A 144,179-nucleotide genomic window follows, 5' to 3' on the forward strand; every position below is an offset into this window, starting at 1 on the left:
AACAAAGAAAATGTCAGGAAAGTCCCAATAGAACAGCTGAACTTCATATGGGGTTACTCAGAATCACTTTAAATAATGGCAGCTGTGTACTGACTACTATTTAAGATGAATTTAAACGTGATTGGCTAATTCTGAACACCACCACATCCCCAATTATAAGAGGGTGTTAACACTTATGCAACCACATTATTGTAATTTTGTTTTTTTCAATTCCATTGAAAAACAAACAAAACTATTTTAGTTTGTTTTTCAATGAAATTTACAGATTATGGGTCACATTAAAGGTGGAAAAAGTTCTGAAATGATTCATCTTGTATTGATTTTTTGAATGGCAAAACCTGGCATTTTAACAGGGGTGTGTAGCAACTTGGATTGATACCTCTCCACTCTTCCTCCAGACTCTAGGACCTTGATTTCCAAATGAAATGCAAAATTCACTTTCATCTGAAAACAGATGTGTTATATGAAGTCCAGAGTCAACGCAGCCGCCTACCAGGAAATTTTAGAGCACTTCATGTTTCCCTCTGCTGACAAGATTTATGGAGATGTTGATTTCATTTTCCAGCAGGGCTTGGCACCTGCCCACACTGCCAAAAGTACCAATACCTGGTGTAATAACCACAGTATCACTGTGCTTGATTGGCCAGCAAACTCGCCTGACCTAAATTCCATAGAGAATCTATGGGGTATTGTCAAGAGGAGACACCAGACCCAATTTTTGGTTTTCATTAACGGTTAGCCATAATCATCTATATTAACCCCTTCCCAATTTTTGCCGTATCCATACGCCAAAGTCGAGTAGGGGGAAGTATGTTACAGTCGACACTTCAGAGTAACGAGCGGGATCGAGCTCATTAAAAGACGCAATCAATAGTGACCGCGGCATTTAAATCGTTAGAAAGAGGGGGCGACCCTCTCTAACAGCTCATTGCACCCCCCAGAATGCAATCGCGGGGGGGGGGGCGATGGTTGCTATGGATGCCTGGGGCCCTGATGAAGGCCCCCAGGTCCACCATCTTTGTGCTCCTATTAAGCGCTGCCTCCGACAGTATATAGTGCAACGATCTGACGATCGCTGGTTGAAGTCCCCTAGGGGGACTAATAAAAAAAATTAAAAAAAAAGTACAAAGTTGTAAAATAAAGTTGTTTCTTTAAAAAATAAAAAATTAAGAGTTAAAAAAAAAAAAATTTTCCCCCTAGAGCATAGTAAAAAACATAAATAAACATAATTGGTATTGCCGCATCCCTAAAAGTCTGAAGTATTACAATATATCATTATTTAACCCGCACGGTGTACACCGTAAAAAAAAAAAAAAAAAAAAAAGACGCCAGAATCTCTATGTTTTGGTCACCTAATCTCCCACAAAAAATGAAATAATAATAATAAGTTAGCAAAACGTCGCATCTACCCGAAAATTGTATCATTAAAAACTACAGCTTATCCCGCAAAAAATAAGCCCTCATACCACTTATCGACGGAAAAATAAAAAAGTTATGGCTCTCAGAATTTGGCGACACAAAATAAAAGTAGTCAAATATAGAAAAAACTAGATATATATTTGGTATCGCTGTAATCATATTGACTCACAGAATAAAGTTAACATGTTGTTTTAAATTGCACAGTGAATTCCGTAAAAACGAAGCACAAAAATCAATGGAGGAATCTTTTTTTTCATTTTCTACCCCACAAATAATTTTTTTCCCGTCCTAGTACATTATATGGCACAATAAATGGTGCTACGAAAAACTACAACTCGTCCCGCAAAAATCAAGCCCTCATAGGACTATATCGACGGAAATATAAAAAAGTTATGGCTTTTGGAAGGTGGGGAGGAAAAAACAAAAATGAAAATCTGAAAAATGGTTGCGACGGGAAGGGGTTAAAATAAAAAAATGCTGGAAATAGATCACCCTGTATGTAATGAATCTATAGACAGAACCGATAAAAACACAGGGACATATACAAAAACACCGAAAAAGGCCATACTTACAAATGGACACAGCCAGGCCAGAAATGCTGATGAAAGGGCGAGCAGGTGCTTTAAATAATAATAGCCACTCCCACTAGTCTTGAGGGGAGTGGTGTGTGGTGCATGGGATGTGTAGTAAGAAATAATAAATGAATAGTGTGTGTGCAAGTGTAATACTATAAGTGAAATATAGGGGGCAGTAATAAATGAAGTGCCTCAATAGAAATAAATGGATAATGGAGTGCAAGTGAGTGAAACATGGAGGGATAGTGTGTACGTCATGAGGCACAACGTGTATAGCCAGGTAGAAGCCTATTTGTGACGCCTTGATAATTCATAGAGCGGGCTACCCTGCTTGCTATGCCAAACAACAACACACCATGCTCTCCCAGCATCAAAGACCCGGCTGTGTCCAAGAGAAGCGAATATACATAATAATGAAAAATACCTGGGGTATTGGTAATCATTTTGGCCAAAAGGACGCAAGCTCGCAATCCACGACAAGGATCCCCAGACTTGCGAGTCCCTAACTCCTAAACTGGAAACAGAACGTTCCTGATGCACAAACAGAACCGATAAAAACACAGGGACATATACAAAAACACCGAAAAAGGCCATACTTACAAATGGACACAGCCAGGCCAGAAATGCTGATGAAAGGGCGAGCAGGTGCTTTAAATAATAATAATGTAATGAATCTATATAATATAGGAGTTTCAGTTTTTGACTTGAAGTACTGAAATAAATTAACTTTTTGAGGATATGCTAATTCATTGAGAAGGACTAGTATATATAGACTATGTGGACAAATATATTTGGGACACTTACCCAGTATACCTACAGGAGCTTTTATGACCTTACATTTTAAATTCATAGGCATTAATATGGAGTTGGCCTCCCCTTTGCAGTTAAAACAGGTTTCACTCTTCTGGGAAGGCTTTCTACAAGATTTTGCAGATGGTCTGTGGGAATTTGTCGACTGTGGAGTTTGTCGATTATCCAGAAGAGCATTTGTGAGGTCAGACACAGACCTTGAAAGTGATGGCCTGGCTCGCAATCTTCGTTATAGTTAATCCCAAAGGTGTTCAATGGGGTTGAGGTTATGGCTCTGTGCAGTCTAGTCAAGTTTTTCCACACCAACCATGCATTTATGGACTTTGTTAACTAGGGCACAGTCATGCCAGAACAGAAAAGGGCCTTCCCAAAACGGTTGCCACAAATTTGAAAGCATACAATTGTCCAAAATATCTTGGTATGCTGAAGCATTAAGATTTCTCTTCACTGGAACTAAGGGGCCTAGGCTAACCCCTGAAAAACAAGCCCATATCATTATTCATCTTCCACTAAACTTTACAGTAGCACAATGCAGTCAGGCAGGTACCGTTTTCTGGCATTCATCAAACCCACACACGTCCATCAAATTGCTAGATAGCGAAGGGTGATTAGTCACTCTACAGAACACGTTTAGACTGATCCAGAATCCAGTAGCGGCGTGCTTTACACCACTCTATCTGATGGCATTGTGTTTGGTGATGTAAAGCTTATTACATGCAGCTGCTTAACCATGGAAACCCATGCCATGAAGTTCCTGGCGCACAGTTTTTGTGCGGCAGTCAATGCCAGATGTTTGGAACTCTCCAGTTATTGAGTTAGAAGAGCTTTGGCAACTTTAATGCAGACTGCACCTCAGCGACCCCAATGTATAACTTTATGTGGTCTGCCAATTTGTGGCTGAGTTACTGTGGTTCCTAAATGTTTCCACTTTGCAATATTACAATTCACAGTTGATTGTGGCATATCGATGATAAAAGAAAATTTATGAACTCACTTGTTGCCACAGTAGCATTTGGTTACAGTACCACGCTCGAATTCAGTGAGCTATTTAGAATGACCAATTCTCTGCATAGCTAGTGTCACGGTGGGTATGTGGACCCACTGGGCCGTAGCGCCGCAGCGGGATAGCAGCTGGCCAACAGGATACCAAATCAATGGCTATAGTTCGAATAAGGGTACCTGTGGTAATTCAGACAATAGCGATGGTAGGCTCGGATGGGACCTTGGCAGCAGGCAGACACCAGGTGCGGTGTAACACAGAAGGCGTGGTATACGGTACCACACGACTCCAACTCTCAATGGCACAGGAACAAGATAGCACGGGATATAGGTAGCAGGTACGGGAACTGGAAAACACTAAGGGACCTTTTGCAAAGACTAAAACAGTAAACACAACAAAGCTCAGGCAATGAAGGAGGGGGCAGGGCCCTTCTTATAGTCCAGGGTGATCTTGGGCTAACTTAACATACTTTTCAGGTGCGCGCGCTGGCCCTTTAAAGGCGGGCACAAGCGTGCGCGTGCACCCTACGGACACAGCAGAGTGAAGTGGAAGTGAGCGCTGGTGTCTCCTGAGGAGATGCGGGCTGGCACTAACTTATCCATGGCTGCAGCCGTTGGGGAGAGGGGGGGGTAATCCCGACGGTCCGCGGCCATGGGTGTCACAGTATCCCCCCCCTCTTACGCCCCATCCTCTTGTTGCCAAAGTGGGAGAGAAACTTCTTCAGGAGAGTAGGAGCATTGAAGTTCTCCTCTGGATCTCCTTAACCTCGAATGTATCCGGTGAACCGCTGGGGGCAACTGCAGAACTAGGAATCTTAGTGTAGTGGTTCAGGACCACAGGCTTCAGGAGTGAGACATGGAAGGAGTTGGGGATCTTAAGGGTAGGAGGCAGCCGAAGCTTGTAGGAGACAGGGTTGATCTGGTGAAAGAGGAATTCGTGGGTGTTGGCCGTAGACGATGAAGAATGGTGCGGTTCTTGAGGACTCACTTGTATGGTTATTATACGAGAACTCGGCCCAAGGAAGAAGCTGCACCCAGTCATCATGCTGCCTGGAGATGAAGTGTCGTAGGTAGTTCTCCATGATCTGATTTATCCTCTCGACTTGACCATTGGACTGGGAATGGTAGGCTGAGGAAAAGTCTAACTTTACATCGAGGAGTTTACAGAGGGCTCTCCAGAACTTTGAGGTGAACTGAACCCCTCGATCAGACACGATATGCTGAGGTAAGCCGTGCAGGTGGAATATGTGTTGGATGAAGAGGTTGGCCAGTCGAAAAGCAAAAAGGTAGGCCAGTCAACGGAACAAAATGAGCCATCTTCCACCACCAGCCCGACCGTACTGCATCCAGCAGAGGGAGGCAGGTCCGTGACAAAGTCCATTGCTATATGCTGCCAGGGAGCATTGGGCACAGGCAGCGGCTGGAGCAGGCCAGGAGGTTTGGAGTGAGCAACCTTGTTAGCCACACACACCGTGCAGGACAAGACAAAGTCCATGATGTCTTTGGGCAGCGTGGGCAACCAGAAATGACGAGCAATCAGGTCTCGGGTCTTACGGGCACCCACGTGACTTGCCAGTTTAGAGCTGTGTCCCCACGGAGGATTCTCCCTCTGTCTGCCAGGCACAGAAAAGTCCTCCCTGGAGAGATGTCTCTAACTTGCAGAGGGTTGACAGAGATCGTGCAGGATGGATCAATAATATTTTGTGGAGACTCCATGGTGTCCTCGGTCTCGAACGACCTGGACAAGGCATCGGCCCTCACATTCTTGTTGGCCTGTGGTAGTGGAGCTCAAACTGGTACCGGGAAAAAATAGCGACCACCTGGCTTGACGGGGGTTCAGCCGTTGGGCCGTCGGGAAATAAGTGAGGTTCTTGTGGTCAGTAAATATCAGGATGGGATGAGCTGCGCCCTCTAGTAGATGTCTCCACTCCTCCAGGGCGAATTTGATGGCCAGTAACTCCCGATCCCCAATCGAGTAGTTGCACACTGCGGAAGAGAAAAGTTTAGAGTAATAGCCACATACCACGGCCTTGCCTTGCCTTTGGGACCTCTCTGGAACCGAAGTGCGCCAGCACCAACCGAGGAGGCGTCCACCTCCAATGAAAACGGTCAAGATACATCAGGATGATGTAGGGTAGAGGCTGACGTGAAGGCACTCTTCAGGCTATTAAATGTGGATTCAGCTTCTGGAGTCCACACCTTGGCGTTCATGCCGTTTTTGGTCAGGGTAGAGATTGGAGCGGTCAGTTAGGAGAAGCTGGGGATGAACTGCGGGTAGAAATTGGTGAATCCCAAGAAACGCTGTATGGAACTTAAGCCTTGAGGACATGGCCATTCCAGGATAGCCTTTATTTTCTCCGGATCCATCATGAGACCTTGGTCCGAGATTATGAAGCCCAGGATGGGTAGAGAATTCCTCTCAAACATGCACTTCTCCAGCTTGGCATAGAGGCGATTCTCCCTCAATTGCAGCAGAACTTGACGGACCGGTCTCTGGGTCTGAGTCTTCGGGTCTGGGGAAAAAAATTCAGATGTCATCGAGATAGACCACAAACACAAACATAGAGGAGATCCCGGAAGATGTCATTGACGAATTCTTGGAAGACCGCGGGAGCGTTACACAGGCTGAAGAGCATCACCAGGTACTCATAGTGCCCGTCTCGAGTGTTAAGTGCCATCTTCCATTAATCACCCAGGCGAATCCGGATTAGGTTGTAAACCCCACGCAGGTCTAGCTTAGAAAAAATCTTGGCTGCACGTATGCGGTCAAAAAGTTTTGAAGTTGGTGGCAACGGATATCTATTTTTAACTGTGATCTGGTTGAGGCCCCGGTAGTCGGTGCAGGGTCTCAGAGATCTGTCCTCCTTTTTGACGAAGAAGGATGAAACCCCTCTCCAAATTTTCCTGAATATAGACGGACATAGACGGAGTCTCTGGCAAGGAGGGAGGGTATACCCTACCACGGGGAAGGGACGCATCAGGAACCAGTTCAATAAGGCAGTCATACGCCCGGTGTGGAGGCAGCGTCTCCACCTCCCTCTTGCTGAAGACATCCGAGAACAGAGAATGAGAAGGCAATCCTGCCAATGACTGAGGCAGAGGAGGCTGGACCAGATGGTTCTGCCCCAGACAGCGGTTGAGGAAATTGGGATCCCATTGGAGAACCTCTCCAGGATTCCAGTCCAAAACTGGGGCATGTAGTCGGAGCCAGGGCATGCCCAGCAGCACAGGGTTGAAGGCCTTGGGTAGGACAAGAAACGAGATGAGCTCGGAATGAAGGGCTCGCACTTGGAGCCTCAGCGGTTTGGTCATAGCTATAATCGGGTCGGGCAGAGGTAGTCCATTCACGGAGGCAAAGATCAACGGCCTCTCCAGAGGGGTTGGGGGCAACCGGAGATCCACTAGGTCTTTGTGGATAAAACTGGCTGCGGACCCAGAGTCCAGATAGGCAGAGGCCCGGTGGGTCTTCTCGCCGGACATTATGGTCACAGGGATGGACAGAGAGTTCTCTATCCAGCGCTGTACCGCATAGGGTTGTCTCCCTCAAACAATCCTAGGCGTTGGAGTTTTTTGGTTTCTGAGGACACAGACGCACAACATGGCCTCCAAGGCCACAATACAAAGTCCTGGAGTGCATCCGCGCGGTTTCTCCTGGACGGATAACTTGAGCCTATGCAGGTGGACCGGCTTATCAGGTGGGCCACTTTATGAGGGCAATAAAGACTGCTGGAAAGTGGGGGCTAGCCTAGGGAGTCTTTTCTTGGGCTCGTTCCCGGAATCTCATATCAAACCGGGTGGCAAGCAAAATGAGGTCTTCCAGGGTAGGTGGCAGATCACGAGCAGCCAGTTCGTCCTTGATCTCGGACAACAGTCCCTGCCAGAATGTAGCCACCAAGGCCTTGTTTCAGGACAGCTCACCTGCTAGGGTACGGAACTGAATGGCGTACTCGCCCACGGAGGCGTCTCCCTGGTGAAGGTTCAGCAGGGAGGCAGCTGCTGACGAGACTCGTCCAGGCTCCTCAAAGCCCTGGAAGTCTTTGGTCCTTGTCGTTCGCAGATAGGGCCTTGTCAGTGAGCAGAGAAATGATGAAGGCAATCCTGGCGCCATCAGAAGGAAACGCTCTGGCATGTAAAGAGAAGTGGATCTGGCATTGGTTGAGAAATCCCCTGCAGGTACTTGCATGTCCGTTGTAACGAGGCGGTAGTGGTAGCGAGAATCGGGGGATCAGCACTGCTGCTGACAGGAGGGTCAGCCGAGGTAACCGGAACAGGCGCTGAGGAGGCTGCAGCTTGCGCATCCAGCCGCTGTGCAATGGAGTTCACTGCCATGAGTTGGGCCTGTCGTGACCGAATGTCTCGCAGATCTGCTTGCATGGCTTGAGATGTCCACATGGTCTTGTGTTGACCAGCGGGGTCCATGGCCTGAGCGTACCGTCACGGTGGGTGTGTAGACCCACTGGGCCATACCGCAGTTGCAGGATAGCAGCTGGCCAACAGGATACCAATCAATGTCTATAGTTCGAATAAGGGTACCTGTGGTAATTCAGACAGTAGCGATGGTAGGCTTGGATCGGACCTTAGCAGCAGGCAGACACCATGAACGGTGTAACGCAGATGTAGTATACGGTACCACGCGACTCCAACGCTCAGTGGCAGAGGAACAAGGTAGCACAGGATACAGGTACAGGAAACCACTAAGGGACCATTTGCAAAGACTAACACAGGTAAACACAACAACGCTCAGGCAATGACGGAAGGGACAGGGCCCTTGTTATAGTCCAGGATGATCTTGGGCTAATTTGACATACAACTCAGGTACGCGCACCCTACGGGACACAGCAGAGTGAAGCGGAAGTGAGCGAGTAATCCCAACGGTCCATGTTCATGGGTGTCACAGCTAGGTGCTTGATTTTATACACATGTGGCAATGGGACTAAATAAAACACCTGAATTCAATCATTAAGAGGTGGGTTCCAAGACTTTTCTCTATATAGTGTATATTACAGAAATAGATTCTGCATTTACTGCCAAAATTAATATTAGAATATCAAATCAAACTCCTTAAAGGCCATTAGAAGATAGCCATTAAAGTTTGTGTATCCAAGAGGATTAGTAGTTGGTGTACGGGCTCAATACAAAGTCTATGAGCCCACAAACCACCTGCTCGGTTTTCTGAAAAAAGGCAATCAGAAACAAAAGCAGCTCAGCACTTACCGAGCACTTCTGACACTTTGTTTTAGCGATCGGTGGGGGTCTCAGTACACAGGCATCCACTAATCAAAACTTCACTATGACACGTTAGAAGTTTTCTGAAAGTTTATTTACCCTTTTAAGTCTTGATAAGGTTACCCCTTCATCTAGGTATTAGAACCTGCTCCAATACCTGATAATGCATTTGGCTAATGTTTACAAGAAAAACAATTATGCAAATTGGTAAAGCAGTCGTCAGGAACTGAACTTCTTGGACGAAACTCTGGACTCTTCAGTCTTGCTTTGCAGCCTTGACCACTCTGCTACTCTCTGTCCTTTGCTTGTCCTAGCTGTTTGAGCCTTGTTTGCTGCTCTTGCTGTGCACCTGCTATTTGGCCAATCACAAATTGCTGCCCTATATTTATCCAAAGCTTTGTACTTTCCGTGCCTGGTTGTTCTGGCTTGCCAGTAATCCAGCTTCCCTGTGCTTAACCACTATTGCTCTCCTGTGCATCAAAACTCTGCAAACGTCTGACCACTAATGACGGCATTTGGAATATTGCCTCGTTGAGGGACCATTTCCCTGGATCGATAGACTCTGCCTACCATCGTGTTCTTTGACCCTTTGATATGGACAGAACAGATCTCTCTACCCTGAGGAATATTTTTCAAGATAGTTCCTGAAGATGAGGATGATTAGTGCCCCCCTGATGTCTCAAAAGAACACTACTGTCGTCATATTGTCGGAGTAGACTTGAATATGAGGATTCCTAGGTGGTGTCCCAAACTGCTCTCAGTTCTAGATAATTTGAAGACCTCTGTCTTATCTGATGAACCCATGCCCCCTGAAAGAAATATTCTAGAATGTTAAATCCCCTCCCAGCCCTAGAGGCTGGCAGCCGTGGTCACCGATATGAACGGGGGATAGATGCCAAGGAATTTAACCACATGATATGCCGTTTCCTGCCACCAATCTAGAGAATGAGAAATCGATATATTTTTTTCAGAGATTTGTATTTTTTGTTCCAACAAGACCGGATATGAAGAGTAATTTTCTTAGAATAAAAATATGCAGGAAATGGTGTTCACTTTGTGAAGGATATAGAATGGGAGTATTCTTTTTATTGTTGGAAATTAACATCTCATTTCCAGGCTTGACGCAGCAATGAACTGAAACCTTTTAATTTAAAAAGAAGTATGGACACATGAATAACGGATTAGTCCTTCTTAAATAACAGACTTCTCTGCATTATCTATTAAGCAACAAATGTTAAGGAGAACTACTAAAGCAGCCGAACAAAAACATCCTAGATTGTACAACACAAATTACTCATTGTTCCTTCTTCTCTTGTAGCTGTGGTGTTTATCTTCATCCCTGAAACAAAAGAAAGCAAAAACACTTGACCAATATATTTTTGTCCGCTTGAAGTTGCAGTCAATCATTAAAACATTGTAATTTCTTTTAGAATCAGATCGGTAAAAGTATGATCCTCCAATCTTATTAACCCGTTAAGCCACCAGGAGGTAACTGTGACGCCATAATTTGATTTACATTAAAGAGGCTCTGTCACCAGATTATAAGTGCGCTCTTACATAATCTGATCGATGATGTAATGTAGGTAACAGTGGTTTTTATTTTGAAAAACGATCATTTTTGAGCAAGTTATGAACAATTTTAGACTTATGCTGATTAGTTTATTAATAGACAACTGGGCATTTAACTTTTTACCAACTGGGCATTGTAAAGAGAAGTGTATGACGCTGACCAATCAGCATCATACACTTCTCTTCATTCAAGTTTAGCTGTAATCGCAGCACAGCATGATTTCGTGAGCTCACGATGTGCTGTCACATACTCCCACATTAACATTACCGAAGTGTCTTGAGAGTGAATAGACATCGCCTCCAGCCAGGAGTCACACTGCCGACACTTCGGTAAAGTTTCTGTGGGACTTACTCACAGCACAGTGTGATCTCGCGAGATCGTGAAATAAAGCACATTTTTATATTTCTGGTACACTGTGTACTGTACGGGCTCCTGAAGAAACTCCTGTCCTCATCGTAGAAAGTGATTTACAGCCTTCAGCAGTGACAGTATTTCTGACTTTTGTATGGGAGAACTTGCTTTATCTGTATTAGTTATCTGCTAAAACATATTTTTTTCTAATCTGTGGTTGACATTTTGGTGGCTTTGGAAACAATTCCTAGTTTTCCAGAGAGTTATGGTCTGAAGTTACAATATTTTCAATTTATAATGTTGACCCGGAACCAATTAATATTGTAACTTGAAGGACCACTGTATATGGTATCACCGCGATCGTAACAACCCGAACAATAAAGATTACATGTTATTTAAATCGCAGGATGAATAGTGCACAAAAAAACGTCAGAACTCCTTTTCCTATCATCCCCCCATCCTCCCAAAAAATTGTTAAAACATTAATCAATAAGTCCCATGTTCTCCAAAGTAATACCAATAAAAACTACATGTTGTCCAACAAAACACAAGCCCACATACTTCTACAGCAACGAAAAATAAAATTATTGCTCTTAGAATGCAGCGATGCAAAAACAAATTTGTAGCGTTTTAGTGTGCAAAAGTAGTAAACTACACCACAAAGTAGTATTTACACATTTGTAAATTTAGAACAAAAAAAAAAACAAAAACCGGCGGAATAACGTTTATATGTAAACCATAAAAAAAATACTACTCACCCGCATAAAAACCCCAAAAAACGTTGACATAAAAAAAAAAACATAAATTAATCGCTTCAGAATATGACAAAAAAAATAAATGCAGATTACTGCAGACCTTAACGCCAAAATGGGCTTGGTACGTAAAGGGTTAATTAATACATTTTTTTTATATATATATATATATATATATATATATATATATATATATATATATATATATATCCTGCACACACATTTTATATAATTTTGTTGGAATGTGCTGTTCAAATTTTTGTTGTTTATGTGATCCATATATGTGGGGTTAGTGACTGCCTCCATTTTTGTTCTTGCACTCCTCCCATTCTGCCTGGGTGATTTTAATTAGTTCAATGCTGGATCCTACCATCCCCAGGTATATATGTAGGCTTAGTCCCAGTTCTGGGTGTATGTGCAGCGTAGGTTCCCACCTTACAGAGGTCGCCTTGTCGTGGCAGATGGGCAAACACTTTTTGATCAAAATGTGCACTAAGAACCTCCCAATTATAAGTAGATTTAGCTTTAGTGCATATTTATTCATATTTAGTGGTTTAGGTGGCATTAGTGTCGCAGGGTGCTGTCGCCATTCTTTTTCTGATATATATATATATATATATATACATACACACACAATCTCAATCACACTACAACAACCACACATTTTACACAGCAAGGCACTGTTCACATCTGTGTCAGGGCGTTCCGTTGTTCAGCACTGTAAGAGCACAACAAGGGAATGCCTGAGGCAACGGCTTGACGTTGTTTTACTGGTAACAATAGTGAAGCTTGCTGCACTATGGTTTTCAGTAATTCCTGCCGAATCTACGACGGAAGCCCCTAACAGAGCCTTCGACGTAGATGTGGACAGTCTCTAAGAGACTTTAAGAAAGTAGGGCATCTTTGTGTAACAGATTCTTAAAAGGAATTTACCAGTTTTATGCAAAAAAAAAAAAAAAAAAGCCAAGACTGGATACAATTGTATCCTCTACTCAGCAGAGAGCAGGACTAGATATGTGCAGGTTTGCAGTCTGTGAATGTAAACAAGAGGGTTTAAATTCCCTGACAGCAAACATTGAAAATGGTGGGGGAATTGAAAAAATTGCTTAACTTAATTTATCCAGTGATTACACTTTTTTTTTTTTTTATAAAACCAGATAAGCTCTCTAAATATTCATGGCATAGTGTGCAACAAAATTAATATCTTACCTGTCTTTTTCATGTCTAGAATCCTTGTCCCTGCCCCGACTGCGCCTCCTCCGTGTACTACTGCTGCGCTCCGTTCTGCGTTCAGATCGATGTCTGTCCCGGTGACTTCCCGCAGATTGTCTGGACTCTGTAGAACGGGATCGCTCCCGCCTGAAGAAGCAACACACAAAACTTTTACAGTAGTGACTGTTTCACGCTAAGTATTAATGAACTCGCTGGACTGAATTGAATGGACTGTAAAACATTCACAGTAATCAGCTCGGTGTCTTGTACTGTATACTGGACTCATTCCCACAAATCGGACTACAAGAATGATGCATATTGCAGCTAATGAACAATAGGCATTCCTTCACCCAGGGAAAAGATTCATTTTGGCAACCCGCTACATTACAAAGTACAACACATGTTTACATTCTTATTTCTTATCTACAAGCCCAAACAGATGCATCCTAATTCTTAGGGTATGTGCACACACACTAATTACGTCCGTAATTGACGGACGTATTTCGGCCGCAAGTACCGGACCGGACTCAGTGCAGGGAGCCGGGCTCCTAGCATCATACTTATGTACGATGCTAGAAGTCCCTGCCTCGCTGCACGACAACTGTCCCGTACTGTAATCATGTTTTCAGTACGGGACAGTTGTCCTGCAGCGAGGCAGGGACTCCTAGCATCGTACATAAGTATGATGCTAGGAGCCCGGCTCCCTGCACTGTGTTCGGTCCGGTACTTGCGGCCGAAATACGTCCGTCAATTACGGACGTAATTAGTGTGTGTGCACATACCCTTATTATTAAACTCCTACTTTACCCAGGATATGCCCGGCCCCTTCTAAACATTTAATATAGGCAATTATAGTATTCACCTTTTCATTGAGGAAGAAGAAACGGTGGAGCTTGCTTCATCATGGACGTCATCATGCCATTTGCTGCTCATCTCTTCCATATGAACATTAATAACATCCCGTATTATCTGGAAAGAAAACAGAAGTGAAATGGTGTCTACTATATTAACCCCTTAACGCCGAAGGACGGATATATCCGTCCTCAGCAGCTGCTAGTTCGCGCAGGACGACGGATATATCCGTCCTGTGATGGCGCGGGTACTGAGAGTTTACCCACGCGATCAGCGGCAGGAGCACGGCTGTTATACACAGCCTGGCTCCTGCTGCAACTGCCGGAATCGAAGCACGCGCCGATTCCGGCAGTTTAACCCATTAAATGCCGCTGTCAACAGTGACAGCGGCTTTTAATGTGTTTGACAGAAGGGGGAACTCCCTCTGTCTCCCGATCGGCGCCCCCGCAAACAAATCGCGGGTCGCCGTCGGGTTTCCATGACAGCCGGGGGTCTAACAAAGACCCCCAGGTCTGTCTTCAGCATCTGCCTGTTAGGCGATGCCGGAGGCATGACCTAACAGATTGCCTGTCAGTTTTACACTGACAGGCAATAGTGCTTCAGTATACTAAGTATACCAAAGCATTATATATGCGATCGGCACATCGCATAGTGAAGTCCACTGGTGGGACAAAAAAAAAAAAAGTAAAACCGTTAAATAAAGTTTGTGAAAAAAAAAATAAAAAAAATTACAGTCAAAGTCAAATAAAACTACTGTTTTGCCCCAAAAAGTGGTTTTATTTAATAAAACGGTCAAAACAAATCACACATACACATATATGGTATCCCCGTGATCGTAACAACTTGACCAATTAAATGAACACATTAATTAAACCGCCGGATGAACGGCGTCCAAAGAAAACGCAAAAAACAACGGCAAAATTCTCTCTTTTCTCCCATTCCCCCCATAAAAAATAAAATAAAAGTTCATCTATAAGTCCTATGTACCCCAAAATAGTACTAATGAAAACTACACATTGTCCCGCAAAAATCAAGCCCACATACGGCCACATCGACGGAAAAATAAAAAAATGACGGCTCTTGGAACGCGGCGATGCAAAAACAAGTAATTTTTTTCTAAAAGGCTTTTTATTGTGCAAACGTAGAAAAAACATATAAAACCTTTACATATTTGGTATCCCTGTAATCGTGCCGACCCATAGAATAAAGTTAACATGTTATTTACGCTGCATAGTAAACGGCGTAAATTTATAGCGTGAAAATCAATTCTGGAATTTCTGCTTATTTTCAATTCTCTCCTAAAATAAAGTTAATAAAAGTTAATCAATATGTTATAAGCATCTAAAAATGGTACAATTACAAAATACAACTCGTCCCGGAAAAAACAAGCCCTTATACGGCTATGTCGACGGAATAAAAAAAAGAGTTACGACTCTTGGAATGCGACCGTGAAAAAACAAAAAATAATCCTTGGTCATTAACGTGCAAAATGGCCCGGTCATTAAGGGGTTAAAATGAGTTTCAAAGACACAACAGCATATTAGGACCGGCGGCTCAGACGCCAGTCTTAATCTAGTGAACGCTGGCGTAAGATACGACCCCTTAATAAAATCACATTTAATGGGTTAAACCAAGTCTTGAAAACACGCAGGTAGAGTACTACATTAAATTTATATTCAAACACAAGACAATCCAAAGGATGTACTCCCAATAACTGTGTGATTGGTAATGTAAATATACATAACCAAACAAGAAGTTCTTTATTGATATAAGAGTTTATTAACCCTACTAAGGACAAACAATTGTAGATTAAAATTGTAATCCATGGACTGCCTTTCCTAATTATAAATATTATATTCTCAATTTAATATCGATTGGCACATCTGTAGAGGGTAAATATATAGAAATTCACCCTTTTATAATGTTATAGGATATTATCAATAGCGATTCAGAGCATCTACAGATTATATATTAGAGGCATTCCTCCTGATGGGAGTCTAATGTAGAACTCAGAAATAAAAATGCCAGTGTTTCCTACATTCATTGAAGGTGTTCTTCCTAACATGAATCTCATCTATAGTTAGAAACAAAAAAGGGAGTGACAAACTTCTATTAGATGCATTGGAGCAAAGATTCAGTTCAGCCTCCCCCCGACCCTTTTTGACATTTCTTTCCCCCTGGCTAGGTATTCTTTTTCTACCAATCAATGAGGTGTAGTTTTATAACGGAGGCTAATGAGAATATATGCGGACATAATGAACAGCCTCCTCTTGTACATAGTACCAAACACGTCCCCTTGTAGGTACTGCCAGCCCCCCTGTAGATATTGCCACACACATCCTCCTGTAAATAGCACTACACCCCCCTGCCCTGTACATAGAGCCCTTGGAGCTCCCTAGAGGAGCCCCTGACATCACCGTCCATATATGGATAGTGACATCAGGAGCGGAATCCCCGGTAAGAGCGTCGAAAAAAAAATTTGGCCGGGGATTCCTCCATACCTCCCCACAACCAATGCAGCGCGCGTAGCAACACAGTATAATTCCCTCTAGCTGCCACTATACAGTATAATGCCCACACAGATGCCCCTATACAGCATAATGCCCCCATTCAGTAGAATGCCCTATAGATGCCGCCATACAATATAATGCCCCACACAGTGTAAGGCCCACATAAATTATAATGCACCATACAGCATAATGCCCCCACAGCTGCCCCATATAATATAATTCCCCTATAGCTTCCCCATACAGTATGTCGCCATAACTCCCCCATACAGTAAAATGCCACCTTAGATGCCCCTAGTGCCAGTGCTTACATATATAGTGCCTCAGTGCCAATGTAGATCGTGCCCACAGTACCAAAGTAGATAGCACCAGTGTCCCCTGTAGATAGTACCCCTATATAGTGCCAAAGTGCCCATGTAGATAGTGCCACATCCCCCTTGAAGATAGCACCATCGGGACTCCCTGTAGGAGCGGAATCCCCAGCAAGAGCGTAGGCCGGGGATTCCGCTCATAGATGCTACTGTTCATATATGGACAGTAATGTCAGGGGCTACTCCTGGAGTGGAATCCCCTGCCAGAGCGTCAGCAACGGGGATCCTGCGTCAGAGGAACCACTGACGTCACTGTGCATATACAGTGAAGGAAATAAGTATTTGATCCCTTGCTGATTTTGTAAGTTTGCCCACTGTCAAAGTCATGAACAGTCTAGGTTAATTTTACCAGTGAGAGATAGATTATATAAAAAAAACAAAAACAGAAAATCACAGTCAAAATTATATATATTTATTTGCATTGTGCACAGAAAGAAGTATTTGATCCCCTACCAACCATTAAGAGTTCAGCCTCCTCCAGACCAGTTACACGCTCCAAATCAACTTGGTGCCTGCATTAAAGACAGCGGTCTTACATGGTCACCTGTATAAAAGACTCCTGTCCACAGACTCAATTAATCAGTCTGACTTTAACCTCTACAACATGGGCAAGACCAAAGAGCTTTCTAAGGATGTCAGGGACAAGATCATAGACCTGCACAAGGCTGGAATGGCTACAAAACCATAAGTAAGACGCTGGGTGAGAAGGAGACAACTGTTGGTGCAATAGTAAGAAAATGGAAGACATACAAAATGACTGGAAGACATACAAAATGACTGTCAATCGACATCGATCTGGGGCTCCATGCAAAATCTCACCTCGTGGGGTATCCTTGATCCCGAGGAAGGTGAGAGCTCAGCCGAAAACTACACGGGGGGACTTGTTAATGATCTCAAGGCAGCTGGGACCACAGTCACCAAGAAAACCATTGGTAATACATTACGCCGTAATGGATTAAAATCCTGCAGTGCCCGCAAGGTCCCCCTGCTCAAGAAGGCACATGTACAGGCCCGTCTGAACATTGCAAATGAACATCTGGATGATTCTGAGAGTGATTGGGAGAAGGTGCTGTGGTCAGATGAGACTAAAATTTAGCTCTTTGGCATTAACTCAACTCGCCGTGTTTGGATGAAGAGAAATGCTGCCTATGACCCAAAGAACACCGTCCCCACTGTCAAGCATGGAGGTGGAAACATTATGTTTTGGTGGTGTTTCTCTGCTAAGGGCACAGGACTACTTCACCGCATCAATGGGAGAATGGATGGAGCCATGTACCGTCAAATCCTGAATGACAACCTCCTTCCCTCCACCAGAACATTAAAAATGGCTCGTGGCTGGGTCTTCCAGCACGACAATGACCCGAAACATACAGCCATGGCAACAAAGGAGTGGCTCAAAAAGAAGCACATTAAGGTCATGGAGTGGCCTAGCCAGTCTCCAGACCTTAATCCCATCGAAAATTTATGGAGGGAGCTGAAGATCCGAGTTGCCAAGCGACAGCCTCGAAATCTTAATGATTTACAGATGATCTGCAAAGAGGAGTGGGCCAAAATTCCATCTAACATGTGTGCAAACCTCATCATCAACTACAAAAAACGTCTGACTGCTGTGCTTGGCAACAAGGGTTTTGCCACCAAGTATTAAGTCTTGTTTGCCAAAGGGATCAAATACTTATTTCTCTGTGCACAATGCAAATAAATATATATAATTTTGACAATGTGATTTTTTTTAATATAATCTAATCAGTCACTGGTAAAATTAACTTGGCCTAAAAATTCTAGACTGTTCATGTCTTTGACATTGGACAAACTTACAAAATCAGCAAGGGATCAAATACTTATTTCCTTCACTGTATTGACAATGACGTCAAGGGCTTTCCTAGGCACAGCGCTTAAAGTAGTGCTGTGCCCGGGGAGTCCTCGGCGAGCGCAGGAGCTTCCTCTGCTCCTCCACTCTGAGTTAATGCTGAAGCAAGGAGCTAACTGTTCCTTGCTTCAGCATTAGGTGAAACTGTATCTGCATCCTGAGGACGCAGATACAGTTTACTGTGGGACAAACCCCAGCTGCCCGGAACGGTTGGGAGGTACGATTCCTCTCCTAGAGAAGGAGCCTCTGGCATCACTGTCCATATATGGATAGTAGATCAAATCTGTGGCACTCTGCAGGTTGTCTGGGTGCTGTAGGTAGGGTTCCCACCCCGTAGATACTCGCAATGAAAAACTCAAGCACTCCTTCGGTTGAAATATGCAAAATAGGCTTTATTTTAAATAAGGCAATATAAGAGAAGAGGTGTAACGTTTCGGCCACATGGAGCTATGGGCCATGGCATGCTAAGCACTGGCTTTGCGGCAGGGTTCCTAGTCTGTTGGGGGGGGCACATGCGGTGCATCAGGTCCCCGGTTCAGATGGACTCGGGAAACCATTAAGGTTGGTCAGGGTTGATTAACGGTTCCTCAGGCACGGCTTGCTCTTAGTCGGTGGGAGTACCGAAGGGAGTCGTGCCCCAGCCCATCGCGTGAGGTGCCGCAATCTGTCTGGTTCAGTGAGCTGTACTTCTTATTGTTATAAAGAGTGTCCAGTGACACAAATTTTGCCATAATGCTGTTGTTGTGTGGTTATTTGTGTTGAATAATTGGGAGCTTAAAATGTGCACTCCTTATGAGAACGATAAGAATCTAAATACTGATGTGACCAACCCTAACAATTAGGTACCATGCACACATTCATTACTGTACGCTAATGGACTGCTGAAATGGGGAACACAATACATTCTATTTTGACTTTGCCTTGTTAACCCCTTCCCGCCGCAGCCCTTTCAGATTTTCATTTTCGTTTTTTTCCTCCCCACATTCCAAAAGCCATAACGTCTTTATTTTTCCGTAGATATAGTACTATGAGGGCTTGATTTTTGCGGGACGAGTTGTAGTTTTTCGGAGCACCATTTATTTTGCAATATAATGTACTAAGAAACGGGGGAAAAATTATTTGTGGGGTTGAAAACGAAAAAAAAACAGCCATTCCTCCAGTTTTTTGCGCGCCATTTTTACGGAATTCACTGTGCAATTAAAACAACATGTTAACTTTATTCTGTGGGTCAATACGATTACGGTGATACCAAATATATGTAGTTTATTCTATATTTTACTACTTTTACATGTAAAAACCTAAGTGTAAAAAATAAAATTTATTTTGTGTCGCCAAATTCCGAGAGCCACAACTTTTTTATTTTTCCGTCGATTAAGTGGTATGAGGGCTTATTTTTTGCGGGATAAGCTGTACTTTTTAATGATACCATTTTGGGGTACATGCGATGTGTTGATCACTTTTTATTTAATTTTTTGTGGGAGATGAGGTGACCAAAAATTCTTGCGTTTACAATTTTTTTTTTTTTACGGCGTTCACCATGCGGGTTAAATAATTATATATTGTAATAGTTCAGACTTTTACGGACGCGGCAATACCAATTATGTTTATTTTTTTTTTACTATGCTCTAGCAGGAAAATGGGAAAAGGGTTTTTTTTTTGAACTTAATATTTATTTTTTTACACAAAAAAAAAACACAAAAAACCAGTTAGATGCACGATATACTGCCATTCTGACAGGAAACCATTAAAGAGGCTCTGTCACCAGATTTTGCAACCCCTATCTGCTATTGCAGCAGATAGGCGCTGCAATGTAGATTACAGTAACGTTTTTATTTTTAAAAAACGAGCATTTTTGGCCAAGTTATGACCATTTTTGTATTTATGCAAATGAGGCTTGCAAAAGTCCAAGTGGGCGTGTTTAAAGTAAAAGTCCAAGTGGGCGTGTATTATGTGCGTACATCGGGGCGTTTTTACTACTTTTACTAGCTGGGCGCTCTGACGAGAAGTATCATCCACTTCTCTTCAGAACGCCCAGCTTCTGGCAGTGCAGACACAGCCGTGTTCTCGAGAGATCACGCTGTGACGTCACTCACTTCCTGCCCCAGGTCCTGCATCGTGTCCGACGAGCGAGGACACATCGGCACCAGAGGCTACAGTTGATTCTGCAGCAGCATCGGCGTTTGCAGGTCTGTCGATGTAGCTACTTACCTGCAAACGCTGATGCAGAATCAACTGTAGCCTCTGGTGCTGATGTGTCCGACACGATGCAGGACCTGGGGCAGGAAGTGAGTGACGTCACAGCGTGATCTCTCGAGAACACGCTCTGTGTCTGCACTGCCAGAAGCTGGGTGTTCTGAAGAGAAGTGGATGATACTTCTCGTCAGAACGCCCAGCTAGTAAAAGTAGTAAAAACGCCCCGATGTACGCACATAATACACGCCCACTTGGACTTTTAAACACACCCACTTGGACTTTTGCAAGCCTCATTTGCATAAATACAAAAATGGTCATAACTTGGCCAAAAATGCTCGTTTTTTTTAAAATAAAAACGTTACTGTAATCTACATTGCAGCGCCTATCTGCTGCAATAGCAGATAGGGGGTTGCAAAATCTGGTGACAGAGCCTCTTTAAGCCCTGCCGGAGGCAGGGCTTATAAGGTGTACAAAGATGGCGGACCTGGGGGCCTTCATTAAGCCCCCAGGCAGCCGTAGCAACCATCGCCCCTCCCCGCGATTGCGTTGCGAGGGGCGCAATGAGCTGTTAGAGGGGGTCGCCCCCCTCTTTCTAATGATTTAAATGCTGCGGTCTCTGTTGACCGCGGCATTTAACGAGTTAAACTTGCGTGATCGCGCTCGAGCGCGATGCCGCTAGTTACTCGGAGGTGTCGGCTGTAACAAACAGCTGACACCGGCATCGTATGAAGCGGGTTCACTCCGTGAGCCCGCTCCATAGTTCCCCTACCCGACTTTGCCGTATGGATACGTCAAATGTCGGGAAGGGGTTAATAGAAACATATCAAAAGCATAAGCATATAAGAACACAGAACTACTAAGTAACTATACAAAACGCCCAATATACTACCTCCGTATAGGACTTCTTTGTAATGTGAACATTCTTAGCCCTGTAAGACTGGCGCCTCCTTTTGTAGTCCCGCATTTCTGCCATTATTTCCAAGTGGGATTTGGGACATTTGTTCTCATCACCTTCAAAATAAATATATATTAATAAAACGGACAACTTTCTTAAAAAAAAAAAAAAAAAAAATCACTAAAAAAAGGGGACTATGATTAAATATTGTATCGAAAACTATTTCCAAAACCACAATCAATACACTTGAGACAATTCCCCCAAAATCATCATGTAGGTAAGAAACAAAGCCAGGTGCCCTATGAAAAAGAGGACTCATAACCCCTTACCAACATTTGACAATTGTACAACAGAGTCAATAGGATGTTACACCCGGGATTGGAGATAACTCCGGTCCCAGACGTTTAACCACTTAGATGCTATGGGTCAACAAAATAGACAGGAATTGCGGGGTGCCGATGGTTGACATGCAAGCCTAGGGGCCTGATGAAGGGCTCAATAGGAGTCGGTAACCTTTAAGATACACTGTAAAACAAAGGATAGGAAAAGCGTACAAAAAAATTTAATAACTCAATGTTCGAAATAAAACCTTTTCCCATTTTTTACCGAAGGTAAAAATGAAAAAAAAAACAAAACATTTCCATGTCCATAAAATTATGAGCTGTTACAATATAAATAAAAAGATCCAGAATTTATATGTCTTTTGGTCACCTAAATTCTTAAAAAATAAAGTGATCAAAAAGTCGTATGTACCCAACGGTACCAATAAAAAGTACAGCTCGCATTGCAAAAAACAATCCCTGACACCACTTTGACAGAACAAGACAAAAAACTATAATAATATCGAAACCTTGATTCATTTTGGAAGTCAAATCTTCAAACAAATCAGATGCATTTTGCTCAACAGGCGTCTGTTTCTTAGTCTCCAGAAGGACATATTCATATATAGCAAGACGATCGGCAGCTGTAAGGTCACAGACGGCGTATTTGTGGTTTAGAGGAACTTCGACAGCTGAAGTGGAGTAGTCACCTGAAGCACATAAAAGGTACAGTCATATTGATATTACACACACTCACCTCCAGTGTAACCACATAAATATATACATTATATGTATCTCTATACACACACACACACACACACACACACACACACACACATATATTTAGAACCCCACTGAAAGTAGAACCATACGACTTAGGCTATGTTCACACGGGGTATTCTGCCGAGTTTTTTCACGCGGGAACCGCGTCGCAAAACTCGGCAGAAACGGGCCGAGAACGCCTCCCATTGATTTCAATGGGAGGCGTCGGCGTCTTTTTCCCGCGAGCAGTAAAACTGCCTCGCGGGAAAAAGAAGCGACATGTCCTATCTTCGGGCGCTTCCGCCTCTGACCTCCCATTGACTTCAATGGGAGGCAGGAGAAAGCGTATATCTCGCTGTTTTATGCCCGCGGCGCTCGAAAAACGGCGTGATAATTGCCGCGAAAATCGGCGTGCAGGGAGAGGAATATCTGCCTCAAAGTTCCAAATGGAATTTTGAGGCAGATATTCCTCCCCCAAAATACTCCGTGTGAACATAGCCTAAGGCTCTATTCAGATCTGCATTTGGATTTTCCGTTGCTCTACACTGTCACAGGAGCACAACAGAAAACCAAAGCCGCCGAATCAGTCGCATGACGGAAACCAGCAGCGTTCAATGGAATCCATTGACTTTACTGGGTTCAGTCCGGTTTCCATCATGGTGTCTGTCGTTTTGCCAGATAAAATAGTGCAGTATGTGGAGCTATTTTGTCCAGCAAAAACTACAGAATTTGCAGCGGAGACCACTGATGGAGCCTCTGACGCAGATGTGAGCAAAGCCTAAGTAGAGCGAGCCAATTATTATAATTCGGTTATTTAATAACAGTAAAAAAAGCATATTGTTAGAATTATTTTGATTTACATAATAAAAATAATCTCTTGTTAAAATGGTGGCATGACTAGCTTCACACAGCCAAACTTTACAGACAATAGAAAGACCATTGAGAAAATCTAGCCTTGTTTGGAAGGAAGGGAGGTAATGAGCGCTCCCTAGGCAAGAAATTTCCATCATGCAATCCTTCCCTTCTCTATGAAAACGGCAGCATAGGATGCATACCACCCCGACGTACGCCAAGAGGCAAACATTGGGTCAATAGGACCATATGGATAAGTTCAGCTTATGCGCCAATAGCTTTCCCAGCACATATAGCATGTCAAACCTACGCTGAATATGGGAAAAATTACTATTTGGAACTGCACGCTCCAAATAGATCCAGATTCTTTATTATTATTAAAATATAAACAAATGGGATTTTTTTTTCCAAAAGGATATAAACTCATAAAAAAGGATACTGCACATAAGCACAGTGGTTGTTACGAGAGATGTCAAGATGCTATTTCCGCTCTATACTCACCCCTGCTATGGAAAGAGAAAAAAAAACGAACACAGATTACACTATAATATATACAATGAGGTACAGAACAGCCAAATACACATGAAACGCTATTAGTATCGCCGAGATACAGGTGAAACGTTACAGTCTCAGCAATAATCCACTTACGTTTGTCCCACAATTTATCGTCACTTGAGGCAGGGGCATTATCCTTGGCATCTGTTATTATCTGAAACTGCTTCGATGTATCTATTAGGATGAAAATAGAATCAGAATTACCATCCCATATACATTAGAATCATTTTGCCTCAATTTATATTCTACAATGACACAAAACTCCACAATGTCAACATAACCACTTCCTACCGCAGCCATTTTTCGGATTTTCACATTCGTCTTTTTTCCTCCCCACGTTCCAAGAGCAATAACTTTTTTTTTTTTTTCCATTAATATAGCCATATGAGGGCTTGTTTTTTGCAGAACGAGTTGTAGATTTTCATGGCACCACTTAATGTAGAGGGAAAGTGGAATTTTTTTTATTTGTGGAGTGGAATAGGAAAAAACAGAGATTCCTCAATTTTGGGGGGGGGGGTTTCGTAACAGCATGTTCACTTTATTCTGCGGGTCAATAAGATTACGGCGATACCAAAACTACTAATTTTACAAGGAAAAAACTGATTGTTAAAAATAAAATTTGAGTTTTGCCACCACATTGCGAGTCAGAACGTTTTCGTTTTCCATCAATTCAGCAGCATGAGGGCTTATTTTTTTGCGGGGCGCGCTGTAGTTTCTATTGGTACCATTTTGGGGTACATTCAACTTTTTGATCCATTTTTTTTTGTGGGAGATGAAGTAACCAAAAAAGTGAGATTCTGGCAGTTTAATTTTTACAGCATTCACCATACGGGTTAAATAATGATATATTGTAATAGTTGGGACTTTAACAGGCGCGGCAATATCAGTTATGTTAAATTATTTTATTTTTTTTACATTGTGCTTGGGGAATTTTTTTATATAGATATAGATGGGTAGATTATTATAATATATATTATATATTGACAAAGATCCCATAGAGACGGATCAAAACGTTGCCTGCCTGGGGTGAATAAACACACCACTTTTTTTGGGAATATATATATATATATATATATATATATATATGTATTTATTTATTTATTTATTACACAAGAAAACGGTGACAGCACACGGCGAACACTAATGCCACCAAATATAAATAAATATGCATTACAGCTAAATCTACTTACAATAGGGAGGTTCTTAGTGCACATTTTGATTAAATTGTGTGAGCCCATCTGCCACAACAAGGCGACCTCTATGAGATGGGAACCTACGCTGCACATACACCCAGAACTAAGCCTACATATATACCTGGGGATGGTAGGAATCGGCATTAACCTAATTAAAATCACCCAGGGCAGAATGGGAGGATCAAAAGTGGAGGCAGTCACTAACCCCACATATATGAATCACATAACCACAAAAGTTTGAACAGCACATTCCAACAAAATGAGACAAAATGTGTATACAGGTGCAAGAACGCCTGCGACTGAAAATTTATACAGCACACAAGAAAATGGCGACAGGTTTTATTTTTTGTTATATATATATATATATACACACACACACACACACACACTTTCTGTTTTTTTTTTTTACTCGCCCCCCCCTAGGGGACTTGAACCATCGATCGCTTTCACGATATACTGCAATGCAAAGGTATTGCAGTATATCATTATACTGACACTCTCCTATGAAACCCTGTTGCAATGTTTCTAACCATTTAAATGCCACGGTCGCTATTGATCGAGGCATTTAAACGGTTAAATGAGCGGGTGCAAGATACACGCTCATTCTATGGAGCGGGCCCAGCCTGTAACCCCGCTCCATACTCACCCACCCGATGTGCACTGTATATATACACAGCGGATGTCGGGAAGGGGTTAAAATTAAGAGATTTTCATAGTAGCCCATGAGCTGGGCCCCCATTGATGGTCAAACCCTGTTGGCACTTGGGTTTCTAAAAGAATCTATAAGGCCTGCTTTATACGGCAGTGTTCGGTCCGCGAGATGCATTGGCCGTATTTCCCAAACCGAACACAGTTCAGGGAGCCGGACTCAGCATCAGATGACCACGATGGAGGAGAGTCACTGCCTGCCTGCGGGACTACTGCTCCGTACTGAAAACATGATTACAGTATTGGACAGTATTCCCGCTGGGAGCCAGGGACTCCTAGCATCTAAGATAACAATGCTAGGAGTCTGGCTCCCTGAACGGTGTTCGGTCCGGGAAATATGGCCAACATACAGTCCGTAACTCACAAACCGAAAGGGTGAATTCACACGCTGCAGAATTGATGGAATTTTCAGTACAATACATGTGAAAGGCGTTTTAAAAACCCCATCCACATGTTTTCTAATTTGCATATCAATTCTTTCGCAGATTGGTTGCGGATTTCCCCCTTTGCAATACATAGGATAAAATCCATGTCACACATTCGGATTTCGTTGTGGATTTGCGGCGAAATCTGTGGCGGAAATAGGCGCAGCGTAGAGACTCAAACTAAATGTTAATTCACACATGGCGGATCTTTTCCTCATGTGGATTTGCATTGCAGAGTGAAATCCACATTGAAAATCTACAGCGGAACGGACATGCTACGGATCTGGAAATCTTTCGATACATGTGGATCTGATTTGGAAAACCCTATCCACTGTACTGTAAATGGTTGAGGAATACGTATCGAAAATCCACCTTTGAAATTATTTTGAAACTTTCTTATTTCTACAATGCCAAACATTGGTAATGGCATGCTATTTGCAGGCTCCGGTAATGGGGGAAATGATCGAATCATTGCTTGTCCGGCATATGGAAATTAAATTCATACCTACCTATAGTAATTGAGGTAACCTTTGCCTTTTCATAGAAGAACTGGGGGTCATGTACGTCTGCCTGTGTATAAAAAGAGCTGGTATATAATACGCTGTGTGACCATAAGCGGCAATCAAAATACAATTAAAAGAAACAAGAAACCCTGAAGTATAAGCCCACTCACCACTTCATGAAGACCTCATTCAAGTTAAAGGGTGACATACTTCTTTCAAACTTAAAGGGTAACTAAACGTTCAAACTTCTGACATGTCATAGTGACATGTCAGAAGTTTTGATTGGTGGGGGTCCGAGCACGGAGACCCCCACCATTCACTAAAACGAAGTGGCAGAAGCGCTTATTTTTTGTCTTTTTCCGGAAAGCTGATGTAGCGGAGTACTGGCACATAGACTTTCCACTGAGTCCGAACACCGCTAAATCTCCGGAATAAGCCGAGCAGCAACTAAGCAGCTTCGATTTTGCGATTGGTGGGAGTCTCAGTTCTCGGACCTCCCCCAATAAAAAAACTTCTCATGTGCTACTATGACATGTCAGAAGTTTGTTGAATGTTTAGTTATCCTTTAAGAAATCTATCAGACAGCACACCCCCTATGCTGTTTAGTATGTACGGTGCTGTGATGCTTCCATTTAATATGCATAGAGGGTGGAGGACAGTACACCGACCAAAGCTACCACCACACAGATATGGCAAGCCCCATCATCAGCTCTAGGCTATGCCCCATCATCAGCTCTAGGCTATGCCCCACCGGTCATGAGTCACCCCCATTCAGGCAAACCGCTGAAGAAAAAGCCAAACAGTGATAACCAATCAAACGTTGGTCTTTTTTATTTGACATATACACTTACTTCCTCCTTGCTGTAGCCCAGCCTATGACGTTTGCATAGGACGACATGCTTCTCCAGAGAGGACTTAGGCATTCGGTGATTAGAGTCATAGGGACACACTGCAGTATCCTAGTGAGGAGAAACGGTTATAAACAAAAGATGGAAAAAATGTCCGCTTGACTCACTGCTCAATGCCAGTAGGTTGGTGATAAGCTCAAAAACACAAACATTGGGCCAAGTGGATCAGAAGTTCGCAATTAATACTATGGACGTTGTATGCCACCTACTTGGTTTGGCCTGGTCCAAATTACTCTGAAAGAAGTAGAAGGCCTGGGCTAAACTTGAACTGCTGCAGTCTACAAGATTGCCTACAATTCAATGTATTCCATTGGACTGTGGCTTGAGACTTAAAAATTAATGTTGCACTACAAAAATTCTCCATGTAGCCCATGTCTTAACTAAAGACACATAAAACTAAAGCTGGATATTACAGGGTGCAATAATGTGGCCCAATATCCCAGATCCGAACAGCAGTTTTCTATTGATCAAAACCACAAAAAAGGCCATACTCACTAGGTAGGTGGGTGGGTGAAAACCCGTTCCCATCAGGACGCAGACGGGTCAAAGAATGCTGCAGAAGGAGTGTGCATTAAATAGTGATAGCCCCTCCCACTAGTCTTGAGGGGAGTGGCGGACTAAGTGCTCAAAGGTGTGCGATAAATGAGTGTCAGTGTAGTGCTAGGGTGTGAATGGATGGTAAAAAATAAATATGTATGTATGAAAGTGTCAGAACTGTGTAATAATGTAATAAAAATAAATAAATAAATAAATAAATAAATGTGATGAATAGGGGTCAGTGCTGTGAATAGTACATGGGGTGTCAGTACTATGTGTAATACGTGGAGGGATAATGTGCTGGTCGTCAGGCATGGCGTATCTTGCCGAATAACAGCCTATTTGTAACGCCGCTAGTGTTAGCTAAAGCGGGCTGCTCTGCATTCCAAACCAAACGCCAGCACATCATGCCCTCCCAGCATATAAGACCCGGCTGCGTCCTGAAAAAAAGTATAGTATACGTAGTAAGAAATATCCATGAAACATGGGGTATTAGTTGTTATTTTGGCCAAAATACGCAAAGCTCGCAACCCAACGTCAAGGGTCCCCAGTGCCTTGCGAGTCCCTAACCAGAACTTTTCGTTCCTAATTTAAAAACACAAACAGAAAATAATGGGACATAAAGATCATCAAAACCACAAAAAAGGCCATACTCACTAGGTAGGTGGGTGGGTGAAAACCCGTTCCCATCAGGACGCAGACGGGTCAAAGAATGCTGCAGAAGGAGTGTGCATTAAATAGTGATAGCCCCTCCCACTAGTTTTCTATTGATGTCTAAGGGTATGTGCACACGTAGTGACCAAAAACGTCTGAAAATCCAGAGCGGTTTTCAAGGGAAAACAGACCCTGCTTTTCAGAAGTTTTTTGACCAACTCGCATTTTTCGCGGCGTTTTTCGCGCCGTTTTTTACGTCCGTTTTTGGAGCTGTTTTCATTGGAGTCTATGAGAAAACACCTCCAAAAACGTCCAAAGAAGTGTCCTGCACTTCTTTTGACGAGGCTGTATTTTTACGTGTCGTCGTTTGACAGCTGTCAAACGACGACGTGTAAATGACAGGTCGTCTGCACAGTACGTCGGCAAACCCATTCAAATGAATGGGCAGATGTTTGCCGACGTATTGTAGCCCTATTTTCAGACGTAAAACGAGGCATAATACGCCTCGTTTACGTCTGAAAATAGGTCGTGTGAACCCAGCCTAAGGCATAATTGACACGACCGTGTAGTATTTACAGTCAGTAAATACTGCACCGACTCGCCGTAAAGTCTCACCCACATTTGCGGACCGTGATCACAGTAGTAAGTATAGGAGCACGGTCCGTAAATGCAAATAAATAGGACCTGACCGATTATCGCGGGTCATTTCTACGGCTCGGACACACACTCTTAAATATAAGGAAAGGTGGCAGATAGAAATGAATGGGTCAGTATTTTATCCGCAATTACGGATCCGTAATCTCGGATAAAGATCACGGCCGTGTGCATGAGGCCTAAGACGTCCGCCTCTTTCATGTGGCTTCTAACCCCAAACCCCATAACAAAGTGTCCAGGACTATCAGTGAATGATTCCTGGCACCGTCCAGCAACAAAACACGTCTGTGATCCTTTCTGCCAACTTGAATGCTCCAGCTCTGACTTATCTTATGTACACCACTGGCACAGTATTATAGGTACAAGAGCATGGGAACCTACGATTAGAGATTATTACGGTGTCGACAATACATGGGCACAAAAGTGGGGAATAGCTACACAGTGGCATCACTGTATTATTTAGGCCTAGTGTGGGGGCTATTGTACACTAAAATTTGAAACAATTCAGTGGCATGTCACTAGAGCTTGGTACACAGTGTGAAAAGAAATATAGATAGGGTAAGTTTTGGAGTTGTGGTCAGGGGGCACAGGCTTCATTTATAGAGCAGTGGTGCTGTGTAGCCATTCATAACATGACCACAAGGCGGCGCTGTATCTGAATAGCCGCCCACCGCAGCTGTAGTGCACTCTACAGACCTGCTCTCTGCCCGCCTCCGCCTTCTCCTCCTGCTGCTGCTGCTGCTCCCAGCCAAGATCCTGCAGCAGCTGGGTCAGACGGCCCCGGCATAGCTCCGTAAAGTTCTTTAACTCCTGCAATAGTTGATGAGCATTCCTTGACACAGGACTCTCCATCACCAGATCTGAGCGCACACCGGAAACCACCACGGCGGAAATACACAGGATGCTTCCGGGCTGTACTGCGTGTCAGACCTCGTTTTCGTCTCTCGCTTTGGTCCGTATGTAACGAGATGAGAGTCATTTGGGGAGACTTTTAGTGCCTCCTTGTGGTCAATTGTTGTAAATTATTTGAAAGGGAAACCGGAAGTGATTGCATTCGCTCCATGCACACGGCCGTAATTTTCATAACTATGTTCACACGGAGTATTTTGCCGAGTTTTTTTACGCGGAAACCGCGTCGTAAAACTCGGCAAAAACGGCCCTAAAATGCCTCCCATTGGTTCAATGGGAGGCGTCGGCGTCTTTTTCCCGCGAGCAGTAAGGCCCTGTTCACACTGAGTTTTTTGACGAGTTTTTTGGGGCAGAAACCACACCAAAAAACTCAAAAACCGCCCGAAAATGCCTCCCATTGATTTCAATGGGAGGCAGACGAGTTTTTTTTCCACGAGTAAAAAAAACTCGTCGTGGTAAAAAGAAGCAACATGACCCATCTTGAGGCGGTTTCCTCCTCCAAAACCCCATTTCAATGAGTCAGAAAGAGGAAAAAAAAACCTCGACGAGTGTTTTGACGAGTTTTTGTCAAACCACTGTGCAAAAACCTACTGGAGCAGTTTTTGCAGGAGGAATTTTCCTCCTGCAAAAAACTCAGTGTGAACACAGCCTAAGGGTATGTTCACACGGCAGCGTCTGTAACGGCCGAAATTACGGGGATGTTTTCAGGAGGAAACATCACCGTAATTTCAGCCGTAACGGCATGTGCAGGCGCTTGAACGCCGCGTCCATTACGGACGTAATTGGCGCTGCTTTTCATTGGAGTCAATGAATAACGGCTCCAATTACGCCCAAAGAAGTGACAGGTCACTTGTTTGACGCGGGCGTCTAATTACGCGCCGTCATTTGACAGTGGCGCGTAAATATACGCCTCGTGTGAACAGACAAACGTCAGCCCATTGCTTTCAATGGGCAGATGTTTGTCAACGCTATCGAGGCGCATTTTTCGGACGTAATTCGGGGCAAAAGCGCCCGAATTACGTCCGTAATTAGTGCGTGTGAACATACCCTAAAACTGCCTCGCGGGAAAAAGAAGCGACATGCCCTATCTTCGGGCGTTTACGCCTCTGACCTCCCATTGACTTCAATGGGAGGCAGAGAAAGCGTATTTCGCAGTATTTTATGCCCGCGGTGCTCAATGGCCGTGGGCAAAAAACGGCGCGAAAATCGGCGTGCAGGGAGAGGAAAATCTGCCTCAAACTTCCAAATGGAATTTTGAGGCAGATATTCCTCCTGCAAAATACTCTGTGTGAACATAATGTAAATTCACGCGTCGTAAAACACGCCAAAAAAGGCGGAGGCGTTTTTCCCCACGAGCGGAAAAACCGTCTCGCGGGAAAAAGAAGGGACATGCCCTATCTTCGGGCGTTTGTCTTTGACCTCCAATTGACATCAATGGGAGGCAGAGAAAGCGTATTTTGCTGTTTTTTGCCCGTGGCGCTCAATGGCCGTGGGCATTCAGCAGGATATGTTCACACGGAGTGTTTTCAGCCGTTTTTCGGGCTGTAAACATCCCGAAAAACGGCTGAAAAATCGAAAGCAGAACGCCTCCAAACATCTGCCCATTGATTTCAATGGGAAAAACGGCGTTCTGTTCCCACAGGCCGTTTTTTTACACAGCCGTTTTTTAAACGGCCGTGAAAAAGAAGTGCATGTCACTTCTTCAGCCGTTTTTGGAGCCGTTTTTCATAGACTCTATAGAAAAACATCTCGAAAAACGCAGCGAAAATCGCGAGTGGCTTAAAAAACTTCTGAAAATCAGGAGCTGTTTTCCCTTGAAAACAGCTCTGTATTTTCAGACGTTTTTGAGTTTGTGTGTGAACATACCCTAATTACTGACAGTAATTACGGACCCATTCATTTCTATTGGCCACGGACACCTTTCAGTATTTTTACTGATTGGTGTCCGTGCTGAAACAATTATAGAACCTGTCCTATTCTTGTCCGTAATTACCGTCCGTATTTACATAAGCGTTGCTATGCAACATGTTGATGACCTCATTTGCATCCTCCCTCTTTTTTTCCGGATTCGTATATACGGATGCAATACGAACCGTATATATGGTTGAAATACAGATGACTACGGATTTGTATTTATGGACAGTATTTCGGGATAGATGAAAATACTGTCGTGTGCATGGGGCCTAAGGATTTTCTTACCATTGATGGAATGTTCGTTGAATATGCCATCAAAGTTTGATTGGTAGTGGTCTGACCACAGGGACCCCCACTGAGCCCTAGCGATAAGTAACAATGTTGGTATTGGGGGGCCAAGTGCTCGTACCATCACAAACCTCACCTACTCTTCCAGGAGGTATACCCTTTTCTCTGTAGTCTCCTTGATATTACGTAAGAGTAAGGGTCTGTTAAGATCTGCCGATGACGTGAGCTAACACTCTCTTCTGCTCAGCGATGCCGAGGTCCGTCTCTTCCGAGTGCAGTCTGACGTCATTGGCGCATGCGCAGTACTGCTGATTAGACCGATGAAACGTCAAGGGTGTACTGCACATGTACTGATTATGAAGCAGAGCCATGCACGCGTTCAGTAGACTACGGGGTTAGGCGTGAACTCGGCTATTAGGCCACATACACACGAACGTGCTTTTGCGGGCGCAATTCACCCGTAAATCCGCGGATGAATTGCGGCCCCATTCATTTCAGTGGGCCTATGCACACGACCGTGGTTTCCACGGACCGTGCATGTCCCAGGAGCCTGGACCGCAGAAAGATTGGGCAAGTCTTATTACGGCCGTGTTTTGCGGTCCAGGCTCATAGAAATTAATGCACGCGGCCATGTGCACGGCTTGCGATTTGCAGGTGACAAACCTGAAAATCACGGCCGTGCACATGGCTACGGTCGTGGGCGTGAGGCCTTACACTTCCTGGCCCCTGTCAATCAATGAAAGAACGGAGCGAGGGATGGACTGGGGAAAGAAGATAGAGCATTTTGCAGCAAAGGGGACGCCCTCGTTGCTCCAAAATGCTAATTTGCATGTATTGGATACAATTATTTTCTCTGCAAAGGAGGCACCCATGTGAAAAAGGAAAATAACCTTACATTCAGGTGAGCCTACACTATATTACTACTAGTTTGATAGGTACATTTCTGGTGACCGTCTCCCTTTTAGGGCTCATTCAGACGAGCGCGTTCCTCGTCCGTGGGCTGTGCATTGAAATAACGCACAGTACATGGACCCATTCATTTTAATGGGGCCATTCACGCAAGCGTGAGTTTTCACACAGCGAGTACTCATTGCGTGAAACTCATGCATGGGGTTTTGTGCACCTAGTCGCCCGTTGAAGTCAATGGGTGCGTGAAACCCACAGACAATACACGGACGACATCCATGTGCTGTTCTGTGTTTCACGCATCAGTTACAAAGAAATGCAGATTAAAAAAAAAGTGCTTGCACAGATGTGAAAAACACATGCCACACGCAAAGCACACTGAAGCCAATACGCAACGCACACTGATGGCACACGGACATGAAATTTAGGAAAAACGCTCAGTTTTTTACGCGCGCAAGTCGGACATGCTAGTCTGAAAGTAGCCCAAGGTGCAAAATATTTATTACTGTGACACAATTTTAAGGCATAAAAAACAGGACTTTAACCCCTTCCCGCTTTGGCCACTTTTGAGCCTCATTTTTTTAAATCTGACATGTTTCACTTTATGTGGAATGCTTTTACCTATCCAAGTGATTCTGAGATTGTTTTCTCGTGACATATTGGACTGTATGTTACTGTTAAAATTTGCTTGGTACATTTAGTATTTAATTGTGAAAAACACCAAAATTTGGTGAAAAATTGCAAAAATTAGCATTTTTCTAAATGTAAATGTATCTGCTTGTAAGTTGGCAGTTATACCACACAAAATTGTTGCTAATTAACATCCCCCATATGTCTACTTTAGATTGGGATCGTTCTTTAAACATCCCTTTTATTTTTCTACGCTTAGAACTTTAGTAGCAATTTGTCACATTTTCAAGAAAATTTCAAAAGGTTATTTTTTCAGGGACCAGTTCAGTTGTGAAGTGATTTTTAGGGACTTATATATTAGAAACCCCCAAAAAGTCACTCCATTTTAAAAACTTCACCCCTCAAAGTATTCAAAACAGCATTTAGAACGTTTCTTAACCCTTTAGACGTTTCACAGGAATTAAAGCAATATACAAATTTCATTTTTTTTTTGCAGAAATTCCTTTTTAATCCTTTTTTTTGTAACACAGGGTATTACCAGAGAAACGCAACTCAATATTTATTGGCCAGGTTCTGCAGTTTTAGGTTATATCCCACATGTGGCCCTAGTGTGCTTATGGACTGAAGCATCGGCTTCAGAAGCAAAGAAACACCTAGAGGATTTTGGGGCCTTCTTTTTATTCGAATATATTTTAGGCACCATGTCAGGTTTGAAGGGCTCGAGGTACCAAAACAGTGGAAATCCCCCAAAAGTGACCCCATTTGTAAAACTGCACCCCTCAAGGAAATTATCTAGGGGTATAGTGAGCATTTTGATCCTACAGGTTTATTGCAGAAATTATTGAAATTAGGCTGTGAAAATGAAAATCGACATTCTTTCAAAGAAAATGTAGGTTTAGCTAATTTTTTCTAATTTCCACAAGGACTAAAGGAGAAAATTCACCCTAACATTTGTAAAGCAATTTCTCCCGAGTAAAAGAATACCCCACATGTGGTCATAAACGGCTGTTTGGACACAGGGCAGGGCTTAGAAGGGAAAGAGCGCCATTTGACTTTTGGAGCTCAAATTTAGCAGGAATAGTTTGCGGAGACCACGTCACATTTGCAAAGCCCCTGAGGGGACAAAACAGTGGAAACACCCCACAAGTGGCCCCATTTTGGAAACGACACCCCTTGAGGAAATTATCTAGGGGTATAGTGAGCATTTTGTCCCCACAAGTTTTTTGCAGAAATTATTGGAAGTGGGCTGTGAAAATGCAAATCTACATTCTTTCAAAGAAAATGTAGGTTAAGCTAATTTTTTCTTATTTCCATAAGGACTAAAGGAGAAAAAGCACCCTAACATTTATTTGTAAAGCAATTTCTCCTGAGAAAAACAATACACCTTAGTGGTCATAAACGGCTGTTTGGACACACGGCAGGGCTTAGAAGGGAAAGAGATCCATTTGGCTTTTGGAGCTCAAGTTTAGCAGGAATGGTTTGCCGAGGCCATGTCGCATTTGCAAAGCCTCTGAGGGACCAAAACAGTGAAAACGCCCAAAAAGTGACTCCATTTAGGAAACTACACCCCTTGAGGAATTCATCTAGGGGTGTAGTGAGCATTTTGACCCCACAGGTGTCTCATAGATTTTATTAGAATTGGGCAGTGAAAATAAAACCAATCCTTTTTCTTCAATAAGACGTAGCTTTAACTCCAAATTTTTCATTTTCTCAACAAATAAAGGAAAAAAATAATCCCAACATTTGTAAAGCAACTTTTCTGGAGTACGGAAATATCCCATATGTGGTCATAAACTGCTGTTTGGGCACACGGAAAGGATCAGAAGAGAAGGAGCGCCATTTGGCTTTTGGAGCACAGATTTTGCTGGATTGGTTTCTTGACACCATGTCGCTTTTGCAAAGCCCCTAATGTACTAGTACAGTGGAAGCTCCTCAAAAGTGACTCCATTTGGGATACTACACCCCTTGAGGAATTAACCTAGGGGTGTAGTGAGCAGTTTGACCCCACAGGTGTTTCATAGATTTTATTTCAATTGGGCAGTGAAAATAAAAATGATTTTTTTTTCCAATAAGACGTAGCTTTAGCTCAAAAGGTTTCATTTTCTCAAAAAAATTGTAAAGCTATTTCTCCAGAGTACGGCCATATATGGTCATAAACTGTTGTTTGAGCACACGGCAGGGCTCAGAAGGGAAGTAGCGCCATTTGGTTTTTGGAGTGCAGATTTTGCTGGATTGGTTTCTGGTCGCTGTGTCGCTTTTGCAAAGCTCCTGTGGGACCAAAATAGTGGAAACCCCCCAGAAGCTACCTAATTTTGGAAACTACACACCTTAAGGTATTCACTTAGGGGTGTAGTGAGCATGTTAACCCCGCAGGTGTTTTGCAGAAATTAGTGTGCACTCGATGTTTCAGAGTGAAAACGTTTTTTTTTTCCATAGATATGCTAATATGTGGTGCCCAGCTTGTGCCACCATAACAAGACAGCTCTCTAATTATTATATAATTTTGGCGACTTACGCAGTATTGGTTCACAATTGCAGAGGCTCTGATGTGAAATATTAAAAGAAACCCGAGAAGTGACCCAATATTGGAAACTACACCCCTCAAGGCATTTAAGGGGTGTAGTGAGCATTTTCACCCACAGGTCTTTTCCATAAATGATTGCGCTGCGGCTGGTGCAAAGTAAAAATTTTAATTTTTTTCCTCAGATATGCCATTTCAGTGGCAAATATGTCATGCCCAGCTTATGCCACTGGAGACACACACTTCACAAATTGTTAAAAGAGTTCTCCCGGGTATGGCGATGCCATATATGTGGAAGTAAACTGCTGTTCGAGCACGCTGTAGGGTTCAGAGGGGAGGGAGCGCCATTTGGCTTTTGGAGCGTGGATTTTGCTTGGTAGTAGTTTTGTTTGGGGTTTTACTGGTATTTCAATCCTTTCTGCACTAGCCGGTATCGCACTGATAAATGTCCTTCCTTATCCCCCTTTTGGTCCACACACACACCGCACCTTTGCAGTTTGGAGAATTTTGCTGGGAGGCGTTGTCCTGGTATAATATGGGCACCCTCGCTTCCAGCAGATATGTTTGGGCCCTCCCCTTCCTGGTTCCCTAATTTTAGGGCCTTGATAATTCGCCTCTTGAAACAGAAGAAATGTGCCCTTCGGGCCGGCACAACTGCATATTTTTTATTTCCTGACTTATGGAAGCCTTAACTAATTTTATTTTTTGATAGACACTATGAGGGCTGTTTTTTTGTAGGATGAGCTGTAGTTTTATTGGTACCATTTTGAGGTACATGCGACTTATTGTTCACTTTTTATCCTGTTTTTTGGGAGGCAAGGTGACCAAAAAACAGCAATTCTGGCATAGTTTTTTTTTATACAGCGTTCACTATGCGTTATAAATTACATGTTAACTTTATTCTGCGGGTCAGTCCGATTCCGGCTATACCTAATTTATAGCACTTTTTTATGTTTTACAACTTTTTTCACAATTAAATTACTTTTGTAAAGAGAATGTATTTTTTTCTGTCGCCATGTTGTGAGAACCATAACTTTTTAATTTTTTAGTCGACGGAACTGTATGAGGGCTTGTTTTTTGCAAGACGAGCTATAGTTTTTATAGGTATCATTTTTTGATACATGCGACTTTTTGATCACTTTTTATTTAAATTTTTGTAGGGCAAAGCATTTTTTTTGCATTTTTTTTTTTACGCCATTCACCGCGTGGAATAAATAAAATAATATTTTTATAGTTTAGGCTGTTACGGTTGCGACGATACCAAATATGTATGGTGTATTTCTTTTTTTCAATAATAAAAAGGACTGGATATGGGGAAAAGGGCGATTGTGTTTTATTTTATTACTTGAAGTTTTTATATTTTTTACAACTTTTTTTTTCACTTTTTTACACTTTTATTTAGCCCCACTGGAGCACTTCAAGGTCCAACTGTCAGATTGGTTTTTTTTTTTAATACATTTCACTACCTATGTAGTGCAATGTATTAGATCTATCAGTCATTCACCGACAGCAAGCCGATTAGGATTCGCCTCCCGGCGGGGCCTAATGGGCTTCCGTAATGGCAGAGCAGGAGGCCATTGTTAGGTCTCCTGTTGCCATAGTAGCAGTCCGCAGCCCTGATTGCATGGCAGGGCTGCCGGATCTGCTGACAACTACAAAGAAGCTTTAGATCGCTGCATCTAAGGGGTTAATGGCAGGGATCGGAGCTAGCTCCAGTTCCTGCCATTACAGGTGGATGTCAGCTGTAAAATACAGCTGATATCCACCGCTGATAACGCCGGCTCAGCTCCTGAGCTGGCGCCATCCTGCCGACGGCTACAGAAGCCTTTTAGGCCCCGCCTCCAGGCGGGGGCTGGAAGTTTTCCGTGCTAGACAGACCGGGAGGCCACGATTAGGCCTCCGGTTGAGATTGCAGCCACCGACACCCCGGCAATTTCAATGGTAATGCTTCCATTGCAGTCGATTTCCGTTTGTTTCCATTCCGTAAAGTTTCTGTTCTTTTTGCGGAAACAATAGCGTAGTCTACTACGCTAATGTTTCCATGGAAAAAAACAAAACTTTACGGAACGGAAACCGACTGCAACTGAAGAATTACCATTGAAATCAATGGTAATGCAAACAGAAGCTCTGGTTTCCGTTCATTGGTTCCTCCGACACAAAGGTAGAACAGAATTGATGAATGGAAGCCCAGTGCTGAGGTAAACAGGCCCTAACAATTTGGACTATTTTGTCAGGTCCATTATATAAAATCCAATTTAAATTAACTTTAATTCCAGGTTGTAATGCAAAAAAAAAACAGGAAGAACACCGAGGGGGTAAATACGTTTGCAAGGCACTGTGAAGACCAAACAGCAATATATCATGTGGTATTGAGCGATATGGCTAATTAAGGCTATGATCACACCTGCGTCGGCGTGTTCCATTGTTCGGCTCTGTCAGAGGAGCAGAACAAGGGAATAAACGGAAGCAAAGTTTCCGTTGCACAGCCGACACACTACCGGCGGAACCCGTTGACTTTACACGGCCTATTTTTGGCCGTTTTTCGGGCCGTGAACCCCCGAAAAACGTCCGAAAATTCGGAAGCAGAACGTCTCCAAACTTCTGTTCCGACGGAGCGTTTTTCAAAAAGTGACTTGAAAAAAGCTCCAAAAACGGCCTTAAAAAATGCAGCGAAAATCGCGAGTGGCTTAAAAAACGTCTGAAAATCAGGAGCTGTTTTCCCTTGAAAACAGCTCCGTATTTTTAGACGTTTTTGACTCATCTTGTGAACATACCCTAATAGGTTCCGTTGGCTATCCGTCAAGGTGTCCATGATTTTGTTGTGATTTGTGTTAATGTCTACGGTAATCTCGGCTGGTTCTGTGACGGAGGCCCCTAGCAAAGAGGGGCATGGGTTAATAGTACACCTGGAAGGTATGAATACAGTATCAATTCCAACTCTCCTGGACCTTCTAAGAGTTTATCAGAGTGGGGGTCTTTAGCTATTAAAGGGATGTGATCATATAATTATTATGCATAATAAAATTGTTGTACATGCCTCTTCTACATTTTGAATCTCATTATTAAACATGGGTAAGAGTGGGATTATGATTCCCAGTAGCTATTATGTCTAAACTACAGGCTGAAATAAATCGAATGAGATAAAATCAGCTCATACTTGTCAGGATGGGCTGGAACATGTTGTTCACCCATTGCTTACATGTCAAACAGCCCAAAATTACTTACTATACAATCCAATTTCAGGACGTTAAACTTTTTGCTCCCCATTCCTAAATCTCAACTTCCTAAAGGTTTATGTACACAGCCTTATTATGGCTCTGCTTTGATACAGAGCCATAATAGGACTGCTATAAATGTGCATGAGCCCTCTATTGTACCTCCGTATGTTTCTGACTTCATATGGAGACAGAGGTTTTGTTTTTCCCTACAAATTCAACAGAAAATAAATTGTGCTGTGATCCATCATACTCCATATGTACCGAGGTAGTCACAGTATATCTTTACAGTATTAGTCATTCTACAGTATATTGGTGTCCATGAAAACCTCTCGCTCATTTGGAATGCAGCAATAGCAAGTTGATGCTTGCTCTCGTGATGGCTACAACCAACTTCTTATGTAACTTCAGGACTCCAGCTCTTCATAGTGTGAATGTAGAGGCACTGATGTTTAACATTTAGAACAGGAAGCATTGAGCCGAGGGACGCCAAACTGGGTAATGTATAGCAGCGGCACACAAGTTTGAAGTGTTTTCAACTTGAAGACCTCCAGAGGATTGTCTGATGGCTCTGTTTACAGTGGACCAGTCCAAAGGTTTCACATAGTGTGATAATTTCATTGAAATTGCCAGTGATCTGCTGTATCGTTTGGAAACTGTATTATAATGAATAACCTACAATTCAGCTTGGGATATTGGACAGTAGTGTACTGAGTCTTAGGGTCTGTTCACATCAGCTTTGCTCTCCGTTTCGGTGTTCCGTCAGAGGAACTCCTCAACAGAAAGACAAAACGAACTTTAGCTTCCGTTTACTTCACCATTGATCCCAATGGTGACGGAAAATTGCTAATGGTTTCCGTTGGTCACCGTAGTGACAGGGTTCCGTTGTTTTTGACAATAGTGCAGCTGAATGCGCTATTTTTATCGTCAAAACAACGGAACCCTGTCACAACGGTGACAAACGGAAGCTATTAGCAAAGTTTCCATCATCATGGAGATCAATGGTGATGCAAACGGAAGGTAAGGTTTCCGTTTGCAATTCCGTTTAGGAGTTCCCCCGACCAAAGACTTAGACAGAACCCCTCAACTGAAAGCACCGCTGATGTGAACACAGCCTTACTGTTAGTTACCTTACTGGAAAACACAAACGATCACAATTTCAGCCAAAGGATCTTGCTATTAGAAAGTGGCTTAAAGGACCAGTGTCACGAAAAAAAAATTTTTTAGATCAATTTGATTTTAGTGTTTTCTGAAACATTTTTTTATTTATTTGTGTGTTTGTGTTTTACTTTTTTTTATTTTTTCACTTTTTCTTCCCTATGGGAGCTGCCATTTTTTTTTCCATCTCTGTATGTGTCGATTAACGACACATACAGACATGGAATACGGCACATACAGTCCCATAGTGAATGCGAACGGGGCCCGTTCCATCCACTATGCTGTACGCCGTCTGTGTGGGAACGGCGCATGCTCCGCTCCCACACAGTCCAAGTTGAACTGTGCGACGTCCGGCGCCATTTTCCTGTGGACCGGAAGTCGCGGCCGGACAGTAAGATTACTACTTCCGGTCGCGGCTTCCGGACTTGTGCACTTGGAGCGGCGGTAGCAGACGGACCGGAGGGAGCGGCGGCGGCAGGAGCAGGTAAGTTATTTCTATGTATGTTCGTGTTTTAGTGTGTGTTTACTACTGTATGTTAACCTACTACACTGTGTGTTAGCTCAAAAAATGGCGACACACAGTGTAGGAGGTTTGACCGTTCAATCCCCTCGTTTCTCCCGGCACTAGCCAGGATAAAGGAGGGGGGATTCTGAGAGCTCACTAGAGCGAGTGAGTTTTCTCAAATTTTGCAGCATAAAGCAATGTGGTTGCTTTACCACATGCAATGCTGCAATTTTGGGAATTGCTCCATCTAGCGACCAGCGCTGGGAAATATTATAAATTAGAATCTAATTTATAATATTTCCTGACTCGTGAAAAAAAATAAAAAAATTAGAACAATGTTTAATCACCTATACACTAACTGTTTAACTAAAAAAAAAAAAAAAATGTTTTTCTAGCGACACATTACCTTTAAGGTTCTTTTACACAGGACAATGATTGTACAAGAGCTCGTTCTCAATCAGCGATCACACAACAAATGAGCAAATGCTCGTTTGTTGACTGATCGGTTCTTTTATCCGGCCAGAAAAATGGTCGGTTGTTGGCAGCACATCTCCCTGTGTAAATGTATTAACTATCCTTCGTCCCCATACATTCCAATCATCACTCCGTTCGTGTGGGACAAATAAACACCGAACAACATGCTGTATTGTTGATCAATGCTTGTTTACCAGGCAGAAAATCTTTCCAATGTATTAGTCCTTATTCCAGGTTCATGCTTCGCTCTTTATCTTCTCATCTAACTAGTGTGACAGTATCTTATGAACCACCAGCTTTAGTGGTCTTTTGAACAGATTCTTTGCCTTGACTTTAGCACTTCTTTTCCTTTGTATTTTTTTTTATAAATCTCAATGTATTGCCTTTTAAGGATGGTGATACAAGTTCAACTGCCTGCTCCAAATGGAAAGCCGAAGTTGACTTTAAAGTAAACCTATTAGCGAAGATTCCTGCAAACGGTCTAAAAGAAAAACCATCTTTGTTGCCTATAGCAAGCAATCACAGTACTTCTTACATTTCATGTAGCGCTCTTAAAAAAAAAATGTGCAGTAATTGGTTGCTATGGGTAATAAAGATGGTTTTTCTATTAGACCGTTTTAAAACTGTAGGGGAGATTCATGAAAATACAACTTTCATGACACAGTGTCACTTAAAAATGAGATGCCCAAGAGAACTGTGTGCAGAGTGTTTCCTGTAGAGATGTGTGCCCACCCTACTAACTGTTCAAAGAACAGCCAGTTGTTTAGGGTATTTGAATGCTTATAGTTTGCAGTAATACTGATTTGAAGAGACCATCCAAGTGATGTGCTCTCCGTCTGAAGCACCTTCTGCACATTAATTTCAGATGTACTGCAGCGGAGGTACTTATATTCTTTTGAAGCCCGAACAATAGCGCTAAACTTTTATAAAATATTCCAACAGTGGTGTTCTGTGCTTTGTCCACGTTTGACGTTTTTCTAACTTCGTTCATGCACATAATAAAGAAACTGCTTTCTGAACATCAACTTTCCTGGTCCATTTACCGTCTTGTATGAGGTGGAAACATCTAAGAGTTACAAAAGCTTCTACGAAACAATAGACCACAGAAGCTAACAGAACATAACTGCTGCGTAATAGAGCACAAAGCAAATACCTTGTTCTAACTTTCAACGCACATTGCCAAGTTCTAAACGGACTATAAAGGCACAGTCGTTCCACTCCAATCGATTGGGTTGAGTTTCTATGGCTAACCAACCATTCACAAGCGTGAGCTCTCCATGCCAAGTATCAACTGAAGGAGTATCCTGCATGCCACCATTGAATTTTGAAGCAGTTGTCTGGATTGAGGAATCAGACTTCAACTAGAAATCTGATGGGCAGATTTAGGAGTGGCCGAGGTCATGAGAATGCCTGGTGACACTAAAGGAATATCTTCCTGCTTGTAAAAACTGTAGAAGAGCAGATACTATCTTAGGGGTAGAACATAGAGAGTTCTTATAATGGAGTCATTCAGATTAAGCTCAAGTATTTTTTATTGAGTAATGTGAGATGCAAGACAAACCGATTCCCACTATTTTTTCTTGTAAATAGTCTAGAAAGTAGTCAACCAGATTACACTACTATAATATTTAAAAAAAAATGCAAGTATGTATATGACTATTATGATGAGGTTTACATCCTCCTGGAACTTGTTCACACTGCCCCAAAAGACGTGGGTAAGGACGCTGCTTTTCTGAGTAGTGAGTGCTCCCGATGCTGTGGCAGTAAAAAGTTGAACCCTGAAAGTTTTTAATACAGATGGACCAATAGTGAACTGTTCTCTATATAAATGTATACTAGTTTATATGTCTTTCAGAGCTTCGAGGTTGTGTGCACAGATATTACACTAGGGACTGTGAGCGTTATTCCATGTTACTGCACCGTAGCAATGGGTTTTGCCATGCCAATAAAAGTTAGATCTGTTTAGGAAGGTCGAATACTGAACCAGTGTAATTATCTGTCATGTAATAAATAATATTCCTCTCATCACCAGTACTTTGACATTTTTATCTTGCAGGGAGCAAAAAATTCAAGTTACAGTTTGGTGATTAATGCAAATGTCACATTTGTACCCTCCACTGTGTTAATATTTTACATTATAACTTACCAGTTCCTTTGTGATCTTCAAGGTAATGAAGATTTATACAGTTTACCATCAGCCATGCCTTTGGACTTGTCTCGCTTCTTAAAGATCAATCAGCTTCAAAGCTCTTAGGTTTATGGTGTGTAGATAACATTCAAGTTTAACCGTTTTATGTAGACTATATAATGATATATAACAAGATGATTATAGCCTAACAGATCATGGAAAAATGTGTCACTCGAAAGACCTTCATGTCTCGGATTCTGTATTATTATTAGCATTTCTCATTTGGACGGAGTACCTTCCCATTTATACCACCCTGACAGTATTCTCAGATGTATACCGTTTCAGAACTCCATAGGAAGACCGAATAAAAAATAAATTAAAAAAAAGTAAACTATCCTCCCTCTCCCCAAAAAATACAATTACAATTATTTAGAAAATATTTTATTAAAAGCCATAGCTTACAACAACTGCAGTCCATGGAAGCAGGTCCAGCAATTCATCTATTTGTTACCCGGCCAGTTTATCATTACACGCTTGTCCTAGTAGAGTGAAGTATTGGTTGCTTCTGTATATTGCCATTAGATATATTTCTGACACCATGCAGGACATTTTTAAAGTGAACCTTTACTTCTCTAATGGAATATATATATTATATATATATATATATATATATATATATATATATATATAATCCAAATTACCCGCTACAAGTGGGAGCGATTCAGGTAGGAAGAGAGCAGGAACGGGGAAGTCAAATTTCTCACACTTGCTCTCAAAATACCGCTGGGGTTTTCTAGAGATGATTGTTTAGCCATGGTGGTATTAAATTGAAAAGCAAATTGGCAAAGATATTTTCTGGTATCTTCAATTTGATATTAAACACATTCACATTAGTAAAATATACTTTATTATGTGAGCAGCGTTGTACAAGTATTTATGGAAATTTGGCCGCCTAAATGTGATTTGGTGGTCTACACCCAGCTAATAGGGTTCTAGATATGTGCATAAAAGGTAGTGCTGGCATTTTGCCCAAACATCATTAAAAGTACAACATAAGAAAACTGAAACACTTGAAATGTTTCAAACTTTATTGCCAGCTAATATAACAAACAAGCAAAGTGGATTATAAAAGGCTAAGTTCAGTAAACCATACAGTTGTATGCAAATATGGCATAGAATTAGCTATGTTAGTGCTGGGAAGTGAATCTATATATATAAAAAAAAAAAATCTAAGACTGAATTTCTTCAATGCAATTCTAAAAGCTCCAAAGTCAAGCTGCAAAAAAACTAGAGAATGCAAAAATAGCTAAGAAGAATTTACCAAATAGGACTTAGCTGAATATTTGTAGAAAAGGCACAGCAAATGTAAATTACATTACAAATAATGTGTAACCCATACACATTGCTAAATACATAAAAACATTTTCTTTAACCATTTCAGTAATAAAGAACTTGTTACAAAACCATCATGTCCCTCATAATGAAAAGATTAAAAGTTTTTTCAGTGCACATTTCATAACATTTAAAATGAAAAAAGAAGCATGTAGTTTAACCAAATGTTATTTTTAAAAGGCAAAAACCAGTATACTTTAGATAGTCAAACCCATTCTCAATTAGTTTCCAAAAGAACTACTGCTAGCAGACTGGAAGGAATAGCTGTATGAAGCGGATGATGCATCAAAACTTCCTCGTCGTGATCCACTGAGAGAACCTGAACGAGATCCTGAGCGGGATCCAGGTGCTGAAGACACATTGTATGGGCTACTTATTCCTTTAGAAGACACTGAAGCTGCTTCCAGCATTCTCAGGCCTGTTACATCTTCAACCATTGAACGGTCAACTGCTTCTTTGTAGGAGATTTTCAGTTTCGTTTTTGGACAGGTCAGAATTTTGGGGTAGCTGTTGATGTCTCGCAGTTTCTGAGCAGCACGACCATCAATTATACCTTTCCGTATAGCTTCTTCTGTTGTTATTCTGGATTGTGTTTCTGGATCAATGAGGCCCCCTGTTAGGTACTGAAACTCAAGGAAACGCTGTCCAGCTTCATAAGGCAGCCAGTTTACCTTCATCGCTTCTGCAGCAGATATTTTTTTCTGTCCCCTAACTCCATCAAAACCAGAATATGCTTTCTGTGCTTGCTTCAGCCTGGCTGACATATCATGATCTATAATGCCTTGGGTGACCGCATCTTGCAGAGGAATTTTTTGGCCAGAGGTTGGACTGATAATGCCACCAGTGCAAGCCTGGGCTTCAAGTAAACGCTGTCCAGTAATTGTATCAACAATACCACGTTTGATGCCCTCTGAGATGGAGATTTTTTCTAAATTTTCAGTATCAAATATGGCTGCAATAGGACTGGTTTCTTCTAAGGCGTCTGAAAGTGAGCCACTTGTAGACCAGGAGCTTGTTCGAAACCTGGGAGAGGAGAGGGAATCTTGTCGTGAAGTAAATAGTACATCATCACTTAGATTTTTGTTGGAGATCATGTCTGCAAATTGAGTGAGGCTTAAGGTACCAGCACGATATTGTTCAAAGTTGCTTTTATTGATTATGTTCAAATCTATAGCTTCTTGGACATCATACTGGTTTCCTGTCTTGCGGTCAACAAGTACAACTCTGGTTGAGCCATCTGAACCAGTAGTAGTTATTTCTTCCCACTCACACTCTTGTTCTGAAAGCTCAATATAGGTGTCATAATCAATAAGCCCTTTGTCATAAGCTTCTTGTACAGTCATTTCCCTATTGGTATCTGGGTCAACTATTACCACTCTACGTTTCCTAGAGGTTTTCTTTTGGGATGCCTGGACCAACTTTTTCTTTTCTTTTAAAGGCAGAAGACATAGCTTGGTTTTCTCATCAACAATGCACCTTTCTTTTAGTTGCAAGTATGTCAAATTTTCTTCAGTGTTGGGATCAAAAAAACCTTTGGTGTCATCATTAGGATCTAAAAGAATTTCATTCAATTCTTTATTAAAATATCCACGTTTATATGCAACATCAACTGGTAAACGATGACTTGCTTTTGGATCAATGATTCCACCAGTAGCGATCTGAGCTTCCAGCAAGCGGATACCATGTCCTTTTTCAATAAGTTCCTTGTTCATAGCCTGAAATAAAGAAATTATGTTTCCAGTTTCCGGGTCTTTGTAGCCAGTTACAGCTCTTTCTGCAGACAGTAGTTTTTCTTTGAATTCAATTCCAACAAGTCCTCTTCTGTAAGCTTCTTCAACTATAAGTCTTAGATTATTTACTGGGTCCACTATGAACCCTGTTGCTGCTTGTGCTTCCAATAATTCCAGTGTGGTTCCAGGTCTAAGCAATCCTTTTTTCATTGCATCGTAGATTCCTAGTTTTTCTTTTGTAGCCTCATTGTAGATACCAGCAATACAACTGGATCCCTGCAGAAAATCTTTAATTCTTTCACTGACTTCTTCTACAGAAATCTGCCCAGATTCTAGTTCATCTACCGTAGAAGAGCGAATAATCCCAGATTCCACTAACTCCGTCAAAGGTACTTGATGTCTTAGACCGGTGAATGAAAGGCTTTTCTTCATTACTGGTAACAAAAGTAGTCCTGTGTGAGATTCAACTCTGCATTTCTGCCTAAGCTGCACATAACTAACATTCTTCTTAGTGACTGGATCCATATAATACTTTACATCATCGCTGGGGTCATTAAGAGATCTGTGTATATCCCGATCAATCAAGCCACGTGATAATGCAACCTCAACAGGCACAAAGACACTGTTCACTGGGTCAACTATTCCTCCAGCAGCCATTTGAGCTTCTAAAAACCGTAAACCAACTTCCCGACTAATCAAATTTTTCTTTATAGCTTCTGCAACGGATACAATTTTTCCAGAGAAAGGATCTTTAAAACCAGTGACTGCTTTTTCTGCAGTATATATGGCATCTTTGTCTTGGAAATCAATGAGGTCCCTAGCTACAGCATTATCTACCGATAGCTTTTCATTCCTTTGTATGTCTATTATTCCTCCTGTTGCAGCTTGAGCCTCTAGGAGCATGACTGTGCTCTCAGGTGAAATCAGTTTCTTTCTCTTTGCTTCCACAAATGAATATTTCTCTTTAGGCGTTACCGATACTCCAGAAATTGCACCAGCTCCTTTCAAAAAGGGTTCAATCTCAGCTGCGACTTCTTCCAATGTTCTCTGGCCCTTTGTTAATTTTTCAAAAGTAGACTTTGTTAATATTTGGCATTCCAGAAGTTGATGTGCTGTAACTTTTTTCCTCAGACCATCAAACACAAACTTGGAAAGATCTACTGACATGTCTTCATCAGTTTGAATTTGCTTACTTGATGATATAGGTCGCCTCCGAAGATTGTCCAGTTCCCTTTGAAGAGCAAGTCGTTGAGTATCAAAATCTGCCTGAGTCAATCGCTGAGTTTCCTCCAGCTTACGCCGATATCTCTCTTCAATAGACTTAATCTCTGCCTGCAATCTTTCAATTTCAGTTTTGTACGTAACTTTTTCTCTTTCGCTTCTCTCCCAATCACTCTCAATTCTTTTCACATCTTCCTCTTTGCGGGTGTATTGTGTCCTGCACTGATTTAGGTCATTTCGAATTTGCTGTTTCTCTTCTTCCAAGCGTTGTTTGTTGCGTGTTTCTGCATCTAATGTAGTCTTTGCACGACTTAGTTCCTCCTCAAGACGTTGCAACCTTGTTCTATCTTGTTCCAAAAGTTTTATTTTCATTAAAAGGCTTTCCTTTTCTTGAACTACTTCAGTACATTTCATACTAGATTCCTGTATCTTACCAGTGGCCTAAAACAAAGATAAAAATACAAAGAAAAGATTTTTTTTATTGTCATAATCACCCTTTACCAACAATTTACTAAATTTTAAATTCTACCAGTAGTGTCTCAAACACTAGTTTATTTTGGTATGACAATGAAATAGACTTAGTTACATGTCCAAGCCACGTGATATTAAGATATATATTAACATTTATGTATGCATTGCAATAAAGTAATTATAGAATAATAATAAATGCTATGTTTGGTCATTGCAGGCTGCAGTAGATTTGGTTTTAGGCGAGTTTATCATTTGTCTAAAACCTGAAAAATACACAAAACAGAAAAAACAAAACTGAAAAGATAAAATTTAATGAGAACAGACTGATTCACTGACATCTGAGACGGGTAATACATATGATTAGAACATGATGACAAAGTTAGTGAAGGTTTCATAGATTTAATTAAATCACAACACATACAAAGAAATGTTTAATAAGATTGACAATATGTAGATTGTGTTGTATTAGAAGTTACAGAAAGGGTTTATTAGTTGCTACAATATTGTAGATAAATATAAGTGCACATATTGCGGTTCTAAAATATATTTTAATATTTATGTTAATAAATGTAATATAATAAATACATGCATATATAATAGATTATAGCTGCCATGCCTATATATTTTAAGACAAATACAATAAGTAATCCATATATCTAAATGGAACTGGCCCTGCATTATTCCCTTTTTAATGAAAATACTCCTAATACTTAAGCGTATGTTAAATATCGATTTTTTTATTTGGATTAAACTGCATATCAGGTACTCCATGTTTAATATTATATATATATATGTGCATAGACATCAGGTACTATTTCTTCATTACCAGCATGCATCATTGATCCTAATGGTAAATCTATTTAAATTTGACTTTTTGTAGGAGGTTTACAGAACAGGTTGATGCTTAGTAGATAAACTGAATGGCGCCCCTATTCTTAAGGTGCCTTAAGAAATCCTATTATGGAAAATATAAATCCATTTATAAAAAGTGTTAATAAAAATAATTACATATTAGGTCATTGAATGATTCAATTACTGGACAGAAAACACATTAAGGGAAATTTATTTGAGTACCTCTAGTGCTTGCTTTTGGAATTTTTCAATTTCCTGTCTCAAATTTTGCCTCTCTTTCTGTAATTCATTTATTAGGCCCTGTAGCTCCAAAGATCGCTTGTTGCTGATTTGCAGCTGGTTCTTTAGCTCTGTAATGGTTGCATTTTTTTCACCATCCACTTCATCTTTACACTTCCTGACATCCTCGTTCTCCAGTCTAACGTAACGCAGCTCTTCTTCCAGCTTTAGGTGCTCTTTAGTCAGATTTTCGGTTATTGACTGCAGCCTTTCTATCTCTATTTTACTCTCATTTAGGTTTCGGTTTCGCTCTTCAATGGTTTTCTGCAAGTGCTCATTTCTTATATGAGCCTGCCGTAAGTTTTCTTGCTCTACGTGTAACTGCCGACGTAGGCTTTCCACCTCAGCTACAAGTTTACTGAGCTCATCAATGTTTCTCTGCTGGTCTCTGAGCTGACCATCTAAAGACTCTCTCTGTTGCCTCAAGTCTTCTTCAGTTTGCCTTTTAATGATTGTAACTTGTTCTACTTGTTGTGTGAGAGTTGTGATCTTTTTCATTTGTTCAGTACTAGATCTTCTAAGAGCCTCCAGCTCTAGTTCTAACTTTTGATTTTTTGCATGCTCATCTGTAGCAATTCTTTTTTGCCTGTTTATCTCTTCCTCGAGTTTATTCTTCTGTGTTTGCAGTTCCTTCAGATTGACTTGAAGTCTGCTTATGTCATTTTCTTTTCCTTGTTTTTCTAGTGACAGTTTTTCATAGTCTGATTTAAGTCTTATTAATTCTTGTTCCTGAATCTTTAATTTGCTTATGGTCTCTGTGGCAGTGTTGTTGGTTTTCTGTAGGTCAAACTGGGTCCTTTGTAAGCGGACATGCTCATCCTCAAGTTTTTTCTTTTGGTTTATTTCAACCTCAATAACTTTTTTCAATCTTTCGATCTCCTTATTGCGTTCCTGAATCGTTTTGGCAGCATCCTCAAGGGATTTTTTATTTTTATGCTCCTCCTCAGATCTTAACATGTTAAGCTGCCTCAGTTCAATCTCTAGTTGTTGCTTCCTTTGAGTCAACTCTGAGGAGAATGACTTTTGCTGGTGAGCATCATCTTCTGTTTTTTTGAAATTATTTGTCATTTGTGTCAGAGAGGTCTTTAGTCTGTTTACCTCTGCCAACATGTCTCGTTTCTCTCTCGCTAGAATATCTATCTGTTGATTTAAGCCAGTGACGTTGTCTTCTTTTTCGATACTTAGTTCATGGATGGTGGTTTTTGTAATATTAATTTCTGTCTCATACTTGTTTCTTAAATTTATAAGCTGATCGTCATAATTGTTTCTTACCTTTACAAGCTCATTTTCATATTGTCTCTGACGTACAGCCTCCTCCTGAAGTTGGTACTTCAACTTGTCAATCTCACCGTTTCTATCCTGAATTGTCCTGCTGGCTTCTTCCAGCGATATCCTATATCTTGTAACTTCTTCTGAGTGACTGGTAGTGATCTTATGTAATTCCTTCTCTAATTGCTGCTTTCTCTGATTGAGCTCAGACCCTGATGATTTATGTTGAAGAGCATCATCTTCTGCCCTTCTACGTTGTTCATTTGTTTGGACAATGGTTTCATTGAGTCGGGTGATTTCTTGGGTAAGTTCTCTATTTTCTCTGGCAAATTTCTCAAGTTGAGCTCTTAATTCATGCACGTCGTCTTCCTTCTGAACAGTTATTTGCTGTATTGTGGTCTTCGTAATATTTATTTCAGATTCATACTTGTTCCTCACACTATTGATTTCGTCACTATACTGCTTCCTTACCTTTGACAGCTCATTCTCATAGTCCCGCTTCCTCTGGGCCTCGTCTTGCAGAAGAACTCTTATCCTCTCTATCTCATATTCCTTCTCCTTGATTATCTTCTCAGTTTCAATTTTATGCCGGTTGACACCATCTAATTCACTATGCCTCTTTTGCTGTATTTGGTCAAATTCACTCTTCTGGATCTCACATCTGTCCTCCAGTGCTTTTCTCCTTCTTTTCTCATCATCAATCTCATATGTGAGTCTGGTTATCTTTTCATTAAGTTCAGTTATCTGACTATAGCATTTATCAAGGTTCTGTTTTGCGGAAGACCCTTCCATTTCTGCTTTCCTCTTCATATCTTCCAGAAGAAGGAGTCTTGATTTGTACTCAGAGCATTCAATCTGATACTTTTGCATATTCTGATCAAGGAATTTGGTTTTCTGGGAATGATCTGAATTTGTATCTCTGGCAAGTCGCAGTTCCTCCTCAAGTAACTCAATCCTAGTGTTTTTCATCTATAAAAAAAGAAAAAAAAAAAAAAGGAGGTTAGTCACAATTTCATAATCTTGAGATTTAGGTTTTCAAAGTCAAGATAGGCACTGTCCACATCACGCAATTTGTTTATGTTTAGCATACACGCCAAGAAGATCCCTCACCAAACTTAAACTCCAAATATATGAAAATGTGTGCAATACGGTAGTTTGTTTCTGAGCGTTTGTACGTAAAAGTGTAGTAAACCATGCTTTTCAGTATAGCATTAAAAAAAATAAAATAAAAAATGACCAAGAAAGGTATGCCAGGACACGATCCGGACACACTTTTGGCATACGTCGGGACAATAGGTGGCTATGGCTACATTCAGCATATGCGTTGGAAGCATACCCTGGTTAATGTAACCATTAAACATGTAGCAGTCTGATTCTGCTAAGTCATGTCATCAGGAGTACCTTAAGCTGCTCTTTTTTGTCTGCAGCTTGGTAGCATTTACACACTGCCTAATAAGCAATATTTTATGGACGAGTAGAAACGATGATAAATGAAAACCTGCAAACAAATTATTCAGAAAATGTATTGGCTACTCAAAATATTTTAATGTCGGATATAAATTTTATTAGAATTTTAGGGGGTCCACTTCATAATTTTAGTATAGACATGTAGAAAACCACCTGCCATCACCATAAATATCCAGTCAATTATGTCTCAGCAGCTTTCCCCATTATAGTGTTCCTCCGCAACAATGTCTTTTGAAACCGTTCTGAAAGGAACGATGTAGCACTTAGGCTTCCTTCACATCTGCGTTGGGCTTTCATTAGACCTTTCCGTCAGGGGAACCCATGAACGGAAAGCCAAACAGAAACCATAGTTTCTGTTTGTCTCCTTTCCGTAAGGTTTCCATTGTTTTGGTGGAAACAATAGCATAGTCGACTATGCTATGGATTCCGCCAAGAAAGCGGAAACCTTACGGAACGGAGACAAATGAAAACCATTTGGAACGGAAGCATTACAATTTAAATCAATGCTAATGCAAACGAAAGCTATGGTTTCCGTCTGGCTTTCCGTTCATGGGATCCCCTGACAGAAAGGTCTAACGGAAGCCCGACGCAGATGTGAACAAAGCCTTACCAACATAAAATCCAATGTTTATTGAAATGGCTTAAAATACAAAAAGAAACAATTTCAATAAACAAAACATTATGTGGGTAGCTGCATGGTCTTCACTTTTCGCTCTATTCAATTATTCAGTTTTTTGCCAGTTGCAATATCGAGGATTACTAACCTAAATTATCAATTTTCAAGATGGGTAAATTAAAATGAGGTCATCTGCTTCCCCAGAATCATGCAGTACACGTAAACAAATCCTTATTATGTATTTAATCCCTTAATGACCGCCAATACGCCTTTTCACGGCGGTCATTAAGGGGCTTTAGCCAAGGCCGTCGCCTTTTCACCGTGGCCTGATAAATGCCCTGCACGGGTGTCCCGTGCAGGCTAGAGCCGGGGCTCGGTTGTCTGATGACAGCCGGGCTCCTGCTCCCACGAAGTTTACTTAGATCGCGGCCGTTTAACCCCTCAAATGCCGCGGTCAGTTGAGTTGTTTACAGAGGGAGGGAGCTCCCTCTGTCACACATCCGATGGGGTGCTATGGTAGCCGGGGGCCTAACAAAAGCCCTCAGGTCTGCCCTGGATATATACCCATTAGGACGTGCCTCTGGCACGTCCTAATAGATTGCCGGTCACTTTTACACGGACAGGCAGTAATGCTCTGGTATATGAAGTATACCAAAGCATAATATCTGCGATCTAAAGATCGCATAGTGAAATCCTCTAGTGGGACTGAAAAAATAATTAATGTGAAATAAAAATTAAATATAAAAAAATAAAACAATTTTTTTCCCATAAAAAATAGTTTTATTTAGTAAAAGTGTAAAAATAAAATAAAAGCTACACATATATGGTATCCCCGCAATCGTAATGACTCCAAAAAATAAAGTTAGCATATTATTTAAACCACAAGGTGAATGCCGTAAAACGAAACAAAAAAAAAACAACGGCAAAGTTGCTATTTTTTCCCTTTCCCCCCAAAAAATAATAAAAGGTTAATCAATAAGTCCCATGTACCCCAAAATGGTGGTAATTAAGTCCCGCAAAAAACAAGCCCTCATATGGCAACATTGACTGAAAAATAAAAAAAAGTTATGGCTCTTGGAAAGCGGCCATGCAAAATAAAATTTTAGTTCACAAGTGTTTTTATTGCGCAAAAGAAGTAAAACATAAAAAAAAACCTATGCATATTTGGTATTGCCGTAATCGTATAGACCCATAGAATAAAGGTAGCATGTTATTTATGTCGCACGGTAAACAGTGTAAATGTAAAATGCAAAGAACAAAGGCTAAATTGCTGGGGGGGTTTATATCCCCCCGCCAAAGAAAGTTAATTTAAAAATTCTATATACGCCAAAACGTTGCCATTGAAAAATACAATTCAACCCGCAAAAAACAAGTTCTTATACAGCAATGTCCACGTGAAAATAGAAAAGTTCTAGCTCTTTGAATGTGACGATGGGAAAACTAAAAAAATTGCTTGGACATTAGGGCCCAGAACTCAAAGTTTGTGAGAGATGGCTGCATCTCCCGCTGTCGCTTGTAAATTTTAGCTGGTGATGTATTCATGGGAGTATCCCTTTAAGACATCCAGATTAAGCTCAGATTATTTCTGCAAAGAATATGCAGTTTTGTGGGAGTTTCGTGGAATATGTGAACACATTGTTATATACCCTCAGACCTTTCCCTGTGCAGCTCTAAAAGGGAAATTTACAATAATATAACTTTGCTGATTTGGACAGTACAAACTATGTATAATACCATGCCCCAACCTACAGTACAAAGCTATTCTGGGCCTTAAGGGGTATACCCAACTTAGATATTTATGGTGTAATGAATCGGGGTAGGGAGAAGACAGGTGAGCCCTAATCTTCCCGCAACTCATTCACTGCCTACTTGCATGGCCCGTCCTAAGTGACGGCGTACAACTGGGCGACGGTCCCTACGCTCAGTAAGTGCAAGACAGACAACACAAGACAAAGGGCACACAGAAGCAAAGGGGGAAGTAGGGGCAGTTTTCCACGGAAAAACCGTGAGCAACAGGCAGTGGTAGTAGCAAAACAGAGCAGGAGAATAGTCAGGCAAGCCAGGGTCAATAAGTAACAGCGGTCAATCAGGTAAATAGCAGGAATAGCAGAGCCAGGAATCCAGAGAATCACAGGCAAGGAACATGCTGCAAGTGAGGGTATAAATAGACCAAGGGCGGGAGCTAGAACCGTCAGACCAGGCTGTGATAGGTTCTCCCTCTCCTCAGCCTGCAAGCCTGAGTGGTAACAGATCGCGTTACTCTAGCAGACCTCGGAGCTGATGAAGGCTGATTAACCCCGGGCATCGACACAGAACCTTTGTCTGGCAAACCCTTTACATATGGCCTACCTACAGTATATGCCATACATTTTTAAGTTGGGAATACCACTTTCAAAGACGCAGGGTATTTTTTTTTTTTTTTATCTCTGCATTCCAAGAGCCATGATATATTTTATCTAACATCGATGTAGCTGTATGAGAGCTTATTTTTTGCGGGATGAGTCAAAGTTTTAATTGGCACCATTTTGGGATACATACAACTTTCTGATCACTTTTTATTTAGTATTTGAAGCGGGATTAACAAAAACATTCCTTTTAGTTTCTCTTTTTATCCGTATTGGATAATTTTACAGTTCTGGTTGTATGTTACTGATGACACCCGCTACCGATACATTCACGGCACCGTGCGGAAAGGGGGTAAGTAAATTGTCAATGATTCTCTACGTGCAAGCATTGTCAGCTTGAGATAAATAACATTTTAGAAGGTTTATTATAATAAGGTACCTTTAAGTCTTCCATTCTCTTAGACATTTCTTGCAAAAGTCTGTAGAAATCTTTTCCTTTAGTGGACAACTCAGCGTAGCGTACTTGGATGTCAGAAGCCTGAAGAATAAAATAGGAAGGTGATTATGGTTGTGGTTATCTTAGATATAGTGCATCTTGATCTTCATTATATGCATTTAGAGACCGCATAACAACATGCATTTATATCATTTGCAATTAGCTTATTTTATATAATAAAAGAACAACTTATGATATGTCCTATGACATTCAGGCCATAATATTACATTCAGATTGTTGCCACTACATATAAACAAATTACGATCTTTTACTTATAGCACCAACCTATTCAGTTGCACTGTACATAGATTGTAATCACAGATATCAGTCCCTGTACCCAGTGGAGCTCACAATCTAATTTCAATTACCCAGTAATAGTCTATCTATTGTATAGTTTGATTACTAGTACTCAAAGTGCTACCATTTTAAGCTTATGAAACCACTACATGAATAACTTGAACAAAAAAATACTGTACCAACCTCTTGCAAGACTACGACGGCAGGGGATTGTACCACAGTCCTTTTTATTGGGATGTTAAGTAAGGTTTCCAGTCCAGAACTGTATGATGCCAACTGGAGCTCATAATCCTGAATAATAATAATTATTGTTATGAGTATAAATGCCATCTTATATGATATATTGTTTTATATGCATTGATTGTAAACACGTCCTGCTGCCATTAGAGGTCGGTGTGTTATGCTCATTACAGATTATTTATCTTTGTCTGTTAAGACTTTTTCATTAGGCCACATTCACACGACAGTGAAAAAAAATGGCCATTAAAAACGGATTAACGGTCAGTTTTTCGTGGCCATTTTGCATCAGTGTGTCTCCAAATTTTCATCCATTTCCAGTCCGTCTGTCCGTTTTTAATGGCCGTTTGACATCTGATTTGCATCAGTTTTTCATGGCCGTTAAAAAAAAAACTGATGAATATCATTTGTCAGGCTTTTTTTTTGTCCCAACCCCCTGAAAACACCCAAAGGAAGGTCACATGTTCACCTAGACACTATTTACAGCCTCGCTGTAGATGCCAAACAGCCCCGATGTAGATGATGCCACACAGACCCCGATGTAGGCGATGCCACACAGACCCCGATGTAGGCGATGCCACACAGACCCCCTGTAGGCGATGCCACACAGACCCCCTGTAGGCGATGCCACACAGACCCCCTGTAGGCGATGCCACACAGACCCCCTGTAGGCGATGCCACACAGACCCCCTGTAGGCGATGCCACACAGACCCCCTGTAGGCGATGCCACACAGACCCCCTGTAGGCGATGCCACACAGACCCCCTGTAGGCGATGCCACACAGACCCCCTGTAGGCGATGCCACACAGACCCCCTGTAGGCGATGCCACACAGACCCCCTGTAGGCGATGCCACACAGACCCCCTGTAGGCGATGCCACACAGACCCCCTGTAGGCGATGCCACACAGACCCCCTGTAGGCGATGCCACACAGACCCCCTGTAGGCGATGCCACACAGCCCTAGACACTCACCGATGCAGTGCCGTCTTCACAGGTTCTGCAAAGGTGGCACGATGACATGCTTTTGCGGCCGCAATTACCCTGAAAATCCACGGGAGAATTGCGGCCCCCTCAATTTCTATGGGGCCATTCATACGAGCGTAGTTTTTACGGTCCATGCATGGCCCGGGAGCCCACACCGCAGAAACAACGGACATGCCTTATTACGGCCGTCTTCTGCGGTCCGGGCTCATTGAAAATTATGGCCGCGGCCATGTGCATAAAAGTCCGCAGCCGGCCGACCCGAAAATCACGGCCGTGCACATAGCTACGGTCGTGTGCATGAGGCCTAAGAGTGTATAAAATACTATCTATCGGTCATGTGCGTCTGATATTCCTTTACCTTAATAGATGATGCACACTGTTCTGCAGTCTTCATAACCTCTTCTACTTTTTCTCTTTTGCCTTGTATTTCGTCATTTAGAGTCTATGAAACAAAACAAAACTTTAAATTCTGTTACAATTAATATATACGTTGTCTACAATTCTGTATGAGACAAAAGTTGTATAATGTTGACTGTATAGGCCAGTGTGCGAGGTCAATACCCATTACAGACCTTGCAACTATTAGCATGTAAAGAAGCTTAGAGGGACATTAGTGAATAGATGTAGATAAAGAATATAGATAAATGAATATGGGTAGATAAGGGACAGAGTGCAGGTTTTTTTTACTGGATAGTTTTGAAGTAGGGAAAAAAAAATTTAAGCTGCCACTATAGAATAGGACTTGACATGGATACTATGACTAATGGTGTCAAATATATCTAGTTAGTTCCTATCTGAAAGAATATATATCATGTACACGGCCTTTCCTGCAATTTTACCCACCTTTTGTTCATTTAGGTATCTTGCAACAGTATTGCCATCTGAAAGCTTTGCAGACTCTAAGATATCTAGTTTATGTTTGGTGTCACTGATCCACTTGCTCGATGACTGATACAGATCTCTAAAATTCCTCAACTGTTTTCCTTGCTTCTCAAGTTCCCAAGACCTGAAATAATGAATCATTATTAAGATAAATGCACATATACAACCCATTGCTCAGCATATGAGCCATATGCCCACCGCAGTTATGTCCATTCTCCATATTATTCTTATGGCCACCCTAGTCCTACGGCTGCACTAGGTAGCCCACCTTAGCCTTCTGATCACCCATCCACTGCTATACCTAGCTATTTAGCTTCATACTGCCCACATTGTAATGCTTACCATATACGTTCTTTTCCCAGATTATTACGTTTGTCATATTGTATACAAGTGGTTTATCTAGGAAGATTTACAACACATTTACCTGTCATCAATTTCTTTTTCTATCCGGTGCCAGCGCTCAGTTAGTTGAACGGCTTTGTTAGAGAATTTGGAGAGGTCTACTTCACAATAAGGATAAGCCTGGACAACACGGTCATTTATCTGCATCGTTTTCTTCACGTCTGTATCCAGAGATATCAGCTGGGATTTCTTCTGTTCTAGTTCAGCTTTCATTTTCTAAAATTATTATAAAAAGTTAGTATGTATTAAATACTGCATAATATGAGAAACAGACAGGGAGAAGAAACAGAAAAAGGTAACAAGCTGTAGAGACAGATATTTTTTTTAAATGTTCCATATTGTGCTTTTTTGTTTTTTACATTTTTCCTTACCTTCAATGCATTTCTGTCTGCTTCAACTTTTGCTGGATCAAGGGCAATGGTTTCTTCTTCTGTCAATCGAGCTTCATAAACTTTTATCAAATCTTCAATCTGAAGAATGCTCTGAAGTAGAATCCTCAATGACTGAAGTCTTAAGTGCACAAAATTAAATTAATTAGCAAGAATACAATAAAGGAAACCTTCCAAAGAAGGAAGACTACACACCTAGTTTCTGTCTTAAAAAAATTAAAGAAGTACTCCATCATTTTTTTTCCCCCAGTGAACCCCCCCCCCCCCCCCTTGATTAAATATGTGATTAAGTGAAATGTAGTGATGTACACATTGGCTTACCCTGCGCTATATTTTACGGATAGCCACTTCATTCCAGGCCACCATTGGGTCACGTGATCACCATTCTGACCACCCAAAACCTACATCGTCTGCTGTAGGAACTAGAGGTCAGTCTTTTAATGTAAGGCTAGGAGACTCACATTGAGGTTCTTGAAGACTTGCATTGAGAGACTGAGTTCCGGTACCTATAGCACACACTGTAGGAATCAGGTATTAAGAATGGAGTCACATGTCCCAACGGCAGCCTGAAAAAGAGCGTCTACCTGTAAAATAAAGCACCCGGTATGCCAATACACCTCATTACCCTTCACTTCATCACATTCTTTAAGTTTAAAATGAAGCTCTATTTCATAGGTTTAATTTCATTCTGCTTTTTAATCCTTGTGGCGAACGCTTATTATAGTAGAATTACAAAAATCAGTCACTTTCTGGACCACCTAGGTGCTGTATTATCAGAAATTCCAAACAATCAGACAGTTCACACGCCAGGGCACTGTAGCACAACTGGGGAGCCAAGAGGTAAAGTAGACCTGTCACTGTGAAGCTGCTAGGGGTCAAATATCGAATTAGCCTAAAAATTCCCACTTTCTAGCATGGGACTATTTATCTCACTTGCCAGACCCTCAGGTGCCAGATTAATGAAATTGTTTCGTATTGTTATTACTTGTGCCTTTTAGAAGAAGCTAGTATATTAAATAGCTACTCCGTATAGTTACGGGTTCTTTTATGGTGATCTTTTACAGACTAAGTTGGCAAGGGCTACATTTTAAGTGCATAGCATATATGTAGTTCTATTTAGTAATGTAGATTGCTGAAATCACTCACAGCATAATTTGGCACTATATGTGATCCATTTTAGTTATATTACTAAGATTTATTAATCCACCATAACTATGCGTGTGAGTTTTCAACTGAAATTTAATAATCCACTTTATTCTACCTTTCTAAGTGGTCTGCAGAAAACCCATGAATATTCTCCATTTTCTTTAGTAGCACAGTCAGCTCAGACTGCATATATGAGGACTTGTCTGAGTCCTTCAAGCTCAGGATCATCTCTTTAATCTTGCTAAGTTGTGCTGATAAGTTCTGTCCATCTCCTCTCAAAGACTGTGAAAGATAAGCAGAATAAATGCATCAGAATTGTAAATAAATTACACCCAAGTGTAAAACGATAAAACATATCCTACTTATCACCTCTATATCGCTTATTCTGTGTGAGAAATCTCTGAATGTTTCTTGATCAACATTGTAGATATTCCTTTGCAGAAGCCTAGACTCGTGGCTCTCCAGTTGCTGGCGGATCTTTTGGAGCTCTAATAACAGCCAATTCTCCTGTTTCAGCCTGTCATTGTCTACTACAGTAGTAGAAGTATGGCCTCCTTTAACATTTGATGATGTCGTTTTGGTAACAACTTCTACTCTTTCACCTTAAAAGGAAAAAAAGATACAAAGAGCTTATGTGATCATACAATGCAGATTTGGAAATAAAATCCAAAAATTAGAGGAGATAAATATCAAAATAAAATAAGACTGATTTTGTACGATGTAAGCCACACATTTGCCTAGCTACAGAACAACTAATGTCCAATGGACGGCTATATTAGTAATATCTAGTCACTGTAAATTTAGAAATGCTGGATAACGTAATATTAGCATAAAACCATTACCATGTGCATTTTGGCTTGGGATATGGTGCAAAATACAGAATAAATTTACCCTAGACGATATTCTGATGGAGCAGCAGATGGTGCCTATAAGTGCTCCCAATGAAATGCATTACCGCTAGAGATGAGCACATTTCCCTAAATAAATTTTTGGGGTTCAATTCAGTCCAAATAAATTCGCTGTGAATCGAAAGTACCCCGATTGCCGTGAAAACTCATGTCTGACTCTCTGATGTCTTCTAGGACTATATATAGAAGTTAAATCCAACCCTTTTCAAGCTCTTTAACACCAAGCCAGCATGTAACGTTAAAGTGACAGAAAGATCTATGAATAAAAGGGAGAGATAACTGCAATGCATTTTGGGGAAGCTGCCTGCAAGGCATTCAAGGGAAGCCCTCCTGAGGGCATGTAATGCTCTGTCTAATCTGTAAAAGGTCGGCTGGTGCTTGCCGCTGTGATTAGTGCGCCAAAAGTTTACAGAATTCGACAAATTCGTAACTTTTGGGAATTGGACGAGTGTTGAATCGATTCGCTCGTCACGAATTACCACCATTTATGGGATCTATGTCATATGGATCCCGAATTTAGTTGTATGCATGAGGCCTTATATTACTAAATCCATACAACCTGGAATATACTAATAGACAACATATGATTTTAGATACCAAGGCAACTTAAATTCAATGAACTGGGATCCATTTTCCCTATGATGGCATGATTTTGTCTTTGCTTTACCAATGTGTTTGCGCCAAAAACTTGTCTAATAATGTGCCACTAAGAACGGGCTTAAAAGTCTGTCGCAAAATAAGCCAAATCTAAGGAGGTATAAGTAGTGTCTAACAAGTCTAGCTAGTGGCATCAAATTAATCATACAGAAACACTGTGATAAATTTGGTGCATCTACTGACTGCCTGCTCTAAGTTTACACGGTCTAAGGTCCCATGCACACGACCGTGTCCGTAGTCACGGTCCGGGATTACGGGCACGGCCGGCTGTGGACAGTCATCTGCATTTACGGACTGTGCTCCCATTATAAAGTATGGGAGCACGGTCCATAAAAAAAAAATAGAACATGTCCTATTTTATACGGAAGGTTTATTCGCCACATACACCTTCCCGTAAATATATGGGAAGGTGTCCGTCGGCCATAGAAATTAATGAGACCGTAATTACGGATGAAATATACGGTCATGTGCATGGGGCCTTACAATTCATGCACACGACCGTTGTGCCACTCGGGCCATTTTTGACGGCATCAGAGTGGCACCCGATAGTCTTCATGGACCCATTTACTTTAGCGGGTGAATCGGGTCGATGAAAAATGGTCCGAGTCTCCGATCCGAGGAAAGATGGGACATGTCCCATCTTTCCTCGGATCACGGACGGGACTCACGGTCGCATGCATGAGGCATTAATCTTAGTAAATCTGCCCCATTGATTATTTCAATTCAACACTCAGTGAATGGCCCTATAATTTAGTTGTATGAAAAGGGTGAAGGTGTGGTTTATCAACATACCAGTGCTGATTTGTGGTGGTGGTAGTTTCTTGATGTACGTGGTCTCCTTAGTTTGGTAGCTAGGGAGTTGTACCACCAGGGTCTGATAATGCTTCTGTGCATCAGAAAACTGACTGTGCATTTTCACTTTATCTTCATCACCAAACACGTTCGAGCCCTGGCTGTTTCTCATGAACTCCTGGTAATGTATTTCCAAATCTGTAACTACCTTTTGGTAGTCTTCTTGGCGCATGGTCTTGAGCTGCAATAAGACACCATGCATTTAGTAACATGATTATTTGAAACATAGAACTAATATTCATTTTACATGTGTAGTATAAAGCCATACCTTAGCAATGGTCATAGTCCTAATTTTCTCTATGTCAATCATGCAGTAGTGCCATGACACCAAGCTCTTCATATTGATGTAAAGTTGGTTCCAGAGGCTCAGAATTGCTTCATAAAACTGCTCTATTCTGAAATATTTATAGTTATATTATACTTATGCTCTAACTGTGAAAGAACATGCAAGTAGAATTTTAGCATTAGTGGCATGTGCTCACTATCTAGTCTTGTGGAATCTATAAACAGCCTTGGTCAATTATAAGATAATTCCATCAAATCAGACCATACATGGCCAGTCTTAGAAGTTCCCCAATTAACTCCAACACTTGACAGATCTTTTATATTCCCAAGTAGAAAAAACACTTAAGATATGCTGTTAGAGCTTACTTAGAAGACAAATCTACTGCTCCTGGATTTGGTGGTGGGATAATCAAACTGACAGAAGGAACCACCATGTCTAGCCCACCAGGACCCGTCACATTCCATTTGCTTCGCTGAGAATTGTTCTTCAAGATGCATTCATCTCCTTTGTGTATGACTTTCTGTGTGGAAATTACAATAAATCGCATTGAATTAAAGGCAGGACATTTTATATTGATGGCCTAACCTTAGAATAGGTCATCAATATCAGATCGATGAGAGTCCAAGTCACCCCGTGGATCAGCTGACTGAAGCTCAGTCCAATTCACTTGGACTGGAACTGCAATCCCAGGCATAACCGCTATGGATGTGTATGGTGCTGTGCCTGATAAACTATGAAGAGGCCGCGGCATTCGTTGCCTCGGATGCTTCAGTCTCCTGATTGTTGGGGGTGTTAGGAGTCGAACCCCACCGATCTGAGATTGATGACCTATCCTAAGGGTAGGCCATCAAAATAAAATGCCTGGAGAACCTTTGTATAAATAATCCATTTCATAAATGCCAAGACCAGGATCACACATTTGGTTTTAACTAAAATTTTGTTAGCCAAACACAAAATAAAGTAGATGCATCAGTCTGTTCTTTATACACTTACTTCCTTTTGGATGCACATTTGGCTTTGGCTAAAAAACTGAGCCCCAAACTGCGTGTGTTTTCCTGGCTGTAATGTTTGAATAAATACTTCATATATTATTTACACATACATTACATAGGGTTATTTTTTCTGCGTTGTATTATATTAAGGAACTGCATTGTTAGCAAGCGGGATCAATTCCCATGGTAGAGTAGAGCATCAGCAAGAAATCACAATCTTTGCGTGCAGAATACGGGAGCGTATAATGTTCGCCTGTATTCACGAAATGTAGTAAGCAGTGGGGCTGTCTCAATGTACTGAGGTTTCATTCCATTCAGGAAAAACAGGACTAAATCTAATGCTAAAAAGTTTTTCGACACATTATATTAATTTGAAATACATGGTACCTGGTCCTGCTTGTAGTCACAGAGGGCCTTAAGAAGAATCGGTTTCTCTCTCTTGTAATCCGGGTTTCTTGGTTTGAGCTGTACTATTTTCTTGGATTTATTGACCAAGTTTTGAACCTGCCTTTTGTATTCATTAATTTTGTCTCTCTCTTTCTGTAAAGGAAGAAATCCAAAAAGTTAAAAATCAATAAAATAAATTTATGTAGCAACCTTGAGACATATAAACTCCAATAACCAGAATTATTTCGTTATTAGATGGTTTCTAAGTATATAAGTGTACAATAATGTTCCTTTTAATCTGGCATTCGATGGGTGGGGATGATTAATCAGGAAATTTGAATATATTTGTAGAGATATTTGGGCCTGCTTGGTGTTGGAAATGGAAATGCAGAATTATACCTCCAAGTCTTTAATCATTTCCAGGACACGTGGCAGTGGCATGCTTTTGTCACACGGGTACTTCTTTCTGATGGTGTCTTGAAAATTTGTTAAGTAAGTTTGTGTGCCCTGTGCCTCATCAAAAAACTGAAAATAAATGGCATGAACAGTTAGAATGAAAATATATTCCAATTGAACAAAAAACACATTAGTAATATTCTGTTGAATGAGCTTTTCTATACACCTAGACTATCATCATAATCAATAGCAGTTTGCTTTACTCAACAAATAAAACATTTTGAGTAGTCTAAAAGGTATGGCTTGTGATCTTAGGGTAAAAGTTCAAACATACCGTAAATATTGCGGATTTTCCGCTACAGATTTACTTGCGGAAAATCCGTAGCATAATACAGTGCCAGCAAAGTGGATGAGATTTGAACAAATTCTTAGAAATTGACCTGCAGGTGTTTTTTTTAGTCCACAGAATGTCAATTGTATTTGCGTAAACGCTGCTTATTTGTTGTGGATTTTCCCCATTGAATTCAATGGGAGGTAAAACCCGCAACAAATAGCAGATGCTGCTTTTCTGCCGTAAAAACGCAACTAAAAAATAAAAATAAAAAACCTTATACTTACACAGAATTCTATGTTTCTTCATCCTGGCCGGCCTTCTGGGATGACGTTTTATCCTATGTGACCGCTGCAGCAGTCACATGGGATGAAACGTCATTCCAGGGTTGCAGAACGTCAGGACGTTGTAGGAACACCATGGTAAGTACCCATTTTTGTCTTTTCTGTGCGGTTTTCCGCAGCGGACATTTTGGCTGAAAAACTGCACCACAATTTGTTGCATTTTTTCAGCCGGAATTCCCTGCGGAGCACAGGACGGATAAGCGGTGGGCTTTTATGCAGCGTATCCGCACTGTGTGAACATACCCTTATAGGTAACAAACAGCTTCCAGAAAATGACAGCAACAAGTACAAGACATGATGATAGCTTACTTGGAAGTAGGCAGCATTTTCTTTCAAATGAACATCAATGCATTTGGTAATTTGAAGAATCCAGCTCCACTGAGTCTGCAGTGTATCCATGTAAGCCTAAGAAAGAAAAACCTCCATCAATAGCAGCATACATAAACACTACATACATTAAAGAGGTTGTCTGGTCTAGAAAACATTTTCAAATACCCGATAATGGAATTTTTAGTTAATAGTTGAGGGTCTCCCATCCAGGACCCTCATCTATTAGCCAGAGCAGAGAGCAGCTACAAAGAGCATGTCTTGCTCTCAAGGACCCAGCTTGGCTTGTCCATGCATCACACAGACAGCCTATTGATTTCAACGAGCACTGTGTAATGTATTATATTCCCAGCAGTGCCACTGCGCTTGCCACGGTTTCCCCACAGATTGCAGTCTACAATAGGGAGAAAGCCACTGCCAGACTCCTCAGGCAGTGGCTTATCTCCTTATGAACAAAAGGATCGGGCATCTGCTGTTGAGGGATAATTGGAACTCCGCAATACACATTAGATGGTTAACCGGTCCCGCCGAAATCTTCTAGTTCATCCAATGTGTATTGCCAGCTGAAGTGTTTTTTTCCCTGCTTCTTCACCGCGTGGCAAATTAAGCATTACACAGTGTCCATTCCTATCAATGGGTTGTCTGGGTAATGCGGGACAGGTCCTCCAGACACGCTTTGTATCCGCTCTCCACTCTGGCCAATAGACAAGAATCCTGAACAGATGTCCCCCCTCTAATAACTCAGAATCCTATAAAAAGATATGAAAATGGGTCCATTTCGTTGCCACAAATTATATATCTTCTGAAAACACAGAGGTGGCAGTACTTATCCATTAGACGGTATGAAGAGTTTTCTAATTTTCAGGAGTCCAGGGTTAATTATTATAGAAAAAGGTGTCATTATATTGACAAGTTCAGTATGAGTTGTGCACTAGCGATCGCTTAATAGGATTTCTCATCAAAACAAATGAACTCATTTGGAAGTTCTTTGGGTTAGACGCTGTGATCTTTGTCGCTCATCTCTATCATAGTACTACCTCAATCTTGTCTGCTGCCGGATGTTGATTCATAATCAACTGGTCACTTTCTTGCTTGAGCTTGTTCAGTTCTTTTTCCTTGACCTCCAATTGACTCATAAGTTTCTGGGAAATAAGAATAAGTTTTTTGTTTTTTTTTAAAAGTTGATTCGTTTCAGTTTTTCACAAATTTTGTAAATATAATCTGAACAGGAATCATTACCACATTTTATATTATAAGATTTGGCGAAAAAACTTTCTTTAAAAGAAATATGCCATGTACCTTCAAGGAGAGATTAAATGGGACAAGGAAAAAATAAATAAATATGTGATTTGGGGTTATTTTCACTAACCACGCCCAAGTCTACATTTAAAGTGTTGCGTTCTCACTCCCAATGAAGAGACGCTACTGCGGGCTGGGCAATGCAGTTCTAATAATTAAAATAGGACCTTTACACAACACTCTCTGGGTGTCATGCGGGCTGCCACGGCAACTGTACCACCCAGCGTGCAGTAGTGTCTCTCCATGCCCGATGACAGATCGAGGAGATCACAACTGGAGGTGCACATTAAAATTCTGCTATTTGATAAAATATATCTCTACATTAGATTAATATCGACCAAACCTGTGGATTTCAGTGAGATTGGTCAAAAGCCAGACTGTCCCCTTATGGCAGATACAGTAGATTATTTACTTACAGGAAAACAAAGGATCTATCGTACCAGCATGAAAAATATAAAAAAAATTATTTTTCATAAAGCACAAAGCTATGAGGAATAAAACATTTCAGATATCACTTTAAGACATTTTGTTGTGTAAGAAGCAAAGCCTCAGCATTACTATCTAGCTAGATCCACTACATTTCCAGAGATTAAGGCTATGTTCACACGGAGTATTTTGGGGGAGGAATATCTGCCTCAAAATTCCGTTTGGAACTTTGAGGCAGATATTCCTCTCCCTGCACGCCGATTTTCGCGGCAATTATCGCACCGTTTTTCGCCCGCGGGCATAAACAGCGAGAAATACGCTTTCTCCTGCCTCCCATTGAAGTCAATGGGAGGTCAGAGGCGGAAGCGCCCGAAGATAGGGCATGTCGCTTCTTTTTCCCGCGAGGCAGTTTTACTGCTCGCGGGAAAAAGACGCCGACGCCTCCCATTGAAATCAATGGGAGGCGTTCTCGGGCCGTTTTTGCAGAGTTTTGCGACGCGGTTTCCGCGTCAAAAAACTCGGCAAAATACCCCGTGTGAACATAGCCTAAGGAAGTGATCATTTTAAACCCTTAATAAAATCCTCCTCTCACACGTTTTTCAGATGTAATATAAGTTTAACCACTTGCGGACCGCCCATAGACGGGGTCCGCAATTAACTCTGCAGGGACGTTCCAGAACACCCTGCAAATTTATACATTTTTCCGCACTGTGGCGGCATTTAGCTCCATGATACAGCTGTCTCTAGACAACCGCCATCGCGGCACTCTGCCCAGAGACCAATCAGCGTGTGTCTGTGCCTGTCTGTCTGATATATAGTATAGTTTTATGGCTGGGGCTACACAGCGACTTTGGCCGCAACACAAGTCGCACGGCCAAAGATCACGATGTTCCGTAGCCTACATGGCAAGTACTGAAGGTGAATGTGGTCGCGGTAATTTTACTTGCGATGTAGGCTACCGGACAAAGCGATTTCTGGTCATGGGACCTGTGCCGTGGCCAAAGTCGTCTAGAACCATATTATATATCAATATATATCAGACAGATATGAGATAGATAATTATAATATCTTTATATATCTAAATTGCGGATTATTTTTGTGTTATACAAATAAAGATTATTATTATTTCTCACTACCTATCTCATTAGATCTTTCATATAATTTATTTGAACTAACTTATTCCCATCATTTCATAATGGGATCGGTCAGATTTCTATTGGGATTCTGGCGTTTTTATCCACATTATTAATGCTGCAGACTGCGCTATTCCTGCTAACAAGATTGGAAAAAAACACTTGTGTGAACAGAGCCTCGATTATAAAACACGAGACTTACAGAGAATGATTCCTGCTTCCTTGGAATGTCGGTGTTCTTGTCACTCCAATCATAGACCAGTTCTTCTTCTTCCCGATCATTGATCCACATGATTTCTCTGGATGTGGCCTGAATGATGTTTTGCAGCTGACGCAACTGATCCATTCTTTCAAAGGAGAATTTCTAGTTTTGTGAAAAAGATGTTGAATTTTAGAATGAGGACAAAAACATTTTGTTACAATACTACAATGATAGAGCAACTAAATAAGCTCAATCTATTACCCACTTCTCAAGTGCAGGTCCCCTTTAGTAAGTAGCGAATATTAGTGGTACAAGTGTTCATCATTAGTACTTACCAGCAAGGTATCGTATTCTTCTTCTAGTTGATAAATTGCTCCTTTCTCACGCTAAAAACAAAAAGAAACCTTATATTTACACATACGTAATGCAAATCTAAAAATACATCTAAATGTTACATGAACTGTATTATAGCCTGGAGCTGCTAGTTGTTATTGGAAACAGTCAGCAAGCCTGTTGTCAGACAGCCCTATCATCTTAGCAAAGATGCTATAATGCAGTGGGAGAGTTTGGGTGGCTTTACATGCTTTGATTACGTGTATGTTCCAGGAATTTGACCACTTGCTCGACTATAGCTCTTAATCAGGACGGAAGCGTAGAACGCGTGTGGTGAATATTTAATATTTTAATGAAGTTGAAATAGTAGTAAAATTGTTAAAATGCATGGGTAAAATAAACCTCAAGATGGTGTACACTACTAAACCTTCAAAGAGCATGGCAGCACCCTTTTTAATTAAAAGACCATAAGGAGATTTCATTTACACAAGTGATTTGCTGATCTTCCGATCAAAATAATTAGCACTCCTGAAAATTTGCAATTGCAATTTTGACTGTCTAAAGCAGTCATCTGTGAGTCTTTACACGTTGAAATAATCAAAATCAAGTATCGAAATAAGTCAAAAAGTTGTATGGTTTTACCCCAGAAGCTCTAATATTATATAATATATAAATATATATATATATATATATATATATTTTTTTTTTTTTATTAGAGCTCTATAACATAGACCATAGCTTGCACTTTTTGTTTTTACATGAATTCTATAGTTAATGAAGATATCATAGGTTGTTTATTATTCAACTTAGTCACTATGTGCTACCTCTTCTTTTCCAGATAGTAGTGCAATTCTTACAAAGTGATCAAACTGGGAAATATGGTTGAGTAGTGTTAGACTTTAATATTTGTATTGATGACAATAATTACCAGGTCTGCTTTAATTTTATCCAGCTCCCACCGATAGTCCGCAATGGCATTGTGGAATTTTCTGTGGCTACCAATCTGCTGTTCTACTGAAGTGGCATCAAATCCCCAATCAACGATTTCCATTTGACGCTAAATTAAAGGGAGAAAAATAACAGAATTAACAAGGAGAATAAGTTGGTGCAAGATTTTGGCCTCTGGAGCACACACAATAGGCTGACATTTCCTTTTTTTCTATTTCAATAAGTCTTTATTAAACAGTTGAGACATTAGAAAGTATATATGAACAGTTCCACTCGCAGGTTGAAGAAAATAGTTAAATAATAATTACATAGTTAATTCATACGAGTTTTAAAATGTTGAAAAATGTAATTCAAAATATCAATAAAAGAAACAAATAAAATAAATGTTGTGAAGAAAAAGATTTGTCCTTGTATATAACAGACATTGTATGAACTCCACTAGAAAGGGAGTGTTACACCGTATAAAGAGTTATTCCAGCACATCCAATCTTTACAGAACTGGTCGTATCTTTGTCCACTACATAAACATATTTATATCAATAATTTGTATTGACTTTTTTTAATTGAAAAAGAAGAACAAACACATTGAGGCATATTTACGAAGTTTTAAAACAGTGTAAACTGAAACCAGGCAGTCAAAAGATGCACCAAATGTACCACAGTGGGGCATGCTGCATGAGAAATATAATGCATCTAGCGACACACTTTTCTCCTCCTTGATATGACTTAATTTGCAACAGAATTTTAAGCCTCATTTTTTATGCATTTTAAGTCACGCCCAGTTCTACTAAGGCCCGCCCACTTTCAGGACTTTTTTTTTTAAAGCGTCTAGAGAGATGCAAACATCTGTTCTAAAACGAAATGACCCAAAACTAGGCATTTTTTGACATATTCTAGGTGCAGACACATTAGTAAATCTGCCCCATTATTTCTCTTACAGACTTACATTTTATTAAAGGTAACTTTTGTTAAAACTTGGTTCCAGAGAGCGGAGCTCTCAGCCGCTACAAACATGGAGACTTTGATTACGTAGGCTCCTAGTGTACGAGTAAGGCCCCATGCACACGAACGTGCTTTTGCGGCTGCAATTGCCCCAAAAATCCACGGGAGAATTGCTGCCCCATTCATTTCTATGGGGCCATGCACACTATCTTAGCTTTTACGGTCTGTGCATGGCCCGGGAGCCCGCACCGCAGAAAGAACGGACATGTCTTATTATGGCCGTCTTCAGCAGTCCGGGCTCATTGAAAATAATGGCCACGGCCATGTGCATGGCCCGCGATTTGCAGGCAGCTCGCGGCTGACAGTCCGCTGCCGGCCAACCCGAAAATCAGGGCCGTGCACATGGCTACGGTCGTGTGCATGAGGCCTACAGCTTGTATTATGGATTGGAGACATACATACGTTTTGTAACTTCCCACAAGAAAGCGCTCAAATAACTTTTAAAAAAAATGAACATTTCTCAAATGTATTTTTTTTATTTTATTAATTGGGCCACTTTTTTGTTTTAACTAAACGTGCATAGTAAATGTGTCTAAATAAAATATTTTACACACTGCTTGATTTTTACAAAAACTAACTTTAATAGTATTTTATTATTCGGACTATGCAAGATTTTTCAGCTTTTGCTGTGAACACTTGGAGCAGGATCAGTCGTCATCTCATTATCATGAGATTTCACAATTAAAAACGAAAAAGTAAAATCTCTATTATATCAGCCAAAAGCTGGCAACACAGGATCACACTATTGACAATAGGTGATGGAGACCGAGCATGCCCACAACACTCTTCTATACCAGTCAATGGGTTGTATTTACAGTTTATTCCCAATAATTTATGTAGGAAACAATGACATTTAAATGGTTTATATACATACATGCCTGGAGGACAGCTTTAACTACAGCACAACATATAATGGGCATCAGGTCTAGAAAACTTTAGGTGTTCTCTATAATACAGTGAGACCTCTCCAAAAGATCGGTTCTTTTAGAAGATCACCCCCTTATCCAGACTGGATTTCTTGTGACGGATTTTCAGTTCCACCATATACTATGCATACAGACCATCCTTTTTGAGAAGACTACCCCCTAGAAGACCACTTTTCAATGCAATTTTGTTTGGTCATTTCACAGAGGTCTCACTTGTATCTAATATTAGATCATACTTTAATAATGCTTCAGAATTAGAAATAAAATATTGATTCATATATGCCAAAAACAGACATTTTTTTTATTTTTTAAAAAAGGTAGATTTTTTCTCTTTCCATATGTAGTCCTGCTTTTCTTAGTAAGGTTGGGTGGAGAGACACCAAGCGAATCTATAATTTAGAGATTTACTTGCTGCTGTGAAGTAACATGCTGTACAGTGGCACACCTACACCTAGGGCATTATGGCAGATTTCCAGGAAGAGCAGCCATTTTACAAACACAGTCACATAGGACTTCAAGATTTTGCAATCATGCCGAGACAAAACAGCTAGGTCCTCTGAATCACATGTTCTGGCATATTGCCCAGAAACATCACGGGCAATAGTTATGGTCACTCAAGCGAGATGATCACAGTCATTCTAGACAGTAGTTATAAGGCACTTAAGATATAAGTTTAGTAAAGCATTTTTTTGTAGAATAAACTCTGTAAGTTCCCTTTGTTCACAGCACAAGCTGAAAAATCTTGCATCGTCCGAATATTTAAATCTCTGCATGATATTTTGGATACTTATGACCAAATCTCCACTTACCCTTTGCTGCCGAATTTGATTTAATGTTTCTGTAGTGATCCGCTTAGTGGAATCATCCCATCCAGAGCCACTCTGAGAAGAAAATCCACCACCCTTAGAACCTTTGCGCATACGTGGAGCATGAATGGCTTTGTCAAGGGCACGTAATTGGTCATGAAGCTGAAGCAATCTACGAAATACAACATTTTATTTTTATGGCAAATCATAGCACAACAGATATAAATCCCATTACGTTTGGTTATGTCATTTTCCATGAGCATTGAAGCATGTTTAGATTTCCCATTTGTTACACAAAATATCAAGTCTACTAGCTTTAGCATGGTCGTACTTCCTATGGTAGGATTCGTATGGCTGTCCCATCATTCTCATCTCCTTGATTAGGGCTTCAACCATTTCCATTTCCTCTTGGGCTCCCCCAAGACATTCTTCCAGTTCTCTATTACGAACAAGCTGACTTCCATCTCCATATTTCAGTTCCTGAAAATAAAATGGTCTGCATTATTCACAATGCCATGATTAAAGTGAATGCAAAAAGTTCAAAAAAAAATCATAAAGATTAGAATTGTCGTTCTGCAGAGAGCGTGCAAGTTCTGATGATCTTCAAGACTGATCTTGCGAGAGAGAGATCACACAGCACAAGCCGCTCTCTCACTGTTAGTAGTGGATTGGACATTGTCAGAGCGATAAGTATCACACCCCCTGCCACTTAGAAATAAAGAAATGCACCATTGACCGTTCAGGGGGTGATTTACATATCGGACGCCAAATATAACGGCACCGATATCTAAATAACGGAGGCAAGTGAGACAAGTTTTGTGCAGCCCTGCCTATTACATTCTGCACATGTATGGACAGGTGAAAGGTTCTCTTTAAAGGCTATGTAAACTTTTCGAAAGGCAAAAAATATTTTTTTAATAAAAAGGGGTATCCGTGAGTTTTGTGTTATTTTATAAATACTTTTTATTACTAATTATTTTTAACTTTTTTAGATACAGCTGCTCTGTATTCTTTATACAGAGCAGCTGTATCCCACTGACCTGACTGTTCCAGTGTCGGCGAGTCCTGCGTGTCTGTGACACACAGGATCCACCTGTAATCTATTACATCTAATTTCATAACTTAAATGTGATAGTTTAGAGATGGATCCTGGTCACTAAAGCCGGCAGGTCCACGGGACTGACTGATTCAGTGAAAAGCGCTAGATACAGCTGCCCTGTATAGAGATAGAGCAGTTGTATCTAAAAAAAAAAAGTAAAGAATTTTTAATAAAAAAGTATTTACAAAGTTACACAAAACACACTGATACACCTTTTTATCTTTCTCCCCACAACCTTCTCTCTCTTCTCCCCAGCCCTGCTACTTTAACACATAGCTCCTAGCTAAACTCCAAGTCCCGCCACCTAGATATGCCCTCAGGCCTTGTCGGTATCGCAGTGTGTCAACAGACTCCAGTTCTTATTTCTGCAAGACCTGCTCAACTAGTATAATTATATATTACATACAGATAATTTCAGAAAGCAGATTTTTAGATTCTCAGGCTGGTTTTAAAACATTATATCTCAATCACTTTTATAAAACATAAAAGGCAACATTTGTGGCCATCTCCCCAAATCACGGGAGACTGGAGCAGACTTTAGCTGCTAAGGAAGAATACAGCAGGGCTGGGGCTTACACTTGTGTTGCCCCATCAGTAATGTATACAGGCAGATACATCGGGAGAAACATATTCCTGTCCGAAAATTCTACAGACGCCAGGCCTGTGGCCATCAGCGGCTACATTTTCAGGAGGGGATGTCATGATGAGACAACCCCTGTAAGGGAGAATCAATTTAAAACAAGAAACTAGTGGCGTTTGGTCAGGCAATGCAGAGAATAAAAATGTAGAGGTACTATACATTAAATGCACTTCGTTAAAAGCACCCCTAAAAGTGAGAACAAGTGTGCCACATAACTGAATTAGTGCTCACAGACTTTAGGAGCCTCCGTTACAGATTCCTTCATTTATTACTGGACAAAATAGCGCAGCATGTAATGCCATTTTGTCTGGTGAAATGGCGGAAACCAAGACAGACATCTTAAGGAACCCATTATATTCAATGAGTTCTGTCGGCACCATTGTTTTTCGTCATGTGCTGTATGTGGTGCTTCCATTATGGTTGTTGTTCCGCTCCTATGGGGGAGCAGAACAATGGAAAAAAGCGCCGCAAGTGTTAACATAGCCTAAATTATAAATGAGATGAACATGCAATACAAATGATGCATTAGTCTTTACTTGACACAATTTCATTCTACATTTATCTGTGGCCACATAGTTATATAATGATCTTTAACATGAAATGTATGGTCACTCATATACCACAATTCTTCGAAAACGTTAATCTGCATTAAGAGGGTAAATTATTCCTTCCTGCCTTTGTAATAAGGGAACATGTGGTAAGGCCCTTTTACACTGGGCAATTATCGGACAGACAAGCGTTCACAGAACGCTCGTTTCCGATAATTGCCCTGTGTAAACAGAGCAGCAATGAGCAGGTGAACGAGCAAATGCTCGTTCATCAGCTGATCATATCATTTTCAAAGTGAAAATTATTATTATCGTTGTCGGCAGCACATCTCCCTGTCAACAGGAAGATGTGCTGCCAACATGATACTAACGCATGGGGAAGAGCGATCGGTATAAAACGAGCGCTCATCCCCATAGTGAAAGGAGTAAACCAGTGCCGCTCTGTCTCGTTAAAGCGGCCAAAATGTGCCAGGGTAAAAGTACCTTAAGGCTGGGTTCACACGAGCGGGTTACGTCCGTAAAGGACGGAACGTATTTCGGCCGCAAGTCCCGGACCGAACACACTGAAGGGAGCCGGGCTCCTAGCATCATAGTGATGTACGACGCTAGGAGTCCCTGCCTCGCTGCAGGACAACTGTCCCATACTGTAATCATGTCTTCAGTACAGGACAGTAGTTCCACAGAGAGGCAGTGACTCTCATATATTATATATATATATATATATATATATATATATATATATATATAAAAAAGGGATGGAGCCTCCTTTATAGGTCTGCGGTTTCAAAGCTAAGATTATAAAGCTGTACAGAAACAAAGGCTCCTCATCTGTATCTGGCACATGCATGGTCAAATTGTTTGTGTTATATTATATCATTTATATTTAATAAGTAACAAGACACAATAAAAATACTGGATACATATAGTCGTCGTGTAATTGTAGCAATACGCACCGGGGCTGCAATCAGTTCAGCACGGATCAAGCTATCAGAAATGTGCTGAAGGATGTCTTGGACGGTGTTCGGACGGCGTGACATTGTCCCAGTTTGCCTGGAAAAAATAGAACATACAAATACAATTAAATTAGTTACTGTTACTTTAATATTAATTTTCTGAATACGGTCAATGTTATTAAAGACCAAACGTATGAAACAGGAGAACTTGAAAAAGAATTTATTCTAGTATTACTGGTTTTCAATAATGGTCATCTATATCAACATGCCTGGCAATATAATCCAATATGATCCTATTTAATGTCTCCTGTCCACACATGCTGCCGGCCTACTACCGATATAAAATGCAACAGTGCAGGGGATTATATGTGGCTTTCTCTAAATAAGGCTAAAACAACTCCTCTTTACGCTAATTTATTAACGTACATGGCCTTAAAATGCAGTCTTTTGTATAAACAGGATACCGGAGTGGACAGATTCCATCAATCGCATCCATACAGAGCTGCAGTGGAGATGTGCAAGAAAGGAAGGTCTCCATGCAGCAACTTTTCTGAGAACAATAGTTGCACACTTGCATTAAAAAATAATCATAATAATTGATGAACTGTCCAACATGTTTGATAATCTGGCAACTATCAGGCCCTATTAATACTGCACTAAAGAAAAATTCTACATTTAGGCCCCATGCACACGACCGTGCCTGTAACTACAGTCCGTGATTACGGCCGCGGACGGTCATCCGCATTTGCGGTCTATGCTCCCATCATAAAGCATGACATGTCCTATTTTTTATGGAAGGTTTCTACGACACGGACACATTCCTGTAAATATATGGGAAGGTGGCAGTCGCCATAGAAATGAATGGGTAGGTAATTACGGATGAAATCTATGGTCGTGTGCTAAACCTTTTAATCCTTAGGCTGGAGTAACACATTCCGTATTTGTTGCAGATTTCTGAGCCAAAGCCAGAAGAGGATCCAGGAGGATGTAGAAGTAGAAGTTATTCCTTTACATTTCCCATTCCTTTTGAAACCATTTCTGGCTTTGGCACAAAAATCTGATCCAAAATCTGCAACAAATACGCGATGTGTGAATCCAGCCTTACATTCCATGATATACGTTACAAATAAGACTCATTGACTGGGCCATGTAAAGTTCATGTGGTATCCAGTCATAAAGGCATGCCACATATATTATGCAGCACAAGTACCTCATACTTTACACAATATCCTATAATATTTTGTCACTATTTAAAAAGAGGTCCTGTCACATCCACCCCCCCATGTAAAAAAATATTACCTTAAAAATCTTAGTCTTTCCTTTGTACTTTTGCTTCTTTTAAGATCCACTCCTGGCTTTGGCAATAAAAAATAAAAAAAAAATGTACACAAAAACAGCATATGTGATTAATTAGCCTTAGGGCTTAAATCACACATGCGGTACTGATGCAGTTTTTTGGATCAGTTTTTTTTTTAGCACGAGCCAAAAGAAGATCCAAAAATAAGAAAAAAACATAATAATAAAAAAACAAGAATAAAAAACTGGTGCACCTCCTTTCTTTTGTGTTTACTTCTGTGTTTGAGCCAAAAACTGCGTGTGTTATCCTGGCCTTAAGGTAGTGGCAGATTTTTACATGCAAAGAACATGACAGGTCCTCTTTAAGTACCGAGTTGTATGCAATAAAGTAATAGTTTTTCGTTTCCTAAACATCGTTTAATCTGTTGCCAAATACATGAGGATCTTCTGTTAACTGCAGTTGTAGTCCAAAAGTGGGAAGAATTTTCTTTGGATGTTTGGAAATAGTTTCTCTGCCTAAGGTCTATTCTAAAGAATATACAGTATCATAAATTACTTCCATAGTTATTATATAATATAGCGATTTCAAAATAGTACTTTTATCCAGGGGATTGTCTTGAGAATACCTAGGAGGGATGGAAACTCAAATTTCTTGTGGTTGTCTTGCAGACCAAAAAATAAACAGTCAAAATATGGACTCCCTACTACACAACGTAAGCGCCGCGGATTTTCCGCATCGGCTTTCATTGCGGAAAATCCTCAGCGTATTACAGTAGCAGCAATCTCATCCGCACACTGCAGAAAACATCTGCCAAGAAATCGTCCATAAATTGGCCTGCGGTGCGTTTTTTAATCCACAGCATGTCAATTTATGCGGAGGAATCGCTGCTTTTCAGTTACAGGTTTTCCCCTATTGAATTCAATGGGGGATGTAAAACCTGCAACAAATAGGCAAACGTGCGATTTTTGCAGCGGAAAACCTTCGATTCTGCTGCAGAAAATCACAAATCGGGGAAAAAAAACCAAAAAACCCTTTATTTGTTCAAAAAAAAAAAAAAAAAGGTTCACACTTACCCCCGGGCATTGTCATAGCAACGAGGTCCTCTGTTCTGAGTGCAGCCCCGCCTCCTGGAATGACGTTTCATCCTATGTGACTGCTATAGCCAATCAAAAGGTTGCAGTGGTCACATGGACTGCAGCTTCAGAGCAGGGGGATGCATCGCTATGACAACAGAGTATTAAGCAAGTATTGACTTTTTTTCTAGCGGTATTTCCACAGCGGAAATTCCGCCTGAAAAACTGCAGCAGAATTTGGTGCGGTCTTACAGACAGCATTCCCTGCGGCTTCCTGGACAGATACGCTGTGTACTTTTCCGCAGCGTACACATCCTGTGTGCACTTACCTTTAAACACAGAACATTCAAATCTACACTATGTTGACAGACAAAGATGGCACTTTTTTTCTAAAAACTCTACAATCGGCAGCAGTATGAACGCTGCTAATGATATCCAACAATAAAATGCTTCAGTGCCATCTATCTCAGGCGTCTGAAATATCTTGCCGAGAGCTTGTTCTTTAATTTCTTTGCCAGGACAAGCCAAAGCTCGTCCGGTATGGGTGGGTATGGGTGATTTCATATGTGTAGTGTCTCAGCTTGCATGCAATATTTTTCTTTCAACAGAAGAGTAATTATGCTGACTCACTGAAAAAGGTGTGCGAAATATGTACACATGCATTAAAAAACAAGTCCACCTGTTATTACACAACTAAACTGCAGCAGACTAGTCTATGAAGAAAATGTAAAGAGAAATGGCCATACACAGACAGCAGTAGGCCGACAAAATTTCATTAAGTTGACATCTCCATACACATCTCAGATCATTTTGGCTGTTATAGTTGTACAATGTACCCATACATGTCCGTTGAGTGAAGATGATAACTGGCTGATGTATGGCCAGAAGTGATGTACCCTGCCTACACTCCTCCTATGTGGATTGGCATTTGCAGAACGATTGTTCGAAGTTGCCCGAGTGACCTAAACACAAACGTCTTCCAGTACTCAAACTAAAATTTTCAACAAAATCAACCTGAAGATTATGGTCCACCATCGACTGGTTATTACGTCTGTTCAGTTAAATTTATAACCGACGATCGTTCGTCATGGTCAATTTGACCACATCCATCAGCTTTCATCTAAAGTGTATGTCCACCTTTAGGCCTCATGCACACGAACGCGCTTTTGCGGCCGCAATTCCCCCGAAAATCCACGGGAGAATTGCGGCCCCATTCATTCCTATGGGGCCATGCACACGGTTGTGGTTTTCACGGTCCGTGCATGGCCCAGGAGCCCGCATCGCAAAAAGAACGGGCAAGCCTTATTACGGCCGTGTTCTGTGGTCCGGGCTCATTGAAAATAATGGCCACGGCCATGTGCACGGCCAGCGATTTGCGGGCTGCTCGCTGCTGTCACTCCGTGGCCGGCCGACCCGAAAATCACGGCCGTGCACATGGCTACGGTCGAGTGCATGAGGCCTTACTGTTACAGCAAACAACCAAAAGAAAAAGGAGCGGTACATGACGAAGAGTTTTTACACCAGGCCATTTTGGTCATAACAACGAGCAGCTAGTTGATCGGCACTCGTTTGCTCCTTTCACAAGGAGCTATGGATGGGGACGAGCGCTTGTTACTACGATCGCTCTTCCCATACATTTCTATCATGTCGGCAGCACGTCTCCCTGTTTACACAGGGGGATGTGCTGTGGAGAACGATAACATTTTAGGCTGCAGAGACGATACGATCAGCCGAGGAACAAGCTGATCGTATTGATTGGTTGATCATCGCCCTGTTTACACAGGGCCGTGTTTCTGTGAACGCTCGTTTACCCGATCATTGGCCCGTATAAAAGGGCCCTAAGTCAGCAGGTGGCAGGAGCAAGGCCTTTATCAGCAAAATTCATTGTAATCTGTGCGAGAACCATATTTATTGCTTTCCTGTCTGATTATAGCGGTCTAAAGTCATTAGGTTTAAGGCAGACACGTATTTCAAGAAGAATTCACCAAAACAAACACTTCCATGCTCCATACCAAACAATCGTGCCTGCCATTATGGTCACTTGTGGGAGCTAGTGGATCCACATATACGAATTCTATTGACCTGAATAGGCGCTATATACAAATGCACACAGAACTCACCCCCTAATGGAAGAAGTGAGACAGAGCTTTTTACAGTTACAGTGGAACACAGTGTGGGGGGATACAAAGTCCGTACTCTGTAACAAAGAGGACATGACATTGAATGTTAAGTATATTGAGAAAACTCTTATAGTCATCTATATACTGCTGCTTTTATTCAAGTTATATAAAATGGGCGGTACACTTTAACTGTCAGCATTACCTCAGCATAAGTTGCAAAGCACATATACTTGAGCCTAAGGGCAGCGTTACCCATCTACTACTTACTGAAAACAAACATGCCTACCGTTGGGGGGGGGGGGGGGGGGGGGTCATTAGTAAAACGTCAGTGGTCTTCTTTCAAAAATTAAGTTAGTTGACCCAATACACTTTTTGCAAGGGTTGAAAAGTAGAACGTAGTTATTTTCTTTAAGACCAAAAATATTTGTATCGCTGGATAGCCCTTTTTCACCGGCCGGTAATCGGCCGGTGCAGTGAGCACCGATCAACAAGACATCATTGATCGGCGCTCGTTTGCTCCTGTCACACGGAGCTATGGATGGGGACGAGCGGTCGTTAGGGTATGTGCACACACACTAATTACGTCCGTAATTGACGGACGTATTTCGGCCGCAAGTCCCGGACCGAACACAGTGCAGGGAGCCGGCCTCCTAGCATCATAGTTATGTACGAAGCTAGGAGTCCCTGCCTCTCCGTGGAACTCCTGTCCCGTACTGAAAACATGATTACAGTACGGGACAGTTGTCCTGCAGAGAGGCAGGGACTCCTAGCATCGTATATAACTATGATGCTAGGAGCCCGGCTCCCTGCACTGTGTTCGGTCCACTACTTGCGGCCGAAATACGTCCGTCAATTACGGACGTAAATAGTGTGTGTGCACATACCCTTACTCTGATCGCTCGTCCCCATAAGTTATGTTGGAAGCGCATCTCCCTGTTTACACAGGGAGATGTGCCGCTGACAACTATAATATTTCTCTTTTAAAAAAAAACTGTTAAGACGAGCAGATGATTGAACGTTTGCTCGTTAATCTGCTGATCGCGTTTTTTTTCTACTGAGTGTTCATACACACTTTGCTGCTAAGTATCAGATCTTTACTCAGTGTGAATGCACACTTTGCTATCTAGTCCAGGTAGGGACAGAATTTATATGTTTTAACTGGATATTTGGAGTAGCTCTCTAATAATTTAAACCAATACATTGGCACCCTTATCTAGTCTTACCTATCTGGTTAGCCTGGTATCTATAGAAATTATTGGCTTGAGTAGCCCATTTTAAAGATTTAATAAAAATTTAAATATTTTTTAAGCGTTCTTGTCCAGGCGATACCTTCTATTTTGAGTTACGTAAAAGCAAAAATTTCAAAAACTATATACCTTTATCTACCTGTTTACGCAGGGAAATTATTGGCAATGAGCGTTATATGAACTCTCGTCTGCCCGATTATCGCCCAGTGTAAAACCCTCTTTAGTTTACGGTTTTCATAGAAGCTTAAACCCAGGGTTTACAATTAATGTGGAGCAAAAGACCAGTGATAATAACTCCATCTAACCATCCTATCAATCTACATATATGAGTATGAAGATACTCAGACAATACTACAATACAACCCTCACTTTATTATAATATAGCCCAGCCTATATTCTAGAACAGGTGTTACCGAAGACTAAAATACGAACCATAGAAATTAATATCACCATAATTTATTGACGCTGGGTCAAAATACTAGGGCAGATTTATTAGAATTGATGCAAAAAAAAAAAAAAAAGATAAAGTGGTTTAGTTGCCACAAGCAATCAGTTTGATAATTACCGTACATTTTTAACCTGCATTAGGAAAATTACAGCTGTGATCTGATTGGTCTCTGGGCAACTCCAATGTGGTTTTTGAGTAATAGCTTTTAGTACTTTCCCTATTTATCTCAAACTTTTGAAGTGCGTCTCCAAGTTCCACCAACAATGTAAAAAAAGACCCTAAAAATAGCATGTATGTGCAGTAATAGGAATGGAATACAATAACCGCTTGTAAAGAATATTAAAGAATGCTAAAGTATTTTTTCCATGCAGGGAATTCAATAATTAAGCTAGCCAGTACTGCCTGAGGGAACCCCACATATAAATTATTGTCATACCACAGTTCGTCTCTGCATACTAAAGTGTCATACTATAGCGGACTCTTCAACAAGGTTTACAGTATCCCAGCCAAAGAACAAAGTTCATATCCATCACTGATGGTTTTGACCAGAGCCAAAAACTTTGCTTGGACCAAAATATCACGAATTAATGTGCAATAGCCTTCCTACACATAGTTACAATATCATATAACAGAGAATTGAGTTGACTAAAGGCTCTTTTACACTGGCCGATAAGCGGACTGTGCAGCGAGCGCAGATCAACGAGACGTTGTTGTTCGGCACTCGTTTGCTCCTGTCACACGGAGCTATGGATGGGGACAAGCGGTCGTTACTCCGATTGCTCATCCCTGTACATTATCAGGTTGGCAGCGCGTCTCCCTGTTTACACAGGGAGATGTGCGGCCGACAACAATATTTAACTTTTTTTAAACGATACGACCAGCAGATGATCGAGCGTTTGCTGGTTCAACTGCTGATCGTTCCCCTGTGAACACTGGGCACTTATCGGCAAGGAGTGTTCTGTAAATGCTCATCTGCCTGATAATCGTCCAGTGTAAAACCCCCTTTATTCTTAAAGCCCGGGCACGACAGGTACCTTTAAAGCTTAGACAAAAAAATACATTACTGTTGAAGGACTTTAATTCGATCATCTCCAGGCAAAAATATTTCTATTTTGTGTAATATAAAGCTGTGAACACAAAAGTCATGTTATTTTACATACAAGGCTAAAAAAGTTAATAATAAAGTATATTTAGTCTGCATTGTGTGAAAGGCAAAACAAGACCCAGAGGTGATGTTAATAACAGATTTGTGATTACCGTATGCCAAGACACATTAGGTGGAAGGTAAATTTGCGTGCAATGCCCAGATCATTGTATCACAAAAAAATAAAAATTCTATGGAAATTTATTTAAAGCATATCTCTAGGCAAATAAAACAAATAAATTGTGATCCAGTTTCTCTAAAAAAAAAATTGTGACAGCTACTCTGGTCAGCCCTATTAGCCCTCATGGGGATATTGTTTCCTCACCTGTCACCCGGTCACCGTCTGCCAGTACTCTCTGGCAGTCAATCACAGTGAGGCCTCATTTACACGAGCGTAATATACGCGCGTGCGACGCGCGTGCTTTTCACGCGTGTCGTACGCACCTATATTAGTCTATGGGGCAGTGTAGACGATGCGTGAATTTTGCGCAGCGCGAGTGCGTTGCGTAAAACTCACGACATGTTCTATAATCGTGCGTTTTTCGCGCATCACGCACCCATTGAAGTCAATGGGTGCGTGAAAACGACGCATGCCGCACGGAAGCACTTCCGTGCGAACTGCGTGATTCGCGCAAGAGCTGTCAAAAGGATGAATGTAAACAGAAAAGCACCACGTGCTTTTCTGTTTACAAACATCCAAACGGAGTGTCAAATTAGAGATGAGCGCATCGAACTTCACCGGGTTCGGCCGAACTCGTTTTGACCGAACCCGGCAAAAAATGTTCGGGTACGCGACGGCAGGAGACAGTCACTGTCCACGGTGCTGAAAGAGTTACACTGGTTCAGCACCATGGACAGTGACTTCCGATCACAATATACATATACGTGTAAAAAAAACAAGAGGTTCTGACTTACCGATAACTCCCGGCTTCTTCCTCCAGTCCGACCTCCCGGGATGACAATTCAGTCCAAGTGACAGCTGCAGCCAATCACAGGCCAATCACAGGCTGCAGCGGTCTCATGGACTGCCGCGTCATCCTGGGAGGTGGGGCCGGATGACAAGAGAGGGACGCGTCACCAAGGCAACGGCCGGGAGACCGGACTGGAGGAAGCAGGAAGTTCATGGTAAGTATGAACGTCTTTTTTTGATTCACAGGTTGGTGTATATTGTGTTCGGCATTCACTGTCGAGGGTGCTGAAAGAGTTACTGCCGATCAGTTAGCTCTTTCAGCACCTTGGACAGTGACGGGCGTCGACTAGCCTCATCTCTATGATGGCGGCTGCGCGAAAATCACGCAGCCGCGCATCATACACGGATGACACACGGAGCTGTCAAATGCCTTTTGCGCGCGCAAAACGCAGCGTTTTTTGCGCGCGAAAAACGCACACACTCGTGTAAATCAGGCCTGAGAGAACTTTCCATTCTCATTCTTTTCACTACTTATTTGTCCATCAAGGGCGTGTCACACAGGCCATAGCAGTAACCCTAATTTATAGCCTGTAGGGTTGCAGTCTCTATGCTGGCAACCTTAATTCAATGTCGATATCAGAGGAGGGGGAAGTATCTAGCTTCTTTTCCATTTCAAGTTGCAGTAAAAAAAAATCAATATATCTGGGATCCTTGGGTGAAAAAAAAAGAACTATGCCTTGAATAGTTTTTTTTTTTGTATCTGGAATTATTCTTTTACAATTACAAAACGGCTTGTTTAAAAAAAAAAAAAAAAAAAATATCTTTCTGCAACAGGTAACATGAGCCATGTGGAAAAAAACAAACTATGGAGTTGTAATGCAAGTATTGAAATAGTTAACCTTTAAACATTCTCTTGAAACAAATATGCAAACAAGGTACACCGGCTCAGAAGCGATTAGTAAGCTAAAGCGTCTCCCTCTTAACTAGGCTTTAAAGAAGAAAACCTATATATTTTGGTTAAAGGGTTATCCCCATCATAGACATTTATGGTGGTACCCACCCATGCCTATCTCCATAATAAGTGTCCCCTGCTCCTTGTCCTGCCTGGGGCGGAGGGGGAACGGCCACTGCATCCAGGCAAGGAATGAATTGAGAGGTGACCGCACACGTGTGCTACGGTTCTTTCCATTTTATTTCTATGAGCGTTACAGAAACAGCCAAGCCTGGAGATAGGTGTGGGTTCCAGAGGTGGGACCGGCACCTATCAGGCACTTCTGGCATATCCTATGGATGGTAAATCCTATCAGATTTCTGGTGTTTTTGAAAGAAATAATAGCATAGACTACAGAGCTATTCTTAGCATTGCAATAACAAAAAAATATATGGAAACCTGATGGAAACTTTATGAACATTATAATCCACTGGGTTACGTAAGGATTCATCGGGATCGGTTTGAAAATTGATCTATCATAGCACCTTTAAGAACAGAAGCCATGACCGTAACGTAAAAGGAGCCTGATCCGTTAAAGTTTCAGAGCTGCCATTTTTTGCATGTTATTCTCATATATTACAGTTGTCAGGGACTGGTTTACTTTGCCACATAAATACGTCAAATTAATAAAGCGCATGCAAAACATTTTACATGAAAACAAAAAAAATTGTTGACAGTCGTCAGATCAGGCGTACATTGTAAATAAGACTGTTTTTTATTTCAAGCTTTTTTTAGAGTATGATCCAGTTTATAGAACCAAATTCTCACCCATACATGTGCTAATTTTGCCAACATCCGGTAAATCTGCACTGTTTATGACAGAGTACTGTTGGCAAAATGTCCCTTTTTATATATATTTTCCTATATAGGCTGCAATAACACACACACTTCTCTAATCTCGGACAACCTCTTTAAGGCTGGGTTCACACAGAGTTTTTTGGTGCGGAAATCGCTCCACAAAACCCGCAAAAAAACGGCCGAAAATGCCTCCCATTGATTTCAATGGGAGGCTGGGGCGGTTTTCTCCCGCGAGCGGTAAAACCGGCTCGCAGGAGAAAGTAGGGACATGCCCTTTCTTCGGGTGTTTATGCCTCTGAGCTACCATTGACATCAATGGGAGGCAGAGAAAGCGTATTTCGCAGCGTTTTATGCCTGCGGCGTTCAATGGCCGTGGGCAAAAAACGCAGCGAAAATCGGCCTGCAGGTAGAGGAAAATCTGCCTCAAACTGCCAAACGGAATTTTGAGACAGATTTTCCGCCTGCAAAAATCTCAGTGTGAACCCAGCCAAAAGTGATAAATAATCATTACCCCTTTAATGATGGAGAACTTTGCAGTAAAAAAAAAAAAAAAATCTAAATATATAAAAAGGGCCAAACAAAACTATTCAAAGCACCCTAAAGATTTTTCTATGAATGGCAAAATGACATAACTGTCATCTATGTTTCCTCAGTGAAATAATTGCAACACACAATAATAATAGTAAGCCGTATAATCCTGGGTCACTCCTTAATAAACCCCTTATTTTAGGAGCTCTATAAATTTGGATGAGTAATAAAATAAAGGTGTGGTTATAGACAATAATTAAAGTGAAGACTCAAGAGTTGTGTATGAATGTCCAGCCCATGTACTGCACGGTCAAACCTATATGCTACACAAGGAGTGTCTATAGGGTATGTTCACACACAAACTCAAAAACGGAAAACAGCTCCTGATTTTCAGACTTTTTTTAAGCCACTCGCTTTTTTCACGGCCGTTTTTGGAGCGGTTTTTCTATTGTCAATGAAAAACGGCTAAAAAAAAGAAAATAAAAATGGCTCAAGAAGTGACATGCACTTCTTTTTACGAGGCCTTTTTTTCGTGGCCGCTTTTAAAAACAGCTGCGGGAACACCATTTTACCCCATTGAAATCAATGGGCAGATGTTTGGAGGCGTTCAGCCCCCTGCATTTTTAGCAGTTTTTCGGGGAGTTTTTTCATTTTCAGGAGACTGTTTACCAAATATTTTACTGAAAATGTCATATCATTAATTACCGATTCTGAAAGCAGCCTTTCTCCAAAAAAAAGTGGAAGAAGATAAAGCCCAAAGTTAAGAACGTTGAGCGGAGACGGAGAATAGACCGAGATTGTACACATATGGATGATTGACACATAATGAAAAGGGAATTAATAATTATGAATATTTCAGATTATAGGATGCTAAACTGAAAAGGGTATCAGCAACTTCTATATTCTATAGTACAACCCCAAGTTTACTTTTTAATGGTCTTTTTTTTTTTTTTTTTTAATTATACAACTACTACTAATCCGAGTCAGGCTGGACAACGAGGGTACCAGAGGATTATCTAGTGGGCCCAAGGTTTGACACAATACTGGGCCCCGGAGGTCTAGCAGAAAACAACCCTTTTTTGGAATGGACGTTGGATCCAATGACTTGCCGCTAGGGTTTGTTTCTGGTTTCATTCACAAATAACCTTGTTTGTGCAATGAACAAATTTTACAATGTCATTAAAAGTAGATCTGCACTTGTTCTGTATAGACGAAGGGTGGGCCCAAGGAATCCTAGTCGGACACTGCTACTTATGATAATATATTTGAAAAAAACTTTCCTTAATAGAGTAATACTGGACTGTAAATTTAATATACTCTGAGAAAGTGTCTGTTATCAAGAGCAGACAGAATTCAACTTTTATTTTCCAAGTATTTAAAAAATGAAACGTGAATTGTTTGCTATGGGCAAATGGATGCTCGCTCTCGGAGAATGAGATTTGTAATAAGTAAAAGGGAAATCTCAGTAAATGCCCTTTTACACTGGGCGATTATCGTGCAGACGAGCGTTCATATAACGATTAGCAGATGAACGAGCAAACGATCAATCATCGTCTGATCGTTATCGGCAGCACATTTCCCTGTGTAAACAGGGAGATGCGCTGCTGACACGATAATAATGGATTGGGACAAGTGATCGGAGTAACGACTGCTCATCCCCATCCATAGCTCCGTGTGAGGTCTCGTTGATCAGCGCCTGCTGCACCGGCCTATTGTCGGCCGGTGTAAAAGGCCCTTTATAGTCACATTTTTCTGCTTTCAGCCAAACTGGTAAATAGCAAATATCTTGTGGCAGGGATAGTAAAACAATAGCCCCAGACTTGATACTACCATCAAAATCTTACCTACAGTTAGTGATCATTCTGAACCAATATCACTTATTCCTTAAAGTTGCTCCAATTTGAAACTTAATTTCAAGTAACGCTAGTAGCGTTATGTAAGACATACGGACAATGAAATGGCTTTCATAATAACATGGTAGTGCAGCAGCTGCATAATACCAGTAAGGGTATGTTCACACGGCCTATTTACGGACGTAAATCGGGCGTTTTTGCCCCGAATTACGCCCGAAAATAGCGCCTCAATAGCGCTGACAAACATCTGCCCATTGAAAGCAATGGGCAGACGTTTGTCTGTTCACACGAGGCGTATATTTACGCGCCGCTGTCAAATGACGGCGCGTAAATAGACGCCCGCGTCAAAGAAGTGACCTGTCACTTCTTTGGCCGTATTTGGAGCCGTTATTCATTGACTCCAATGAATAGCAGCGCCAATTACGGCCGTAATTGACGCGGCGTTCAAGCGCCTGCACATGCCGTTACGGCTGAAATTACGGGGATGTTTTCAGGCTGAAACATCCCCGTAATTTCAGCCGTAACGGACGCCCTCGTGTGAACATACCCTAACACCAGCAGATTAAGCAAAATACATCTTCAGGAACTTGCATTATATTAAAAATTGATTTATGATTATTACATGGACTCAAATATAGGATTACACTTCAGAATCGTATATGCTGATAAGCCATCATATAGATATTTGCTCAATCTATGGTACGATGCCACAGTCCAGTTACTGTTATATAGGACTCCTTCCTAATATTAAAAGGGTTTTGCAGGATTAGGAAAACATATCCGCTTTCTTCCAAGAACAATGCCACACCTGTCCACAGGTTGTGTGAGGTATTGCAGCTCAGCCACATTCACTGAAATAAAGCGAAGCTGCAACACCACAACTCACGGGCAGGTGTGGCGCAGTTTTTGGAAGAAAGCAGATAGTTTTACTAGTCCTGTACATCGGTTTTCACTTCATTCTCACAGTGTGTTCGTCAGCACTATATGAATGCACGGGGTGAAGAGATTCCACACTTGCATGATGAATTCCTCATAGCGTTCAGTAATTTTAGACTTAGAAATAATCCTAGACAGCTAGAGTGCGCACAATTGCTAATAGAATTGCAGTTAAAGCGTAATTCATTGAATTCATAGACTGCTGCCATAGGGTGGTCATTTATTTACATACTGCTCAGCAGGTATCTAGATGCACTGCATGCAATGGCCTGCATAGGCGAGCGGCAAGTAAATAAACAATCACCCCTAGTCAAGATCAGCTCGTGGAATGCTTTTTACCAGGGAAAATATTGGCTAAACGGGTACACTATAATGTGCTCAGTTATTTTAATCTGGTAGGTAAATCTTACGTAACACAATGTCCTATCCTCCTGTCATTTAGTGAGAGCAGTGATGCCTAAAACAACAGCATCATGTATGGCATGGAAGCAAGAAGGCAATTAGATATTGGAAGGAGTCGGGTTTCTCCAAAATTCCCAGACAAAAAAATAAAAAATAAAAAAAGTCATCAACTCAGACACCCTCCAAAATTATATATAGTATGTACAAAATACATACAGGTTAACAAACATATGTTTTGGTGCCACCTTCCTCTTTCGGGCACCATGTACCAAACATGCAAATAGTGTATTTACTATGTGCCAGCAACCCAGTAACCAAATGTGACACCACAGAACCTCTAGAAGATCATGGATATCTGGCAGTGTCACCTGCCAGTTACAACTTCTGTTACAAATGAATAGTTCTATAATATCCAGGTTATTTCAAACAGCACAATAATAACATTATGCATTAGAGATTCTGAGCACTAATTATAATGGGTTATAATCGGTTTTATTCAGAGTTCTCCTTTAACGTATGCACCTGTTTTATTACTACACACAACCACAAACTATGTCTGGGAAGCTCAAAGTCCATGCTGTGTAGCAGCTTAAAAGCAAACATAACTATGTAACTAGAGAAGATCACGGAATATTTACAGTTCCATAGAAAAGACCAACAGTTCTGAACTGAACCTTAAAGAGGCTCTGTCACCAGATTTTGCAACCCCTATCTGCTATTGCAGCAGATAGGCGCTGCAATGTAGATTACAGTAACGTTTTTATTTTTAAAAAACAAGCATTTTTGGCCAAGTTATGACCATTTTTGTAGTTATGCAAATGAGGCTTGCAAAAGTCCAAGTGGGTGTGTTTAAAAGTAAAAGTCCAAGTGGGCGTGTATTATGTGCGTACATCGGGGCGTTTTTACTACTTTTACTAGCTGGGCGTTCTGAAGAGAAGTATCATCCACTTCTCTTCAGAACGCCCAGCTTCTGCCAGATCACGCTGTGACGTCACTCACAGGTCCTGCATCGTGTCGGATGAGCGAGGACACATCGGCACCAGAGGCTACAGATGATTCTGCAGCAGCATCGGCGTTTGCAAGTAAGTCGATGTAGCTACTTACCTGCAAACGCTGATGCTGCTGCAGAATCAACTGTAGCCTCTGGTGCCGATGTGTCCTCGCTCGTCCGACACGATGCAGGACCTGTGAGTGACGTCACAGCGTGATCTGGCAGAAGCTGGGCGTTCTGAAGAGAAGTGGATGATACTTCTCTTCAGAACGCCCAGCTAGTAAAAGTAGTAAAAACGCCCCGATGTACGCACATAATACACGCCCACTTGGACTTTTACTTTTAAACACACCCACTTGGACTTTTGCAAGCCTCATTTGCATAACTACAAAAATGGTCATAACTTGGCCAAAAATGCTCGTTTTTTAAAAATAAAAAAGTTACTGTAATCTACATTGCAGCGCCTATCTGCTGCAATAGCAGATAGGGGTTGCAAAATCTGGTGACAGAGCCTCTTTAACTCCAGAAGCAACTAGAAGAAGATCAGGTAGAGCAGTATGGAGCTCCTGGACCTAGGTGCCAATTATATACCTTGGCCCACCACCAAATTACCTATATCTTTACATGAACTGTAGAGGATCTATGGTTACTGTAAAACAGTAACCATAGTGAGGTAACTCTATTAGCGTAATATGTTATTACAACTTTGTGCTAATCCTTACGGTGCCATCTCTGTACCAGGGTGACCTATGGGCCCATCAGATATTGGGGCCCAGTTGCAACCCACATAGCTACAGCAGTTGAAAACCAGACTAGGTAATGGATTAAAACGAGTTAATGATTTACTGCTTAATAGGCACACACCTTCGAATAGAGTATTAGAAAAGACCTACAACTACCCACCCACCACCCAGCCAAATTCCACATAACTGCTGCACAATGCAGACAAAAAAAATAAATCTTCAGGGGTCTAAAGTCCATAATTAAAATAAAAAAATATGTTTCTCCATGAGTTCACAGAAGTTCCTTGCATGCTAAAATATTAGGAAATATAGCATCTCTATATGGCAGAAGGCTAACATGGAAGACACAGGGAATAAAAACGACTGCCCTACTACTCTCTTTTGGTCACTCCTGCTGGCATAGTTCATATATATGGGGAACTGCTGCTTCTAATCTGTTGCATATAGTATCTCCAAAATAGAAGTAACATTGATAATATATACATTGGAAAAAAAAAAAAAAAAGAAGTGTCAGGTCCCAATGTGAAAAATACTACAAGCAAGATAAGACCTGGCCCCTCCGATGATGTTGCCCGAGGCAAATGTACTATTTTCTTTTACTTGTCTAGTCCAAGCCTGAGTAGAGCAAGAATTGTTCCCGGTATAAAAGACTACACATTTAGAGGTATGGCGTGACATACCATCTGCCTGGATGTAAATGGGACCCGTTTTACAAATATGTACTCTTACATACCTATCCAATCCTTTTTTTTTGTAAGGACGAGGGACTCCAAACTGGGGGTGGGGGGGGCTTAATTCTGTCCTCATGGCAGTGGCGGATTAAGAAGACCATGGGCCCTGGGCTGTTACCCAAACTTGGGCCCCCCTTCTCCACCACCACCCTGCCGCGCCGTAACTATTGCTAACACTACCTAAACACTAGTACACAAAGTAGGCACATTATGCACAAAGTACACACAGTACGCACATTATGCAAAAAGTACGCACATTATGCACAAAGTACGCACAAAGTACACACAGTACACAAAGTAGGCACATTATGCACATTATGCACAAAGTACGCACAGTACACAAAGTACCACATTATGCACAAAGTACACAAAGTAGGCACATTATGCACAAAGTACGCACATTATGCACAAAGTACACAAAGTACGCACATTATGCACAAAGTACGCACATTATGCACAAAGTACACAAAGTACGCACATTATGCACAAAGTATGCACAGTACACAAAGTACCACATTATGCACAAAGTACGCACATTATGCACAAAGTACGCACATTATGCACAAAGTACACAAAGTACGCACATTATGCACAAAGTAGGCACATTATGCACAAAGTACGCACATTATGCACAAAGTACGCACATTATGCACAAAGTACGCACATTATGCACAAAGTATGCACAGTACACAAAGTACCACATTATGCACAAAGTACGCACATTATGCACAAAGTACACACATTATGCACAAAGTACACAAAGTACGCACATTATGCACAAAGTACCCACATTATGCACAAAGTACACAAAGTACGCACATTATGCACAAAGTAGGCACATTATGCACAAAGTACGCACATTATGCACAAAGTACCCACATTATGCACAAAGTACACAAAGTACGCACATTATGCACAAAGTAGGCACATTATGCACAAAGTACGCACATTATGCACAAAGTACGCACATTATGCACAAAGTATGCACATTATGCACAAAGTATGCACAGTACACAAAGTACCACATTATGCACAAAGTACGCACATTATGCACAAAGTAGGCACATTATGCACAAAGTACGCACATTATGCACAAAGTACGCACATTATGCACAAAGTAGGCACATTATGCACAAAGTATGCACAGTACACAAAGTACCACATTATGCACAAAGTACGCACATTATGCACAAAGTACGCACATTATGCACAAAGTACGCACAAAGTACGCACATTATGCACAAAGTACGCACAAAGTACGCACATTATGCACAAAGTACGCACAGTACAAAGTACGCACATTATGCACAAAGTACGCACAGTACACAAAGTACACACATTATGCACAAAGTACACAAAGTAGGCACATTATACACAAAGTATGCATAGTACACAAAGTACACACGAGTATGCACATTATACACTAAGTAGGCACATTATACACGAGTATGCACATTATACACAAAGTACACCTTGTAAACACATGAATATGGACATTAAACATACATGAATATGGACATTAAACATACATGAATATGGACATTAAACATACATGAATATGGACATTAAACATACATGAATATGGACATTAAACATACATGAATATGGACATTAAACACACATGAATATGGATATTAAACACACATGCACTTACCTTTTATGTCTTCACTGCAGCTCTTCTCCTGCTCACAGCACGACACAGAGCCCGCCGACAGTCTCCCCTCCCCCATGTCCCGACAGCTAGCAGCAGAGATGTTTAGAGCAGGGAAGGGGGGCTGGAGGGGGAGCTTCTAAAGCAGCACAGACCACGGCTGCTAAGTAGAAGCAAAGCTCCCCTCGCCTGACAGGTGCGGTCCTGGCACCGGGGCTCCCTCCGGTGCTAGCGACGCCACTGGGCATGAGGGGGTTCGGGCGGTCATAGGCTCCTTGGGCCCCCTGGCAGTCTTGGGCCCCGGGCGACCGCCCGAAACGCCCTAATGATAATCCGCCACTGCCTCATGGTATGCCAACAGAAGAATGTGCTTCTAAGGCTTCGTTCACATCTGCGCTAGGGTCCCGTTCCGACGTTCCGTCTGAGCTTTCTGTCCCTGACTGACACAAACGGAAACCAAAAGTTCGACTATGCTATCGATTCCATCAAAACGACGGAACCCTTGCACAACTAAGACAAACGGAAACTATTGGCACCGGATCAGTCACCAGTGAAATCAATGGTGATGGAAAGGGAAACCTTTGGTTTCCGTTTGTGTCAGTAAGGGTCCTTTTCCGACGGAAAGCTCAGACGAAACGTCGGAACGGGACCCTAGCGCAGATGTGAACGAAGCCTTACATCATCAGGTTAGAAATGACTTGTTTGTGTTGTAACAGCACAATCCGAGAGCACTTAGCATGGGAAACGCATTGCTACCATGTGAAACCACAAAATATCCCAAGCGTTGGTAACCTTCACTGGCAACACGTGTGAAGATATGTGGACGCCACTGTGTTGGTTGCTTTCCAGCTAAGAAAAAAACTTTTTTATTTTTAATTGTAGGAAAGATTTACATTGTTGACAGATGCAGATGGCGTAGTGTATGGGCATCCATCAGCAAGGTCCTTACCTGCCTAGTGTCATTGGCTGAGCTCATTCACATCCTGGAGTCATGTTCCATCTCGATATAGTCAGGATAGTATACTTTCTTTCATTCAGACTCTATGTAATGTCAACTAAGTATTCAATGTTCCACAGGACAGTCTCTCTATACCCACTTAGCACAGTCCATTAGGCTTTTAGGAAGTTACAGCAGCTTATATAGGATATCCCATTCCATCATTTTCAGTGTTTTGATGACAAGTACATGTATATAAAATCGGTTTCATTTTAACAAGGTCCATTGAGGTCAGGTATTTGGAGTTCACGCAAGGCTTGTCCGCACGTAACGGAATTGCTGCAGCAATTCCACAGAAACTAGCAGGATTTCCACTGCGGAAAAACTGCACCGTTTCCTGAGTTTTTCTAAATGTTAGGAGATAGTAACAGCTCCTCTGAAAAATGCAGCAATTCAGTTCACTATCCGCAGCAGGAATAGACATGCTGTGGTAGGAAAAATACGCACCACAGGGGAATTTCTGGTCGTAAATTTTACACAGTGTGGATGAGATTTGTTAAATCTCACCCACTTTGCTTTGCTGCTACTGTATTCTGCTGCAGATTTTCTGTCCGCAATTCCGGACGGAGAATACGCAGCAATTCCGCTACGATTGGACAAGCCCTTAATGTTTTGCTAATTACAATTACGCTTTATTTTTGTAGTCCTTTATTAAACAGAATAGAAGCTATGCAGGAAATGGGAGTATTCAAAGCTTTCCTACAAAGTTGACAGTGTGCATGTTGACATTGGCCCGACATCTTGATAAGGTTACAGCCAAGTCTTGTTTTGTTGCCTTTGTGAAAACAGAAATTAAAAGCAGCTTTTATCATAAAAAAGTAAGAGTTTGTTTTAGTATCACTGCATCTTAGCTCACACTTGAAGCTGGCCATGTACAGCAAGATGCTTACAGTCACCTATGGACCTCACAACTTTGCCCAAAGGGGAAGGATCTCATGACTGCAAACAGATTATCTGTTCAATATACTACTTGTCATCAGAAACAATCAATAGGGTGTACTACATCTTCAATACTCCGAATGATCTAAATTAACAATAAGGGGATATGTAGAGTTCTAAGGCCTCATGCACACGACCTTAGCGTGTGCATTGTCCGTGAATACAGCACAGACAGGCCGCAGAGTATCATCCGCGGGCCGTCCGCAATCATGGACTGTGCACACACAAGAAGTGCATCGACTTCCTGGCTCCGGGCAACGCACGGACCGTGGAAACCACGGTCGTGTCCATTGGCCCATAGGATAGAAAGTTTTCTATACTATCTACTGTTGTGTGCATGAGGCCAAACAAGAAAAATGTGAGGAATCAATGAATATTTGTATTGAGTAGTCTAGTTTAGTTATTAACTTTGAATAATGGATGGAGGTGGTTTGCTTAGAAACATGAAATAAAGCGGATCAAAACTAAACTAGGTTAAACATGGGCAGCGTGGCTCAATGGTTGGTACTGCAGCCTTACAGCACAAGGGTTGGAGAAAGATCTGTATGCCCCATGCTTGCGTGTTTCCTCCGACACTCCAAAAACACACTGATAGGTAAAACAGTGTGTGTTTATGTACGCAAAATATGGAAGTTACATTGTGGGACAGGGACTGATGTGGGCGACTACATGTAAATAATGGAATTAAAGTGGTGACAGTTGTTGCCGTCTGAATTGTTAGTTTCGCTCGACATTACCATACTTAGAAGAAAAATGTAATTACTACTAGTACCCGGACTAGCACTAGGGGTGAGTCACCCATTACCATTTATTGATACTAGAACATAATAAAAAGTGGTCAGTGAGCAAAGGTCAGATCATATTCTGCAACAAGGAAGCAAGAATTACCATGTAGAGGTTTAGATACAAGTTGTGTGTGCAAGGATCATTACATGTACTGTAGATGTAATGATCCTTGCACACATAATTTGTATCTACATTTCCGAGACTAAATATTTCCCATAGTAACCACCGGACACAAGTAGCTGCAGAAAAGCAATAAAGGAACAGACAATGGCAGAGTGGCAAGATTTACTGTGCTGGGGTTTTGTCCTCAGACCTTTATCAAGGGTGGATAAGACGGGGAGTCAGCCTGGAATGTGAGGACACACAAACAGCAACAGTTAACCCATAGAGTGCAAGGCAATGTTTAAAACACATGGGGTGGCCAAAATCAACAGACAAATTGCATTGCACAGCAGACAGCAGGCTTACTGGTGAATTCCCAAAAATTCTGTATAGAAATGCATGGGAGAGAAATGTAACACACCCACATTGTAATCTCCTTACCTTACCCCTCCCTGCCCCCGAGCAAGTTTGAAAATTCCAAAAGTTGTTCTTGTTTAGTTTACACCAGTTAATTTTTCAATGTTAAGAGTATAAGTGACTGCCTAATCTATTATCACTTGTTTATACATCATAATACAAGACCAATGTATATAGTAATGCCATCAGAGAGTGTCATAGGAATTAAAAGCTTCCAATTCTACCACTGATAAGTGTACAGTGTTAAAAGTATATATGTGCTCACACATGTTAATACAAAGTCTTCAACAATTAGGAAACAGCAGATATCAGGGGCTTCGTTTTATATTTACATCCTGTGCGTTCCAGGGCAAAATCTCCAACCACTGAACTCAAATGTGGAGAAAATATGGGTGAAATGATTAAAAACTGGTGTAAAGGAAAAGTGGAGTAGTTGCCCATGGCAACCAATCAGGTTTCTGCTTTCATTTTCCAAAGAGCCTTTTGCAAAATGAAAGGTGGAATCTGAGTGGTTGCTAGGGGCAGCAAGTCTGATAAATTTCCTCTCATATATGTAATCAAATACGGAGTAAATTGCTGAAGGACATATTTCCAAGTGGGGCGTTTCACGCTTCGATATTGTGTACTATTCTGCATTTCTACTATGTTGCTGCAAAAAGTTCTGAGCCCAAAAACATGAATATTTACACATAAAGATGTTGCAACAACATTTCCAACATCCTTCAGCACAGAGAAAATATACAGATACACAGCTCGATAATCCGATAAAAATATTAGGATTTTAACTTATGATTGATCTTCAACTGATTTCTGGACAAATTAAATTAACATTAAGAAAATATGAATAAAATGGCAGTACAGGATCTAAATCAATGTAACTTGAGTCCTGCCAAGCATTGCCACTCCTCTGCCCTCAGAAAAATGCCATTTTGGCTTTCAGTTGAAGGCCTGAGTAATGCGATACAGGCCGGTTGCTAGGGATGAGTTGCCTGACAACCTTGTGACTAAAACTGTAAGGGAAGGTTTCCATTGTAACCAGCGTCTTGCCAGCAGTCATGCCATGCTACTCCCCATTCCTGCATTATTATTTCGTTTTATAAAAAAGGATTTAGGTGGATAGCCTCCTTAAAGGGGTTTTCCAGTGTTTGTAGAAATCAAATAACTTGAACTGAGTTTGTAATATATAAAAGTGATGCAAGAATCCTCAAGAGAAGATCAAGGCCATGGCTACCGGGACAGCGTCATTCGCTCATATCCTGCTGATGAAATCTATAAACAGGTTGTATAGATTTATATCTCTACCATGGACGTGCTGGATGTACGGTTTCAGTAAGGGTATGTTCACACGTAGAGTAAACACTGCAGAATTTCTGACCAGATTTTCTGTGTGAAAAATTCTGCATCTTTTTCGCAAGGGAAATGGACATGCTGCAGACTGAGATTCTGTACCACAGGTGAAATTCCACACGTCTTTTCTGCTGATTTTTTATTCGGCGTATGGATGAGATTTCTTCAAAATATCATCCACTCTGCTGCAATACGCTGCGTAATTTTTGCGCAGAAATTCTGCAGTGTTTACGCTACAAGTGAACATACCCTAAGAAATTTCTGCGACTGATAATCCGTTCTATTCATCTGAATAGGGTTGTTTCCGAAGTACAAAATCTGTAATAAAATCTGCTGCGTGTGCAGGGGGCCTAAAAGCGGTAACCGAGATCCGGGGAACAATGTGTTGCAGCAGAGCCATAGATTATAAACATTTTGTGCTCGATTCAAGTAACTTTAAGCCGACAATTAAACATTTGTATATTTATAAATTTAATATACAATGTTTTAAAGGATGTCCTGACTACTATCGTAAAAAGAAAGCTGCAGTCGTGGCAGTAAATCATAAGCATTGTTTTCACGTTTCCTCCATAGGTGGGTGTGTTCATTAGATCTTGTGGGAAAATGAAAGATATAAAGCGACCTGCCAATCCTCCTCCATACACGCTATCTTCCCTGAGAGAAAGCCTAGAGCAGAAACAGAAAAAATTCCTCAGTCTGCTCAGAAACTTCTCCTAGTGATCTCATCCCAGGGCTTGACCTGCGTCTTCCACATAAGGGGGGGAGGGGTAGAACACCCTGGCAGTTTGTGTACACTTTGCAATGATGCTGTCTAGGCATCTCTCACCTCATGGCAGAGTGGTACCAAGACAAAACATAAAAGCAAGTAAGCAAACATTAACATAGTGTAGTTTAATATCATTAACAGTTGATCCAACGCTTGAAACATAGTAAATAATTCACAGCAGGTAAAGGTTAGTGACGCAGTGTATGGTGGTGACCTCAGCTATAGCTACTAAATAGAAACCCAACTGTGTGTATGATTTTCCAGAATAGTTAATGGTGCACTAAAGGCCCATTTATACCAACCGATAATTGGCCGGCGCAGCGAGCGCCGATCAACGAGATATTGTTGATCGGCGCTCGTTTGCTCCTGCCACACGGAGCTATACATGGGAACGAGCGGTTGTTACTCCGATCGCTCGTCCCCACACATTATTATCATGTCGGCCGGCAGCTTCTCCTTGTTTACACAGGGAGATGTGCTGCCGACAACGATAATATATTTTTAATTTTTGCTCGTTCATCTGCTGATCGCTGCCCTGGTTACACCGGGCAATTATCGGCAACAAGCGTTCTATGAACGCTTGTCTGCCCGATAATCGCCCAGTGTAAAACCCCCTTTAAAGCAACTGACAAAAGCTGCGACTGACAGCAACAGTCATTAGACAGTCGCCCAATCCTGCATAGGATTTGCTGAAAATTGACAAGATCGTATGACATTGTTGACTCCTATGCAGAATAATGGTTACATACTGTATGTAAAAAATAAACTTAAACATCTACATTAGAAAACATTATGTTGCTTGTAAAATCTTTTCTCAACACTAGTTTACTCATCAGATTACTAGGTGTGTAATATAAAATAAGTATAACGTGTGACAATGAGAAAAAGCTTTGCAAGCAAAGACTTCAAGGACTCTTATTATTGGTACTATACTATTATCACCTATATATAGCTAGCACTATAAAACATGCAACTTTCCACTACTATATAGTGACAAGAGATATATTTAGAAGAATAATCGCTATAGGAAATAACCCCCAGTATATACATAGGAAATTATATTGTAAAGACTATGTAGGTTTCTGATAAGTACAATTTTGACAAATTTTTGTGCCAGCTGTCAGATAATTTACCGACAGTAGGCAACTTCGACGTCCACTAAAGTGCACCTTAGAATATTTATACGTTTCTCACCCGTAGCCATCTCCGGTGTGTTCACTGTAAGACTGCTGGACGTAGTAAGTCTTCTGCGGCATAATTCCTCCACCGCCTCCTCCAACCAGTTTGTGGTGGCTGTTCATCTCATACCTGCCAGTTAGATCCGGGCCAGACTCTGCTCTGGTGAGCCTGCCTAGGGTATTGATCCGGGTATGGGACCCTCCGTTAGTACTCATTTTGTTGTCAGATCTATAGCCGACAAAGCATTCGCCTTGAAAAGTAATCTATGTCTTCAGGTGTGGCGTGCTTGAGGACAGGTAAAGCTAGCCCAATCCCGGGCCACAAATCCCAGACGTGACAAGACGTTTAGCAAAGGAAAGTCAATAGCAAAGTCGAAATAAATGTATTATATGTGCAAGGTATCAGGAACCAAGCAGTACAGGCACAGAGCTCTCTCCTGTTTGCTCTACAGCTCTGTGCCTCTGTAGTCAGAGAGAGTGTGAACCAAAAGCCAGGAGGAGGCGGTGGCAGGTCTTACCCAGCCCTCTCCTGTGACAACGCCTGGGCACACCTTTGTTTCTGTGTGTGTGTGTGTGTGTCTATGTTTTTTTACAAAAGTATTGTGATTTCTGACAACACCCTAAATATCTGCTGCCCCAGCCCTGCATCCAGCTCTATTCACATGAGCATGGCAAGTATATATCAGTACAACACAATTAAACATATATGTGCTAAGATTTTATGTATTAAAACCCAACGGATTGTAGATGACTTTTGACAGATATAGGGAGTTGTGTACAAAGCTCCTAACACTGCTGTCATATGAGTGTATTTTTCATCAGTATTTCATCTATTTTCAGCCTACTATATAGCGATTGTTCATCTACTTTCATCAGTTTTGCAGATAGAAAACACCCATTAAAGTGATTAACATACGGATGCATCCGTATGTGATACGTATTTGATCTGTATTGCATTAGTTTTTCATCCGTCTCGTGTAGTTCAATTTCCTGCCTAGAAGACAGCCTATCAGTATTACTGATCTGTAAGGCTGGATTCACACGCAGCAGATTTTGTTGCAGAAATATCTGCAAATGAAAATCCGTTCCATTCATCAGAATGGAACTTGCAGAAATCCATACACCTGCTGCAGAAACAACCCCTTTCAGATGAATCAAACTGATATTCATTTGCAGAAATTTCTGCAACAAAATCTGCCGTGTGTGAATCCAAGGCCTTGTTCACACAGTGCAGATCTGCTGCAGATTTTGCATGTATTTTTTAAGCCACAACCACCAACGGACAAAATACATAAAGGAAGGCCTTATAGATCTGCTCTCCTGGATCCAATTCTGGTTTCAGCTAAAAAAAAAAAGTCAGGCAAAATCTGCACTGTGTAAACAAGGTCTAATACTGATGCAATGTTGATGAAATACGGATGTAAAATCCTCTGTAATACGCCTGTATTACGGATGTTTATCAATATACTTGTGTGAAACATGCCTAAAATGTGACATTTGAACTGTGCTTTTTATACACAACCTCCATACTACTTTAAACACGCTGCAAAAAGTCAACTGCACTAGCAGGTATTATAGGTAGTTGAAATGAACTTCTTGTATAGTAGAGCTGATGCCATCAAATTCTAACCTTCCATTCAATTACTTATTTCTTCCAAGTTCATTGATTTTAATAAGATATATGGCAAAAAAGCCATTGCTGCACATCTACATAAGAGGAAGATGATGGGAGTTCTAGTTCTAATGCTGAAAGACAATCCTTGTCAGTGATTATTTGAAAACTAAGCTTCAAATTTAGCAGGACAAATTTGGATGTGCTTCCATTGCGTCTCACTATAGAATCAAAGACGTGCGCTTGCAGTGAACCATGCAAATTCCATTCAGTGCTCGCAGCCGTGCCCCTCCCTGCGCTGAACATAATGGCTATTTGCAAGGAAGTGAATTTATGACTGGGAAAAAAACAAAAACCCACAGAACCCAAAAGTCCCTTCACTAAGCTGTGGTCAGCCCAGAAAATCAAGCAGGTCACTAGATCACCTCCAACTGTTACCCCACTTTACTGCGTGACCCCACCTCAGAGTAAAACGTTATACATTGTGAGAAACAAATTGTATTGCCTTGTCCTACCTTGTTTTAAGCATTATCAATGTCCAAGACAAAAGTCGTCAAGTGCTTCTCCCTCGTTACTGCCACTCAGCATATATCACAAAGCTTCCGCATTGTATGTCTTTAAATACCTGCCTTCGCATTTCTACTGTTTATCTGGTATCTTAAAAATGTATGGTTCAGGTCTGGCCAGTCATATACAAGTCTTAAAAGTTTAAACCTTTGTTATACACTCACTACAATTGGAAGCTCTGCACACAAAAAAATGGTTTAAATTTGAAACACAAGAAAAAAATTCTTCCCGCAGATTATTTTTATGGAGAGAGTATATGTCTGCAAATTCTTACAAATTTTATACTCATAGTTGTTATTGTTAAAATTGGTTGGCCGATGATATCATAGGGTTAAGCACAAGATTTGTGAGAGATAGGGGTAAAACTGGAGCGAATGGCGGTGACATATTCAATGTAAATATATAAGTAGTCAATGCAGCAAACTGCAAAGGTGGGTGACGATATACCCTCTTACTGCCTCGCCTCTAACCTGTATTCCCAGATTTAGGAGGGGCTTGGCTTGAAACTTTTTAATTGTCCAACTAGCCTGAATATCTTCCTTGCAGACTTAAGATGGCCATACAGATAAATGTTGTGCCAAACCTGCCAATTTCGGAGGGATCGACCAACTATCTAGTGTTTATGGTGGTCTCCGGACACTTTCTTGATGGCAGATGTCAGGGCAGAAAAAGAACAGGCATGTTGGATATCAACATGCCTGATACTTAGTTGCCATGGGAGATATACCTCACTCCCTATTGAAAAAACATGAATGGTCGGCTGAGCGTGGGTGCATGTTTATGGTGGTTTCAGGAGGAATATTTGTGAGCTGTGTCTGCTACCTCAAGTGTACGGCCATCGTAATAAGGTCTTATTTACACAAACGTGTTAAACGTCCGTGGGACAGCCGTTGAAACAGCGGTATTCCCACGGACCTATGTAATTCAATGTGGACGTTCACACAGCCGTTGTTTCAACGGACCGTGTGAAGGGTCCGTGTGAAAATAGGACATGTCCGTTCTTTTCACACATCACGCATCCCTCCATAGACTCTCAACTATGGGGGATGCGCGACATCGCGTCCCGCAGCGCTGAGCACGGATGCACCTCGGACGTGAAAAACTGCAGTTCATGTAAATAAGGCCTTAGTGTGAGGAGTCCATCAATTAATTCATGTAAACCATGTGTAGACGCTATAAACATGTGGAATAGTAGTGCAGGGTGCATTATATTCCCCACCACAGAGCACACCTGTTGAGGAATACGGCGTACACTACAGAACAATGACAGGTTTTTCCTGCCGTTGTTCACTCTCACTTTTCTTTTCAATAAGGGCCTGTTCAGATCAGCATTGACTTTCCGTTGAGGGGTTCCGTCGGGGGATGATCTTAATGGTGATGGAAACGTTGCTAATGGTTTCCGTTTGTCACCGTTGTGACAGGGTTCCGTTGTTTTGACGGAATCAATAGCGCAGTTGACTTTCCGTTAAGGGTTTAACACTATGGAAAGCTCTGCTGGAACCCCTCAACGGAAAACTAACGCTGATGTGAACACAGCCTTAAATGGTTTTCTGTTTGAAAGTTTTGAGTCAAGGATAACTTTCACCTCAAATTTTGTTTGAAGAATCATTACTGATCCTGTAAACCTGTTGAAGACTTAAGCCCCCAAAACAGATATGTGGAAACTTTATGGAGTTCAGATAGAGGGCAACAATTTCAAATGATGTGTAATGACTGACATTGCCCACTACAGAGTTGAAGGACCTAGACAGGGCACATACATAACAATGCTTCTCCACTGCACAATATAAGGGCATGGTGATATCACAGTCGGTCGGTGGTTTTCCATGGGTCTGTAGGAAATCCTACTTCATTATCTTAACTTAATATGTTATCACAAAACTTTTCGTCTGAGCTTTCCATTGGAACGGACGCCTGACAGACACAAATGGAAACCATAGGTTTCCGTTTCCATCAACATTGATTTCAATGGTGACGGATCCGGTGCCAATGGTTTTCCGTTTGTCTCCGCTGTGTAAGGGTTCCATCGTTTTGACGCAATCAATACTATAATAGACTACGCTATGCATTCCGTCAAAACGACAGAACCCTTGCGGAATTGAGACAAACACATACCTTTGGGACCGGATCCATCACCATTGAAATCAATGGTGATGAAAACAGAAATCTATGGTTTCCGTTTGTGTCAGTCAGGGCTTTATTCTGATGAAAACCTCAGATGGAACGTCAGAATAGAGCCTGAACGGATATGTGGATGAAGCTTTAGGCCTCATGCACACGACCGTAGTGCTGTGCACGGCCATGATTTTTGGCTCGGACTGCCGCAGTGTGTCATCCGCAGGCCACCCGCCAATCGCGGGTCGTGCACATGGCCGCGTGCATTCATTTATATGAGCCTAGACTGCAAAACACAGCCATAATAAGACATGTCCTATCTTTTTGCAGTCCAGGCTCCTGGGCAATGCACGGACCGTGGAAACCACGGTGATGTGCATGGGCCCATAGTAATGAATGGGACCGCAATTCAACCGCAGATTTGCGGGTGAATTGTGGCCGCAAAAACACGTTCGTGTTCATGGGGCCTAATATGTATGACTGGTTGTGCATGCTATTTCCATAGGGGAAGAATATATGAGGCGGCCAGACATGTCAGACACTGCTTACCACCAGAGGATCATATGGGCTAAAATCTGACCTGCCTGTCCCATGTTTGCACAAATCAGGGCTCTAGAATATGTTGCTACAGCACAAGCCAATAATGCTAACCCCAGAGGTTTTCCAGTAAATTATATATATATTTTGTGAACAGAAGGACTTGGTAAGGAAAAGCAGAGGTATGGTGAGGTACAAGCCACATCAGAATTATTATGTAACAATGCAGTTATGGGGGGATGTTTCACTTAGTGGATACTTGCCATTCAGGGGACTCAAAAAGCTAGGTGACAAGTGACATGTGGGAGATGTATTGGTTGTCAGCAAGCTTTTTATAATAACTTCACATAAGACGGCATGGACTTGAGAAAATATAATCATGTAAAGTATGTATGTATTTATTTATTTTTCATATTTTAGAGGAAAGTGTTCTTTAAATACATAACCCAAACTTTCTCTGACAGCACAGAAGTGTCAGAAGTTAACAACATGTGTAAAAAGACAGACAATGTATACAATACACAAACCGGAACCCCTTCTATATTAACATTAAATTTAAATATATAAACTTATTATTTAAAATTGTGTAGCAAAATGTGGATATGATGCCTCATAATGTATATGATAGCTGTAATAGTGTTTACTACTACTGTGGCAAAAGCACTGGCCTAGATCTACAAGAAACCAGTTTTTCTACCATATCTACCACCTCCCCATAAGACTTGCTATTAATGCTGAGACAGTGACAACAGGACTTAAGAAAGAATGTAAAAATAGTTTTTAAAGTGTTATTCCCATCACAGAAATTGATGGCATATTGCAAGGATCCTACATTGTAGGGAACAACAGCACAGCTCCATTCAAGTGAATAGGAAGGTGCTGCAGGGGGACATGGCTTTAAAGAAGCGCTAAAGGATTGATGGAGTTCACGGCAGTCAAACCCCCTCTGATCAGAAAGTGATGATGGGAATAACCCTTTAAGGGTATGTGCACACACAAAATAAAAAACGTCTCAAAATACGGAGCTGTTTTCAAGGGAAAACAGCTCCTGATTTTCAGACTTTTTTAATCAAAGTCGCGTTTTTCACAGTGTTTTTTATGGCCGGTTTTGGAGCTGTTTTGCAATAGAGTCAATGAAAAACGGCTCCAAAAACGAATCAAGAAATGACATGCACTTCTTTTTCGCGGCCGTTTTTTTACGCGGCCGTTTTTCAAAATGGGCGCGTAAAAAATGGCCCGTCGGAACAGAATGCTGTTTTCCCTTTGAAATCAATGGGCAGTTGTTTGGAGGTGTTCTGCTTCCGATTTTTCGGCCAGAAAAACGGCCGAAAATAAGCAGTGTGAACATACCCTAAGGGTATGTTCACACGGCGGGGGTCCGTAACGGCTGAAATTACGGGGATGTTTCAGCCTGAAAACATCCCCGTAATTTCAGCCGTACCGGCATGTGCAGGCGCTTGAACGCCGCGTCAATTACGGCCGTAATTAGCGCTGCTATTCATTGGAGTCAATGAATAGCGGCTCCAATTACGGCCAAAGAAGTGACAGGTCACTTCTTCTACGCGGGCGTCTATTTACGCGCCGTCATTTGACAGCGGCGCGTAAATATACACCTCGTGTGAACAGACAAACGTCTGCCCATTGCTTTCAATGGGCAGATGTTTGTCAGCGCTATTGAGGCGCTATTTTTGGGCGTAATTCGGGGCAAAAACGCCCGATTTACGTCCGTAAATAGGCCGTGTGAACATACCCTAACTGTTTCTGTCTTCTCCATCCCTGTATTAAAAGTGCTTTGTGCAATATTTATATATATATATATATATATATATATATATATATATATATATATATGTTATATCCTTGATGTTTTGTTAAAAAGTGATATAAAGAATTGGGGGGGGGGGGGCTTTTAATTTACAGAGAGATAATCTCTAAACATTCAATGGGAAACTTCCATGTATATGGAAGCAGGAACAAGATGTGAAGCAAAAATACTCATTGATGGAATGCCAGAGAGAACTTAGGGGGGCAACTCAAAATACGCTTTGTGTTAATCACATTGAGACTACGAGAAAGGTATCACTACCCTATGAGACTGGAGAAATTTGTGCCATATCACTCCAGGATATGTTGGAAAGGTTGTAGGGAAGTAGGAGATTTAGTGCACAATTGGTGGCAGTTTTGGATGGATATTTTTTTTACTTAATCTCGAGAGTGTGTAAGAAAAATTTATTTCCAGTCCCGGAACTGTGTCTGCTGAACCTCATATCCGAGATTATTCTGGTAAACGCTAGATGGATTGCAAAAAAAGGAATAAGCCATTATAACAGATATCTTCTATGGATTAATGAAGCTTTCCTGTTTAAGAGAGAGAGAATATAGTATAAGTTTTGGCAAAGAAAGATAATGTACTCAGGGCGAGTAAACCATTATGGTTAATGAAATTGATAGTGAAGAAATATTTTTTTGTTTAAGGGATATACCTTATGGGTCGCTTCTACACATATCATGTTGATAAATATTTATATATTTATTATTTTATTTATCTTTTTTATATATTAAAATTTTTATACATATTGATTTAAAAATAAATAAATACATTTAAAAAAAGGCCTTTGTGGATAAAAGATAGAAAGCTGCAGCGCTACTTCATATATTAATCTCTTATATGAATGAACACATAATGAGAGGTTACCCTACTATGTGAGTACTGTTGGGTCAAATTACATCTGACTCCGTTCTAATTGTGACAAATGACACCAATACTGGGACTTTTTTCTCTTTAACTGAAGCCTCTAATAGGGAATATACGCAAATGTCGTCTTTATGAGACAACATTCTTTAAACTGTTTTTCCCACAATTAACATTTATCACCTATTCACAGTAAAGGTGTTAAATGTATGATCGCTGGGGGAACCGTCTCCGTCGACCCCATAGACATTAAATGGAGCGGCAGTGCAAATGTGTGACCACCGCTCTATTCAAAACTCTCTTTACTGCGAACGTGCCGTGAGAAGAAATTTTGGTTGGGACCCCTGTTCTACAGATCGGTTGGGTCCCAGGGGTGGGGCCCCAGCAATTATACATTTATCACCTATCCTGTGGAGGTTATAAATTGTGGGAATACCCCTTTAAGGCTGCAATGTGAGCATTAGGGCTCCTGCACACAATGCAGTGTGGGTGGACCCTGTACTGGCAAACTAAGTACCTATGGGTTCCTATTATGATGCCTCAGTGAAGCATTGTATTCTCCACTAGAAGCAATTCGAAGAAAAAGCATCTCTGCAATACAGAATGTAATGAAGCTTGCCACAATATTTTAATTATGGATTCACACAGTACAGTATGGGCCCATAGCAGGCTATATTAGAGATCTATACCATATGGATACATTATACGGCTGTGTGCATGAGGCTCCTACGTTGTATAAACTGTATACATTAATTTGCAGTATTGAAAAGTGTGGCAGGCTGCACTTTTTGATACTGTAAAAAAATAGCATCCACATGTTTATCTGTTACATATATGTCAAAAGTACACACTGGCCAATATAAACCTATAGGTAGGTCACAGTATATGTTTGGATCCTTTTCTGTCAAAGCCTATAAATGTGTGTGAACTTAGCCTAAGATAGCTGTTGACGAAGCAGATGCGAAACGCGCGTTGGGGCATCGCAGCAGATAGCATTCATAGGTAATGAATGGAAAGGGTATGGGTTTACATTTGATATTTATCAGTTTGTTACTTTAGTAGTGTGTTCATTTAAGAAAAAAAAAATAATAGAAAAAACGATGTGGGCCCCCTCCCCATTTTTCATAACCAGCCAGATACAACACAGCAGCAGCAGCAGCAGCAGTCTAGCATTAGCAGGGTGGGAAGGTCCACTGTTTTTGGCCCTTCTTAGCCTAATAATACCAGCCTGTGGCCGCACCTGTGCCCGACCATCACTACAGATGGTCGGGTACTGGATCGTACCCTGCTCTTCCCGGCACCCCTGGTGGCGGTGGGTACCGGGGGAATAATGGTGGTTCATTTTAGCCTTTTCACCGGCTAACATTAAACCCTGCTTTAGTAATGGACGCTGTCAATTAGACAGCGGCCATTACTAAGGCGTTAGTAATAAAGTTTAAAAAAATACAAGAACATAGAAAAAATATTTTATTGAAATAAAAAAAAGCACACAATCCTCGTTAACCATTTTATTGAGAATAAAAAAAAATGCCGTCGTTGAGGTAGTCCTCGAATCTGAAGTAGTCCAACAACCAATCCTGTAAAAAAAACACAAACACACAAAAAAAGTTAGTAACACATAAAAAAGCAAAACAATTATTATTCTTACCTTTCCTGGGTTCAGCGCTAGAGCCACAATGTCGGCGAACTGGGCCCTATATCTAAGCCTATCATGTGTGATACTGTCTGCTAAGCCACTGTATCTAAGCCTATCATATGTGATGAAGTCTGTTGAGACATTGCATTCAATTTTATCCAGTGTTGTAGCTATTGCGGCTTTAGTCTTATAGATATGCTATCTCAGATATATATGTTAAAATTTTTTTTTTTGGGGGGTGGTGTTAAGCATATGTCTCGGGGCTTGTGCCCCTGATCTTTTAAGACCCTAGCAACGCCCCTGAATATAATCTGCTCATGCCGGCTTGTTCTTTCCGGTTTTGATCCAGCTATTATTATGGTATTTGTATACTTTTTAAGTGAAAAATAAAACGATGTTTCTTTCAGGGGGAAATAGTCATAGTTTTTCTTTATAGGTGATATATATTTGACCGCGATTCTAAATTCCTAGATTACATCTTTTGTGGCACATACTATTTGGTTTAACCCCTTCGCGCACCCAGACAGGCTATTATGTCTGGGTGCAGGGGGTGATGTTCGGAGCGCGCTCCATATGCTGGGGGCATCAGCTGTATTGTTCAGCGGACACCCAGGACTCACAGCTGGGAGCAGCGATCGTGCTGTTCCTGGTTGTTTATCCCCTCAAATGCTGCGGTCAATCGCAGCATCTGAGGCGTAGAAAGGAGGGGGGCGGCTCCCTCCGACAGCTCAGCGCCCCCCCTGCAATGAGATCGGGGGGTGACGACAATTGTCATGGAAGCCCAGGGGCCTAATGAAGGCCCCCAAGGCTTTCTTCACTCTAACGATCGCTGGTTCAAGTCCCCTATGGGGGCTATTAAAGTGTGTGAAAAAAAAGTGAAAAAAAGTTTTTAAAAAGTTCAAAAAAGTTATTTTCCCATTTTTCCCCTAAAGTAATGTAAAAAAATAAAAAAAGTTAATAAAATTGGTATCACTGCATCTGTAAAAGTCTGAACTATTACAATATAGCATTATTTACCACGCATGGTGAACGCCGTAAAAAATAAAAATGTAAACCGCCATAATCGCTGTTTTTGGTCAACTTAGCTCTAAAACAAAATGTAATAAAAAGTGATCAAAAGGTTCTACGTACAAAAAAAAATTGTACCGATAAAAACTACAGCTCGTCCTGCAAAAAAAATAAGCCCTAACACCACTCAATAGGTAAAAAAATAAAAAAAAGTTATGGCTCTCAGCGTGTGGCGACACAAGACATTTTTTTTTTAACAAAACGTTTATCAATAAAAGTAGTAAAATATAAAAATAAACTATCAATTTGGTATCACCGTAATCGTATTGAGCCACAGAATAAAGATAAGTTGCAGTTTTTACCGCACGGTGAAAGCCGTAAAAACGAAACCCAAAAAACAATTGCAGAATCACAGTTTTTTCCAACTTCAGCCTGCAAAGAATTTTTTTTCAGTTTCCCAGTACATTATATGGTACAATAAACGGTACCAATAAAACGACATCTCCTCCCACAAAAAAATAAGCCCTCACACCACTCTATTGACAGAAAAATAAAAGGTTATGGGTCTTGGAATGCGGGGAGTGAAAAACGAAAATTAAAAATAAAAAAATGGCTCAGTCCCGAAGGGGTTAAGATAGCTGTTGACGCTTTCAGATACCTCTTAAAGGGCAAAAAATAAAAATCCATATTCTTATTTGTCCTTTTAAACATTTTGACAGAATTCACTGACAAAAATGTAATGGGGGCAATTTATTAAGGCTGGCGTTTCAGTCTTAATCCAAAGAAAATTGGAGTAAGATGTGCCTAAATTATTAATATAAACGGAAAACTATTAGGCGCATCTCTGACATCCGTGTGCTAGAACTTCATATCTACTCCAGCTATGACCTGGAGTAGTTTAAGCTATCATGTACGATTTTCTGGTCTAAATTATAGTAAATTTATCGGGATGCAGTGGCTTTTCCTCCTCCAAATAAGCCCAACCTACTTTCTTAAAAAGTGGCGAAGGCGGCAAAAAAATAGAAGAGTCGCAAAGTTTTTGCACAAATTGCAACTTTTTTGCGCCAGAAAACTGCCGAAAATGGCTTCATGAATTCCTCCCACAGTTTTTATCCGGCTTTATATCATATAATACATTAGGACAGCTTAAGGTCTCATGCACACGACTGTAGCCGTGTCCACGGACCGTGCACACATTGATTTCAATGAGCCCGGACCGCAAACCTGGTCCGTATAATGACTTGTCCTATCTTTTTGCGGTCCGGGTTTCCAGCCAAGGTGTACTATACAGTGTAGTATACATCGCCAAATGTTCATGCCCCAAATTGTATGAGGGAAAAACCATACAGCAACTGAGGAGACGGATATCCAAACATCTCAGTTCCATTGATCGGAGAGATGACAATACATTGTCCAGACACATGAGATCTGTTCATAATGGAGAAACCAGGACACTTCCATTTTGGAGCATTACCCAAGTCAGATTGGGCCCAAGTGGAGGTAATTTAGACTGTAAATTATTATAAGAGGAAGCACGGTGGATACATCATTTGGGTAGCCTGAATCCCGGTGGTCTCAATGAAGGCTTCACCTTTATGCCTTTCCTGATATATTTCATCCATACCAGTTGTTTTCCTCTCCATCTTGTTAGCTTTTCCTACCATCACTATATATACACACCTAAAAAGATCTAATAATTGCAAGTTTCTATATATATATATATATATATATATATATACATATATATATATATGTATATATATATATATATATATATATATATATATACTGCCGTTCAAAAGTTTAGGGGTCCACTTAGAAATTTCCTTATTTTTGCAAGAAAAGCACAGTTTTTTTCAATGAAGATAACATTAAATTAATCAGAAATACACTCTATACATTGTTAATGTGCTAAATGACTATTCTAGCTGCAAACATCTGGTTTTTAATGCAATATCTACATAGGTGTATAGAGGCCCATTTCCAGCAACCATCACTCCAGTGTTCTAATGGTACATTGTGTTTGCTAACTGTGTTAGAAGGCTAATGGATGATTAGAAAACACTTGAAAACCCTTGTGCAATTATGTTCGCACCGCTGTAAACAGTTTTGCTGTTTAGAGGAGCTATAAAACTGACCTTCCTTTGAGCTAGTATATATTCGTGGTATTGTATATCGTCTACCACCTAGACAATGTTGGTTTATCAAGTATTCTCCGTAAATTATGACAAATAAACAAGATTGATCCGGAGTGTATTAAAAAATAACTTTTACTTAAATTTCTTTAAAACATAAGCGTTTGCGATATGAGCGCATATATTCAAATCATATGTCACAGTCGTGTACAATTATTCTGTTTTTATCAGTATGCATATACAGCAATATTGGAGACAGCAAAAATAGTCCACCTTTTATGGTTTCCTAATACTTGTAGTTCAAATAATTCGTTAGTTTCAGAGGTTCTCTCATAAGCACTAAGATGCTCTGTTAATCATGTAGGATATACAGGAGATATATGAGAATTTTTTCGGGCAGTTGCCCTCCTACCCCTTTGTTTATGGGATGGTGGTATTCCTTTCAGGCGTGTTCTGTAAAATCCTGGATTTAGTTGGACCTCTGAAGTAAGGTAATTCTTCTCCCAATTTCTCTCCCAACGCGTTTCCTCTGACCCATTGATTCATCAGGGGAGATAGGTCATGAATGCTGCTTCGTCCTATTCCTTGGGAAGCTGCATGAAAATTAGATATAGCTGTCTTGAAAAAAATGTAGTTTGCTGTCAGCAAAACATGCTTGCAGTGGCAAGGGAATGGCCTCTCGGTTCGGAGGCAGAGTATCGGCGTCTGGTCCTGACGCCTGCTGTCACGTGACAATGGGTCAGAGGAAACGCGTTGGGAGAGAAATTGGGAGAAGAATTACCTTACTTCAGAGGTCCAACTAAATCCAGGATTTTACAGAACACGCCTGAAAGGAATACCACCATCCCATAAACAAAAGGGGTAGGAGGGCAACTGCCCGAAAAAATTCTCATATATCTCCTGTATATCCTACATGATTAACAGAGCATCTTAGTGCTTATGAGAGAACCTCTGAAACTAACGAATTATTTGAACTACAAGTATTAGGAAACCATAAAAGGTGGACTATTTTTGCTGTCTCCAATATTGCTGTATATGCATACTGATAAAAACAGAATAATTGTACACGACTGTGACATATGATTTGAATATATGCGCTCATATCGCAAACGCTTATGTTTTAAAGAAATTTAAGTAAAAGTTATTTTTTAATACACTCCGGATCAATCTTGTTTACTTCCTTTGAGCTAGTTGAGAATCTGGAGCATTACATTTGTGGGTTCGATTAAACTCTCAAAATGGCTAGAAAAAGAGAGCTTTCATGTGAAACTCGACAATCTATTCTTGTTCTTAGAAATGAAGGCTATTCCATGTGAGAAATTGCCAAGAAACTGAAGATTTCCTACAACGGTGTGTACTACTCGCTTCAGAGGACAGCACAAACAGGCTCTAACCAGAGTAGAAAGAGAAGTGGGAGGCCCCGCTGCACAACTGAGCAACAAGACAAGTACATTAGAGTCTCTAGTTTAAGAAATAGACGCCTCACAGGTCCTCAACTGGCAGCTTCATTAAATAGTACCCGCTAAACGCCAGTGTCAACGTCTACAGTGAAGAGGCGACTCCGGGATGCTGGCCTTCAGGGCAGAGTGACAAAGAAAAAGCCATATCTGAGACTGGCTAATAAAAGGAAAAGATTAATATGGCCAAAAGCACACAGACATTGGACAGAGGAAGATTGGAAAAAAGTGTTATGGACAGACGAATCGAAGTTTGAGGTGTTTGGATCACACAGAAGAACATTTGTGAGACGCAGAACAACTGAAAAGATGCTGGAAGAGTGCCTGACGCCATCTGTCAAGCATGGTGGAGGTAATGTGATGGTCTGGGGTTGCTTTGGTGCTGGTAAAGTGGGAGATTTGTACAAGGTAAAAGGGATTTTGAATAAGGAAGGCTATCACTCCATTTTGCAACGCCATGCCATACCCTGTGGACAGCGCTTGATTGGAGCCAATTTCATCCTACAACTGGACAATGACCCAAAGCACACCTCCAAATGATGCAAGAAATATTTAGGGAAGAAGCAGGCAGCTGGTATTCTATCTGTAATGGAGTGGCCAGCGCAGTCACCAGATCTCAAACCCATAGAGCTGTTGTGGGTGCAGCTTGACCGTATGGTACGCAAAAAGTGCCCATCAAGCCAATCCAACTTGTGGGAGGGGCTTCTGGAAGCATGGGGTGAAATTTCTCCCGATTACCTCAGCAAATTAACAACTAGAATGCCAAAGGTCTGCAATGCTGTAATTGCTGCAAATGGAGCATTCCAAGACGAAAGCAAAGTTTGAAGGAGAAAATTATTATTTGAAATAAAAATCATTATTTCTAACCTTGTCAAAGTCTTGACTATATTTTCTAGTCATTTTGCAACTCATTTGATAAATATAAGTGTGAGTTTTCATGGAAAACACAAAATTGTCTGGGTGACCCCAAACTTTTGAACGGTAGTGTATATATTTTATTTTTTTAGCGTAGTGGGCGTGTACTATACCCCCGCTGATTTATGCATGGCGTCTATCCACAATTAGGTCAGTGTCATTTCTCCTCTTCAGTGCCAAAAGACACTGATAGTTCACGCATGTACAATAGTCCTTTTAGGAACTCCATTGGATTAAGTCCTTTGACGTTGTAAAAAGACACTAAGGCACACGACCGTAAAAAATCTCTGTAATTGCGGAACGTAAAACGGTCCGCAATTGCGGACCAATTCAGTTCTATTGGCCGCGGACACCTTTCCTTATCGGTAGGGATAGGTGTCCGTGTTGTAGAATTGTGCCGGGAATTATGGAGCATATCCTATTTTTCGTATTTTACGGGCCCTGCTTCCATACTTTGTATGGAAGAACAGGACGAATATGTGGGCTACGGCCTGCGGCCATCGGCAGTGACCGCAATCGCGCAATAGTTACGCTAGGAGCTTTATTTGACTATGTCCATTGACACTGCTAAAAAACACTAATAGTCCACGCTTGCGCAATAGTTTCTTTTGGAACTTCATTGACTAAGTTCCTGGGCATGCGCAATAGATCGAGACTGTTACTTACGATCCAGTCTGACTTTAAAATGGTACTGCGCAGGCGCCTGCTCACATTGACTATTGGCTACTCCTTTAGACGCAATGATTGGCTGTCACGCTTGTCTATTTGATTTTTGAATGGGCTTGGTTGTAGTCTAGAGATGGGATTGGCTCTTGCGATTGTGACACTGCATGAAGTCACTCCCTAGTTTATAAAAGGGGTTAATTCAGTGTTCGGCACCAGTTGCCCCTATACCCCTGAAGAAGCCACGTCTACAGGTGAAACATGTTGGGGGGGAGCTGTTCTAATTTTAATTGATATGCGGCTCTCTAATAGCAGTATTCGAATGCGGACTGCAGCCGCTCACAGAGGATAATATATTATTGTTACACTGATAGGAGGCAGTACTTCGTTTTTGTACTTATTTGCAACAGTGTCGCAACACTTAGGCCTTATACACACGAACGTGTTATACGTCCGTGCTACACGCGGACCTATGTTAGTGAATGGGGCCGTTCAGACTGTCAGTGAATTTCACGCAGCGTATGTGCGCTGCGTGAAACTCACAACATGTCCTATACTTGCCCGTGTTTTGAGCAGCACGCACTAATTGAAGTCAATGGGTGCGTGCAAATCGCGCACGGCATACGGAAGCACTTCCGGGTGCCGCGCGTGATGCGCCCTACAGTAGTAAAATAAATTAATGAAAACATAAAAGCACCTCGTGCTTTTCTGTTTGTAAACATAAAAACAGAGTGTCATAATGATGCCGGCTGCGCGAAAATCACGCAGCCGCGCACCATATGCTGATGCCACACGGACCTTTTGCGCACGCAAAACGCAGCATTTTTTGCGTGCGCAAAACGGACACGTCCGTGTGAATAAGGCCTTATAGTATCTATACACTGCTATTAGATTGCTATTAGACTGCAATATAATTTTTAAACACTAATGTTTAGTTTGTTTTGTTTCTTTTTTTTTTTATTTGAAACTAATAAAAGTTATGCTTTATTTATAACACATATTAGCTTTAGGTATCTGGGAAATAATGGGCATTTGCTTGCCTCTGGCAAGTCAGTGTTTTTTGGTTTCTGTGTGCATCGGACCATAGAAATTAATGGGTCCACAATTCACCCGCAGATTTGCGGGTGAATTGCGGCCGCAGAAACACGTTTTACGTCTGAAAATAGGGCTACAATACGTCGGCAAACATCTGCCCATTCATCTGAATGGGTTTGCCGACGTATTGTGCAGACGACCTGTCATTTACGCGTCGTCGTTTGACAGCTGTCAAACGACGACGCGTAAATTGACTGCCTCGGCAAAGAAGTGCAGGGCACTTCTTTGCCACGTAATTTGAGCCGTTCTTCATTGAACTCAATGAAGAGCAGCTCAAGATATACGAGCGTCCCAGACGCCTCGTATATTACGAGGAGGAGCATTTACGGCTGAAACGACGCAGCTGGCTTCTGAAAACAGTCTGTCATTTCAGCCGTAAATGCCTGCTATCGTGTGAACATACCCTTATATTATTGATTGTATCCTTTTATATGGTATTACATGAAGCCATATGAACTATGAAACACATTCCATGTTTTTATGAAACTTTGTACATTTTGCAGGATATATAACTATGAATATGCTGATAAACAGTATATCTTATACCGTATATCTCAGCCATGTTTCCTACTGAAATCCAGACTTATGTTGTCTCATTTGAAAAGCATTTTACAGAAGGTAAGGCCTGAAGGTAGCATCTGCATCTATTGTCTACTACTGAATATTACAGGTGCACCGTATTAGCAGACACTATGTAGATAAACATGTTATTATGCTGGCCTTCCTGTACTATGTCAACACAACAACTCAGACATATCTTTATCACTTTCATTTTTGAGCCAACAAAATATGCAAAACCGCTACGCTGGTATTAAATATAGTAGAAAACCAGTGTATAAGATTTTTCTAAATTGAGTTTGATATAAATAGGGTGCAGTACAGAAGGAAGGGTACAAATTAGAGGCAAAGTTAGATCGTAAAAACAGACATTATACAATATGTCAAATTCTCATAGCACACATGAGCACAATGTTTACTATAGAGGTAGGATACACCACTGTCCAGTGGGAAGGGATCGCCTGAGATCTAAAAGACTAAAATAGAAAGAAGAAAAACATGGATATCTGGTAATTGTGATCATTTTGAACTGGTCTTTGTCTGTGTACTCAGTGGTTGAGATTCCTGATGGTGTGGCAGATAGGATAGGTGTAGGAGATGAGCATTCACACTACTGTGTGTGTTGGAAGTTAATAGGAGTGGTACATTATTCAGGCATTCAGGGCTGCAGACTAACGAATGTACGGAGGAAAAAATGGATCTATAATGGCGCCGCTGTGTGGTGAAGACAGGATGAATCCAGATGTCGGGTGATAATATAATAATGGTATTTATTGCTATGCAACGCGTTTCAACGCCGAACTGGCGTCTTCGTCAGGCATGTTCGGCGTTGAAACGCGTTGCATAGCAATAAATACCATTATTATATTATCACCCGACATCTGGATTCATCCTGTCTTCACCACACAGCGGCGCCATTATAGATCCATTTTTTCCTCCGTACATTCGTTATACCCAAGCGGTCACCTCGGTAACCGGCCCGGATCTGGCAGCAGCTACCTTGTGGAACCCATCAAACTCAACTTTCATAACTATACGGTGAGCATTTATTATCCTCCTTTGTCTCACATCCACCTTCTTTGATCCACACCAAGTGGCGCCGTGGTTTTTTGCCTTTTATCTACTTCAGGGCTGCAGACTGGGATTAGTTGGCCCATCTTCATGTTGCTCTGGGTTTTTCCCTCAAACAGTGTACTACCCTGCAGGCATAGAATTTAGCAGAGTCCCTCGACAAAAGAAAGAAAACCTAGACACTAGGACAAAACAGTGGGAGCATAATCTTCAATTCCAAATAGAAGACATATAGTTATCTTTCATCTGGAAGGAGGTAATTAGATATTGCACATAAAAGGGGTTTTCTGAAGAATAACTTTAATGTCATATCAAACAGACGTTTCATAGGTGTCACATTGGTAGGGAACCAGTGGTTAGTGTTCATAGAGAAATAACCATGCATGCACATTCTGCTTTCCACTGGAAGCGGTGACAATTACTACCAACAATCTGACCCTTTCATGCCAGAACTCGGTGGAGATCCTTGACTTTAGACCCACAGATGTAAATTCATGATTTATCTGATTGACATCACTAGTGTTGGAAATTTAGAAAACCTCTTTAAAAGGGCATTGAGCATATCTCCCAACCATCCCGGATTCAGCGTGATAGTCCTAGATTCCGGGCGGTGTCCCGCTGTCCTGGGCGGCCGAGGGTATGTCCCGCTGTCAACCGTATCTGCGTCCACTGGACACAGGCACCGTTGAATCAAATTCTGAAGCAGGGAACCATCACCTCCCTGCATCAGAATTAGTTCATAGCGGAGGAACAGAGGGAGCTCCTCCACTCGCCAAGCACTCCCAGGCAGAGCGCTACTTTAAGCGATATGCTCGGGGAAGCCCTTGACGTTACTGTCCATATATGGACAGTGACGTCAGAAGCGACTCCTTAAGCGGAATCCCTATTGCCGATGACCTAGAGATTCCCCTCAAGGAGTGGTCACTGACGTCACTGTCCATATATGAACAGTAACATCAAGGTCTTCCCCGAGTAAAGTAGCGGTGTGTCCGGGGAGTCCTCGGTGAGCGGAGGAGCTCCCTCTGCTCCTCCACTCGGAACTAATTATGAAGCAGGGAGCTGATGGTTCCCTTCTTCAGAATTAGTGGCTGCTCCTTGAGTGGAATCCCCGTTGCCGATGATCTGGCAGGGGATTTTGCTCCTAGAGGAAACCCCTGAGGTCACTGTCCATACATGGACATTGATGTCAGGGACTCCTGGAGCAGAATCCCCGAACAGAGTCGCCAACGGGGGTTCCGCTCAAGGAGTAGCTACTGACATCACTGTCCATATATGCAAGGCTGGGGCTTCCACTCCTAGAGGAAGTCCCAATGGCGCTATCTACAGGGGGATTGGCGCTATCTTCTATGGGGGTATAGCACTATCTGCATGGACACTGTGGCACTATATAGGGGCACTATCTACAGGGGACACTGTGGTGCTATGTACATGGGCACTGTGTCACTATTTACAAGGGCACTGGCACTAGGGGCAGCTAAGGGGGCATTATACTGTAAGGGGCAGCTATGGGGGCATTATGCTGTATGGGGGAATTTGTTTGGGCATTATACTGCATGGGGGCATCTGTATGGGCATTATACTGCATGGGAGAATCTCTGTGGATATTATACTGTATGGGGGCATCTGTGTTGGCTTTATACTGTATGGGTGCATCTATGGGGCAGTATACGGTATGGTGGCAGCTAAGGGGGCATTATACTGTATCGTGGCAGCTAGAGGGCATTATACTGTATGGGGCAGCTATTTGGTATTATACTGTGTGGTAAGCACTATGAGAGCATGATACTGTGTGGGCTGAACCGGGTGTGTATGGGCAGGGATTGGGTGGGATTAGAGGCGTGGCTTTAAAGAATAAAAATGACGCACTGCGTGCGCCGCATCGGTTTGGTACTTGAAACTTGGGAGGTATGATTCAGGTTATCCATTGCTTTCTCTGACCGAAAGGTCAAACGGAACCCATGAACAGAAGCCCAACGCTGAAGTAAACAGGCCCTTACTTATGTATTTCATCTTCAAAAATCATATGTGAGATATAGCACATCACTTATGAAAGTAGGTATATTTATTTTTATTACCTTCGTATTCACCCTGACTTAATTTATTCATATGGAGGATATTTCATAATTTTATCCAAAGATTCCTCATCCTTGCTCAACCAACATTAAATTTTTCTTAAGGCTACCTAGAATTACCTGTATTCAGTGATAATAAAAGTTATTCATGCTGATAAAAGTATGGTAATTGTACATTTGTCTATCTCAATTCACTCGGCTAATTAATAAATGTAATTCTAATGTTTTATTGAATAAGAGCAATCCACATTCTATGTTGTACACAGTCTATCATATATCTGACATGTTGCTTTAAAGAATTATCTAATTTTCAAATAACCACAAGTAATGCGTAATAAAAGCTATGAATCATAATCGCATTACACAATTCCGACCCCTATGATTTCCTGTCTAGTATTCATAGCAGTGACGTCAGCTGTGATTAAGTCATGACTACATAGGCTATTCTTGTGTTCCTAACTCTCTCAAGGTTTATTCTTCTTCAAGTTAAAGCATATCATATGACTAATGGCTGTGGTTCAGTGGTTTAATCTCCTTGGTGGAGCAGCTATTTCCATGTCTTCCAAGAAGCATAATAAAAATAAGAAAGGTTGCCTGCAAAATAGGTGAATTGACAGCAATCAATGATGATAAACAAAGAATGTGTTTTGTGAGCTATACAACATATTTATTTATTTATTTTCTTTCATTTCCATAGTATAACAAATGAGATTTTAAAGTGTGATTTGAGGCAGCCATTGCTGATCATTAGGATGTGTAACACCCATGGCCACGGGCCTTCGGGATTACTCACTTCCTGACGGGTGCAGCCATGGATCTGTGAGCGCTGGCCCACATCTCCTCCTCTGGAGACGCCAGCGCTCACTTCCGCTTCATTCTGCTGTGTCCCGTAGGGTGCACGCGCACGCTCGTGCCCGGCCTGAAATGGCCAGCGCGTGCACATGTAGTAAATATGTAATTAGCCCATACTCACCCTGGACTATAAAAAGGGCCCTTCCCATTCCCTCATTGCCTGAGCATTGTTGTGTTTACCCGTGTTAGTCTTTGCAAATGGTCCCTTAGTGTTTTCCAGTTCTGAGTGTTCCCGTACCTGCTACCTGTATCCTGTATCCCGTGCTACCTTGTTTCTGTGCAATAGAGAGTTGGAGTCGTGTTGTGCCGCATACTACGCCTTCTGTGTTACACCGCACCTGGTGTCTGCCTGCTGCCAAGGTCCCATCCGAGCCTACCATCGCTACTGTCTGAATTACCACAGGTACCCTTATTCGAACTATAGACATTGACTTGGTATCCTGTTGGCCAGCTGCTATCCCGCTACGGCGGTACGGCCCAGTGGGTCCACATATCCACAGATCGTGACAGTATGCATGGTATCCTTGAGGTCATTATTATCTTATGTCTCAGTGGTGACATCTGAGGTGTGCAAAGTGACGCACATTTCAATTATGCAAAATGTAAAAATTATTTTGCTATGGAAAAAAAAATACAAGATATGAAGCAGGAGGACAAAAGCAGCCACAGATGGTTAAGTATGCACCTTCCACAAAGACCCTGAAGAAATCATCTCATCGTTGCCACCCAGTTATTGTAGAAGTGAACAAACAAGTTCTGCAGGACTTATCCTGGTGAAAGTGGGTTATGACTCGCCATAGTTAGTATACTAGTATGTACTGTTCTGTACAGCAATACTGTAATGTAAAGACATGAACATAGATTAATTGTTATCATGAATATTGGATCTAGTGTATGCAGGGATCAATAGAAATATGAATGAATATAGTGATAGTTCTTGAGTACATGAAACTACAGTGCTTGACTCTATGTTAATATTATTAACACACTTTATAGAGATATTCCAGATTCTTTTTGGTACCGCAGCCTTCTGAGCCCTCTAAATTGACAAGAATCTTCTTTGCAGACAGCACCAAACTGACTCCTCAGGAGCCTGTAGGCACAAAATGCCTTGGCCCTAAAGGTCCTCCTATTATTAAAGTCCCAGCAAAAACGATGCTTTTTATTTAGAAAATAAATTCACACAATGTCAGTATGTGCATTACAGCACATACTATTGTATCCAATATGAAACCCCCCCCCCCCAAAAAAAAAAAAGTGATCAAAGCAAAAGAAAAAGTAAACTAAAAAACACCCCAAAACCACTATATGAGGTGTAGAAATATGTAAGAGGTGATTTCAATATTAAAAATAGTCAAACTGATCCGCAATTTTTGCTTCTAGTTTCAGATAGAGAGAAAAACACACTATAAAGCAGGGGTCTCAAACTCGGCCGGGTAAGTGGGCCGCATATAGAAAAAATGGGAAGTTAACGGGCCGCATTACTTTCAAATTTGATACAATACAAAATTATTGTTAATCAATTAGTTATTTGAACTACTATAACACTATATTACTATAATAATAATATTACATTACTACTATAATAATACCGCTAGGTTTAAAATTCGAGATATTTCTCCACATGCTTATTTCAACAATCCAGTTTTCCAGTTTAAAGAGACTGTCACCACATTATAAGTGCCCTATCTCCTACATAAGGAGATCGGCGCTGTAATGTAGGTGACAGTAATGCTTTTTATTTAAAAAAACGATATTTTTTCACAAAGTTAAGAGCGATTTTAGTTTATGCTAATGAGCTTTCTTAATGCCCAAGTGGGCGTACTTTTACTTTCGACCAAGTGGGCGTTGTACAGAGGAGTGCATGACGCTGACCAATCAGCATCATGTACTCCTCTCCATTCATTTACACTGCACTAGCGATATAGATATATCGCTATGTGCAGCCTCATACACAAGCCCTAACATTACTACAGTGTCCTGATAATGAATACACATGACCATCCAGCCTGGACGTCATGTGTACTCAGAATCCTGACACTTCTGACTCTTTTTTGTGAGATTCCAGCAACGGATACGAAATCTCGCGAGATCACGGAGCTAAACGAGATTTGATTTCACTTGCCGGAATCTCACAAAAAAAAGAGTCAGAAGTGTCAGGATTCTGAGTACACATGACGTCCAGGCTGGATAGTCATGTGTATTCATTATCAGGACACTGTTAGGGCTTGTGTATGAGGCTGCACATAGCGATATATCTATATCGCTAGTGCAGTGTAAATGAATGGAGAGGAGTGCATGATGCCGATTGGTCAGCGTCATGCACTCCTCTGTACAACGCCCACTTGGTCAAAAGTAAAAATACGCCCACTTGGGCATTAAGAAAGCTCATTAGCATAAACTTAAATTGCTCCTAACTTTGTGAAAAAAGATCGTTTTTTTTAAATAAAAAGCACTGCTGTCACCTACATTACAGCGCCCATCTCCTTATATAGGAGACAGGGCACTTATAATGTGGTGACAGAGTCTCTTTAAGTGTCACTAAATGCAGTCGAGCAGCTCAGTTAGCAGTGTTTGGCAGACACACATGTCAAGATTGGGCAGCCCTTTTTTAGATAGTGCCACAATGCCCTCTGTGCATGCTGCCACAGTGCCCTCTGTAGATGCTGCCACAGTGCCCTCTGTAGATGCTGCCAAAGTGCCCTCTGTGGATGCTGCCGCAGTGCCCTCTGTAGATGCTGCCACAGTGCCCTCTGTAGATGCTGCCACAGTGCCCTCTGTAGATGCTGCCACAGTGCCCTCTGTAGATGCTGCCACAGTGCCCTCTGTAGATGCTGCCACAGTGCCCTCTGTAGATACTGCCACAGAGTCCTCTGTAGATGCTGCCACAGTGCCCTCCGCAGATGCTGCCACAGTGCCCTCCGCAGATGCTGCCACAGTGCCCTCCGCAGATGCTGCCACAGTGCCCTCTGTAGATGCTGCCACAGTGCCCTCTGTAGATGCTGCCACAGTGCCCTCTGTAGATGCTGCCACAGAGTCCTCTGTAGATGCTGCCACAGTGCCCTCTGCAGATAATGCCACAGTGCCCTCTGTAAATAATGCAACACACCCCTAGATAATGCCACAGTGTCCTCTGTACATACTGCCACAGCGCCCTCTGTAGATGCTGCCACAGTGCCCTCTGTAGATGCTGCCACGGTGCGCTCTGTAGATGCTGCCACAGTGCCCTCTGCAGATGCTGCCACAGTGCCCTCTGTAGATGCTGCCACAGTACCCTCTGTAGATGCTGCCACAGTGCCCTCCGCAGATGCTGCCACAGTGCCCTCCGCAGATGCTGCCATAGTGCCCTCCGCAGATGCTGCCACAGTGCCCTCTGCAGATAATGCCACACACACCCCAAGTAGTTTGCTCTATTGGGGCTCCCTCTAGGAGTGGAATCCGCAGTCAGAGCGTTGCCGACGCTTTGGCTGGGGATTCCTCTACTGTTGGAGCCCCTGACGTCACCGTCCATACACAGTGACGTCAGGGGATCCTCCTGGACCAGAATGTGATATCAGGGGCAACCCCAGAGCCGGAGTCCCGGAGCAGAGCACTAGTATAGGCTCTGCGCCGGAACTCTGGGGAAGCCATTAACATCAATGTCCATATGTGGACAGTGATGTAAGGGCTTGCCCAGAGCTGGAGTCCCGGAGCAGAGCCGCTTCTAGCACTCTGCCTGGGATTCCAGCTCTGCTCCTGACATCACTGTCCATATATGGACATGGATGTCAGAGGCAACCCCAGAGCTGGAGTCCCGGGCAGAGCGCTAGTAGGCTCTTCCTGGGACTCCAGCTGTGCTCCTGATATCACTGGGACGCCTGCTCTGGGGGAAGCCCTTGACATCACTGTCGATGTATGGACAGCGATGTCAGAGGCTTCCCCAGAGTCCCAGAGCAGAGCCTATACTAGCGTTCTGCCCGAGACTCCAGCTCTGGGGAAGCCCCAGACATCGCTGTCCATATGTGGACAGCAATGTCAGAAGATTCCACAGAAACCTGGAGCAGAGCCGATACTAGCGATCTGCCCGAGACTCCACTCTGGGGAAGACCCTGACACACTGTCCGTATATGGACAGCGATGTCGGAATTCCACAGAGTCCCGGAGCAGAGCATATACTAGCGTTCTGCCCGGGACTCCAGCTCTGGGGAAGCCCCAGACATCGCTGTCCATATGTGGACAGCGATGTCAGAAGATTCCACAGAAACCTGGAGCAGAGCCGATAATAGCGATCTGCCCGAGACTCCGGCTCTGGGGAAGCCCCAAACATCGTGTGTCCAAACATCGACAGCGATGTCAGGGAATTCCACAGAGTCCCGGAGCAGAGCCGATACTAGCGCTCTGCTCGGGACTCTGCTCTGGGGAAGACCCTGACACACTGTCTGTATATGGACAGCGATGTCGGAATTCCACAGAGTCCCGGAGCAGAGCATATACTAGCGCTCTGCACGGGACTCCGGCTCTGGGGAAGCCCCAGACATCACTGTTCATATGTGGACAGAGATGTCCGGGAATTCCAGCGTCCCGTAGCAGAGTCTGTACTAGCGGCTCTGTGTCCCACGGGCCGCAGATGACAGACCCAGGGGCCGCATGCGGCCCGCGTGCTTGAGACCCCTGCTATAAAGTCTCAGCATTAACTTAGGAAAGTGGTCCTGTGATGCTGGAGTAATTGAAGATCTAGTACTCAAAGGATACTCAAACTTTTCCATAGACAGCTTAATGCATCAACTAACAGCACAAATTCTGAGTATCAGACGGCCTTTCCCGCAGGGCTATCCATAGCTATCTGTCTTTTGTGCATAATGGGAAATCTGGACCTATTTGCAGCTATAGCAGATAAATAGTATTTTCATGTTTTGCAACTTCTATGCAATTGGTGTGCGTGTGTATAAGGCCTTATTCACATTGCGTTTGTGCTATCCGTCGAGCGTGTATTTTTTTAAAATAAAAACGTGGACCATTGAAAACGTATACAAACATGAACCATTTTCTGTTTACGTCAGTGTTTTTTTTTATAGCGTGTACGAATAGCGTATACTCATACGTCGGTAAAGCAGACTACGCTTTTCAATACTTTCAAAAAATAGTATCGCAACATAAACCATGACAAACATAGACCAAACGGATGCTATTTGGTCTACGTTTGACCCGTTATATTCTATGTATACTCCGAGCTATACATTTAAAATCTTTTTTAGTGTTTAAAAACGTTTACGCTTGGCGGATAGCACAAACGCGATGTGAATGGGGCCCAATAGACCAGTTACCAACTGATACGCATTAATACAGTAGTTAGCGCTCTAGGCAGAGCACGAGATCTTGCGATAACTAGCGTGATCTTATGTTCAGAGTCTCTAGGCTGTCGTGGGGGATTGTGGGAGGACACAGGGGATTCCAAGCATCGGCAAACCATGTAAGCAGTCTAATGACATGCATTTAATTTCTTCGAATATTTTTTAACTAAGGGGCTGATGTTTTTTTTTTAAATAAAACAAGTATCCTATTGGTGGTGATAGGTAAACTTTAAGGTACACGTTAAATTAGGGGCAGACATACCATGTGTGTATACTGTGCAGTTGCACAGGGAGCCAGTAGATACGGGGGCTACTTTCACCTTAAAAGCAGCTTCCTACTATCTATTAGATTGCATGTAGGGGACTGAGATAATGGATTTCATGGTTCCCAATTACTGATGGATTGTTATAAGGGGTACTGTATGATGAGCTGTTGGAGAAAAGGGGTTTATATCATTTTCTTGTATGGGGGCCCTCTGCTGTCAGTGCCAGCGCCTGCTTTATATACTTTATAGCGACTCTCCAGTGGATTGGCGGTCACATTTTAAAAAGTATCTGCAGCTGAATAGTCCAATATTTTATTTGAATCGTGATCAAGCTAGCATCTCCCAATACCATAGACTCTGCTGATGCCCAATCCTAGAGGAAGTGCACAGATATATGTGACATTATTCACATGCATCTGTCCACCAAAAAGAGAAGCACCAGATCAAGGAGTTACGATGATTTTTCAAGGTAAATATAAATAAATATATATATATATATATATATATATATATATATATATATATATATATAATTTTTTTTTAATGAACAGTGATTCTCTGTTTCAAATGCAGATCTCCAGCCTCTGAGGCTGTAGATCCACTTTAAGGGCTTGTCCACACACAACGGAATTGCTGCTGAAAATTTCTGCAGCAATTCCGTTGAAAAACACAGACATTCTGCTGCAGCAAAAACGCACCATTTCCTGCGGTTTTTACGGCAGAAAATGGTGCGTATTTGCTGCGTTTTTCATAATGTTAGGAGATGGAGACCTCTCCTCTGAAAAACGCAGCAATTCTGGCCACTTTCCGTAGCAGGAATTGACATGCTGCAGTCCAAAAAATACGCACCGCAGGTCAATTTCTACTCTGAATTTTTACGCAGCGTGTGGATGAGATTTGTTAAATCTCATCCACTATGCTGCTACTGTATTCTGCTGCGTATTTTACGTACAAAATTCTGGCCGGAAAAAAAGCGGCAATTCCGCAGCGTGTAGACGAGCCCTAAATGTCACCACCCAAGGGCATATAGAGTACGCAGTAAAACAAAGGTGTTGTATTCAAGCAAATCCTTTTCAAAGTAGACTAAACTCATAATGAATTATTTAAAGAAGCCTTTGTAATTATCCCAAAAAGGAGCATGTGCTATATGGTGCCTCATAAAATCATATATGAGATGCCCCCAGGCTTCAGCGATATAGTATATTGTACAATGCCAACATGCTGCAATGTGTTATCCCCGCAAAAAAATCCAGAAATGCATTACTACACCATGTATCATGAAAAATGCCAAATTTATAAATACAACCATTAGAGGCAGTGACATTCTCACCATAGAGGCAGACCACGCCACTGCTATGGGGCCCATAGTGAGAAGGTGCCCGGCTCTTAACTCCTGTTTCTCGACACAGAGCCAGAACATTTTCCTTCAGTCAACACTAGAAGGAGCTTAGTGCATACAGCTTAAAGAGGCTCTGTCACCAGATTTTGCAACCCCTATCTGCTATTGCAGCAGATCGGCGCTGCAATGTAGATAAGAGTAACGTTTTGTTTTTTTTAAAAACGAGCATTTTTGGCCAAGTTATGACCATTTTTATATTTATGCAAATGAGGCTTTCTAAAGTACAACTGGGCGTGTTTAAAGTTATGTACAAGTGGGCGTGTATTGTGTATGTACATCTGGGCATTTTTACTTCTTTTACTAGCTGGGCGTTGTGAATAGGAGTGTATGATGCTGACGAATCAGCCACTTCTCTTCGTTACCACCCAGCTTCTGGCAGTGCACAGACACAGCGTGTTCTCGAGAGATCACGCTGTGACGTCACTCACTTCCTGCCCCAGGTCCTGCATCGTGTCGGACGAGCGAGGACACATCGGCACCAGAGGCTACATTTGATTCTGCAGCAGCATCGGCGTTTGCAGGTAAGTCGATGTAGCTGATGCAGTTTGTTGGTGCTCTCAGTGGAGGGATGGATCCCATACAAAGTTTTCTATGGGGCCCATTGATTTCTCTGAACGCCCCTGACAGCTTTGCCAAGATTTTTGGAATTGTAATTATCATTATTCTAGAGGTCACAGTAAATGCTGCTGGTGTGTTATTATTCGTATTCTAAGCTATAGACATATATTACTTATAATTTTTATGATTCATTATGGTTTTACAATTTGTAAAAAAAATTGTAAAAAATTGTCTTTGATATTTGGATAAATTGTGCAGAAAATAACTTGTTAGGGGTTTTCCCGGTTACAACAACTTACACCCTATCCGTAGGGAAAGGGATAACTTGCTGATTGGTTGGTGTCCGACAGCTCAGACCCCCACTGTTTACGGGAACGGGGAGCCCGAAGTTGCCAGAACCCCAAGTTTCAACCAAGCGACAGATCGCTCATGCGCACTGCCGCTCCATTCATTCTCTATGGGTGCTCCAGAAATAGCCGAGTGCAGTGTTCGGCTTTTTCCGGCACTGCCATAGAGAATGAATGGAGCGGCAGTACGCATAAGCGACCTGCCGCTCGGTTAAAACTTGGGGTTCGGGCGACTTCGGGCTGCCCGTTCTTGTAAACGGTGGGGGGTCCGAGCTGTCGAGCACCAACCAATCAGCAAGTTACCCCTTACCCTACAGATAGGGGGTAACTTGTAACCTGCAAAATCGTGCGGCCATAAAGGGTGTATTAATTCATGGCCGCATGATTTTGCAGATAAAGGGACGTTTTACCCGCATTGACATGCGGCCACTAACAGGCTATTTGACAGCCGCACCGAAAATTGTGACGGCGCGGTTGTTGGCCACGTTGCGACCGTGTCAGGGCCACTCCGTGTGGCCTTACCCTTATTAAACATGCAGCAAATTAACTACTATCATGTGGGATACAAATAAATTGTTGCAGACCTGAAACTTATCCAACTGCTTAGACCACAGTTTCCCAACCTTTTCAGGCTCGAGGCACCCCAGGAAAAAAAAAAAATTCTCATGGCACCCCTACCAAAAATTGTTTACAAAATGACAAAAAATGGCTAAAAACAAGCACTACACACTACACAACGTTTTTTTGTAAGGCAGAAACGAAAAATCTGCCTCCAAATTCATTTAGGAATTTTGAGGCAGATTTTGAATTGACAGCGTTGTTTGACTTTTTTTTTTTTGCTGTGTTTTTTTGCCCACATTTTTTTTAAGCCGTTGAAGCGAATGCAAAAACTGCAGACAAAAAAAGCACCAAACGAGCGCCGCAGGTTTTATTCTGCCTCCTATTAATTTCAATGGGAGGTCAGAGGTGGAAACCACTCGAAGACCATCAGCCCCCCACTCACAGTAATGACCATCAGCCCCCCACTCACAGTAATGATCATCAGCCCCCCACTCACAGTAATGACCATCAGCCCCCCACTCACAGTAAAATGACCATCAGCCCCCAACTCACAGTAAAATGACCATCAGCCCCCCACTCACAGTAATGACCATCAGCCCCCCCACTCACAGTAATGACCATTAGCCCTCCACTCACAGTAATGTCCATCAGCCCCCCACTCACAGTAATTACCATCAGCCGCCCACTCACAGTAATGACCATCAGCCCCACACACAGTATAATGACCCCTCAGTATAGAGACCATAAGCCCCCTCCAGTAAAGTGACCATCAGCCTTAGCCCCCCCAGTAAAGTCACCATCAGCCTCCGTCCCCCCCCAGTAGAATGACCATCAGCCTCCTCCAGTAAAGCCACCATCAGCCTCAGTCCCCCCCCCCCCCCCAATAAAATGACCATCTGCTCCTCTAGAAAAGTGACCATCACAGAGAGAAAGTGTGCTTACTCCTGGGGAAGGAATAAATAAGGAGGTATAAGAACAACAACTCCCAGCATGTCCAGGCTATTATTATGTGATATCAATGGACATTACAGGGACGAGGTAGAAGAGTAGAGAACTACAACTTCCAGCATGTCCAGGCTGTTATGAGATATCAGAGGACATTACAGGGAGGAGATATAAGAGGAGAGAACTACAACTACCAGCATGTCCAGGCTGTTATTATGGGATATCAGAGGACATTACAGAGAGGAGGTATAAGAGGAGAGGACTACAACTACCAGCATGTCCAGGATGTTATGTGATATCAGAGGACATTACAGAGAGGAGGTATAAGAGGAGAGGACTACAACTCCCAGCATGTCCAGGCTGTTATTATGGGATATCAGAGGACATTACAGAGAGGAGGTATAAGAGGAGAGGACTACAACTACCAGCATGTCCAGGATGTTATGGGATATCAGAGGACATTACAGGGAGGAGGTATAAGGAGAGAACTACAACTACCAGGATGTCCAGACTGTTATTATGGGATATCAGAGGACATTACAGAGAGGAGGTGTAAGAGGAGAGAACTACAACTCCCAGCATGTCCAGACTGTTATTATGGGATATCAGAGGACATTACAGAGAGGAGGTGTAAGAGGAGAGAATTACAACTCCCAGCATGTCCAGACTGTTATTATGGGATATCAGAGGACATTACAGAGAGGAGGTGTAAGAGGAGAGAACTACAACTCCCAGCATGTCCAGACTGTTATTATGGGATATCAGAGGACATTACAGAGAGGAGGTGTAAGAGGAGAGAATTACAACTCCCAGCATGTCCAGACTGTTATTATGGGATATCAGAGGACATTACAGAGAGGAGGTGTAAGAGGAGAGAACTACAACTCCCAGCATGTCCAGACTGTTATTATGGGATATCAGAGGACATTACAGAGAGGAGGTGTAAGAGGAGAGAATTACAACTCCCAGCATGTCCAGACTGTTATTATGGGATATCAGAGGACATTACAGAGAGGAGGTGTAAGAGGAGAGAACTACAACTCCCAGCATGTCCAGACTGTTATTATGGGATATCAGAGGACATTACAGAGAGGAGGTGTAAGAGGAGAGAATTACAACTCCCAGCATGTCCAGACTGTTATTATGGGATATCAGAGGACATTACAGAGAGGAGGTGTAAGAGGAGAGAACTACAACTCCCAGCATGTCCAGACTGTTATTATGGGATATCAGAGGAGGTTTAAGAGGAGATAATTACAACTACCAGCATTCCCCTGGCTCCATTTCTCACACAACTGCTAACAAAGTAAAGAAAAAAAAATACTTACCCTGCCCAGCGTTAATGGCTCCTCTCCCTCCGTCAGGCTTCTAGTGGGAAGCGGTGGGCGGTACTCGTAACAGACGTCCGCGCATGGAAAAAAAAGAAATTCCGTAATTTTTTAGGTTTTGAATTCTAAGTTTTGTTTTTACAGAGTTCACCATGTGGTATAAAAGACATGTTAACTAGTACGATTACTACTATGCCAAATTTATATAGCTTTTTGCACAAAAACAACACTTTTTTTAATTTATTTTTTATATAATCTTTTTTTTTTGTGTTGCCACATCCTGAGAGCCATAACGTTTTAATTTTTCCGTCAACAGAGCTGTGTGAGGGCTTGTTTTATGTGGGGCGAGCTTTAGTTTTTATGAAATTACCAAAAACAGCAATTCTGCCATTGGTTTTAGTTTTGTTTTTTTATGCGTTCAACATGCAGAATAAATAATACGTTCGTTTTCACAGTATGGGTTGTTCAGGATTAGAAAAAAAGGGTCTGATTTTTTTTACAGAAACAGCACCACTCATCTCCATGGGCTGTGCCCGGTATTGCAGTTCAGCCAAATTCACTTTAAGGGGGGATTCACACGAACGTGTATTGGGTCCGTGCGGGCCGCATGGTTTTCAAGCGCCACGCACAGACCAATACAAGTCTATGGGGCAGTACAGACAGTCCGTGCTTTTTGCGCAGCGTTTGTCCGCTGCGCAAAAAGCGCGACATGTTCAATATCTCCGCGTATTTCGCGCATCACGCACCCATTGAAGTCAATGGGTGCGTGAAAACCACGCAGGTCGCACGGAAGCAATTCCGTGCGAACCGACTGTTTCGCGCACCAGCTGTCAAAAGGATGAATGTAAACAGAAAAGCACCACGTGCTTTTCTATTCACAAACATCCAAACGGAGTGTCTTTGAGATGAGCGAACCCGGACAACCGAACCGAACTTCACCGGGTTCGGCCGAACTCGTTTTGGCCGAACCCGGCAAAAAATTTTCAGGTACGCGACGTCAGGAGATAGTCACTGTCCAGGGTGCTGAAAGAGTTAAACTGTTTCAGCACCCTGGACAGTGACTTCCGATCCCAATATACATGAACGTGTAAAAAAAAAATGAAGTTCTGACTTACCGATAACTCCCGGCTTCTTCCTCCAGTCTGACCTCCCGGGATGACAATTCAGTCCAAGTGACAGCTCCAGCCAATCACAGGCCAAACACAGGCTGCAGCGGTCACATGGACTGCGGCGTCATCCAGGGAGGTGGGGCCCGATGTCAAGAGAGGCGCGTCACCAAGAACGCGTCACCAAGGCAACGGCCGGGAGGGAAGTTCTCGGTAAGTAGGAACTTTTTCTTTTTTTTTAACAGGTTTCTCGATATTGTGATCGGCATTCACTGTCGAGGGTGCTGAAAGAGTTACTGCCGATCAGTTAACTCTTTCAGCACCCTGGACAGTGACTGACGTCGACTAGACTCATCTCTATGATGGCGGCTGCGCGAAAATCACGCAGCCGCGCATCATACACGGATGACACACGGAGCTGTCAAGTGGTTTTTGCGCGCGCAAAACGCCGCGTTTTTTGCGCGCGCAAAAACGCAACGTTCGTCTGAATAAGCCCTAATGGTGGCTAGAGTGGTGCAATTTCTGGAAATAAAGCAGACCCTTTTTTCTAATCCCACACAAATCCTTTAACACCAAAATTACATTTTCTCCGGCTATGACTTAATTTCCAATATACAACAGAGACAAGCAATATGTATTGTTGTAAAGATTGGTTGAGTATGCATTTTTTTTTTCAAAGAATCAGCAGGGATTTACACGAACGGGTAATACGTCCGTGCAACGCGCGTGTTTTTCATGCGCGTTGCACGGACCTATGCTAGTCTATGGGGCAGTGCAGACTGTCAGTGATTTTTGCGCAGCGTGAGTCCGCTGCGTAAAACTCACGACAGGTCCTATATTTCTGCGTTTTTCGCGCATCACGCACCCATTGAAGTCAATGGGTGCGTAAAAATCATGCGCACCACATGGAAGCACTTCCGTGGGACGCGCGTGATTCGCGCAACAGCAGTCAAAAGTATGTTTGCAAACAGAAAAGCACCACGTGCTTTTCTGTATACAAACATCCAGAGTGTCATAATGATGGCGGCTGCGTGAAAATCACGCAGCCGCACATCCTATGTGATGACACACGGAGCTGTTAAGTGCCTTTTGCGCACGCAAAACGCCGCATTTTTTGCGTGCGCAAAAACGCACACGCTCGTGTAAATCCGCCCTTAAAGGGGAACAAAAGATCAGGCATTGTGGAATTGTTGGATCTGCCCCTATACATATTAGAAATCGGCAGATTGGCCAACATTTATCTATTGTGTATGGCGGTGCCAAGTCATGCTGGACAACCTTGGAAAATGTTATAGTGGTCTATAGCTCATCTGTGAACACATGTGAAGAAGAACCACTGTTATGTTCAAATGTTAAAGGGCTTGTATGAGATTAGTAGCAAGTGTCAGATTTTTTTTCCTCTGAAACAGCACCATTCTTGTACATGACCACGACGCATTACATCACTAAATAAGGCCATTAATACTGATACAGGGGCAAGTTAAAATACTAGTTCCCAGTAGGATGCCTTTTTCAGTGATGTGTTGACAATTAGATCCCAGTTTCAGTTATTCGCATTAAATGTCGAACACTTTTCAAGAACCAGGTAACCAAAAATAAATGAATGCAAGCAGTACATATGTAAATGTTAACGTGTACCTGTACTTTTATAAAACTTTTGAAATGTCATAATGACATGTCAGAAGTTTTGATCGGTGGATGTCCGAGCACTGAAACCCCCACCGATCACTAAAACAAAGCAGCAGAAGCGCTCAGGTAAGCGCTGAGCCGCTTTGTTTCTGATCGGCTCTGCTCGGCTTCCCTCGGAAAGCCAAGTGAGCGGTGTACGGACTCATAGACTTTCTAGAGTACACCGCTTGCTCGGCTTTCTGAGGACAGCTGAGCAGTGCAGATCAGAAACTAAGCGGCTCAGCGCTCTCCTTAGTGCTACTACCACTTTGTTGAAGTGTTTTCCGAGGGGGTCTCAGTGCACAGACCCCCACTGATCAAAACTTTTGACATGTCACTATGATGTCAAAAGTTTTATAAAAGTACAGGTACACTTTATAAATCTATTCTACATAACTACCAAGGGTTTTAATTATGCAATGATTTTCAGTATACATGCAGACAACGCCTGACCAGATAACTATAAAAAAAAGGTATGGACTTTGATCTAGCGTGTTTCCTAGCAACATACTGTGTTTTCTATTGTACGCTGACTCACTTTTGTCCATGAGTCGTGTCAAGTATTGCAATCCAGCCCCATTCACTTGAATGGGAATGAGCTGCAATACCAAACACAGACCATGAACGGTCGTAGCTCTGTTTCTGTAAGAAAAATAATTATTTTTTTCCTAATCCTGGAAGTATGCCATTCAATAAAATTGAAAATTAACCATTAAGGAAAATATTTATTTCTCTATTTCCAACATCAAGGTGACATTATCCATTCTTATATGGTCAAGAGAAATTGAATTGCATACTAGTTGGTAGAAATTGTAAAATTTAAATTATAGCTACTCTGCGGTGTTTTAACTGCAACATGGGACCCCCAGTCTAAAAGTCCTTTTACACAGGCAGATTTTCTGCTCGGTAAGGGTATGTTCACACGGCCTATTTTCAGCCGTTTTTCGGGCCGAAAAATCGGAAGCAGAACGCCTCCAAACATCTGCCTATTGATTTCAATGGGAAAACAGCGTTCTGTTCCGACGGAGCATTTTTCGCGGTGTTTTTTACGGCCGTATTTCAAAAAGTTTATTATACGTTTTTAGAAAGGCACAGTATGTAGATAACACTTCCCTGGTCAAATACCAACTACAAGTATTACGAAACATAATGAAAGATAAAAATGTACAACCTAATGTCACCTGGCCGGGTATTTGAACTGCAGCAAGATCGCAATATATAAAAGGCAAAAAGTACCTATATATTAATATAATCCGATGTAATAGAACAATTTAAATACATATATAACCCAAGCGTTTATCAAATTACATATATAATATATGCACGTGGATCTAAAAATACTCATCTATTTGTAGACACATTCATGGGGCTCCATTGATCAATGTTCATAATCAGAAGGTCTTAAGTTCAGCCAGACCTTTGTAAGTAAACCCTATAAAGCGTATAATCTTCATGATCCATTGATAGCGTTTTTAAAAGGTAGATGGGGTATGTTACCAATGCAGTAACCGTCTGCAACTTGCTATAAGCTTCAGTCACGTCTTTCAGGACGAGACCAGGATTCGGAGAGTCAAAGAAACCTGGTCTTCATTATCCAAGCAAGCAAGGAGGCCTGGTTCCGTTCTGTGTGGTCAGAGTGATCTAGGTTGTATCTGGAGCCTCTTTATATCAAAAATGAAAGTCAAGATTATCATAATTGACCATAATATATAAATAATTATACCATACAAATGTATCATATAAATTTCAATAATTAGAACTCACAATGAGGACAAGACACCTGATATACAGGGTATCAACAATCAAAAACACAGTATAATTCCCAAGAATTTGGGACTTCTCCACATTGGGAGGTAATGCAAAATCTATCACCATAAACAAATACAGAGTAAGGCCTCATGCACACGACCATATTTTTGTACATCCGTAAATACTGGCGTAAATACGGGTCCTTGGTCACACGTATTCGACCCGTATTGCACCAGTATTTACGGACCCGTGCCCGTTAAAAGAAATTCATACTTACCCGGCTGTTGTCTTGGTGACGCGTCCCTCTCCTGACATCCAGTCCGACCTCCCTGGATGACGCGGCAGTCCATGAGACCGCTGCAGCCTGTGATTGACCTGTGATTGGCTGCAGCGGTCACATGGGCTGTAACGTCATCCCAGGAGGCCGGACTGGAGGAAGAAGCAGGGAGTTCTGGGTAAGTATGAACGTCTTTTTTTTTTTTTAACAGCTTTATCTATATTCTGATCGGTAGCCACTGTCCAGGGTGCTGAAACAGTTACTGCCAATCATTTAACTCTTTCAGCACCCTGGACAGTGACTATTTACTGAGGTCGCCTAGCAACGCTCCCGTAATTACGAGTGCACACACGTAGTCACCCGTAATTACGGGAGCCCCATAGACCTCTATGGGCTGCCCGTGCCGTAATTACGGCCTGAAATAGGACATGTTCTATCTTTTTCAACGGCACGGGCACCTTCCCGTAAGCATACGGGGAGGTACCCGTGGCCAATAGAAGTCTATGGGCCCGTAATTACGGGAGTTTTTACGGTTGTGTGCATGGGGCCTAACAGTGATTAAATCTTTATGTTCCAATTGTCTCAAATCATGATACAAATACTGTCAGTGCTGTGGACAGATGCTTTAAAAAGAAAAGAAAAAACGAAAAGAATAACACAAATGTTCTAATAGGTATATTTAAATTGAACATAGCCAACCCAAATAACCAAACTTACATATGCTCCCGCCGTCCCAGAATAGGGAGCCCGCCAGTAGAGATGTCAAGAGACAGCATCAGGCTGGGTCCCCAGCGGGGGCAACGGGTACCAAGGCATACAACCCCCCGCTGCAATGGGGAGCCAGTCAGAGACAATGCAAAAATGCAGTCCCAGACCGGGTCCCGATTGACGCCGGGAGGGAGGCCGATAGCAGCAACCCACCGCCAACTCTGAGGAGCCAGCCAAGGCATGTACCAGGAGCCGACACAGACCGCGTCCCCACCAGAGACGGAAGGTAGTAATACAAATCCAAGGAGTCAAAAAGAAATAGAGGGGACTAAATACATTCTGAGTGTCCACCGGAGGTGACAGACAACCAATCCAAAAGATCAGGTAGCCATCAACAACTGCGGGCACTAATATTACATCAAACATTAGTACAAGGTCAAGATTATATTTTATATTACTCCCTAAATCGTAGTTTATCATTGATAGATTGATATTATCTAATAGGACCACCACCTTCAGAATATAAACATTTATATTTTCATATAATTCAATCTGGTAGTACAAAGAGAACTGTATACAAAAAACGTTTAAGTAAAACCTCCCATACAGAGTCATCATAATGGTAAACAAATAAAGAACTGAAAAAAATTGATCCATGGTACGCAGCGGTTAGCTTTGATACTGGTATACAGTCATGAAACCAAATGAACCTAAGAGGGGCCAATAAGGATATAGCTGGTATCAAAGAAACATGTTGAATTTGATTTAGTTATTAAGACCTACCAGAGCAAGTTACATAGTTACATAGTTACATAGTTACATATTTAGTACGGCTGAAAAAAGACACATGTTCATCAAGTTCAACCAAGGGAAGGGAAAAGGGAAGGAAAAATTTCTACACATAGGAGCTAATATTTTTTTGTTCTAGGAAATTATCTAACCCTTTTTTAAAGCCATCTACTGTCCCTGCTGTGACCAGCTCCTGCGGTAGGCTATTCCATAAATTCACCGTTCTTACTGTAAAGAAGCCTTGTCGCCTCTGCAGCTTGAACCTTTTTTTCTCCAGACGGAGGGAGTGCCCCCTTGTTTTTTGAGCGGGTTTTACAAGGAACAGGATATCACCATATTTTTTGTATGTGCCATTAATATATTTATATAAGTTAATCATGTCCCCCCTTAGTCGTCTTTTTTCAAGGCTAAATAGGTTTAATTCTTTCAATCTTTCCTCATAACTTAAATTCTCCATGCCCCTTATTAGCTTCGTTGCTCTTCTTTGTATTTTTTCCAACTCCAGGGCATCCTTTCTATGAACTGGAGCCCAGAACTGAACTGCATATTCTAGATGAGGCCTCACTAATGCTTTGTAAAGTGGCATTATTACATCCCTGTCCCGCGAGTCCATGCCTCTTTTAATACACGACAATATCCTGCTGGCCTTTGAAGCAGCTGATTGACACTGCATGCTGTTATTGAGTTTATGATTTACAAGTACACCCAGATCCTTCTCAACAAGTGAATCCGCCAGTGTAGCGCCCCCTAGGACATATGATGCATGCAGGTTGTTGGTACCCAGATGCATAACTTTACATTTATCTACATTAAACTTCATTTGCCAAGTGGACGCCCAAACACTTAGTTTGTTTAAATCTGCCTGTAATTCATGAACATCTTCCATAGTCTGAACTATATTACATAGCTTGGTGTCATCTGCAAAAATAGAAATAGTGCTATTAATCCCTTCCTCTATATCATTAATAAATAAGTTGAATAATAGTGGTCCCAGCACTGAACCCTGGGGTACACCACTTATTACCGGGGACCATTCAGAGTAGGAATCATTGACCACAACTCTCTGGATACGGTCCTTGAGCCAATTCTCAATCCAATTACAATTATATTTTCTAAACCTATAGTCCTTAATTTACCCATTAGGCGTCTATGGGGGACAGTGTCAAATGCCTTTGCAAAGTCCAAAAACACTAAATCCACAGCGGCCCCTCTGTCTAGACTTCTGCTCACCTCTTCATAAAAACAGATTAGGTTAGTTTGACAACTTCTGTCCTTAGTAAAACCGTGCTGGCTGTCACTTATAATGCTATTTATTGTCACATAATCCTGTATATAGTCCCTCAATAGCCCCTCAAACATTTTCCCCACGATGGATGTTAAGCTTACTGGTCTATAATTACCCGGGAAAGACCTAGAGCCCTTTTTGAAAATAGGCACCACATTTGCCCTGCGCCAGTCCCTTGGCACTATACCAGTCACTAGAGATTCTCTGAATATTATGAAAAGGGGGACAGAAATAACTGAACTAAGCTCTTTAAGAATTCTAGGGTGTAACCCATCTGGTCCCGGAGCCTTGTGCACATTTATTTTATTTAATTTAGCTTGGACCATCTCTACATTCATCCAATTCAGTATATCAACTGATATATTAACAGCACTGGCACCGGCTACATCAGCTGCTCTTTCTTCTGTTGTATATACAGAGCTAAAGAACCCATTTAGTAACTCTGCCTTCTCTTGATCCCCTGTGACCAACTCCCCATTACCATTATCTAGGGGTCCTACATGTTCAGACCTTGGCTTTTTTGCATTTATATGCTTCAAGAATTTTTTAGGATTTGTTTTACTATCCTTGGCCACCTGCCTTTCATTTTGTATTTTTGCTAATTTTATTACATTTTTACAGATTTTATTAAGCTCTTTATATTTTACAAAGGCTCCAGCTGTACCCTCAGATTTGTATTTTTTAAATGCCCTTTTTTTGTCATGTATTGCCCCTTTCACAGAAGGTGTAAGCCATGTGGGGTTTAATTTGAGTCGTTTATACTTATTACCTGTAGGAATAAATTTTGCACTATAATAACTCAAAGTAGATTTGTAAAACTCCCATTTATCATTTGTTCCATTATTTGACATTAGTTCTTCCCAGTCCATATCCTGAATTGCCGCGCTCATCCTGGGGAAATTGGCTTTCTTAAAATTAAATGTTTTTGCCCTCCCAGCCTGCGTTTGTTTTTTACAGTATAGGTAAAATGTAACTATATTGTGATCACTGTTACCGAGGTTTTCACGAACATTGACATTCCCAACAAGATCTGCATTATTAGAAATGACCAGATCCAACAGAGCTTCACCTCTAGTCGGGTCTTCCACAAACTGGCCCATAAAATTTTCCTGCAACAGGTTGAGGAAATGTCTCCCCTTTGCAGTTGAAGCCGAACCATGACACCAATTAATATCCCGGAAATTAAAATCTCCCATTATCACTACAGTACCCGCCTGTGCAGCCCGCTCCATCTGTTTATATAGCTGAACTTCCATCTCCTCAGTTATATTGGGGGGTCTATAGATTACACCAAAAGTAATTTTTTCAGTGTTTACCTCCCTTTCTAGTTCCACCCACAAGCTTTCAACCTCCTCACAGTCTTCACCCACTATTGGCTCTTTCACACTCGCCTTCATATCACTTCTCACATACAGACATACACCACCACCTTTCCTATTTGTCCTGTCTTTACGAAAAAGTGTAAAACCCTGTAGATTTACAGCCCAGTCATGTGAAGAGTCCAGCCATGTTTCAGCAACACCAACTATATCTATATTTTCTTCCAGTATCAAGGCCTCCAGCTCCCCCATTTTGCTTGCTAGACTTCTGGCATTTGTGAACATACACTTTAACTTGCCTGTCAGTTTTTCACTTTTATTATCAGAAATGTGATTTGACATTAATCGGTCCTTTTTATTTACACTGATGTTTTGTAACGAAAGGATCTCCTTATCTTGTTGTCTAGTCCTCTCCCCACATTCTGTTTCTCCCCCCACCAATATAGTCTGACCCCTCTCTAACCTGGCTACCCCTTTTTTTTCTACATTGACCTCCCTCCTCAGCCCTAGTTTAAATACTCCGCCACCGCAGCTAGAATTCTCTCCCCCAGCACAGCGGACCCCCTTCCATTTAGGTGCAAATCATCTGCAGAATACAGTTTGTACCCCAATGAAAAGTCAGCCCAGTGCTCTAGGAACCCAAATCCTTCTCCTCTACACCAAGACTTCAGCCATGCATTTAACTCCCTAAGCTCCCACTGTCTTTCCTGTGATGCGCATGGCACAGGCAGTATTCCTGAGAATACAACCTTGGAGGTCCTTCCCTTCAGCTTGTAGCCTAGTTCTTTAAAATTATTCTTAAGGCTCCTCCACCTACCATTTATTCTGTCGGTGGTACCGACATGGACCACGACAGCTGGATCATCACCAGCCCCTCCCAGCAATTTGTCCACCCGTTCCACCACATGCCGAACCCTGGCACCAGGGAGACAGCAAACCATTCGGTTGAGGTGGTCTTGGCGACAAATAATTCTATCCGTCTTCCTGATTATAGAATCCCCTACGACTATCAATTGTCTTGGCTTACCTGCATTACCATCCCGCCGACTACTAGCTGGGCTGTTCTCCCGGCTGTTAGGGAGATCAGTATCCACTAGGGCTGCCATTTCTGAGACTGACACCCTCGCATCATCACCCAACTTGGCAATTTTGCCTGGAATGTCAGAAACCGGATCGGCCTTCCTTGTCTTTGACCCCTTTCTACTGCCCCTAACTACATTAACCCAGCTACTTACCTGATCCTGCTCACCCATGTCTTCACCCTCCAGTTGTAACCCACTAACTGCATGCTCTGTGAGCAACAAGCTCCGTTCAAAATTGTCTATCCTCCTCAGTGTTGCATTCTGCTCCTCCAGATCTCTAATACGAGCTTCCAGGTGAACAATATGCTCACATCTGCCACAGAGATATTCACCCTGGAACTCCGGCTCCAGTCGTGCATACATATGGCAAACTGTGCACTGAAGAAAACCTCCAATCTTGCTGTCCATTATCCCAGTTACAAAAAAAAACAGCGAACAGGTGTTAATCAAAAAGATAAAGAAGTAGAAGAGCACTTACTTGGGCTTTAACTCCTCTTTTGAACTCCGGTTTTTGGAACTCCAATTAATATACAAACCACTTGGTATTCAGCCACAGAGCAGGCTCTACAGAGTAGTGAGGCCTGATTTATACCACCTGGTAGCAGCTAACCCCTCCCCCTTACTCAGCTACTCAGGAAACTGCAAAGGAAAAATGGTTACAAATTATGTCACTTTTGCAAACTTTGTAGCAAGCAAGCAATCAATACATATATCACATACAATGGCCCCCCACTTTGTCACACACAACACAGTAAATCAATCCGGTTTTTGGAACTCCACTTAATATACAAACCACTTGCTATTCAAGCAACAGAGCAGGCTCTACAGAGTAGTGAGGCCTGATTTATACCACCTGGTAGCAGCTAACCCCTCCCCCTTACTCAGCTACTCAGGAAACTGCAAAGGAAAAATGGTTACAAATTATGTCACTTTTGCAAACTTTGTAGCAAGCAAGCAATCAATACATATATCACATACAATGGCCCCCCACTTTGTCACACACAACACAGTAAATCAATCCGGTTTTTGGAACTCCACTTAATATACAAACCACTTGCTATTCAAGCAACAGGGGTAATTGGTAAATACCCATACATTTTAGTCCAGAAGGTGACTGATGTTGATAAGTTTTAAAGTGGACTGCCAGAGCATTCTTAATCTCACCCTTTCTTATGTCCGATATATGTTCACTGATACGTATCTGAAGTTCACGTTTTGTTTTACCTATATACTGTACATCTTTCCACAAGGACAACTAATGCAATATACAACCATTCAAGAGCGACAATTAATGAAGGTCTGTACTTGATATTCCTTCTGTCCTTTGCTATTACCAAATTTGTCTGTTTTGAGGATATATCTACAGGAGGGACTTGTCCCACATTTAAACATGTCCCTCGGTTGATTTTTTAACTAAGCCTGGTTACCTTTCGTTTTTCTCTTGGTTTGTCCAACTTTGCTCAGGCACTGGGGAAAGGGGCAGGGTCACTTG

At 41.7% G+C, this 144,179-nt stretch overlaps 2 protein-coding genes across 4 annotated transcripts; both read right to left on the reverse strand.

Moving 5' to 3' along the window:
• Positions 1-10,077: 10,077 nt before the first annotated feature.
• SNRNP48 (small nuclear ribonucleoprotein U11/U12 subunit 48) lies at positions 10,078-30,571 on the reverse strand. Its single transcript, XM_075826661.1, has 9 exons — positions 30,367-30,571; positions 27,769-27,876; positions 26,924-26,984; positions 24,182-24,262; positions 22,450-22,629; positions 21,594-21,715; positions 13,777-13,883; positions 12,912-13,061; positions 10,078-10,368 (listed from the first exon to the last, which is right to left on the reverse strand). The coding sequence occupies exons 1-9, from the start codon at positions 30,520-30,522 to the stop codon at positions 10,320-10,322; spliced, it is 1,014 nt and encodes a 337-aa protein (XP_075682776.1). The 5' UTR covers positions 30,523-30,571; the 3' UTR covers positions 10,078-10,319.
• A 14,172-nt stretch (positions 30,572-44,743) lies between these two features.
• DSP (desmoplakin) lies at positions 44,744-101,457 on the reverse strand. Of its 3 annotated transcripts, none has more exons than XM_075826664.1 (24): positions 101,002-101,457; positions 76,591-76,687; positions 73,682-73,830; positions 73,354-73,522; positions 70,597-70,725; positions 69,671-69,721; positions 69,336-69,497; positions 67,313-67,417; positions 66,258-66,353; positions 65,277-65,402; positions 64,878-65,030; positions 63,864-64,018; positions 63,481-63,607; positions 63,153-63,393; positions 61,165-61,397; positions 60,911-61,077; positions 59,632-59,770; positions 59,283-59,476; positions 58,820-58,982; positions 58,335-58,418; positions 56,937-57,044; positions 56,400-56,498; positions 52,004-52,501; positions 44,744-49,102 (listed from the first exon to the last, which is right to left on the reverse strand). In XM_075826664.1, exons 1-24 carry the CDS (start codon positions 101,199-101,201, stop codon positions 45,932-45,934), a joined length of 6,816 nt encoding a protein of 2,271 aa, XP_075682779.1. In that variant the 5' UTR covers positions 101,202-101,457; the 3' UTR covers positions 44,744-45,931. The 3 variants fall into 3 exon arrangements, with proteins under 3 accessions (XP_075682779.1, XP_075682777.1, XP_075682778.1); XM_075826662.1 differs by having other exon boundaries at positions 50,207-52,501; XM_075826663.1 differs by lacking the exon at positions 101,002-101,457 and adding an exon at positions 77,890-78,198 and having other exon boundaries at positions 50,207-52,501.
• Between the last annotated feature and the right edge of the window lie 42,722 nt (positions 101,458-144,179).

This window comes from Rhinoderma darwinii, chromosome 5, assembly GCF_050947455.1.
Source record: "Rhinoderma darwinii isolate aRhiDar2 chromosome 5, aRhiDar2.hap1, whole genome shotgun sequence".
NCBI lineage: Eukaryota > Metazoa > Chordata > Amphibia > Anura > Rhinodermatidae > Rhinoderma > Rhinoderma darwinii.

Coding starts and splice junctions, on each gene's coding strand:
- DSP (XM_075826662.1), bottom strand. CDS start 101,201: ATGAGTACTAACGGAGGGTCCCATACCCGGATCAATACCCTAGGCAGG. Junction 69,498..69,670: donor AAGAATACGATACCTTGCTG/GTAAGTACTAAT, acceptor TCACAAAACTAG/AAATTCTCCTTTGAAAGAAT. Junction 58,419..58,819: donor GATACCTAAATGAACAAAAG/GTGGGTAAAATT, acceptor TTTGTTTCATAG/ACTCTAAATGACGAAATACA.
- SNRNP48 (XM_075826661.1), bottom strand. CDS start 30,522: ATGGAGAGTCCTGTGTCAAGGAATGCTCATCAACTATTGCAGGAGTTA. Junction 26,985..27,768: donor TGGGCTACAGCAAGGAGGAA/GTAAGTGTATAT, acceptor TTTTATACACAG/GCAGACGTACATGACCCCCA. Junction 24,263..26,923: donor GGTTACCTCAATTACTATAG/GTAGGTATGAAT, acceptor TCATCCTAATAG/ATACATCGAAGCAGTTTCAG.